At 46.7% G+C, this 110,833-nt stretch overlaps 3 protein-coding genes across 3 annotated transcripts; 1 reads left to right on the top strand and 2 right to left on the bottom strand.

Moving 5' to 3' along the window:
• The first annotated feature begins 69,064 nt into the window (after positions 1 to 69,064).
• Positions 69,065 to 77,753, top strand: LOC128706818 (uncharacterized). The gene is made up of 2 exons (XM_053801759.1): positions 69,065 to 69,103; positions 74,109 to 77,753. Exons 1-2 carry the CDS (start codon positions 69,065 to 69,067, stop codon positions 77,751 to 77,753), a joined length of 3,684 nt encoding a protein of 1,227 aa, XP_053657734.1.
• Positions 77,754 to 80,298: 2,545 nt separating this feature from the next.
• On the bottom strand, positions 80,299 to 80,818 carry LOC128706676 (NADH dehydrogenase [ubiquinone] 1 alpha subcomplex subunit 6). The gene is made up of 2 exons (XM_053801614.1): positions 80,685 to 80,818; positions 80,299 to 80,549 (listed from the first exon to the last, which is right to left on the bottom strand). Exons 1-2 carry the CDS (start codon positions 80,812 to 80,814, stop codon positions 80,305 to 80,307), a joined length of 375 nt encoding a protein of 124 aa, XP_053657589.1. The 5' UTR covers positions 80,815 to 80,818; the 3' UTR covers positions 80,299 to 80,304.
• A 3,432-nt stretch (positions 80,819 to 84,250) lies between these two features.
• LOC128709868 (unconventional myosin heavy chain 6) lies at positions 84,251 to 107,726 on the bottom strand. The gene is made up of 14 exons (XM_053804903.1): positions 107,520 to 107,726; positions 107,193 to 107,375; positions 103,996 to 104,058; positions 94,699 to 95,793; positions 93,413 to 94,581; positions 92,052 to 92,573; positions 90,162 to 91,452; positions 89,859 to 90,088; positions 88,284 to 88,461; positions 87,258 to 88,206; positions 86,635 to 87,141; positions 85,145 to 85,446; positions 84,617 to 85,060; positions 84,251 to 84,553 (listed from the first exon to the last, which is right to left on the bottom strand). The coding sequence occupies exons 1-14, from the start codon at positions 107,724 to 107,726 to the stop codon at positions 84,251 to 84,253; spliced, it is 7,443 nt and encodes a 2,480-aa protein (XP_053660878.1).
• Positions 107,727 to 110,833: the final 3,107 nt, after the last annotated feature.

The following is a 110,833-nucleotide window of genomic DNA, read 5'->3' as shown; positions in this document are numbered from 1 at the left end:
TTTGCCGCGTTCGAAAGTAGGATGTTTACCCCCATATCTGAAGAAGAACAACGGATGAGGAGTCGCACAGTCGCTACAGTTGACGAGCTGTATGGAACTGTACGATGAACTTACTGTCGTACAGCGGATTAGACTCGCCAGGCCGGTCACATCATTAGCATGATACTGGACGACCCAGCCCGTAAAATCCTTCCAGTTCGTCCACATAGACGACGGTGCTCAACTGTGAGCTGGTTAGCGGATTCATCTAGTAGACAGTAGACCGCGAAGTATTTGTAGCGTCGGATAAGTAAGTAACTTGCGATAAGATGCCGCATTCAAGATGGAACCGATGATCATCAATATGAATTTTTAAACAAAATATTAACATTAACTAAGAAGCGTATGCAGGACGGACTATCCCGCTACGGGTAAATAAAGTCAAAAAAAGCCAGAAATGGCAGACCTTAGACGTCTTGAGGTTGTTGTGCCGATAAAAAAGCAGAACAAAAAGCGACAGCGTGATGGGTAGAATCAGCAAGCAAGAAATATCTCTGGACTTTCTCACCCTGATAGTCTGTAATAACATAACCCAACTTCAATAACCTGTACAATTGACACAGTCATGGAATAAGTTGTCGGTGAGCATGTCCCAAAGTTTGTTGGAACCGGCAGGCGTTACACTGAAGAGAAGATTGTTTTACAAGGTGAGGCACTGGTGGGTTCACCGGATGTAGATACCAGGGGGGGGGGGGGGGGGGGCGGAGGTGTACTAATAGCGGCGTCGGTCTTCACACGACAGGACCGGTCCAAAATCCCATCAGTTGTTACTCCAAGAAGAGAGAGAGAGAGAGCAATACGCAGTTTATATTTTATCCCTTTTGGAGACAAGGGAGCGTTGCATAGACTAAAGATTAGGACCGAGCCAAAGCCACCTCACAGTTACTCCAGGAGTTTGAAGAAATACTTGGGTAAGATAGACATTGTGTTGCCAAAGTGTTAGCCTAGATGAACTGCAGCCGAGCAGTAGGCATTCCTGCAGAAGTTCGTTCTAGAATTTAATGCAGATGAATGTCTTCAGTGTCTTATTTAATTCTTACTTGACTCTTGCAACAGCAGACGTGTGACGACTTAAAGTCTACCACCAAGAAGTTACGCATTGAAGACTCCAGCATCATGCTCCTGAATAACAGCGATAATCGAAAAACAAATTGTAGATCCTTCAGTATTTGAGGTCATATGTCATATTTCATCTGTGATACAGAAGAGTTTGCGATCTTTTGGACTGATCTAGTGTTCCCTCTCTTGCCAATTACTCAAGATGATGGGCAGTTTAGGGATTAACATTGCACCGAAGAGCAATGACACATCTGATTGTCGTCACTACTCCTGATTGTCAGATCATGTCATCAGAACCGTCATGTCCAAACCTCAAATAACGGACACTAGACCTCACAGTCTCTTCTTACCACCTATCGACCAAACTGCCAGGCACCAATTCGTGAAGTGTCAAGCTGTATCAATGCTGTTAACTTAAAATGGCGTAGATAGGCTCAGCTAGATTTTTTGACAGCCTTACCCCCCAACCCCGTCCGGACAGGTTTCCCATTGCGCAAGAACTGACTATCCGGTAATGACTGACTGCGTGGTAATAATTCGAGTAAGTCAGGTATGGAAGGCATAAACAGATAATCGTGTGTATTTGTTTGTTTTTGACATTTGCGAAAGTGTTCTACATAATATGCTGGAGCAATCTCCATGTTTGTCATGTATAACTCTCCATCAGTTCCCGAATGGAGGCGCCTGGTTGTTCACCATTGGAAGAGCAAAAAGTTTTCATGCACAGGCGAGGAAGCATTTATGGTCTGCACTTAAAAAAAAATGTATTTGGTCGAGTGTTATCCCAGTGAAAATCATGAGCGATTTGGAATAATTAATTAACAAAGATGCACAGAAACGATCACGGGAACACTCCTACCTGCGCTCCCATTTTCCATGAAATCAAGGCTCATCGTGTTGGAAAACAAAAAGTTTCGCCACGTTTCCGACGCGCGGAGACAGTCAGACAGCAGTGGGAAAGAGAAGGCGGAACAGAAGTTGTAGTAAAACGGTGTCTAACCGTGCTACAGGATTGTGGGATCATACTGCCCGTCCGGCTAGGGTGGTCAAACAAGCTAGAAAAGGAACGGAGCGTGAAAGCTTTGTCTCACTCGTTCCGTATTCACCAAAGGCAGTGGATAGTATGCCGTATTTGCTTACTGGTGTCCTTTACCGGTCCTGCTCTTTTACATTATTTTCCCCATCTAAGTGGAATTCGGGCTCTTTTTTCGGGGGGAGGGGAGGTGGCGGGATACAAAAAAATGTCTTCCGCTTTTCCGGCCAAGACTTTTCCAACCGGGCAAAGTTTTCTTACGGGTACGATTGCTGGAAAGCGTGGGGGGTCACAGAAATGACGCAAATGCCCGAACGAAAGCTAAAATGGGAGCAAAAATATGAAGCCTTCTGCTTGGGGGAAGCAAAACATGGTTTAAGCGAGGAACTTTTTTCACTCCCTGCGATGCTACAGAGGTTCGGTCGATCGTTTAGATCTTCTGTTGCTTAGTTGACGGCGCTTTTAGAAGCGAAAATGGCGCCCAACGGTTTTACTTCTTCGCACGAAGAATAGTCCCAATTCCCTTGGGAGGGATGGTACGAAGGATTATTAATTTGTACCTATATAACACTGAACCTCTTTAAGCTTAATGTTGCGAAACAATATTTTGCATCAGATCGAGACCCCCAACACAGCTTGGATCCTGGACACAAAGCTATTCGCTTGCGAGTCTCCTGTGTGTGCATTTAATGCTTCGGTTTCATAACGTCGATTGCGCACGGATAGCAACAAAGATACGATTCCACACGTTCCGTCAAAAGCCGGCAGAGCGCGGCACATCAAGCATTGGATGAGCCACCACAATGCCACGTCCGGCGAATCCCGTCATCGCACCGTAAAACTTGCATCGTCCGAAATGTGGCAGAAAGGGTCTCAAACATTATGGCCCGTCACACGAACCGGAAGCACCGAGAGACGAGGGACACACGTGCCGTGCATGTATCTGCAAGCAATGGAGCGCATAGCACAGCATTACAGCGAAGATGTCGATTCTCATCCCATCCAACCTCTCCTGGTGTCCATCGGCTGAAAGGTGGGAGCGAGTGAAAATGGAATTCTACGTCGATTGTCTCCGGAGCTCGTCTTGGGATCCCTTCTAATGGGACAGCTTGTGTGTGTGTGAGTCTATCCTCTTTGTTATCCTCTTTCACTCTCGATCCAGAGTTCGACGCCTCGTACCGGGTAGCGGCACCCTTCAAGAGTACTCGCCTTACACAACGGGACCGTTCCGTTTCCGCTCTCTCTCGGTCCGTGTTTCGTGTCGGTGGCGGAGTTTTACTTCGGCACTACCGGTTTCGGAAAGGTTAGCTCGCTGGGGGTTGGATTTCCAGTGCGAGCAAATGCCGCCCCGTGCACAGAATTATGGTAAACGGCGATGGGTTCTCTAGCCGCACACTTATCTGTCTGTGCGTTAGTAGTTCATCGAAAATGAAGGAAGTTTTATGAAGGAACAGCTTAACAAATTTTTCTGTTCTTGTAAATAGTTTTCTGAGCACAAAGACCTTTGAACAATTTGCTTGCCAACACATGTTATGTCTTAGCTGTTGGTAGCTATTTTTGAGACAAATGAAGCTTTGGGACTTTTGGGACCACTGGGGACAACTTTGAATATTATTCTTTATTGCTTTAAAAAATTTAAAAATAATTAATTATGTCATGGTGCGAACCCGGTGGAGTATTTGGTGGCAGCGTCGGTCTTCATACGGCAGGACCGGTTCAAAATCCCATCCAGAGACTGACTATCCGGCTACGGTTAAATAAAGTCAAAGAAGTACAGAAATGGCAGGCCTTAAACCTCTTAAGCTTGTTGTGCAGATAAAGAAGCATGTCCTTCCCAAGCGGACAAGCGGAGTTGTCCATTGATATAGGACGAAGTTTTGAGCTTGTTCTCGGCTTGTTCTCAATTCGTGTCTTACTTGACTACCCCTTATAGCAAGCCGTTTTGTAATGCGATCAAATATGGTAGCTACTTTCTCAAGAATACTGAAGTAAGTTCGTTAGCGTCCTCAACAGCTTTGTTTGGGAAGAGAAAAAAATCGAATTATTAAGCCGTAAATTTCCGCTGTACTTTCACTTCATTATGGTATTCGGTGTAACCGAAATCTGTTTATTCTTGCGTATTCTGAGATTTTAAAACACAAACAAACTCCATGCGCTGTGACGTAGCCGATTGCTGCAAAACCCCCTATTACGGTGTTCGAATGGACGAATCTCATCCACGACTCGGTGCGGTGTACGTACATTCTGCACCAAAAACTGGCATACTCGGCACGGAACACCCGAATGCGGACTATCGGGCGAAAAAGCAATCATACGAATGGGAAAGTTTTCCAGCCTCCCAGTTCGGGAAAAGACAAATGAAAATAGGGAGAAGAGAGAGAGAGAGAGATAAAATGGAAAAGAAGAGCACCAACTGTGAAGGATGGTTGGAATCCGTAGTCGAACACCGAACACCACCGAGCGCGTTGTGGATGACTATCCTTGGCCGTCCCTCACGTCCTTCGCTCGTCGGCACAGCCATTCACAGCATTCAACGCACACACGGCACGAGGCTGTTGCCTGCCAGCGGTGGTAAACGGACCGACGAATATGGCGTAAAATTCGAGGAGAGATATTTCATTCCACGCCACGCCCGGCACACCATCCCCGGTTGGGCCGGGGCTTTTCCAGCAACACTTTTCTTACCGTACAACCACCGACAGAAGGGACCGGTTCTCCTCGGCTTTCACGGCACACTCGGTCTCGGTAGCACTACCCGAGGACGGTGTCGATGGCGCTGGTATATCCTGCCATTCATCCCCAAACCACCCACTCCGCTCCGGCCGCCCACGGTTGTTTGGTTGCTTTGCTGTTTTCCGGTTTCATGGTTGCCGTTACCGCTTTTGTTGGTTGTTGGTTCCCTCGGCAGTGCTCATTCGGTGCTCTCGGAACTCCCCGAACGTAACGCTGAAAGGGCCCGGATTCAACTTTATTCCCTGCTCAAGGCACACTGGAATCCTTCGTCAGTTGCTAACGTAAGTTACCCCTCATTCCCCCCTCCCCTCGTTTTCCCTCCTCTTTTTCTCACCTTCCACCCGTTCTCACCGTCGTCATTCATATTCATAGCGAAAGGAGCGCCCGAACGTCGAGTATAGTGACCTGCTTGGCCATGCCTGCGTGTGGGTGGGTCCGTTGTTAGGAAAGGGCGAACCGCGCTTCGGGGGTGGTGGTGGGTGGAAAAGTTGAGCTTACGCTTCGAGCAGCCGATGAACGCAAAACCTTAACCTTTCTTTGTTTCTCCAAATGCTAACGACGACGTAACGTAACGCAACGGTGGGTGGAACGATAGCAGGCGGGCGGTCAGGGAGCTGTGAGGTGGTGGGGGTGTTTCATTTCGTTAAGACCAAACCGAACCGTTGGCCCGGGGTTGCTCCACACGGTTCGGATGGAAGCTTTTGCTCTAATCAAAACTCTTCATCCCCATCGTCATCGTACAGTCATCGTCGCCTGCTACGTTCGTTTGGTGTCCTTTGTGTCCCTTGCAGCGGGGCGGAAAAGGTGATGAAAAAAGGTTGGCGGAACGTGTGCACGGTACTCCTTTTTTTCCACTGGGGAAAGGTAGCGATCCGTCGCTTCGGTAATTTGTGTACGATCGAAATTAAGCTAACGCTGTTTGGCATCATTGTCTCGATCGCTCTGTGTGGGAAGTCCGCTCGTTGGCATATTCGAAGGATTTGATAAAATGATAGTTGTGTATTAGTTTTTGACCAGTTGTACCCAGTTTTCGAAAGGGTATTATATTACTGGTGTAGGAAACCACCGTACGACCACAATCTAATTTTAAACAGTATTGGCATATGTTTGTTACACTGTTGTTCGATAAGTTGATGAATTTACTGGTCAAAGCAGTCCGAGAGTTCGAGAGATAAATTTCTTTTTTATAGTAGCTGTAGCATGTATTCTGCTAGTTTAACTTGTAGGCATTAATTTACAGTACCTCTAACGCATATTTGGACAGATATTTGCCAGGGTTTTAAATATTTTCATTTACAGTTTTATATTTTGCTTTTTATTTGTACCTTCAACCAAATCCGGATATTATTTTGAGATTGTGGATTGTTGATAATTCTGCAAATTAATTTTACTTTGCAAATGCTATGAATATTGTTTTTTTTTTGTTTCTTTTAGCGTGAATTACCGCCACACAGCATCGATTGATTCCTGTTCCGCTTTACATAAATTATCGTCAATTCAATTCTGGAGATTGGTTAAATATTTCCAGTAACTTTCAATGGTACGTACTGTCACGCTGTTAATAAAATCACGTTTATCTCATCAAACGCTTTGCATCGAGTGTCTATTTGGAGAATTCGAGCTCCCAAAGTTTTTGGTATTGGAGGTTGCGTATTGTTGTATGCTATCAAAAAGAATCTTTTCGTGGAAGGCAGAGCTGACACAGAGCGTTACATCAACACTTTAAGCTATTAGAAACATTTAAAAAAAGCTTTGCTTTTACTGAGTCCATCTAGTGCCACCAGATGATATCAGAATCGTGGTAGATGATATCACAAATCGAATATTGCTGCTTTTGGGTGACGCCGTTACTATCAAATATGCTTACACACAAGACGTTACATCGTCTTGTTTGGGATGCGTTTGTGATATCATCTGATGCTATTGTGATGTCATTTGCCGTATTTCTAATCCAAGTCGTCCAGATGTGCGTGTGAAGCACTGTAAACAAACGTTTTGAGACATTCTAGCTGTGCACATACGCTTCCAACCGAATTTTCCCGCTGTGCATGTGTTTATCCGGTTGGAAAAGTGGTCACCCGAACGTCAAGCGATTCTACCTGTAGAAGAGATGCCACCCGTAACGCGCTACCGTTGCAAACCGTTTGGCAAAGTTGAACGTGCCAAAGGTACACGAACGACACCCGATTACGAGCGAGCGAGTGTTTCGTTTCGTTCGTCTTTTGCAAGCCTCCGAAGGATGTGGTACGGGCGTAAGTGATCTTGCCGTCGCGCCATATCGACCACGCGGAGTCCTCGAGTCCTCACGTTGTGCGTTCGGTGCGTTCGGTTGGGCCATTTGCCGTTACACGTGGAGAGTCCGACAAAGGTGTCCGGAAGGTCACGACCGTAAACGCGCGCCATTCGGCAGGGGGTTTTTGCTGCTTGGTCCGAACAGGAGTGCCTTAGGCGGGCTGTCTGAAACCATTTGCTGTTTTTGTTCGGAAAACGGGTAGGTAGGTTGCGTATTTTGAGATGTTTACTTGTTTGTTAAATAAGGAAAATTTCCGAAAAATTTCTACCTTCACACTGGACGCGGTTGTTACGTTCTAAACGAATTTTCTCTCTAGTGTACTTTCTTCTCCTGGAGAAGGAAACAGTCGCTTCGCGAAATTCTTTCCACCATCGCTTTGGAGTGTTTCCCTTTTCATATTTTCACGGGTTTTCCATTCTTTCTTCCCACCAGCACAAGCCTACCATCACAAAGACACACGTACACTCACACGTACAACCACCACCGGAACTGGAGCTTTTCTTTTACATTTTTCCTCCTTGGCATATAGCCTCTTTTTGCTTCGTTTTCCATTTCTCGCTAAGAAATTTGCTTCCCTTCACTCCGGTCGAGCAGAGCTCCATTTCTCGGCGGCTTTATCGTCGGGTCGAATCTGCACCATTTGGGTTCGAAAATTTTCCTCCCTTTTCCTCGACCGTTTTTCCCCCCCACCACACCACATACACATACATCCCGACGGCCCCATCCAGCATCGCGCAGAACAGGAAGATTCTGTTTTGGTCCCCCCACCGCCAAACACGCGGAAGTTCCATCGCCTTTTTTTCTTTTGTTTCGCTGTACGATCGGTGGCGACCTTTTTGGGTGGGAAAATAGCGGCAAAAACCATCGGTGGCTTCGCCTTTGTCTTGACAAATCGCAAAATCGGAAGGCTTACGCTAATGGGGAGAAGGACAAGAAGAACTTCAATTGGACAACGTGGGATGTTGTTAGGTATGTGTGTGTGTTTTTTTTTGTTGAACGAGGGAAACGGCGGGAAAATGTCACTTGAACCATTCTCGGTTTTTAGCGCGCAAGTTGTCGTTGATTATTCGAATGATTTGCTGGGGCGGTTTCGTTTGCATGTTTGTGGCGTTACTTCAAGATGTTGCTTATAGACGTTTGACGAATGTTATTCGTGTCCTAGTTAGTGTTCTTCATTATGCCTTCATATGGTCTAACAAATAAAAACAAACTGAGGGCCTAGTAAATGTCGATTAATTTTAAACTTACTTAATAGTATCATCGCTGCTCTAATGTTCTATTTCGTCTTTTGGGCACTAAAACCTTAAAAAGACTTGAGTTATCGCTTGGAACTCCTCTTGTCTTTTTTAAAGATAGAAATATTTTACTCTATTGTTCTCTGTTCTGTCGTATTGCGCAAAGTTAAAGCCATATTGCTCTAAGGCAATTAAAAGTTTCTGCTGTTTTTAAAAAAAATTCTTATTGTCCTGCCTTGGCTTTTCTAATGGGTGACTAAATGTGACTTAAGTTATTCACAGGCTTTCGGTAGAGCGGTATGGACCTGACGAGATATGATCCCAGACGGCGCCTGTTGATGAGCCTTTGAATCTTTGAACCTTGGTAAATCGGTTAACTTGCAATTTCGCTTAAACTTGTGACAATTGAGCGAGCTTAACGTTGTATTCTTGTATTGTCCAAATAGCGTCCTCTTGTTGATCGATTCTGTCGAGATACGATGGATCTGGTTGGTTGACACTATCTACTGCTGCAAAACAAGATCTAAAGATCATGTGATATTACTTGTGGTATAGCAGATTCGACTCGCCAGGCTCGCATGGGCTGGTCACGTTATGAGAATGACACCGGACGACCCCGGGAGCATCTGCACATTGCTTCTGTTCTAATTGGGGTGTTGTTGTTCAGAACTTGTAGTGGAAAAAAATAACCATCCGTAAAGTAGGTATTGCAGTTATCAGAATATTTTGTTATTATTCTAACTACAATAAGAATAAAGATACTGTAAACCCCGAAACACAATATCACACAATGTCGTTTAACTAACTATGATCATTAGTCGTTCTCTGTAAAGCTCTTGATGCAGTTATGTGTTGTGGTTGTGTGATCTTAAAACGTTTAAGCTTTGGTGCGCCTAAAAGTATGCAATAATCACTTTAAAGGCAGATTTTCAGCCATCGTCGTATAATGAGTTGCATACCTCCCAGGCGTCCAATTTAAAAAAAACCACAAAAATGACACAAGGTTTTTTATTAAAGTTTTTCTTGTTTTTGTGCATGATAGTGATTTATTTATCAACTCTTTATTACAATTTAAACCTTAAGTGTTCAATTCTGAACATGCCTGCGTACCTGCGATCGTAACAAAAGACATTGGATAGAAGCATCATTTCAGATCAGCGCTAATGTCAACCATCAGGTGACACGCACTATCATCAGAAATTGTTCCAGCCAAGTTCTGAAAAGCGAAACAAAAACCCCCGCGTTCCCCAACAAACCAGATTTGGTGAAAAACTATTCACTCGGGTTAGGCTTTATAATCCAAAATATCTGCTCCGTTCTCCGGCGTTCGGTTTCTCCTTCCGCGCCCATTCGTGTCCCCATCCGTCAATGGGTGGGAACAGAACATGACGCCCTCAACGCCTTTCGGGGGGGTATTTTTCTTGTTGTTGTTGTTGTGCATACCCTTTTTGATATTTGTTAATTCCGGCTCTGGCCATCAAGTGCGATGTTAAAATGAAAAGCCGGGATCGGGATTGGAGTGTCAGCCTTGTTACTGGTCAACCAACAATCCTGCCACAGCGGGAGGAGTGGCTGTGACGAAAACGGGGAGAAGAACGAAGGGGGGGGGGGGGGAGGGGAGAGGTAGAACGTTCGATTCCAAACTGATACAACACAGAGGACACCTTTTGTTTCGATGTATGTGTGTGTGGAAGAGGGGGGAGCGAGTGCGTGATCGTGTTAATGCATATTGGTGCATGGATGGATGGGGGATAGATTCATCTCCCAAACTGAGCACCCCCCCCTCCCCCCGCGTCACATCCCTACCCCGCGAATGGGTTTTGAGTAGTTGTAGTGCAAAAGCTTGACAGAACACAATAAAACATATACAAAAAGTGTGACGGAAAGAGAACACCCGGAAAGGGGGAGGGAAGGGAAGATACGGTAGGATAGAGAGAGAGAAAGAGATGGCAAAAATAATAATATAAAAGCTCAATACGCAAAACCCCCGGCAAACCATACGCATATACAGGGGGGGGGGGGCAACATACATAAAAGGGTGGGAGGAGGGGAGGGCGGAGGGATGGGGGATAGTTTGTTTTTTTTTTTTGCTTCTTTTGTTTGGGTTTTCGCAGCAAAAGCACGGATGACGCCATTATGAAACATGCCGTTGATTGGCCAGTGTCCCGATTGTGAGTATTTTATTTGTGCGTTTTACTTCTTTTTTTGTTTTGTTTGCGCGGTTGTTGCAGCCGTTGTTGTTGCTGTTGTTCATTGTCGCTGTGTTGCACTTTCTGCTTTTGGTCCGTTTTCCTGCGATGTTCCCCATTTCGGGCACACAAACATCATTGATGTTGCCAACCGAACGAAACAAAGGATGCGACCTCTGTTGGAGTTTGGGGGGTAGGGGGAGGAGGGGTAGGGCGAACAGGTGGAGGATTGGGAGGTTCAGATCGACAGTATGGTCCGGCACCGGAAAGCAACATACGTGGGAAGGAGGTAGAAGAAGGTAGGAGAAGGGGAGGGGGTGGTGCATTATCCCAGCGAAACGCAGTACCACCGCACCCACCCACCCCCTACCCCCCCTCGCCTTGACGTGCCGCCGGTGGTCAATCAGCACACGGGATCCCTTTACCCCTCGCTCCCTAACCCCTCCTACCCCCGCCCACTCCCTTTCACCGTGTCCACCGTAGTAAAATGGTGAACCGCGGAAAAATTGCTCGATGGATGACTACCACATACGTCCCACCGTTTCATCCTTTCACCCCCAGCCTAGGCCCTATCCGCAATTTCGTATGCAGTTTTGTGTGCAATGGGAAATTAACGAAATTTTCCCAGGGCTCAATGAGTCGTTTTGGTGGTTGTGTTGGTTTTTTTTTCTCCAGTTCTTTACAGCCCCCCACCCTCTCTTCTTCCCATCCCCACCCCCTCGGGGGCTGGGAGTATTGCACAGCTAAAGCTCACATAAATGGAAACCCATTTTCCGGGTTGCGTTTCACGTGTGCTGACCGCCCCGATTACCCCATCCCCCTCCCTGTGACATCCCGGGGACGCAAGTTTATTTTATCTCCGTACCCGTGTTGGCTACCGCCAGTCCACCAATTTCCAACCCCACGGATGGGTTTTGTCCGACTGCACGAACGCGTTCGCTTTAAAGCTGTCACCTGTCAGCGTCCGCAATGGGGTAAATTGTTGAAAAACTGGTAGAACGGACTGGACATTTGGCTATGGATGCATTATGGTTGCGCGTTTCGTTGCCATTTTGATGAGCTGCAGTGGGGAAAAAATCACCTTAAATAATTCGTTTTCATACACACACACACACCGTGGCAGTGCGCAGTTAGTGCTTTTGGAGCTGTTGTTGCACTAGGTTAGTTTACATTATCAAGTTGAGTTGTTGTATGGTCTAAAATTGGAATGCACACTTTCCTCCACATGTCCCCACTTGTTGATTCTGGGCAAAGACAAGTCGCTGGTGTGTGATTTGTTAAGGCTGCAATAGATTGTTCCGGCAGAATGTGTTCAGGAACCGTGCGAAACCCTGCATAAATATTACTTACTTATCCGGCGCTACAACCGGTTCGCGGTCTTGGCCTGCTGCAGGAGTCCTTTTAACCGCTCACGGTAGTGCGCCTTCGTCTCGTCGCATCAACGTCACCAATCCATCTGTATTTGGCTCTACCGTGCGTCCTCTGTCCATGTGGACGACCTAAAAGGACTTTATGGGCTGGGTCGTCCGGTGTCATTGTCATGACGTGATCAGCCCACCGGAGCCTGGCGAGTCGTAATCCGCTGTACGACAGTGAGTTCGCCGTACAGCTCGTAAAACTCGCCATCTTCCACTCGAACGCGGCTAAGAGGGCTAAGAGGGTTTCGTCAGTGTTGGACAGAGTCAATATCCCATATAAATCTAGTTCTCTCATAAACCTTCGAGATTTGAACTATGCTCAACACTAGGATAAAATTACTTCCTTTTAAATGGAAGACATTCAAAAAGATTGAGCTAGCCATACCCTTAGAATGACACCGGACAACCCAGCCCAGTCCCAAGTCGTTCAAGCCATTCACCCGGAAAAGCGGAGTTCAGGTAGGCTCTACATCAGATGGCGTTGCTGTATCAGCAAATAAATTAAAGGGAAGGACAGTATGGAGTGTTCATGCAGTAGATGAATGCCCCTGAGAGCTGTTGTAAGCCTCGATTAGATTATATAACTTGACGGTGGTGTGATCGATCAAACATGCCGCTTGACACTAGAGAACAACTCCTCCATTCGTTTTACTATAATTTTTCGTCACATGACATGAATTCTTTTATTTAAATAACTTAAAATACATAGCCTTCTCAATATATACAAAAAAGTCCTAATGATTCAACCTCTAAATAGCATTATTAAACATTAAACGCGGATAGAAAATACGAAATTACTACTTAAGCGTTTTAATTACAATTTATAATAAATCCTGTCATTAATTGATACAAAATATAAAGCCACAGTTTGAAACATTTGCAAGTGATCCAACCTTGTTCGACTGATGCATCAACCAACCATCGCCCACTGTTGGTCATCGTGTTTAATCGTTCGTCATCGATCGCCACATTGACGCGCAGTCTAAGCGTGCAAGTTTGTGTGTCCGTTTGCGCACCAGCACCAGCGCTTTATCGCCACACAGCACGGCACAGCCATAATGCAAACGGGGCAACAAAACAGCGCACGAACCAGCGTCTGACACCACGTGGCTGAAGCGAGCTCGCGTAATCAAATTTACCGCGAATGACGCGAAATGCGTCCGTGGTCCGTGGTCGGTGGGTTTTCCATCTCTCCAGCTCTAAGCGATTCCACAAATTCCGGCGAATTCACGTCATCTCGTCCATAACGATGGAGCGCTCGGTGTTGTGAAGCATTCGCCATGCACTTAGATGCTTTGCTCATCCAAATTTTGTTTTCCACCTTTATGCTACAACTATTACTATGCCGCTTGTAGGTGAATCACGCGCTGCAGAATTTATCCGACGCTATCTTTGACCTTATCTTCTTGCTTTGTTTTATCACAAGCGAAAACTTCCTGTTCGGATGTGGGGCGGAAATGGCAGAAAACCAGCGACAATAATTCACCGTAATTGCGAAAACAAAACTCACTCCGCCGTAAGTCATCGATTTATCGATCTGACTACTCCGCTCCGCAAGATGTTGCCGCAACGAGGATGAGGACGCGTGCCTGGTTCGATGTCTTGGGAGGGAATGCGTTTGCTACAACACACTAAAGGTGGGTGAACTATATGGTTTTATAAAAATACGCTACTTGAAACAAAAAACCACCGAAGGCTGATAAGTTTAAGTGTGATGTTGCTTTCGACGAGACAACATGTCCTTTTGTTGGTATTGTCTTGTTTTTCTGTATTTTATATTATATTTAGCGTTGTACTCATTACTTTCTTGTTACTATGTCACTATAACCTTTCATAACCAAGTGTAGTGTAGCTTGTTGGGAGAAAAAAATCTTAAATTTCCTATTTCTATTTTTTTATTGTCTATTTTCTATTATATATTCTATTATATTCTATTATAGTTTTATATTCTATGTTTTCTATGTTTCATGTAAAGTAACGAAAGAGAGTCATCTCTGGTTCTTTTACTAATGTTTTTTTTTATTGTCTGTCAATTTTATTCTTCAATTAATCAAAGCTTGATAATTAAACTTATGCATGAAGCACAAAGCTTAGAGTTATTATTCTAACCGCAACTTGGGCTATAGTTATAGAAATTATTTTACACTTTTTAATATAAAATAGCTTAAGAATGAAAATATGTTCACAGTACACCCCGTATTTTAAACTTCCTACAGTGAATCAACTGTTTGAGACATATAGAGGTCGAAGAAACAAACTCCTTACAGTCTAAACTGACAACTGATCACCTTGAGAAACGTCAAATTTTTAGGCTTCGATCAAACGAGACTCCGACAATATCTATACATTATACTAAGAAATCTTTGAAATAGCTTAAAACGGGAAAAATTATTCGAAAAAGTAAGTGAAGAATATTATAGAATGATTCTACTCTAGACCGATCAACCACAGCCAACACTGGCTACTGTCCAGCTGTGTGGCCTTTAGAAGATTTTATAAGAATGTAAGACATTAGACCATTAGTACAGCCGAAGAGGCGAATCTAGCAACAACCATTTGTACCGGAAGGGTCTTACGAAGTTTGACGAAGAGTTGTTGCCATTGACATTGATCGATCTGCAAGTGATCACAACATTTACATCCTTAGCGGATTGTATAACATTGTGCGTTGTATTACTTACTTGTGGCTATGTTATTATAACCTTACATAACCAAGTATAATATAACTTCATGGCAGACCATTGTAGTGGTCCTATCTTTACGAAAAGAAGCAAATGGGAGTCATCTCGGGCTGTTCCACTAATGTGCGACATGCATTAGAGCATTGGACAACTCAAAAGTTCTTCAAGATCTGCTGAAATCTTCAGTGATGATGGCGTGAAGATCGCTATTGATCTTCATTCTCTGCAATAGTTTAACCTACTCTTTAAGCTAAGTGAATGCGAAGTTGGCAGTAAAGAGTTCCGTAAGTAAAATAATTTGCCTCGAAGAAGACATTTCGCGTGGTTTTGCTGCACTACGTTGCAAAGGTTTGCTTTGTTTGTCACTATAATAGAACCTTCCATCAGAGCGATGATTATTTTGCCAAACATTCTCCAAGTAACGTTCAATACAATCTGGTTCCAAACGAGGAAAAAAACCCTCCTGCCTGATAGTTAAACATTTCCGCTTTCATTCACTCCGGAAGTTTGCAGCTGGCATGGAACTAGCCGTGGCACGTTTCCCACCCCGAACCGTTCCACGGCACTGTCAATAGATTGCGCCACGCTGCTGCTGCTGCACCCGCTTTGCGCACCGAATTGCGCTCGCGGCTTTTCATCACCCGGTCAGCCCACGCGCGGAATGGGCACTGCCCCGCTGCTCGAACGCTCAAGAATGTGTCCCCGGTCCCGGGGCATCGTCGCCGTGCAAGAGCTTCATTCATGCAGCGACAAAAGAGCGACACCGGACCACGAGACCGAAAAGCGCACGCTGCAGCACTTCTTCTGCGGGCGAAGGGTCGCGCACGGACCGCGAATACGCAAAACGGAACGGACCGACCGGACCGACTGTCCCCGTGTTCTCCGTTCGTTCGTGTCAAGTTGTAACACTTCCCCCCCCCCCCCCCCCTCCCACCGTGTGTCTCCAGCGAGACCTTTGGGGTAGTTCCCACCTTCAATGCAAGCAAGGGATGAAGAAAAAAACAACCTCATCCAATCTTTTTTTTTGCCTTCTCTCGCTCTCTCTCGCGTACATCCTTTACCCTTGGTGGCGCTTGGTTGCATAGACCCCCCCACCCCCCCCCCCCCCCCTCCGCCGTACAGAGGTGAGTTTGTTGGGAATGCACCGGAAAGGTGGTACGATGGTAAATGCAAGCCAAAATGGAAAACACTGAGCAGTGTGACTTCGCTCCAACTTGAAACTCCCGTTCCATCTCTCCGGCGGTGTCCACTTGCCTGTCCGCAAACTCCGAGCACGGAACACGGGCGGGCTTCAGTCGTCATTGAACTATATGAATATGCTGCTGATGCTGTTGGTGCTATGTGCACATAGTGGCCGCCATCATCGTCGTCGTCTGCACGATTGTTTTGTGGCGCCCCCGTAGGTCGACCCTGAGAATGTCGGAGATCATCGTGCGCTCCGGGGCGGTCAGCAATGAAATATGCCCACCGAACGCCCAGTGTGCACAGTGGAAGTGGGGCATCAGCTGCGTGGAACAAAAAGTGCGACTATTTTCTTTACGCGTAGCAATCGGACTGGGACTTTGGGTTGTGTGTGTGTGTGTGTGTGTGTGTGGTGTACGCCGGGTATTCGTTGGATGAAGGCGCTAGTGCACACTGCACACACTACCAACCAAACCGACCAGCGCTTTAGCGCGTCGTCCTGATGTTGGAGCGCACATTGCGCTTCTCTTTTTTTGCCCACAAGCACACAGACGCACACACCCACACACACGCAAACGGTGTTGATATTGTTGCTGTTGTTGGTTCGTTTGGCGCACGAACGTTTCTACTCGTAAAAGTATTTTTGGTAGCATGATGTATCATCGTTTGAGCTGATGATGCAGGACGGTTTGTTGGTTGGGCCACCGTTCGTACTGATCTGAGTCTTTACAAAGTATAATAGTACGCTATAGTTTACAACGCGCAATATTAATATGCTCGTAACGGCTTCTTTTTTACGTTAAATATTTTACAATATTTAAAACTTTTTTATAAGTGGTTTGTACAAGCTTGTAATAATGGGGTTTTATTCAAAAAATACGATACTATAATAAAATACTATCAAAACAATAAGCCAATTGATTGTGCTTACACATTTGTGTTTAATTTTATATTTAACTTATTTATTTGTTGTAAAGTTTTTAATTTTAAGTTTACATTTAGTTTTTCTTTATTGACTTATATTGTTTGCTCATTAGGTTTGGTTGCCTCATTACGGGTTTTAATGAATATTTGCGATTCTACCATTCTATAGTGCACTTTTATTGTGTTTGATGATTTATTTTTACAAAAATATAACGCTTTAGCTTAACTTATCGAAAAAAAGTATTGTTTAAGTTAAGTTTGTATTTTCTTATATTGTATCATTCTTAAAATATTAACTAGTTTTTGTGTGATTAATTATTAACTTTTAAGAAACATGTTAAGAAACATGCAAAGTGCAAAGTAATTAAAGTTTAATGCTTCTTTTAGTAATTATTATTTTTTTGTGTTTGTGTGGTTATAAACAAGTTAAATAAAATTTTACTTATATTTACCTTAAATATTTGTTTCGCTTTACATGCTTTTTCCACACTTAATTTACACCTTCATTAACTCAATATTTAAACATTGTTTTCTTAATGTAATAGTTCTTAAAACATAATTCTTCATTAAAGAAACTTTGCTTTAGAACACCAAAAGACTTCAGCAACTATTGTCTCTTGTGGATTGTTTTCGTCGTGTGTTAACCTTTAACTGTGTCTCATCCGTTTGTCAGCTCCATACCGGTCCAACCGATCGCAAGGATACGTTCCCGTTCGAGCGAATGCTAAAAGTGGCGATTTTTCTTCCAGCTTTTCCCCATTTTCTCCGCGTTCACGCTATGTGCGGCTTGATTTTCGTGGAAGCGGCCGCATTTAATCGTCCACCGTCGGTCGGTTTGGTATCCACCCCGAAAGCCCGAACCGTTCGTTCTTTCGCCTGTCCGTACGGTCGGTGCGGTCATAGCTGGTGGAAGATGGCCTACTACATGAAACTTCCAGCTTCCCATTTATCCCCCCCTCCCCCCTCCTTCACCTCGTCTCCATCCCTTTTCGAAGGGGGGAAAACCCTTCATAAGCGGTAACATTACTTGCTGCCACTCCGCTCTAGCGATCTTTCCTTCTCTTTCTCTGTGTGTTTGTGTCCGCTGTGCGAGTCCATGCGGCCATTGTTGCCTTGCTATTGCTTCTTTCATTCCACGGCTCCACATCTCATGGCTGCGGTTCCATTTTTGTTTCGCGTTCCAAATATTTCTCCTCTTCTCTTTTGCACTGCAGCTGCCAGCTGCCGGTCTCCAACATTTGCTTCTCGCTCATTTCCCGTACCGCTGCCAGCCAGTCGCACGTTCGTGCAGTTTGCTGGCACTTTTTCGATCACCACCATCTCACTCGCATCGGGGGGCGATCTCTTTTGCTCGCCCGGAACCGGTGGGGAACGATGGAGCAGCAGCAGCTCAGGTTTGAAACCGCCGACGATCGGGCAACAACAGCGAGCGAACGAGATTGTACACACGGACTCACGGGCTGTATCAAGCGAACGCTTCCATCGACTTGGGAAAAATGAAATGTTTCATCGTAAGCCCTCGCCCGCACTCCGTTAAGCGGTGAAGCTCGTTATGGGGTCTGCAAGTAAACATTTCGGTCCACTATTCGTTTGTCCATTCGTCCGCTGGTTGGTGTTGTTTTTTGGAGGAATTTTGAATTATTCGTTGGAATATAGCTGTGCTACTAACTTGGCAACATATTTGCGGGACTTGCGGGAAGATTAGGGCAAGACTCTTGAAGACATTTATCCACCATTGAATGGAATAATATCACAACTGGTGCTCAACTAGCAAAACCTATTATTCAGATGTTTAGGTTTTTGTAAGAAATAGACATTAAGCACTAAATCTTAGACAATTATTTGAAAGCTTCTTGTCAAAACTCCGTCCACCTGTGATAAATTTAACTGTTCCAGCATTTTAGAACAAATACCTTCAGGGTGCTCCTCTTTCCTTCCCAAACAAAAAAAAACCCCCACCGCAAGCACGATCACGCAAGATCTAACGGTTTTGAAGACCTCGACTCATCAATGAGCCAAACAATCACATGGTCCACCGTGCACAGGTCACACGTGTGTCGGTCGAAGCGCGCGGAATCGAAGCGCGGCTTTTGAAGTACGAGCGTCTCGAATCTAATGCAACAGCACCATCACCACCAGCACGCTGTTTCCGCATCCGCAGTGCCCGCGAATGTACGAGGTGGACAGGTGGAGCCAACCCTTCGTAGCAACCCCCGCGCGTGCATTGTACGGCGAATGACACGCACATCGGTCACCGGGTTCAGCAATGAAGCACCGCCCGAGCAAAACCCGAACGGACATCATCCCGTGGGCTGTCAGTTTTGATTAGTTTGGGTAGTTTTGCTACAATGAAACAGAGTATTCTGCATTGTTTCACCATTGAATTGTGTTAAAAATCCTCACCGCGCGCGCTACTCTGCGATCGGGAAGATTTTGCTTCCACGCGAACCAACCAATGCGATAACGAATTGCTTCGGTGAATTTGAATTTTGCACGTGTCGGACGATATCGGTGTGCAATACTTAAATTAATATGTGCCTTAACCGAGGTAGAAACATATCTAGTTCTTTGCCATTTTTTTTCACGAGAATCGACCCCTTTCAGTTCTCGCTGAGCTCTCGTTGTTCGCGTTTGCATGGAGTTAACGATGGAAGCATTCACGCACGAACGGACTACACGCACGCACGCACGCACGTTCAATGTTATACGCTTGTCCCAACGGCACCCGTTTACCAGAACACGAGCTTTCTTTTAGGACCCGGGAGAAACGAGTAGCGTACACCATGACCCAAAATATTCCGAATTAAAAGTTCGCCCTGCATGCGTGATTTGAGCATGTGGTCTAGGCACGCAATAGATTCTGTCAAAATTGCAGTCAAAACACGCGACATACTTCAATCCACTACAGCCCTCTAGCGGTGATTTGGTGAAAGTGTTCTAAGCATGTACTGCTACGGACAAGTCGTCACATTCCGAGCTATTTGAAGCTATCCCTGCAATTCTACGTAAAATCTCTTCGTTTGCAATGTTAAAAGTAAAGAAGACTCTTTTCCTTCAAGCAATATTTAGCAAGCTTGTAACAAGAATATTCAGTGCTTCACTAAGGATGCACTTGCCTGCATACGAACTCCGCCGCGATGCGTTCGGGGGATAATAAAAAAAACAAGGAAGCAAACGAAACGAACGAGATAGGAAATGAATAAAACTTCATTTGTGGCTAAGTTCGTTCAGCTAGTTTGACGTTTCACCGAGTCAAGCCGGTGCAAAATGCGATTTGCCTTCTTCTCTCGCTTTTTTTCATTTCTTGCTGTCGCTTCTTAGTTTGGGTTTAAATGCATCCCACAAAAACCCCGACAGCCAAACCGAAACCGAACCGAAACCGAACGCAACCGCGCGCCCGCGCCCCAATCGGTGCCAATTCAGCGCCGTTCAAACTTTCAAACGGCCAAACGCGGGACGGTGGCCCCACAATGGCCCCGTACCGTCGATTATTGACAGCGGCAGGCAGTGTTGCCGGTACCCTGCTGGCAGCACTGGCGAGCATTGGTTTGAATTTACTAGCGTTTGACCGTTTGTGCGCGTTATTATAAAACGCATTTTGCGTGCATATCGTCTCGGGGGGAGTTTTGGCCGAAGGAAGCAACACACACACACACAGAAAAAAAACCTTCACCGCTAGGCAGCGTGCCCCGAGACACATTGGGCGCGTAAAAGAGAACGGACCATGGGTTGCCCCGTCCACGTTTACTACCAATTGGACAAAATGCGATACACTGTCCAGCTCTCGAGCTCACATAGAGCAGCGTATTTTTCTATCTAGCAGGCGCTGACTCGTTTGCTGTTGCTGCTGCTGCTGCTTTGTTGCCAACCCAAGCTCGAGCGCCTTAGCAGTGTTGCGTTCGAATTTCGCTCCGGTTCGAGTTCCACCCTTCCATCCACCCCATTCAACCACCTACCCCTCCCACCCCCCGCAAAAACCCACCCATTCTGCTGTCGCATCGCTTTTGCGTTATTTGCCGGGTTGCGAAGCCAACCACCACCAAACACACACACATATAGCAGCCACCACCCCAATGAACGATGCTGCTCCTCCTGGGGCATCACCCACCATCAATGCCCGCCCGCCTGTGTCTGCCTGTCCGCTCTACTGTCCTCCCCCCCCCCCCCCTCCCCCTTGCTGTGCCTTCCTTCCTGTTGTACGGTTCTCTTAACAAACGGCAAAAACCAACGCTCGCCCTAATGGAAATCCATTCGTTTGTCGGTGATTATACTTCTTCGTATAGAGCGTCATGGCACGGTGGCCCACAAAACAGGGACGCAGCGAGCCGTACGTCGGTGCGGCAAACAGAGAGCGGAAACTCGAGCGGGCAGCACAACAGCGCAGATAGTAGGAACGCCTAGCATCAGCAGCACCAAAATCGACAGACACAGCAGCGCGTTAGCAGCACTGAGCGCACCGAGTGTCCCGAGCTCCGATGGAACCGGCACGGTGGGCCGACCGCTACGCTACATCATGGTCAACATTTGTTGGGCGAGAAAAAAATGTATGCTTTCCATGCGTTTCGGCTTTGCAATCGACTGTTGTAAAAGATTGTCCTCACAAGATTCAAAGCTGCGAAAAAGTTTGTGAAGTTGTTAATTGACTGCTTGCTATTTATATCATGGCTTACTAGAAGCTAGTAGCTCTCTTCAATTCATTATATTTAAATGCTTTAAAATCTACATCTTCAAAGCCTTATTTTGGTTCTCCACTCTTGTTGGTTTCGGAATTGCGACGGAATCTTACAATATAACTTAAACCATTCAGATCTACATCTTACAAATGATGTGAACATATTTCTGTTTCACAGTTTTAATTTTCCAATGATTAAGGCCCATTTTTGAATTACTTTCAAGCGGAAGTAACATTTTCAGTGATAAAATTGGACTCTGACTTCCTTTTCTGAGCTTTTGTTGATGCTTTTTCAACTTACACATTCGCAAAGCTTTCTGTTACATTAGCCATACATTGTTTATTGAGTTAACTTTGTACAGAATCATATTGAATTTGTACAAACAAATAGCAACAGATTTCACATCTACCTTTGCGAGTTCTAATTTAACTCAAAATCAATTTAGACATAGTACGAACTTGCTCACTAGTAATATTCGAATGTCTTGAATCTTTCTAATGTAGGAGGAATTTTCAAGCGTTCTAGCATGTTGTTAAAATTTAAAGGGTTGATTGATGATTCAATCATTTCAACAATTCAGAAGAAGGACTAATTAATGTATCTAGAACTTAAATGGATTGTTCTCATAAAAAGTACCCTATTTTAGCTTAGTTGTGCTAAGTAACCGTCGAATAAATCAATCTCAATCAATTTTCCTACATCATTATCTGAGAATCAACTTTATTTCTTACAGTTGTAAATTGAATAAGAAATTATATAATATTATAGTTAATATATATGAACTTAAGTTAACATATTTCTGCATGCTAGCAAATCCGTAAACTGTCGTCTAAAACCTTTATCACACATAGCCACAAGCTGGTGGTCAAAATTGGCAAATCCCGGTGTGCCAGTGCCCTCAGATGCTCGGTGCCGGAGCCCGTCATCGCTATCGTACGGAGTGCACAAACAGCACACCGAGTGCCCCGAGTCTGTGTCCCGGGACCGAGAAACATCGAGCACCGCATTACGTACGAGTGGTAAAAACCCGCACAAAAGCAATAACATCAGCAGCAATGCCACCATCATCATCAGCAGCAGCAACAACAACAGCAGCAGCAGCAGCAGCGGCGGCGGCAGCGTCAGCTTCGAGCACATCGAGCACAGGCAAACGGCACCGATTCGCCGAACAAGCGAACGAACGAACGAACAAAATGGGGAATCGAGAGACCGTCACTTTTTCGAAACCCTCTTTCGCACTCGACGCACACGGCACACCGGGGCAAAACTTCTTCGCTGCCGTTTTTCCCTCGGTTTCGGTTCGGTCACCCTTAGCCGGTGTTCGAATGTCAAAATCCCATCGCACCGTCCTGCTCGTGGGCACCGACCGGGCCTACATTTCCCATCTCTTTCTCCCTTCTCCCGTCCCTTCTGCTTGCCTCGTTCGGGGTAGATTAAGAGCGTGCCCGTTCCCTTGTCCACACAACGTGCACACAGAGCAGCAGCAGCAGCAGCAGGCTTTCCTACCCTTGCGCATTTCATCCCCCATTCGCAACCCTTGGCATCCGTTGCCGTACGAGCGCTCATTGCCTGATGGTGGTGTGTGGCAAGACCATTGCCGTCGCCATCGTCGCTCTCTAGCACCACAGCGGTCTGGGCTGTGCTGATGAGGCCGGCAGATTTCTCATTCGAACAGCGCGGCTGCCAAACGACCCGAAAGCGGCACATTTCGAACGGCATAACCCGGGAACTGAAGGAGAACGATGGAAGATACAAAACGTCAGGGCAAAATAAAGAAAAAAAGCATAACACAACATCGACCGGGCGGCTAGATAGATTAATACACTGGTACGTACGAATGTAGCAGCATTCGGTTTCGGGTTTTGTCAGAACCGAGAACCTTGCAATATTCAGCGGAATGTTTTTCAAATGTCAACTGACATTTTGAAAATTTCATGTGCACATCATAATTTAAGAAGTTTTTTTTAATTCAACAAATGGCATCAAATAATCAAAAAATTAAAGACATGTAATTTCCGTCCCATAAATGTTATTAATATGAGAATAAGCTTAAGAACAAGCTAAAAAAACGCCAATTTCCAATGTGTTGTATGTTTCACTAAATCTTTTTTCAATGTAACAAACAGAAATGTATTAAAGTGGCAAAACGCAAATGGTGCGTTTTTTATAGCTCTCTCATAGAGCCTCCTTCTTAAATAATTAAGAAAGAAACAGTTAAATTTGAAAAAAAACTTTGGTTTATTTTACAATAACAAGCAAAAGAATATGTTCAAAAATGGAAAAAATAGAAATAACCTACCAATATGGTTGAAAAGTTGGGAATTATTTATATTATTTGTTTTTGAAGTTTATTGATATTTCTGCTACTTACCTTTTTTTAAAGTTAAGTTAAATAAATTTTTATGAGAAATTAATATACATTAAAAAGCTCAATATTAATCTCTATAAAAAAGCTAAAGTTCATGTCAATCATAGAACAAGTTGAAGAATTAAATAGTGATAATGACGGTAATCCTGCTAATGACTGACTTTTAACGTGTTGCTTAGTGAGTCGATGTATATTCTTTATAATCTATTTAAAATTTATTTTTAATGCTGATGTGAGAGAAATAATAAATTTAAAAGTTTAAAATTGATCCACCAACTACTAAGTACATCTAAAATTTGAAACTTTGACACATTGCGACCGAGCAATTGAAATAGCAAACGTACACAAGATTAAGTATGGTAGCAAATACAGCAAAAAGAGCCTCCAAGCCACCTTGCCGGTAACCATAGCAACGTGCACTAACGCAAAACGTGCCAAGTAAAGGAAACAAACGCACGATACTGCTGCAACCATGGCCATCAGTGTAGGCATTACCGATCGAAGCGCTCATTTTTTTTGCCCCTTGCAACCACACGGACCAAGTCGTCAATCGTAGCCGTCGTCATCGTCGCCGCCACCCCACCGCCGGTTACTCGCGGTACCCACCGCCCATCATCCGTTGGTTCGTTTGGGGCGGCAAACAATGCTTATGCCTGAAGGTGACTTTTCTTTTGCTGATGCGTTGGCTGTGCCCGTTCGCTTTTGCTCGTTATCTTTTCCTCCCCATCGACGGTGGTACTTTATTCCATTTCGTTCCATTTTTCACTCCCTCTCTCGCTCGTACGCTGTTTTGCAGTGGATGCGACGCGCGACTGACTCACGCGCGCGGTTCACGTCCTTCCTGCGAATGAGGCAAGCAAGCGGCTCCATCCGATCCCAACTCACCCCCATGTAGCTGCTGCCGCTACATCATAATGGTTCACCGGCGACCTCGTCCTCGACGGCGACGACGACGACGACGTTGTCATCTTTTTGGTCGGGGTGCTGCGGCTTCCGTTCCCCTTCCCGTTTCCATTTCTGTCCCATTTGCTTCCCTCCCTGTCCCGACCCCGAGTTCGCTGGAAGGAAATGGATGGAATTTTTCCATTTTGACTTCATCTAAACTAAACTGTCACGTCGACCGTCGTTCGCTGGGTTCGGAACTTTGCTAAACACCGTTTGTGATCACGAAGATCTCGCGCTACGGGTTCCCCCTTTGGCGAAGCGCGTTTATGTGCGCTGGTCGAGAGTCCTGGCTGGCACCCTTCGGTGGTGCTGCTGCTGCTTAAAATTGTTTCCCTAGTAATGGGATTGTATTTTTGGAAGCGGGCGCACACACACTCTCGGCGCGCTTCGGTCGTGGAAAATCGAACCTGCCACATGGTGGCTGTAAATGGAAACGTGCACGTGAGAGATCGCGCGGCCGGCTGGGTGGTGGTTGCGTATTTTCAAATTCAAAATAATGCAACCGCTTTTATTTGTATGGTGCGTTTCAAAACAATCATTTGGGGGTTGGTAAGATTTTTTCAAAAGAAATTAAATGAGCAAATGAGTGTGTCTTTTTCACTGCTTAATATTTTTCGCCTTTACTCTTAATGAAATGGGAAAGATAATGAAGGAGATGCAAAGAATAGAGAAATGGAGAATATAATGTCCCAAGAGCTAGCATAAAGAATTTCTGAACTTAAAAAAATCCTTGGAGATCTTTGGAAATTTGAATTCAAAGGGCTTTCAAAATTTCTTGAAGAAAATCTGGAAATTTGAGCTTTGCAATATCTTTTAAAGAGGTGAGTTCTAGTTACATGTTGGTTTTTACGATGAATCCCATGGGTTCGAAGAACAGCTGGAGCTCTTAAATAATATTTCAATCCTAGGATTCCTTAATGCAACATTTAACAACAAACAGTTAACAGTCCAGCCGCAACTTCTTGGCCGCACGCTGACGTAGTACACCACACCTACTTCCGACGACGGTTCGGATGCGAATGAGCGTTGAAAGCGGCCTCCGCAAATGGTATCGAACACACTTGATCAAACGCTGGCAGCCATCACGGGAAATCATCATCATTCGTCCAGCATTAGTTCCCGAACACGCTCTCAGCTGTACATACATGCAAAACGAATGCTTTAAAAAATACATAAAACACCCAGTCAAGGCGCTCCGGCAGGTTGATGCGATGGAATAAATCCATTTCCGCTGTCAAGTGCCCGACCGGACCCAAGAATCGTACACAAAAGGGTTGGCTAGCGATGGAGAAGGACAAGACCGAGAGCGAGAGAGAGAACCATAGGGGGTTTTCCGATTTTTGTTTTTGCATAAAAGGACACTCGCAGAAAGATATCCTTTACACAGGCACACACCGATACCGTCAGGTGACTGTTGACGATGACGAAAAATTCCACAGTGTTTTAATATATGTTTTAATGAGCATGAGAAAAAGAGAGAACGAAAGATATTGAGCAGGAAGGAAAAGCATCAGCAACTGATAAGGTGCTTTGTGTTGGTTTGGAAAAACGGAAAAGCGGCCCCCCGCCCTGCACTCTCTACGCGTGAGTGTGCGAGAGATGAATTTCTTGCGGCAAAACGTTCGATTATCGAATTGAACGACCGAACCGAAGGCGAACAAAATCGACCGGCCAACTAGATCGATTGCGAGAGGCATATTCGGCATTGATTAGCGCTGAGAGACTGAGCGCAAGGTGCAGAATCCTAGCACGTGTGTATCCTTTGCGAACGAGTGCGTACAGCGAGCGCAAGCCGGGAGTGGGGTCGCAGCTCGTGAGAGAATTTAATATTTAATCGGGTTCTTGTCGACCGTCCCAATGTGCGGTTGTGTTGCGCGCCTAGCAAGACCGTGTGCCAGCCACAGCAGAATCATTCCGAACGCAGCAGGCTTCGAAACGCAACACACGATGCCATTAGTAGGTGTGTGCGGTCCCCGTCTAGGAAGCGGCGGTCGAAACGTTCGTTCGAAACTCTCGTCCACGATGGCGTACTTTGTTTGTTTCTGCCCGTGGCCCAGCATCGACGTAACAGCGCGTTCGAGCTACAGTTCCGAACCGAGGGAGTGAACCACCGTGAAGCACCGAGCAAAGCACCTCTTTTTTCTGAGCCGAACGGAATGGAATGCTGCGTCTGTACGCCGATGGGTGCGCTGAGGGTGCGAAGGACGCGGACGACGTCGAAAGAAACAATATGAAGGGAAACCGGTGGGAACCATCGACCATGCCGGTTTCTGTTGTTTTTTTTTCGCCCTCTTCTCTCTTTCAGTCACACCGCCACACGGACCGGCCATTTTGCTCGGCCGTCACCTTCCCTCCAATATGGGCAGATAAACGTCAAAGCCGTACGGGACAGGGAGACAGCAATGAATGGTGAAACAGGAAGCCGCCTGGGTATTGCGAGCGATGCGAGAGGAAAACGCCGAGATACGGTCGTCCGTGTTTCTGTCCGCTTCTGCTCACCCTGACAGCAGCTGTACGTGCGGTCTTATCGCCTTCGCACGTACACTACCAAGCCACAGCACAGTTTGACAGTGTGCGGCGTGTGTGTACCTTTTGCGTTGGAAGGAAAAGTCTTCAGCTCATGCCCGGTTATGGATGTGGCGTGTAGGGCGATATGGCTTAACCCTTGAATGGCTTGAAGGTAGGAGTGTTGCTTCATGCGTCAGGAAACTTTAAATGTCAAACATCCGTATTGAAGGGTGTACGTCACATGCTTATACTGTTTTTTAGAATTTCTTTACCTTTAAACAATCACTTATACAAATTTAAATGTCTTAATTATGATTAGATTATATTATTCCAAATACATCTTACAACTTAAATAACAATAGTTCCGTAACTGTAATAAAGCCTATAACTTTGGCTCTTATTTAGGTCTTATAAACAAATACACTGTTCTGCTCCTCTCCATGTTGAATTTGTTAAGTGAAATATGATTTTATTTTTGACAATTACGTCAATAGTATAATTGAGCGTCTTATTTAACATGAAATCGATCGTTGATGTACAGATTTTTCGAATCTAAATCTGATATAGTGGGAGCCATTTATGTGTTATTTGCAACTTGAGCTAGAATGTGTCAATGTAGATGTGGAATCCTTTTTATTTGATGAATGTTATCCTAAATGCAAAGTTCTGCCAATAGGTTAGTTGAGCTATGAGCTTTGAAAGCTTTGCACTGAAACTGTTTCGCTTGGCAAAAGCTAGAGATAGATGGAAAAAATCCACATCTACTAACACATATTCCACTTCTACATGAACAGAGGCCAGAAACGTCTTCAGCTTTATCGCTTGAAATCCCCGTAATACATGTCATTGTTTGGCTTGAAACATAAGAATTTGTTTATCTAATTCATTATTTGTATGATTATGTTTTTATATTATGACTTGTGGTATTTTTATTTTTGATATAAAATTATAATTATTTAAAATCTTAACACATATCTAACTAAACGACGTATGACAAACAGTGTGCATTTTCAGTGTTGTGTTCAATAAATCTTTAAGGCAGAGTCATTCAGAGATTTGTGAATCTTTGATGATTTATGAATCCATGAGGGTTTTCCAATCTGTGAGTATTAATTCTCGTCACATGGATGTTAAGTTCCAATCACTGGGGATGTATAAAACTTCAGAATACATATTGAGAATCCTTCTAATAATATTTCATTATATTATAATTCAGTTTAAACATTCAATTAGATACACGAATCTGAAACAGATGCGCCCAACTCTAATGTTAAATACAACTCTTATATAATTAAAGGCCAATTGCTCTTATTTTACATAGTTTTAAAATATTCTCAAATGAAAATACATTTCTACTATACAGTAGAAAGTCGACTATTCGGGCAACTGCGGACCGGCTGCATGCTAGTCAACCGATTTCCAGGGATGACAGGTCCTTTAGCTTTGAACGTGCAATAACTGAAGACGAAAAAAGCGGTAAAAATAGTCCAAACCATTCTACTAGCTGTCATTTTTTAGCTTACGGATAATCCGCCCGCCTGGCTGAATCAGACTCCGGATAATCGAAGTTCTACCGTATCTCGTCATTTCAAATGCGATCAAAATTCACCTGTTTTTACATTGAAGGGTGAATGATGGCGAGATAAGATTCGACCTCGAAGCTACTCACACAAACTCACCGATGGAATGTACGACCAACAGTGATAATATTCACACAAACACACACAACATGGTGGATTGGCGAGAGTTGGCCAAAGTATAAAAACAACTCACAAAACAAACGAAACCGAAAGAAAAAAATATCAGCAAGAAAACAGAACACCACATAAAATGCTTCGAAAGCTCCCAATACTGCCTCGCGAAGTAGGCGAGTGTGCTGCGATTTGACAGCTCCCGCACGCAGTGGCGCTCCAGAGCGAACGAGCGAGAGAGAGAGAGATGGGAACGCGATGGCCGCGGACCTCGCAGCTCTCCATCGTGGAATAATGCTTCATCGACACTAAAAAGCAGAAAACCGTTGGCATGAATCAGTGACCACGTAGCGCTGGGCGGTGTTGTGGGTGAGATGTGTTTTTTACTTCGCTCTCGCTGACGACATGACAACGTTGGCACCGGCTCGCTTGGTATGGCAGGGTCTGGTAGTGGGTGGTGGGTGATACACAGAAATGGCACCAACGAAATGTACCAACCAACCAACAACAAAAAAATGAAAGAAGGAAGGAAAAAAAACAACAAACCCCACATACACACGCACACACGGCCACATCGAATTGTTGAACTTGGGGGGATTTTTTCTACCGCGGGTGGAACGACCGAGAAGGGTTGTGGGAGGAGGGAGAAAAAAAGGGGAGCATTATGATGGGAAGAAGGAGGAGAGGGAGGGGGGGGGGGGGGGTGGTCGAGGAGGGTCCAGCTCGCTTACCGCTCGTGTCTGTTCGGCTGTTGGTGCTCCCGTTTGCGATTCGGCTCTCGCTCGGATCTGCGATGGCGGAGCGATGATGATGGCGCGTTTGATGGCGGCCACACCAATGGCTGCTCGATATGGGGTAGTAACATTCTGTACGCCGCACAACACAGTCCACAGGGGTAGCGTTTGCGTGTTGCGTTTCTCGTTCGCCAGCACGCAGTTTTCGTAACGGCAAAAATACGTAAAGAAATATGGCACGTTTTGAGGCGACCGCTTCGTGATAACCGTGTGTCGTTGACAAGCACAGCAGCCACAAACTCGGTGAAATAGTGTGCATCTGTCGCCAGGCAGCAACAGCACGGCTTGCTGTGTTTTGTGTGTGGTGATGAAAGTAGGATAGTTGGTGCTTCCCATTTTGTTCCCGGTTCCCGGTGGATGAAAGGAAGGAATTAAGGCTCCCTAAAGCTATGTAAAAAACAGCATAATTTGACAGCAAAGGGAATTCTTGGGACTGTGAGTTGTGAGCACGCAATTTTGCAAGCAATCGTAGCAAGTTTATTGTAACAGTTAGCACCGTCAAACTTCACCTGGAATAGAGTTAATAGCATGTGCGCTTAAAAAAAACGTTGTAGTGGTTGTCAAATCAAATGAAACAGAAACATCGAAAAGTTTGAAAAAGTTAAGTTCAAAACGCTCCTGAGCAAAGAATAACGTTTGGAAAATTAGAGCCGAAATGGACGTGATAAGAACGTTACCGAATTGCCGCAAGCACTAAGATTCTTCCCATTGGACAACGCGTCACCATCCTTCTTTCCATGGTTCACGGTGCCCACCCGTTGCACCAGTTCAAAACACCGGAAGAAAAACAGCTGTCCCAGAGCAGAGGAAAAGCCGGCTAGCCTTTCCACGACCACCATCGTGCGCACCATCGAATGAACAGGTAAGCGTCAGATGTTTGCGGGTACTACCCCCTGAACGCCGTTGTCGCGTAAGATCTAGCCAGCTGCATTGTTGTAAACAACACCGAACACCACCACGTGTGTGCAATGCATTTGAACGCCGCCACGCGCTTTATCGTGCGCGAATTGCGTTTGTAAACAAATCACGCTGACCCTCCTCCCTCTATGGCGGGGTGATCCGTGAGGAGGAGCGGGAGGTGTGTGTGTTAGTGGCGGACGGAAGGGTTACGCGCGTACGATTTGTACGCAAACCCAAACACACGCGCACACACACACACAGAACGCAAACAAAAACGCGCGCATTTATGGTACACGCTCGTAAATATCTCTTCTAAATTGAGATGCTTCGAAAGACGAATTACGCTCGGTTCAAATGTCTTGTACCAAGTTCTAGTGCCGGGTTCAGCAATGGGCAGAATTATACGCACAGAGCAATGACTGACTTGAATGAATGGATTTGTTCTAAAACTCAGTGCGCCTCACATATGTTTTGATGGGGAATTATGTCCTCGGATTTGTTTTATTTGTTTTTGCATTGTTTCATGAAGGCATCGGAACGATGTAGGGTTTAATCTTTTCATATCTCGCACGGAAATAGTCGTGTTATGATTCATGCATTTGATATGAGATAAAGGTGTTCTTTTTATCGCCATGAGAGCAAGCAAAAAAAAGGTCACCTTCCACGTAAATATCGATATTTGATTCAATTATCCGTAATTTAATTCAATTTAAAGGAAATTATAACTAATGCGTTGTAAAGTTTTAGTAAATTAAGCACAATGCGTAGGAGAAAATTGTTTATATTCTTAAAATTCTTAACATTCAATGGATTGATAATACTTATCAGTCGTATACAGTGCTATACATAACTATACGCTCACCAGTTTGTCAAGAATGAAGGACAAGGTGAAAAGAATTAGGTAAAATGAACAAGGAATGAAGCTTTGTGGGTAGCAGCCGTAGTTCACGAGGGTGAAATTGTGCAAAATATTTTCAAAACCACCATATGTAACAGAATATTGCTAAATGTTTACGTTCGGGTTTCCTAATTTTCACATTGTCACACACACATTTCACATTGTCTACTAGTGAATATCGTTGCACGGTCATTTTATTCTTGTGTATTTGCTTGGAAATAATTCACCGAGGAAGATAGACATGATGAACACAACAAATTATACATACACAACAAAAAAGATGTCACTTAAAATACAAAATTGTAATTGCTAATCTAGTTAAATAAATGAAAGGAACCAGGAATCTGTACAACAATTTTAAAAACTAGAAGCTAAGCAGAACGGTTACAGTAACAGATAAAAGACAAGAAAAGGTAAAGTGATAAGAACGAAAGATGAAAACATTGATAAAAACATGGAAATAAACTGAAAAATCAGTTCAAAAGAGACAAAATATAGTATAACCTTACATTGAAGCATAGAAACAAACAAACAATCGACAGAAGTGAATAAGACGAAGAAAAAGAAAAGCAATAAGAGGAAGAACGAAGGTAAGAAGATGTTGAAGAAGAAGACATAAGGGATATATGAAAAAAACACAAATTCTAACAAATGGATAATTTGTATGTGACTGATGCAATTATGTTACATGGATCAATTTGTTGCCAAGGGGGAAAAGCATATTTTATGATTCTTCGTTAAATAGTTGTGTGTTTTTTTTTAAATTTCATTCTTTTTAGCCTTATAATTATGTCCAGGATTGTGGAATAGTTTATGTAAACGTAACATAAAAATTGGCTGTTTTGCTATTTTAATCATGCTAATTTATGACGTTTTACATTAATTCCATCTCAATCAATCTATCAGTTGATATGCCGATACACTTTCGTTTCTTTTTGTTGTGGCATATTAGATGAATATTAAACCGCTGCTGGATTATTGCGCTCTGTATCGAAAGATAAGAGAGACGTTAAATGTTGTGAAAATAAAACCCCAGCCCAACACAACAAGGATACAGTTTTATGCTTTCGAACGCAACCATCGGGTTGGGATGGAATTTTCTCAGGTGTTGTAGAAAGAAAACTGTAGCACCGCTCGTAAATTGCAAAGTTACTGCCCATCTCATGGTTCGACCTTTTCTTGCGTCTTGGTTTTTACACCACCATAAATATACAAACAACTTTCCGGCCTCTGTTTCGGGGGTACCGAAGGGCATCAAAACACGCCGCCGTGTTCACGGATGAATCCGCATATTTGCATGTGTGTTCGATTATCAGCCCATCGCATCGGGTATCGGTAACGTTGCTTACCGTATGTGTATGTGCAAGCGCGCGCTTTTCACAACCGTCCCGGAAATGCATCCCCAAAAAAAAACCCCCCACAGGGAGGCATTTCTTTTGCGGGGGAAAGGGGGGTGTTGTGTTGTTATTGAAATGATTGGGCCGCTCTCACCAATACCGGCGGACGGCTTTCCCTGCTAGAACGGAACGGAACCCGCACCAGTGGGGAAGGACAGCCAAGAAAGAAGCGCAACCATGTGCTTGCGCACCCCTTAGCTAGCCCCATAACCCCCCCCACCCACCGCCCATCAACATCGGGTGTTGTGTGCATATCTCTCTATTCAAAAAAGCACGTGCCACTCACGAGACGATGACCGCAAACGCGAGACGCCGGCAGGGCCCCAACAATAACAACAGCACAAAACGGGCATACATAGCAGCAGCCATTACCGATTTACGACGAGACCACGACACGACGAAGGCGCCGCGCAATAAATCACTCGCCAATTTTGCCTTTTTCCCGTCATCATAATGTATTGCGAGAGCGAGTGCGAGAGAGAGCGAGAGAGAGTGATAAACTAAAGGATGCCAAAAAGAGAGCGAGAGAGAGAGAGAGAATATATGCAAGTGGTTTTGACGAATGTTAAAACGAGAGGCACGAAGGCTATTAGACGGCTCGGTACGAATGGGGTTGGTTTGAAGTGTGGATGGGAGTTTCTGGGGATGCGAAGGGGGTTTGAAAGAGAGTTCAGCATATTCTCAATTACGGATTCCTTTTTTCCCGTCGGTTTGTAGGTAGTTGTGTTTCGAGTGTGTGTGTGTGTGTTTTTTTTATTGCAAACGTTTATGCTTCTGCCATAAACGTGTCTGTCAGTGTATTGGAGCGATAATACGGCTGCTAATGGTCCAACCAATCCTTTCTCCAATACATTTCTTCCGGCTTTGCGCGTATTGTGCGAAGGGACGGGGGGTGGTGGTGGGCTGTCGGAAAGAAAAACCCCGATGCGTGACACATAAAAAATAAACAAAACAAAGCACAAACACACATACATATATTTATATGAGCGCCCGCGCATCTGTTGATGGCGCGCAGGCAGCAATAATAATGATGGTGCATTTCTTCTAAACCAGCTGATTGTGGTCGCTGATCTGTGCGTTTGTGTGTGCGAGATATGTTACCAGCAAAAGCATAACGCATGAACGTGTGCGTGTCTGTTTGGTCGGAAAGGAAAGGAAAAGAAAATTCCCATTAGACACACTCACTCAACCGAGCATAAAAATGTCAACGGGGAAGCGTCAAAAACCGTGCTGGTACAACACAAAAATTCACTTGTCTCGTGTGTCGCACGACGTGCTCGACGTGTACGCGGTCCCCGACCCGTGTCTAGCAACATCTGTTTCAAATAGCGTCCCCCGGTAATGTGCCCGCTAAAGGAATGCGGTGTAAAGCCAGTCTAGTTGTCGGTTTTGTTTTGATTGCCAATTTCGTACAGACGGCCGAAAAATCCTCCGATCGCAAGGGTGTGTGTGAGTATGTGCCAAACGATCATTTGGCGTACCTGCAAACGCACGCGTCTAATTGCGCGACCCTCGAGATCGCGCGCTCGTGCTCGCGGTAATGACACACGCGGACTGAACGGCTGGATTAGACGCGCAGACGATGATGACGGATGGGTTGGTGTACCGTCTAACAAACGGGAGGAATGAAACGCGCTATCGCGTCGAAGAAAGGGACGCAAAAGGGGGTGTTTGGCGGAATGTAAACAAAGCGAGCCAACACCATCCCCTTCTTTCCGCCCATTACGGTGCGCACGTTAATTGCACGATGAACGATTGAATTTCATTGACGATCGGAGGATCGATCGTTTTGTGCGTGTTGGTGAGATCGTTGATTGGTGCGTTGATCACCCGATGCCGGCAAGAATGGAATCTAGCTCTCATGCGATCGAGCAACAAATTCTCTCCGATCTATGGCGATATCAAACGTTTTGTAACAGAAACTAATAAACCGACGAACGGTTAGGAATTTTATTGGAATGAGGCTTCATTCATGACATTTATGGTGTGATGTTGCTGCCTATTTTGCCAAATTTTTATTCTTCAAGGGACTCCGTTATCTCAATATCGGCCTAGCAATGAGAGAATCTCCAAGGAATTCTTATCATACCACATTCATCCAAAGTACACCACATAGAATAACTTTTCAGGAGTGTTTAGAGGGTGTGGTTCTGTTCCTCTTCAGTAGAATCAAATGCCATTTTAAGTCACCGTGTTTTATTCTTGAAGCTTCTTCCAATGGGAATATCTAGGACATCTTTAAATTCAACCAAGTTTTGATATTGAACTCACTCTCTCTTTCTCTCTTTTTGGCGTAACGACCTTTTAGGTCATGCCTGCCATTTCTGGCTTTCTTTGACTTTATTTACCCGTAGCTGGATAGTCAGTCCTTGCTACGGACGATTGTTCCTGATGGGATTTTGGACCGGTCCTGCCGTGTAAAGACCGACGCCGCTACCAAATACTCCACCGGCCGCCTCGGCGGTACTCACTGTAAGCAGGGTTTTGACACGTTTTATTGACATTTTCTTCAAAATGATAATGGCGTTGACCAATGTAACAGTTTTACATTCGCCCTCATTGCACAATGAGATTTGCGTTTCAACTTTTTCGATTCTTTTAAAATGATTTCATATTATTGAACTTCATACTATAGAATTCCTTTACTTTTATTTTAAAGGTTTTTTATTCAATAATTTTAGGATCAATAGGTTAAAGCTAAATTAATATGAAAATCCGAAATCTACGGATTTTTGCTGCGTGCAGCGTTTTCCGAAACAAAAGTCGCATAGGAAAATAGTTTTAAAGCAGTATTCACGACAGTCGAAGTGGTTTAGAAGTACAACATATGTGAAGTAAAGTAACAAAAATATAAATTTATCGAGCTTATTTAACTCCGACAAGTGAGTGTATAATTATGCTACGCACTGTACTAGAAAGCTTTAGATTTAATCTATTTTTGAGTTGGGCTAAGCTTCTAATAAGTTAGAAATATTTTTCAAAGTATTATCACCCTTATGCTTCAAAAACTATATGAATATTCTTAACGCAGTATAAAGATCTGTATGGGTTGAATGATTATTTTTACGATAGTTCCTATGGTTTAGAAATAATAGAATATAATAAACCTTTGTTTTTCCCACTCACCAATTCCCATCTGCCAACGTGTGACTGCAACCACACAGCAACCAAACGACCGATTCGTTGGAAAGCAGATTTGAATATGTCCGTGGTTTATATGCTGTGCAACACATTTATGCTAAAACTGTCCTTTTATGTGCGCCGAAAGCTAGAGAATGAACCTGCACCGAAATACATTCACGTGTTTTGCGGAATTTCCCACCCGGCTTCACCACCCCGGCGCCTACTTTTCGCTTTGTAGAAATTGCATTTTGAAGAGAGGGCAATAACAAGCGCAAAGAAGGAAGAAAAAAACGAAACAAACAAATAAAAAAAAACACATACACACCCCAGCAACCCGCTCATTGCCAAGAATGAATGGAAGTTGATTTGCAATGGAGAGGGTGAATCTCGTCGCTCTCGTCGTTGCATTTAGGGGTGGTTTGTGTAATCCTTTTCCTTAGCAAGAGAAAAGTCCAATGAGAGGGAGAGAAAACAACACACAAAAAATGGGATGGTGGGGAGTGAGTGAGAGAGAGAGAGAGAGTAAGAAAATGAGAGACACTCTATCATGTGTTTTAGTATGCAGTGCTGCACGGTTGGTGCGCTCTGTGATAAGAAAACTATTTCCGTGCCAATAAACAAAACGCACACGGGCGAGTAAAGTTTTCGGCTTTCTTTCCTTGCCTGTTTGCGAGCAAATCAGCATCCTCCCGAGAGGGCTCGAAAATGGAGGGAGACAGCACATAATTTGGAAGGGCAAAAAAAACCGCATCCCTGTTTTCCCTACCGAGTGGTACGATTTCCTTGGGCTGTCGGATCGTTTAGCTTGGTTGCTTGGATTGATTTTGTTCCATTTCGCTCCCTTAAGTATCCTGTAAATCTCTCCCTTTTTCTTCGTCGCTCTGCACTATCAAGTAGTGATTGAGTTCACGTGTGGAGTTGGGGCATTTCCACGGTGGTGGCAATTAAATCTCTCCGTTCGCGCTGCTGAAGGCGCACTGCAATACCGTTGTACCGTGAATGCGCTCACTCACGTATACATTCTCGCTCCACGTCTCCGCTCTTGCTTGGCTTGCACAGAACGGCCAGTCGCGGTTTTATGGCGCGCGATAGTGCGTCTTACGGCAACCACGTTTCGTACGAACTGTTCATTACACGTGGAAATGCGCACGAAGCAGGAACGCATCAACTTTACGGTGCGGGTCGTTACAGGGTTTCGTATGATGTTTTTTTTTGCTGCTGTTCTTTTGCCAACGGATCCAATGCCTGGGTGGGTAAGTGCCGCGGTGGTTTACGACCCATGATCTTACGACCGAGTACTGTTACGATGCATATCGCGACGTGCATATCGTGCGAGTCGCGAATGCGACAAGGTTAAAGAAATTTATCAGCAGCAAATATTTTTATTAATGATTTTGTTTCAAATTATTTTAAAACATTATTTCTGCTCCACAAAGCCTTAAGAACATCCATTTCTAGCCTGGCTGGTTGATTACTTTTATTGCAGGGTTTACCACTTTTAATTGATAAGGCTGGAATTCCAGGCATCTTTTCAACTTAAACTGAATTGTTGAACTGAACTAGATGTGGACTTTTTTGTACGAAGACTGTCACTTCTGTCATGTCAGAATATATTTCAAATTTTAAAGTTCTCAAATGGACATAATTGACCCCGCAAATCGTGTGCAAAAGCTCGAGAAAGGTGGAATGAATCAAGTTTTACTTGCACAAGTTCCACTATTATTTAAAAAGTGTTCAAATTTGATCATTTTATCGCAACACCTCTAGAAAAGCAGGAAAAGATACCTCTTCTAACTGCATATATTCCACTTCAACTTGGAAAGTTCCATACTTTACCATTTCTTCTGAAACCCCCTGTAAACACACGACGATCCGTTACTCGATCTCTCCGTGTTTGATGTGCTTCATTTATTAGCGACGCGAGCGCCCTGATCTCCTTCTCATTCGATTGCTACACGCTCGCTTGTCAAACCCGCCTTTGGGCTGGTGCCCCTGTAAGTGTCTCTCGGTAGCCTGCTGCCTGCATCGGAAACCGGTCCAAACAAAAACAGCGTGCCGCAGTCGCTTCCAGCCTCCGTACCAACTGCCTGCAGGTGAGTGAGATCGATCGAAGGAACCAGTTCGTTCTGTAGAAATGGCTTGGAAAAGGTTGGCTGGAATTTCCTGCTTCCAGAACTGCTGCCGGGTCGTCCCGGGTAGCCTGGGCAAGATGTGCAATGCTACTCGCATCCCCCCTTCAACATCTCGATTGTCGCTTCGTATGAAACACCTTCGTGTGAAGGAGGTGTTGTGGGATGGGACGGAGGGCAGGTCATTTATTTTTTCATACTTAGCATGTTACTGTTTTCTTCGTCCAGTAAGCGAACTGGTGGACAATCATGGCAGGAAGAGGATCTGAGGAATGCACTAGCGGGGATGGTTGGGACTTTAATGCAAAAATATTTTCTCACGCACTCACTTGTACACCTCGAATGGAATGGAATGGCATGGATTGGGACGGTACGGGATGCGATCGGAGGTTCATCTTTTTTGCCGACCCGCCAGATACATATTTGATTAATTCTGGTCAGTGTTACTGAATAGATCATTTTAATATATTTCATTGAGGTTTCCCATCAAAATGTGTTGTGTATAGAAATGTCAACCGAATAAATAGTTATTGAAATGCCATTCTGCACAACAAACACAGATGCATCACAATCAATGCAACTCATTATTAATGTTGCAAACACAAAGCCAACCGAAAGACCCCTAAACGGGCACTTCATTTGTAAAGTTCTACCACCTGGTCGTACCACTTTCGGGGCAGTACTCGAGTTGCAACACGAGGAGAGGAGGGCAGTACTTGTTGTTCGGAACAACGCACGCCAAAAAAAAAAACAGTTCCCCAGCGCCATGGTTGCAGATCCTCTCAACGGCTGCGGTGCAATACGAACACCCCAAACCGTAGGTGTTACCGTGAACCTCGTTGCCTTTTCGCACCTAATTGGCCCCGGGGATTCAAAACAAAGAAGGACAGTTATGCTGCGTGAACCGGGGACGGTTTTGGCTGCACACGTTTGCCATCCCATCCTTCACAACTCTGGTAAATCACATCATAATCCATCCACCACCAAAACCCCCTGAAGGGAACGATGGTGCTAGGTTTTTGGGTACGGATGGCAAACGCAAAACTGGGTCCGTAATCATAAATACATAAGCTTCCCCATACACCCGTGCCCGTTCCCCGATGCAAAACATTGAACATGACCGCGTTTCGCAAGGTGGAAATCCGTGTGTTTGTGTGTGTTTTCTTTTTTGCGGTCAAAAATGATGCACTCTCACCCCGTCCGATCCGATGCCGATGGTTGGCCGCAGGGAAAGGATTGTGAGCGGGTGGAAACGTTTGTTGGTGTATATAAGGATGCAACTCCGAATGCCTCCCTGTAAGGTTGCGAAGCATGTGTGTGTGCTTGCGTGAGTGTATGGGGGCGGCTTTCCACTACGAATGTGCGCATCTACATGCATAATCTATCAAATGAGACGTTCCGGTCACTACGTCATCACGCAGAAAAGGGGTGCGTTACATAAATTGAATCGCGTGTAGGTCTAAAGGACTCATTTATTGAGGAATGGCATGGGAAAGACGGACACAAAAGCGTAACTCCTTTAAGATCTCTTTGCCGTATAGCGAAATGGTCATGCGCTAAGCCAATGATCGCTGGTGAAAGCTTGTTAAAACGAAAATTTTGGTTAATTAAAGCTTAAGAACTTGAGACTGTTTGCAGTAACTTAACGCATGGCACTTGCCGGGTATTTTAAAGCATTATATCTAATGAATTACAAATGAATCTAAAGATGTGATTTTTACTAGATTTATGAATCTGTTGAGAGTTGACTCATGATTCAATAAGCACAACGGTAACATGCATTTCTTTACGAGTTTTTTTTACTTTAAATCAGTACTAAGGTGATTGATATGAGATTTAAAAGTAAAAAATATATGCAGATGCATGAATCATTTGAGAGTCGATTCAGGATCCGAACGAATGATCTTTCGCTGAAGATTTTAGTGAGTTGCTCTTCTCTGTTCTCGGAAGATTTATTAAACACAACCATTTCCAACTCCAATTCTTAGACCCTTCACGAGTTCCTCGATTCTGAATCAGTATTATGATGATTCGTGAGCTTTGAATGACACGATTCTTTCTCGATTCATGAAGCTTTAAAGAGTCGACTATTGATCTGAATGTTTTTTTATTCTTCTGAAGATGTATCTGCATGAATGTTTAGTGATGAGTGGTGTTTATGGAGGAGAATCCTCAATATATTCTTAATAAAAGTTTTAATATATTCCTTAAGAATGAAGCAACATCGTTCATTCAACCATCGTCGTGTAAATAATGACATTATTCACCGTTCCGCTCAAACAGTCGATCGTTTTACGTTGGTTGTTGCAAATTTAAAACATCTCAGTAGGCAAACACGAACCCCAAAACTCTTCTGCGATCGATCAACTCACCATGGTTGCCTTCGTTACGTTGGCCAACCCCCCCAACGCGTACAAAACCGAACGATCGAACGAAGAAAAAGACAAACAAAAGCGGTTCCATTCCTTCGAGAAAAGGCTTAATCAATTTTCCGCTGCAAACTTGTTTTTCGGTCCATTTTACCGTCCGAAGCAGCCACGGTGGCGCAGCAGAATTTTCGATCCACAATAAACCAAAAAAAAAACACCTCCTCCTCCTCTTCCGACCCGAAATGGTCCTAGCCCCAAGGTTTGCGCCGCTCGGTGTTACGGTGTATCCCGGTTTGCTCCATGCCATCGTTGGCCTATGTACGCGGTACTAGGGAAACCATAACTAATTCTAGCATCGGAGCACACATAGAACGGTGCTGTGGCACTGGCCACAAAGGATACGAAAGCCGAAGCCTGGTGCTCTGGTGGGACTTGGAACGGAAAATCGAACCAAGCACACCAAACGTTTGTCCTCACGGAACGCTTCTCGGTTGTGCGACCAACCGCGGAGGAGGGAGCGGAAGATGAAGATGGACGGGAAAAATTAGTCTGAAGTCACCTTTGTCTTTTTCGGCGTCCGCAAGTTGGGTACTTTTGTAAGCGCGGATGGGAGCGGGGTGGGGCGCTTAAGAGGGAAGGAGCGTAAGTTTGATCGTCCTGGTAGCGTCATCTCGTCGACGTTGGCCAAAGCTCCGCTTAGCCACATACACACAAAGCCCTGGAAACTTTCAAACCATTTTTGGCCTCTCCGATTATCACCTCGGTGCTGCTGCTGCTGCTGCTGCTGTCTATCTCTGTGCAGCTGTGTGGATGTGTGTGTGTGTGTGTTGGGAATCATTTATTCAGGCACAGGCGATCGTTTTTGTCGCTTTTTTTCTTTTTCCACCCTCCGGCACTCCTGGTGCACACAAGGGATAGGTCCCTTTTTGAATCCTTTTTGTGTGTGGAGAATCAAGAGTGAGAGAGAAAGAGAGTGAGTGAGAGAGTGAGAGATGGTTATGTCATTTCCTCTGTGAAAGAGTGGGTCGAAATACGACGCCTATCGGGGGGATAAATCGCCCACGGCTGAAAGGATATAACACTGGAAGGCACATACACACATACGTAGAGCATCGTCCCGTGGCAGAAGCATCGGAAAATTGGCGTTAGAACGAGTCGAAATGGAGCTTTTTTTATTCCCTCGTTTTCCACCTTTCATGGTGTGCCGCGCGTTTATGTGTGCAGGTTTAGCGATCGAAACGACGCTTATGTACCGTGGGCAGGGAGGAAATAACGGCCGACACCGGTGTACGGTGTGCTTATATACATGGGCACCGACCCGAACGGAAGGTGGTCGGAAAATGTGCGGCGACACATAGGCGAGCGTACGGAAAATATGTGCCGTTCAATTTCATCCCACCGATCCCCCCACCCCGCACCCGCTCCAGCACCATTGTTCGATCGGAACAGGCGAAAGCCACCTTTCATTCTGCACCACCACCCCACCCCCCCAGCACAACACCCCACCGAAAAACGCTTTTCCAGCTTGATAGTCCCTTCGGAGCGTGCCAAACGATGTTGGTGGTGATGATGAGTCCTCCTTGCTCTCGGTTACAGTGTGCGCCCCAACAACAGCACCAAGAACGAATGCTACATGTGTATGTATGTGTGTGTGTGTGTTTGTGCCTTTTTTTGCTTCGCTTCGCTTCTGTTTGCTGCCTTCTGCCTTTGCTGACCTGCTACGGTATAATACCGCACGGAGAATGTTTTGGCACACAGCGAATGGGGTCTGCTTTATGTTCGCTCGGTCAGAATCGAAGCACGAGTGGCACGTTCGGGTGGTGGTTTTTGTCCTGTGGAAGCAATAGCCCCTTGTGCCCTTGTGCTGCTTTGTGTGTCTTTGCTCCGTGCGAATGCTGCACTGGCACATGCGCATTGCCGGCCGCTATAACTTATCCTCCTTGCCGGGGGGTAGATGATGGGGGGGGGGAAGGGAAGGTGCTGAACCAGTTCCTTCCGCTCCGTGGAAATGGATCGTATATTGGGACTGTTGTGTTGGTGATGGTGGAAGGTACCGACGGGACGGGAGAGAGCGAGGTGAATGTTTTATGTAGCAGGTAGCGAGTGAGAGACGAGATAGAAAGAGAATTCCATTCTACATAATGGGTTCTTTGCGGGGTAGCTTTCGGAGCTGGTGGTTGGAAGGACACGAACATGACCGGGAGGTTGAATGGGATTTTCGGTGAGTTCTTGGGGGCAACTTCTAAAACTAAAGCGGCCAAGCAGACAACTGGGTGGATAGCGCCGAGTTGTGTGTTGTGTCGCGTTATCCTTGTTTTTACTCCACTCCTGCTCTATTCCCTTTCACCATTCGCTCTCTCTCTTTCACTTGGGGAACCAACATTCCGTTCTGCAAAGCGAAGGAAGGATCCACCATTTTCGGGGCGATTATATTGTTCTGAATCCGAAAATAGAACCCCCCGAACAACGGGCATCCGAGAACCATTACCCCGAGCGGTGTTCGCCTGACGATGAGGCCGATGGGGTGCCATGGGGTGCCATGGGGAAAGGGGAATGGTGTAAATTGGAATGGGCTTCCGACGTCATTCGTGCGGATGCGGATCGGTGTGGTGTTGGGTGAAAAATGTGGAACGGATCGTGTGGTGCTTTACCACCGCCTGTTTCCAGCCCCACGTTCGAACGATGGTTGGCGCCTCCATCGGTGATCCTTTTTTGCCAATGCCTCACATCGGTCGGCGTGTGTCCTGCTTCAGGATGATTAAAATTTTACCAAGATCCCTTCACCGTTTTTCTCAAGATGGACACACAGACCGGCCGGAGGAAGAGGGGCAAGATGGACATGGCACGGAGGAAAGGAACACCATCCTTCTTTTGCTTCTTCTAGCACGAATGGCAGCAGGGTAGCAAGAACGATCTCGAGTCTCAACCAAACTCTAAGCCCGGTAGTCTATGGTCGAAGGCTTTTCGATGGGTCGCAGATCGGATTGACCGGGTTTTGTCCCTTCGGAATGGAACTTTTGCTGGCGGTTGTAACAGCAGCAATGCCAGATAAAATATGATCGATACATACCGCGACCGAACAGGGACGACATTATTATCGGCGACCGTTCCCTAGCACCAGCATGGAAAGCAGCTAGAATGATGAAAATTTCCATTCAGTTGTGGCTGGTTCTGAGATGCTGATGAGTGGAGAATGGTTTCTTTTTATCATCTTTTTGATTTGCTTTCAAAATGTGTCGTCTGTTTATTTTCATGACTTTTATATACTTTTTTGAAAAAGTTTGTTGTTTTATAACTCTTTTGTAACTTTTATTCTGATTTTGTAATGTTGTTTTGCCTGTTTTAGATTTTTCTAAATTTTTTATGATTGCTTTTTAAATTAGTAAAAATTTAATATTAATATCTCTTATATATTTATTTTACTTTGCTAGCTACAATAATTAAAAATGGTTTATATTTAAATAAAACAATTTGTAATAAGTATGAGGTTACGGCCGTTACGATTTCAAGCTAATAAAAAATGTACAACATAACCGAAATTGATCGATTCCCAGCGGTTCCAGCGGAAGTCGGAAATCGGATTTGGTCATTTGACGACACTATCAATGTATCAAGGATTTGGATACTTCACACACATACACCCTGCACCCTAGAGAGCGCGGATTAGTCAAACACGGTGTGGTTGATCGTACCGTCTAGTCAGATGTTTTTCACCCATCTCCCCGGCCTCTTTAATCCCTCCCACCTCAGCCACCGCTCGCAGAGTCCTTTGAAAAGTAAGATTCGATTTCGGCAAACCATCTTTCGTCATCGTTGCTCACTTTCACTTCTTCCCGAGATTTTACCAAAAGCTGTGGGCAAACAGAAGTGTGCGCCCGTGTCGGAGTGCTTCAGTCGACGGATTTTCCGTCACGCATGATGCACTTCCTGTCGTCTGCCGGTCGCCTCGATATCCCGTGTCCCCGGCTGATGGATCACTTGCGAACGCCGGCTCGGCGAGTTGTGGAAGGAGAAAGGTGGAGCAACCGATTGCACAACGGTGTGTCAGTTACGGTTGGTATGGCGAAGATTCGTTAACATATTCACCGCCGTAACGTTCGTTCGAAGAATCTTGTGGGACGGGACCGGGGCCACCGGACCGGCGAACGGATCACTACCACACACTTCACCGTCTGAACCTGTTGCATATGGCAAATAAATAAACACCAACGCGTATCTACGCGGCTGCGGCTCGGTGTTTGTTCTATGAAGTTGGAATATATTTATATTCTTTCTGTTCCTTGTAGAACATTTATTTCCCCGCACGGTGGTTTGTACTATTTGTTTGATGATGCCTTTATTGATACCTAACAAGGCTACAAGGAACTGAAAATGATTAAAATCCAACAAGATTGTATAAACCTTGTTCGGTGTTTCAAGGCTTGCAGCTTTTAGTGTCAGATTTATTATGATTAAAATGTCAAGCACCAAGACGCACACACCCACACCCACATGCATGCCACTCATTTCCATATTCTCCAGTGGCGTGTGACAGTGCAGATGCGATCGGCAACGTGAGTGAGCAACATTTATTTGTTTGGCTACTGGGCGCCTCCATCTTACACCGTACCAGGCGCCTCCATCGTAACCATGGGCAACGATCGTATGCATGCCCAATGCAGAAGCAGCAACGTTAAGCTTTCCGTTACGCTGTAGCGGCAAGTTCGATGAACACATTCTTCCTCATGATGCTGAGAGTAAATAAATGTAGGTCAGCCTTCCGAGAGGTCCCTGCAACGGGCCACAGCTGTGTGCGTTTGGTTTGGGGTTTGGATGCATATTTTCCTACCGGGTCAACGATCACAAACTTTTGCGAACTTGCAACTGGCCTGAAGCAGCGCTGAGCTCTGCCGCTGGACGGAGTTTGTTTCCGTTGTTCGGAGGAAAAGTTGCCCTTTCCGCTTGCGTCACTGTGGCGTTATGAAAAGCTCTCCCATCAGCTTTATGACATTTTCCATGCTTCGTGTACGCGTTCGGTGCTTCGCGCTTGTACCGCTCTTAAGCTATTTCACCTTTGACTTATTGAATAGCGGTCCGCTTTGTCCGGTTGACGATCATTCGGAAGCTTACCAGAGCGCTTTTGCATTACCAATGCACTTGTCTACCGATGTTGCGGTACGATTTTGTTTGTTTTTCTCCGGAAAATTCCTTCCATATATTTAGTGCGCTGTGTGTGTGTGTGTGTCAATTTGTGGAAATGTATTTTTCGTTAGTTTTGTTCTACTCGTACCGAATGCTCCAAACCGCACCGTAACCGAAACGGGTGGAAATGTGACGTGGACGAGGAATACATTTGGGTTGATGATCGCCACAAAAAAGGATCACCTTTTCCTGCTCTTACGATGAATCCCGCTCTCGCTCACTCTATCTCATTACCTCCCTTTCACTCTGGTTCGTATTGGTTTGTTTTCCACTGTAAATTTTCCTCCACCGCTTCATTGCACTCCTCGTTCAGAACGTGGCCAGATAGCGGAGAGAACAAAGCCCGTGTATATCCTGGCGTCCTCCACTCCTCTCCCAGCATCTTTCGTCCCAGTGCGGACGGTTAGCCTCTATGTGCCCGATATGTTAGTATCCTCCTTTTTTTTTTGCTTTCCGAATCCCAAACATGCTTTCGTTGTAAATAACGCTGGAAAGCAAACGATGCCTATGTGGCTATGTACAAGCGAAACGTTCAGGACACACGGACGTGGGCTTTAATGTCACACCAACCGGGTTGTGTGCTGGTGTTGGTGCGATTTCATTGTTACTCCCGTACATTGATCCTTTCCGGCAACGGATGCTGAGTACTGGATGGGTGGGAGCAGTACATGGGAGCAGGGCGCAATCGGGAAAAGGCATGGACATTGTTATATAGAAGAGAATATCGCAAAACCTCCCAACCCGGGATAGAAGAGAAACAGCACAACACATGACTGATAGAGAGGGAGAGATAGCGAGAAGAAGAGAGAGAGAGCGCGAGAATGATAAAAAAAGAGTCAAGATAAGTAAATAGAGCAAACGCTAAAATGCAGCGGGGGACTCACCATCATTTTGCCAGCAGTGAAGTTGGAGCGAGGTTTGAAGCTTTGATACATAAGCTTTGTGGAAAAAGTTTAACCCACTATGTACTCGCTCCCTCCCCTCCTCCCCCCCCCCCCCCCCCCCCCCCCCCCCCCCCCCCCATGTAGCAGGATGAGCTCTCAGGTCGCCTCAACTCTCGTCGATGCTTTGTGTGGCCAACAGAGGGGAGCTTTTCTTCCCAACTGCCAACCACTTTTCCTCGAGTGGTATTTTCCAAGCGTAGTTACCATGGTAACTACCCACAGCATCACGCTTGCACAACACCAGCACACTGCTACACACCATTGGCATCTCGATCTCCCCTCCAACCTCCCGAGAGTTGCCGGGAAATGTCAAGCTCCGGTGCCGTTTAAAATATGTGATGCTTCCGTTCCAAGCGCTCAGGAGTTAAATAAAACAGCGCAAAACGAAAAATAAAACCCCTGCAAAGGGAAAGTTTTATGCATGTGTCAAACGGTTTTTGCATGTGGCGATGGTATCGTGGAAGGGCGATTAAAGATTCTCTTCCTGCGCTGGGCCACCGTTAGCGAGGACACAAACCCTTTTACGTACGGTGTCGCCCCAGTTTTGACAGTTCGTTTGGATGCGTTTGGTTTAACCGTTGCAGGGGATGTTGTCGAATTTAAAATAAGAGCTTCAAGACTCCGCGAACCGCTGGTTTTGAGTATCTTCAGAGATCGATGCGGAATTTTGGTATCGAGTTTCGGGAGTTTTTGGATTTTTGTTCCTCTTGAAGCCTCCAATGTTTAGGCCAAACTATATTTCCACCAAATGTTGTACACAATTGGAAGAAACGCTGCCATCTTCGAGCGTCATTCATTTGGTAGATTTTTACCGCAAATTAAACTCGCATACTTTCCTACGTGAGACAATGCACTGCAGCACCATCGCAAACGTCAGTGCATCAATAAATGATGCACCTCGTTGCCGGGAAGGTTGTCGAACGCGCCTTCGGCAGATGTGGTTTAGCGTCGACGGCAACTTTCGTCGACAACACTCGGACACAAAATAAACTTTAAGATAACACAAAAAAGTCATAAAGCACGGAAACAAATACACTCAAAAAAAAAGGGGGGGCAAAATAAAAACAATCTCGTGAAACGAAGTGGCGTGACAGCAGGGATGGCAGACAAAAGGCACCGAACAGGCAGGCAGGCACCCGCATGGCATTGTTTCGCTGTGTTTGTACAGGACTTTTGGTGGGTTGAAGAGATTGGTGCGGCCACTTGGCTTTGTGTTGCCGTCCCGGCAACAGGTTGGATCCTTGGTTGGTGCGCTTCTTTGGGGACTTTTCTTCTAGACACGCTCGACAACTTCACTGTTTGGTACTGTAACTGACTTTTTTTTCTTGCTCTCTCTCCCTCTCTCTCTCTCTCGTTTTTCTTCACAGATGCAGGTGAGTTGGAATGTGCTGACACTCCCCGGGGCTGGTTGCTTCCATTCATGCAATAATGCTACGCTATGTGACGGGCATTATTGAAAGTAAGTCAATTTTGGATTATTTTTATGCTGGCTGGTGGGAATTAACGTACGTCGAAGGATTAATTTTACCACCGTACACTCATCCTCGATAAACACTTCGAAACATACATCGCGCATGAAACTGTTCCACTCTGTTCCGCAAACTCCACCGCCACTTGTCACTCGCTTCTCTTCTCGCGAATTCGTTTACGCTCGAGTGCATCGCACATCTTTAAGGTTGTGCTTTAAGATTTATGATTGCTGATCCATCTTGCGATGCATTCCGTGACGCATCGTGCAGCAAACCGCTTAAAGCCCGCGAGGGAACCATCATTTCGGTGGAAATCAAAGCTTTAATCGGCTGTCCCCCTCCCAAACCGGGGATGGGCGCATTCGGAGCGCATTCCTGCAACCGCCGCAAGGGTGGTGCGGGTGGTGAGCGCATAAGTGGGCGGTGTGGGTGCATTGGTTTAGCATGTGCGATTGTGCTGCCGGTGACCGAATATCATAATCCGGCGGGTGTGAGGACAGTTGTTTAAAACACAAAACATCACATATTGCAAACAGCACTTTACTGCCCTTAAACCCGGCAGATAGTTAGAGTTTGGGCGAAAATAATATTTATTAACAGCAATACAATACCATTTTTATCCACTCAAGTGCAGGGAAAAGCTTCCCCGTATGAGGCTTTTTGCTTAAGCGGTTCTGGGAAAAAAAAAACATTTTCCGCTTCTATGCTTATGCGGGGGTTTATGTTTTCGTTACAGGGAATATGCTGTTATTCAACCGCTCGAGTGTTTAACGTTGAAGCTGTTGACATTTAAAATTAAATTCCTTTTTTTTCGATATATTATCATCAGGATTTTGATTAAATCTTTTCACTACAAATCACAACCTTCAGCTCGTAGAATTTCCACTTGTTGTTTGCTCATCTCTCAGATCAAACCTTTTGGGTAAATTCCAAATATTTCAGAATATTTCTGTAAAATAAAGAATTTTGTTTGAAGCTTTCCGTTGCTAAGCTATTTCCGTACACCAACACTAGTAGAAGCGTGCATCAAAATCGTTGCAAGTTGTAGCGGCAAAGCGGCAAATTAAATTTTATTTCCCACCAGCCTACAACTCGCTTTACATGACCTATGCCTCGAAAAGCATCGGCAGCATACATTAAGAAACGCTTCGTTTCAAATGAACAATCCACCCGTTTTTGGCGCCCAATGCCCTTCGTTATCAGCTTAAGCGGCAGAGCTACCCTTTAAAAAAAAGCATTGAAATGAACGCTTCCGGTTCATTCCGTCTGGCGTTCGTCGTCGTCGTCGTCGTCATCGTTCGTCCATATCATCATCGTCGGCAGCGACAGCCCGCTACCGGTATCACTTAATTAGTGGGTTAACTTTAGACATCGTCCACCCTCCTGCCGCCCGTTTGAGTCACTGAAGCGCTACGAATGGTACCGTAGCCGTCAGTCTCGGTCTCCCAGACACAAGGTCGCCCCACAAGTGAGGCATATCCCGTTACACACACACACACACACACATGTAGATGGAAAGCAATATAGCAACAATGCGAAGAGGCACGCGGTCATTCAATGTTTATGCGAGAGCAACAGAGCGCACGCGGTCGTCTCAGCCTCTAATGCCGGATGATAAGCTAATCTCCACACGTACGCGTGGGTGTGTGCGTGCGTATGCCTTGGAAAAGGTGTATCCTTTGCGGAGAGAACGATTAATAGTGCGGGGCGGGTGGTGTCAGCAGTGAGAAAGGAGAGCGAAAGGCGGAACTTCGGAGCGGAATATTAAATGGTGCGTGCATCGCGCAACCAAACTGGGTAGCGCGGGGTCACCGCGATTGCCACTGCATGCAGACACGGCCGCCAGCGGACAGGCAGATGTGTATGTACGCTCGGGAAATATGTGTCGAAATAGGAGGCATTTCGGACGTCGTATCGCGTACGGTGGCCGAACAAGTGTATGTGCTCTGCGACTCTGTGGAAACTGTGTCCGATCACGCTTGCCGTCCGTTTGTCACATTCGAACGCGAACGGTTGCTTGGATTAAAAATAAAGGATGAATCATGGCGATGAATACGAAGTTTTGGTTTGTTCGAACTTCAGCGTTGCAAAGTCTTTCCAGGTGCGGAGGAGATATAAATTCCCAATAAAGAAAGGGAGGTTATAAAAAGTATGCTACCTCAAATTTAGGCAGGAACTAGGAGTGTCTTTTCATTGAGAAAATGTACAAATTGAAGAGTACGAGCAAACACTGTTAGAAAAACAGATAGGTTGAAGGGAGTCCTATACGTTTACTTAGAATTTCATGGAGTCCCCAATATGCTCTCGTCTAGAACTAGTAAATGATGCAAGGAACTCCTGGAAGAATGTCATATATTCGGAGAATTCTGGACATCGATTATCAAGACATCATTATGAGGGAAACTGCACTTGGACATTGGAGAATTGGGAGTTTTCGCCAAGGGATGAGTTAACTCTTTAGGTTGTTACTTCATTACTTTTGAGTGAAATTGCACCAGTTATTGCAGAGATCTTTCGGGAATTCTTGCGAATATTCGCTCTACCTTCAAATACTATAAAACTGAAGAATACTAAGAAGTTGATATGGATTTAACCTCGAGAATAACGATGGTATACTAAAAAACGCATTAAAATTGATAACATGAGCTACGCGAGCTATCCATGCAATTGGTTCATCAGTTTTGAATCTTTAATTCAACTATGTTTAGTTTATCGATTAACTGATCCAAGACGGTCCTTAACGTACTTTAATTGGGTCTATTTCCAACCTACCATTCCAATAGACAAAGTTCGTTGCGTTTCAAATCTGTCTATTCCCTATCATGTCCCGTGCGTATGTGAGTGCCCTGGATCTCTGGAGTACGTTTAGACATCGTCCACCCTCGGCGGCAACTCGACGGATCGGATCGGTGTGTGTTTCTATTTGCGTACGGTTGTGGCATACGCATACGCGTCATACATGCTGGCCCGCACGCACGCACGCACGCGGTGCACCTTCGAGACCGAGCAGACACATTCATTCAATCTTACTCACCGACGTTCGCGTTGCCTCGAACCACTGTCCAAGTCTCCAAGCCACCGCTCGTTTCAAGCATTAAGTTTCAGCGACGAGCGAGGAAGTGCATTCTGTATCTGTTGCGCCAACAGCCGCCGCCTCCGGTGTGGTGTCCGGCGTCCCAGCCCACCATATCGTGTACCATGTCTTTGTTTATTCTGCCGCGGCGCGCGCTAATAATAAGTGAGCATGGAATAAATTTATGAAGGTCACCACCGTCGACGCCATCATCTCCGCCGACAGTGTTCCGCATCTGAAGGAGGTTGGGGAACGGGGGTTGTTGGCCAACTGGGGGGGATGAAGATTGGATTGGAGCAATGCAGGCGCGAGAGCGAAACAACATGTTATTTAAACCCTTTCTACAGTACCGTCGGGGTACGGTGTGTTTAGTTGTCTACTCTGCTTTTGCTTGCCCATTCGGGCGCATTGCGTCCCACTCGCTCCCACCGCAGCGTCGTTCTCGCTCCATTCATGTGTGAAAAAGGGTTTCTTTTTTTTGTGTTCTAAAGGGGGAGGCAAAATAAAAATTAAGCCTACCGAACGCCACTGACTGTGCCCTGCCGGGGCCCCCGTCTCGGGCACTCGGGATTTAATTGCACCATTGTTGATATTTGTGGGGCCGCCGTCTCCTTTCGTGCTTTCACTCACACGCCAAAAAAAAAAACGCGCCATACCGATCACTTGCGGGTGCTCGTTTATGAATGAAATCGCTTATCGTCCGTCAGTGTGTGGCACTCGTTAATCGTAAATGGGACAAAGAGGAGGTACAGATGTAAACAAAACCAACTGCTAATAGACGAATTCATTCACGAAACGTATCCCCTCAAAACAGAACATAAACAGCCCCAAACCGTCGTAAAAAAAAAACAGACAAGAGCCATCACTTGTTGCAGGACTCGCGAAGAATTGAAACTTGTGCTGGGCCATGATTAATAGAAGCGCGTGTTTTATACCTGGCAAATACGCTTCCAATTCCAAATTCGGTTTAAATGGCTAAATTAACGCAACCATCCCGCTCACATGCGCGTGTGTTGGCCCAGACCAGACCAAACAAACCGACCTATCGCATCCAAAACAATTAATCGTTCTTATGACGTTTTATTGCCGTACCAACGGCGCCGGGGGTTTTGTTAGGGATTTTCTCTTACGTCACACGATGGTCGTTGGCCTCGCGGTCGTATTGTGCGAAACTGCCTCCGGTCGGGAATTTATGCATGAGATATGCGCCCGTCTTCGTCATCGGCGGTGCCGTCGTGGGCACGATTAGTCATTTGCCGGCACACTCACCGGCCGTTGTGTCACCGTGGAACTGAAGCGAGAGGAAATTAAAGCGCGAGGGAGAGGGGGTGGTTTTTTATGTGTGAGTGTATGTCCCGCGGAGTTCTTTTATTTTTCTTTCCGTCCGCTCCATTGACAGTCGCTTGGGTATGTGTGTGTTCTGTGATGTTTTAGAGGTCAGTTATGATACTAGCGGACGGGGCACTATCTCGCACGTCTGCTTGCCGATCAGCTGATTTTAATCCAAACAAAAAAACAGAACGGTCCGTGTTTGGGACAGGTAGGCGCCAGCAGTGGTATCCGGTTGAAAGGCTTTCGGTGTATGGTAATTAAAAACGCATGGGGGGGCAGTTCCCGTATGCACGACCGATTACGATAACGGGAGCAGAAAGGCACATGGGACAGAAAAAGAAACAGCTGCCGCTACGACACGTTTCGTGCGTTGCATTTGGCGCACCGAAACAACACTGCTCAGGCCGCATCCCGTGCAACACGTGCCGGGCGAATGAAGCAAAAGGTGGCTCCATCTTTTGCAGGGGTTTTCGAGTTGCTGAAATCAATGGAGTGTCGTTAGTCGTCGATGGACACTTTTGAGGATGGGCTCTTGTATAAAATTATATTCTTTAGAGAGCTTTCTTGAAGCTTTACAAGAATATAACTCGAAAGAGCTTTGTGTAGAGTCTACTTCATGCAGTAAACGCTCTGTAAATTGGGCACCCACCTTTACCACACCAAGCTCGAAACCCCCTGCAATCGTTCGCTCCCGGTGCAACACACGTTCGTCTGCAGGTGTGTTGGAGCTGGTGTTTAGATAAGGATAACCGTTTACAGCATGGAAAGGGAAACCCACCAAAAACTGCATGCTCAGCCACGGTACGGTGCAAGCTGCAACTCTCCCAAAAAAAAAAAGCACCAACCTGTCGTCTGCCAGGGAATGGCATTGATTGGGCAGCTGTTTGGGAAGTTTTAATTCGCTAATAGCTACATTACGGCAAAAGGCCTCGATCTTCTTCGGATGTGTGCATCTCACCTTGCACCTTGAGATCTTTTCCTTTTTCGTTTTGGCAAATAAACACTCGAAGGTCAATGCGTGTGTGTGTGTGTGTGTGTGTGTGAGTTGCATGTCGTCACATTGGCCTTAGTCAGCCAGATAAGTAGCTGCAATTCTACCCACTTTTCCATTCCTTTTCCTAGAGGTTAATAAATTGCACCCAGCAACACCGACGAAAAACAAGCACACTTACCTTTTATAGTGTTAAACTTCCTCGTTTTGCTATTCCATAACATGAACGGGAAAGCAAAAAGAAATGAAAAACGAGAAAAACCAACCCAAAGGAAGGATCTTTACCGACGCAACTGGAAATGCTGGAAAACCGGAGCGATTTGCTGGCGAAGTTGTTTGCTTTCCTGCTAGTGGAACACACAAACGCCAGCCTTGGGGAGGGGGAGTTGGTGGGTGGGGAAAAAGGAATGGAGTGAATATCGTCCGCTTTGCCATCGACCTGTACCACCGGTGCCAGCACAGGATGAAGAGCATTTAGACGACGGCGAACATCCGTACATCCGAGACCGTAATCTTCTCCAATGCCATTACCCACACTATACATAAGACAGAGGGATACGAACGTTACGTACGTACGGGACGGTCCTTCTTGGCATCGCTCCCTGAAAGGGTCCGCTTTTACGAAACGTTCGCCCATCGTTTGGCCGGACCAGGATCCAGTGTCGGTGTCGGAGAACCTACCGGCGGAGGGAAAAACTCATCCCCGGCACTATCACTTTTCCTCCGCTGTCCGTGTGTGTGTGTGTGTGCCTTTTTTGCCTCCTAAAACGAACGAGCTCGGAAACAACGGTTGGCACACAACGAAAACACACAAGGCATACCAACCCACCCACCCACTCGATTGGTATGAGAATTGTGTCCCATACCCAAAAACTCACCCTCGCATTCGTTTGCCAGTGAGTGACTCGACTGCCACTACAACCGTGGGGAACGGTTGGAGGCGTGGGGGGGCTAGTGGAAACGGAAGCGGGAAGGGACGGTCAGATGAGACGTCACATGATTCTCTCTACCCGAGTGTGTCATGCTGATGCTGGTGCTACGGTGTCCTACGTCTTCCTACCAACCAGCGACGATGACGGCGGCGACGACGACGACGACGCTGGTGAAGAAGGCAGGATATAAATAAATTTCTCCCTTAGTCACACACACACGAACACACTCCGAGTCTAACCATTTGCAATCACATCAGCAAAGGCACAAACCCATCGTCAGTGTAAGCTGCTACTTCTCGAGGTATCTGCTCGCTTCTGCCAGAGTCAAGAGACCGAGTATTTCTGTTGCTGCCTTCGCTTCTACGATGATTCAAAACCGCACCGCAGTAGAGCGCACCCTACCCTCGATCCAAGCAATCACATCAGGTTTTTCGGTGCGCTCGGTGTGGAAAAACAAGCAATAGGGAGTTATCCAACCCCGGGCCCGGAGACACATGCGAGCGTCCCTGCCAGCTATTGCTGCCCTTTTGCGATAAGCCCGGTAGAAACATCCCTTGGCGCGGTGTGCGAAGGCGAACGAACCGTACCGCAATAGGACGCAAAAACGCCCGCTTGTTGCCCGGGGAGGGGGGGGCGGTGGTGGAAAAGGATGGGAAGATTGAACACCACCACCCCCGCGTGCTACGTTTCGTGCCCGCGCACCGCCACGTTCTCATCTACACGTTCGTTTCTATGGCCGCCGCGCTTTCTGTGTCATGGCTCCCGTACGTGTATATACGTACGTTCACTCGCTGGCAGAGTGTGTTGCTCTCGCTCTCGGCTGTGTACGGCCGTCGCCGTCACCCTAACGGATGGGCCGGTCGGTTGGAGGGTTGTTATTTTTCCCTTCGATTTGGTCGGTGGTGTACGTTGATTGAAGCTCCCTAGCTCGTTCGGGGAAACTTTTCTTGCGAAAGAAAATGCTTCAATTAACGAAGAGCTACAGTAATATAGGATAAGCTATAGTTTTTGCTATAGTATTGGAAGAAGTATTGAAAGATTAGGCATAAATTCACGATTAACTTGTATCGTTTGGTAGCCTAGAAAGTAAATTTCATTAGTTTACTACTATTGACAAGGAGTAAATGAGTCATACGAGTGAAATATTGTTTTTCAGCTCATAATATACAAGGTGAAGTGGATCCCACCACAACTATAAAGTTTTAATTCACAATCTTTAAGATTAATATTTTTGGCTATTTTGTTATTGTTTTAAAATTGCCAACAGACCGATTGTATTATACTATTATAATTACATTCAAATCACCCTGTAACATTGTTGATCATTCCATTATAAACATAATTTGTTGTGCTATCTCAACAAAAATAAACGTCAACATCAACGGTCAGTAGTACAGGCTTGTGTTACTAATAGCAATTCCTTAGTAGTACAAGAGTAGTACAGTGGAACGTTATTTAGCCGGATTATCCGTGTTACTCTGGAATGACAACTCTAAATGTGCTCTAATGATAATACTTGAAATAATTAATAATACTTGGAAATGACAACTCCAAATGCGATTTGACAGTGCGACTTCAGCCTTAGTAGTTTGCCTTTATAAACTACTGTAAAATGCTGAATCGTACTAAAGAAAATAAAACAAGGTTAAAGGGTCAGGATTTACATTGTGCAACAGTGCAGTCTATGGATTATGACAGCTGCCAAGGTAGATAGACATCGAGGCAAACGTGGTTTATATATTTATATTAATTACACTAAAATTGCCTTTAAAACTTTTGATGCGCCTTTTATCCGTGGCGTCGAATCATCCGGTTACGACCGAGCCTCGCTGAACCCGGATAAACAACCTTACGCCGCATATAGTTGAACTGTCAAAGTGACATTTATTTGACAGCGTTCCGGTACTTCAATCTGTAGTGCGTGCACCTTTCCTTCAGGCTGGCCGGAGACAAATTATCCCACCAAGGAAAGCGCTCACTACATTGTCTGCTGCACAATGTCCCGTGGCCAGCTTGCGATGGCTTGTCATCGGCGTTCGCTACGCTTCGCGGACACTCTTGTCGATGGACGAGAACACGGCACGAACCCGCAACGGACGCAACGGAGAGTCGGAGAGATGAGTCAGAATTTGCAAAACAGGCACCCTTGAGCAGCGACGCAGCTTAACGACGGGCTATTTCGCTTCCATCCGTTGCTTCCAATCCATCTCGCCCCGTATCCGTTCTCCGCTGCCACGGCGGAATGGAACGAGACGATGTGGCTGTCACCTTTGCCAGCAAAAAAGGGGCTTTTTTCCTTCCCTCCGCTTATGTTGCTATTTCTTACGCCGTCGGTCGCCGTCATCCTGTGTGAGGTTTTTTTTGTTGTTGTTGCTTTCTGCCCCCCTGAATGCGCTTCCGTTCCGTTCGTTTGAGTTTGTTGTATGCTTTTTTTTGTCCGTCGCTGTGTACGTCTTTTTGCCTTGTCTGTTTTCGCTTCTTGCGACGTCGCCTGCTACGCTCGCAAGCGGATTCACATCGAATGCGTGCAGTGTGTGCTTTGGGCTTTCTTCAGCGCTTGGGCATCGACGTCGTTTCGTTACCGTGGTATTTTTTTCCTTTCCTTTTTTTGTTCCTCCGGTCGCGGCTTTGCGTGTGCGGCGATCGAAAAGATCCACTCCTTGCGCTCGCACGCTCTTCACGCCGCACCGCTTATCGCTTGCCGCGCGCTCGTTCGCTCGCTCGCTCGCTCGCTCCTCAACCTTCCTTTGCAGCGCTGGTTACTAAGCTCATTTTTTGCCTTCCAGTCCAGTTCAACTCACTCCACGAAGATTAATGAACGCACGCGTCTCACTCTCGCAGTGTAGCTCGCGCTTTCTCACGCGTACAGCGAGCAACGCAACAACAAAAAACCCGCTTCAAAGGAACGCGCGTTCCTGCGTCTTGCAGCGAGAGACGGAAACACAACCAACAGCAGCAACAGCGCTGCGAAGCAATAGCAAAACAACGCAACAACGCACCCTGTAGCTCAGGGTTGCTAGGAAGGGGAAGAGGGTTAGAGGGGGACGAAGGAAAGAAAGAAGCAAGTGGGCAGGCAGTGAGAAAGAAAAAAAAAGGAAAAGAAAATGAACCGAGCGGCAGGAAAACGAAATAACGCAACAAACAGCGAGATGGAATTGGAATTGGTTTTTTCGGTTGATTTTGCATCTCCCTTGCGCACGCTCTCGTTCCCGCAAGCACGATTTGGTTGGGTCCTTCTGCTTCGTTTTCCTTTCTTCACCCCGCTCGCGTTCGCTCACTCTAGCGCTGTTCGATTCACCGCGTTTTTCCTTGAGCAATTTCGTCCGTCGCCGTGTGTCGTTCATTGTGCGTCGCCGTCTTGAGCCTCTCTCTTTCTTGGATTGGATGGGGTATCTCTCTCTCCTTCTTTCCCACTTCCACAGCAGCGCCTACTGCGTTGTGTTGCGTCTCGCTTTCGCATTCCTTCCTTTTCTTGTCGCTCGTTCCCACCGCTCCTCTCGATGGGGAACGTTCGCTCCCATCGTCTTTCAAGGGGATTGTACTGTTTCAAAGTATGAGCACACACAGCCACACGCGCACACACAGCACAAAAGAAAAATGGAATGAAATGCGTTGCACGAAGCAGACGATGGATTTTGGTTGGTAGGGGTTGTTAGGGGGTCCGAAGGGGTGGCAACCAGGCGAAGGGAAGGCAACCAGTGCGCGATCCAGCGTTGATGGCGTTGATGTTGGGGTCGCAAGCAGTGTGTGTGTGTGGTTTTTTTCGGCTCTGGCCGGCTTTGCTGTAGGTGTAAGCAGGGGTGGCGGTGGGGGTTGACGGTTGGTTCCACCATCACGTGGAGTTTTGGATCAAGGGGGAAAGTAGGCTATGGAAAAGAGAGTCGCTTGCCGTGGCGTTCGCTTCATCAGCGAAGAAGGAGCGATTGAAGCGCTCGAGCTTGATTGTGGAATGTACGGTACAGGGCAGAAAACAACATGGGCCCAGGGGTGAGTGGGTGGGCTAGGGATGGATTTTGGAATGTTTCAGCGTAAAGGGAGGGTCATAAAAAAGCGGGCGGAACGGAGGGGAGAGGTGGAAAGAGGCAACGGCAACATTAAAACAGCGCCAAGAAAGAAAAGCAACCAGGTTCCATTCGCGCTTTTGACGCACGGGAAGGAAATGGGAAAATGATCGTGATGATTGGAGCGCGGGAAGAGGGCGGAAGGCGAGGGCTGGGTTTGGTGGAGCACGTATTGTGCGTGAGCCCTGGAAGATGAGATGTGTGCAGGAGACACGGGCAATGGTGTGCACGGTTCGAGGTCGTAACAGCAAGGGAATTTCAAGTGAGGCAACCACACAACACCACAGACGACCCGACCCACCGAGACGTCCTTTTTCGCGTCCTTTTTTTTTACCACCGGAGTCTTGCAGGAGGATCGTTGGAGCACGGGTGGGTGGGTGCTTTTGGGGGATCCATTTGCCGGTCGTCGTAAGGACACGTGGAAATTTGGCAGCTTATGGCTCGTGGAAAAGCTCGTAGGCCGTGTAAGATAACGAGAAGAAACATCGGCAAACCGTTGATACGACGCTGAGTGTTCTGGGAGGATTTGGAGGTGCACTGGAACAGGAACTCTCCGTCGCTGATATCTGGTGATGTTTTTGTTGTTGTTATGCTTTTTGCCATGCTGGAAATATAGAAGATAGAAGAATAAATTCTTTCTTGCGACCAGAACCGGTGAATGTTGGCCTGGTGAGGTTTTTTTCGGAGGTGGAATAGATATTTGCTTCTGTTTGCAGAATTCTCTTTTTTATATTTCTTAGTAATTTATAAAAAAATCATCGAAACCACAAAAACCCAAAAAACCCACAAATCAAAAATACAAATCAAAAAACTCACATTGGAGAAATTTTTAAAGCAGAAAATTGTATTTTATACTTAGTAAAGTAATTGATTTTTATCAAAAGTTATAGAAAAACAAAAAAATGCTAAAAATTAGTTAACAGCGGTAAAAATTACATAATAAAAAAATAAAACAAATAGCAACAATAAACAACAGAGAGAAGAAAAACATGGAAAACCCATAGCCTTCAAGTATAAAAGTAAAATAGTAAAATAGAGACAAAGAAGATGAAGATCGGACTACAATTCAGTAATCGAAACTAAAGTAAAGCATAGACAATTTTCATTACAGTTTATAATTCTTCTCACGTTGGGATCTACCAAATCTTCGATAAATCGGCGTGTCAAAGTTGCTTTGGAACTAGAAATGTCAAACGGAATTAGCTTTGAAACATTTTAATACATTCAAAATTCATACTTTTGAGCAGTAGATATATAAAAGATACTAATGTTTTTCTATACATTGAGTATATTGAATTTATTTCATGATTTTCTTGTATCCATTTACGTGAGATTTAGCGTAGTGCAAAGCAAGAAATCAGTTTTCGCCCTGCTTTTGTTCCTACGGAACCTGTGTGCTGGAGCAACATGAGTAGTAGGTATATATTTCGCTGCAACTGTTGTGTGTTCCGGGAGTGCCACTTCCTCCGGACGTCAGCAACTCGAAGGTGCGAACCCCGAACGGCAGTGAAGGCGGCGGGAATGAGGCGATCGGTCGAGAGACCGCTGCGCAACAGACACATATTGTGATAATCACGGTGGCCTTCTCGCGTGAATAGCGCCCGAAGTCCGCAGAGATAGTTCCTTATCTCGTTGACCGTTGAGTTTTGAGTTGCGTTCTTGGGGTTTGGTGCTCGTTCAACACACGGAGCCACCACTTTTGAATGTTCGCTAACGTCTTTTTGTTGCACATTTGAATTTCGTACATCTTTGGTGAGTTAGACGGATTTGGTTTTTTTTTGTTAATACGCTGAACGTTGTTTTGTTTTTCAGATTTAGTGTGTTTGAGATTAGTAACTAAAGCAGTGAAGACAATTTGACAAGTGAAAACAAATCCATCTTCGATTCCTGTGACCGATCCCTTTCAAGCGGATACACTTCCGTCCTCCTTGTCTTCCCTTGTCCTGCATGACAAGACACGATCCCCGATCCCGGTTACATCTTACAGCATCCATGGCAGATGTTTAGTTCCGGAAAAGCCTCTCCGTCCGACTTCCCGCAGAGGGTCGAGATGAGGGTTTTTGTTATGCCGTCTATTTTTTCCCCCGCTTGCGACCCTTCGCGCGTTGACATCTTCGGAAATGGTTGTCTTTTTTTTCTCTCTGGTTCATTCTTCTTCCCAAAGGGCATGGAAAAGCGGACAACTTTCCGGGCACCACCAACTCCAACTTCTGCATCTTCCGTTGGAAAATGGTTCGTATTTACGGGGGTGAATGAAAATGGAAAGCCACCAGTGTTGGTGAACGTTGTTCATGTGCTCCCTTTGAAGGAAGATAAGAAGGAATAAGGGAAACTCAACCCGAAAATAATACGTGGAAGGGAAATTTCGCCCTCCAAAAAGGCTGCCTCTGGGGATGAGCCAGCGTGCGGTAAGGTTGTAATGTGTCTTTTCTTTCTGACATCCCTGGTCCCTTTTTGTCGAACTCGCTGGCGCTTTTCGGTAGGCTGTATTGCGAATAAAAGTTTGCGATCGCGCCCCATTTCAAATCATCCGGAAAAGTGTGCCTAGGCGGCATTTATTCTGAAAGTTCCTCGTTGTGATCCATGCGGCCCCGGGTAACGGATCGCCGTCCGCATCGTAACAAATGCCTAGCAGATAAAATTAATGGAGGCGCGCAAGCGCGCTCAAGCACCCTCACACGTTCGCTCACGCTTTCGCATTTGCTAACAGTAGCTCCCACGTGTTCGAATTTCAAATCATGTTCGGTTTCGGTGCCGATGTTATTGCCGCTATTGTTGCGTTCGTTCTTCGGTTCTTCGGGCGCCCTGCACTGGTTGTGTGCAGTACAGCTGCAATGGAAGATAAATCGTGCGGGTCGCTTTGCAAGAATTCAAATTGACCGTTAATATTGCGGGGACTGATCAAGGTTCGAAAAATCGATTAATTATCGAGTTTTGGCAGGAGTTATGATAACATTACGTAACAATACACCTTCTTCGTCGTCAAATTTGTTTATGGTAAATCAATATTAAGGCAAAGAAAAATCTTATTTCCCACCAGAAAGTCGCTAAAAATGTAAACAATGTGTAAGCAATTATATTAAAAACTTAAACCTAAAGACTTCACCAACAAACTCCTTAAACGACGACTCTAGAATTTTGAATCTAGAGCAATAGCAAGAAAAAAAGAACCCAATCAAAGTAGCCACACGGACACGGATCCACTCAACGGATGACACTAATGACAGTAATGACAGGAGCGCAATTCAAAAGCAAACGGATTGAAACAGGTTGCGTGCCCCCCAAAAAAATAAACTGCAACCTTTTTCGGCACACAACCTCTCTCCCCGATTCTTACCTTTCGTTTGCTGATGTACCTCATTACCTCCTTTTGCATCGCGGTGCTGTTTTGTTTCACATTGCCGCTTTCTTGCTTCGTCATCGCACCATCAACTCCGGGCCCAAGGATCGGCTTTGACACACACCGTTCGACTGCTCCGAAAGGAAGGACATCTTGCTCGGAAGGGAGCGTTTGAGAGGTGTTGGAACCGGGTGGGGAGGGATTGATAGTAGCTTTAAAAAAATATATATATTAACACTCATCGTTATTTTTACTCTCTGCGCATCGTGCTCTGTAGTTTGCAACCCCTTTTTACTTGCCATTCCATTTCCAATACCCAGCGGTCAATTGCTGAACCATGCCGCCGGACAACTCTCCGGGGTTCCGGGTATGTGTGTCCTGCTACTCGGGATGCGTTTCACCCCGAACTGGAGTCGATCGAGCACCATTAAGAAGGAACGATATAACAAACGGTGGTCGCTCAATCTCTTCAGAAGGTCCACGGCCCGAAGTTCCCGCGGTCCGGAAAGTTGCAAAATTGCGGGACACCTTCCCACCTTCGCCGTGGCGGGTGCTGTTTTGCGAAACGTTATCGGTGTGTTGTGGCCGGATCGGGGTGGCGCGGGAGTTTGGCGAAGGAACGTACGAGGAACAGGCGGTGTTCTTCTTCGGGTCCTCGGTCGGTGAGACCCCGAGCAGGGAGCGGCTATCACGCGTAATGCCCCCGCACTTTTGAAATATGCCGTTGTATTTTAGTGCGAATGACGTTGGTCAGTGCGCAGTGGGTGGATGGGTGGCGTGGGGTTTTGGTATGAAGGGGGGTGATGGAGATGGAGGTGGTCTCGTTTCCTTGCATCGTCGTCGTCGTCGTCGCCGTCGCGTTGATGTCGCCGTCCGTGGCCGTGTCGTGAAGAGGGCGAATTCCCCTTTAATATTATATTTCCCTTCCATCGTCGAAAATGAACCAAACGTCGCTCCTCCTCATCCCCCATCCCGCACGCGTGCCCCCTTTCGACGCCGCACCGTCGGACGTCCCCGTACAAAGCTCTTCACATTTTGTGCGGTGTGTTTCACTAGCGCTCGAAGCCATCATCATCGTCGTCGTCGTCGTCGTCGTTGTCGGCATCGAGCGGTTCGTTCGCTTCGGTCGAGGTCTCTCCGTCCTCCCTGGTCTGCACCCCTAAAGCCCACCCTCCCCTTCCACCCCCACGCGTGTCCGCACGCAATCGACTCCTACGTCCGCTGATGATGAGGCCACGGCTGCTGTTTCTTTTTCCGCTTTTGCCCTCCGTGTGCTTCGCTCTGTGCGCACCGTTGTACGTACGGTCGTTCGCCGCGTCGAACGAGAAGGGCGAACGGCTGGGCCTGACTGGCTGGCCGGGCTGGCTGGTTTGGGTTTGTGTTGTGTGTGACGGTTTGGGAGCTGCTGGGTCCGGGCTGCGAAGCAGGAAAACAGTGCGCACACGGAGCGCTTGAAGTTGATGGCAACATTGGCAGCCATTGGTAAAATAGCATCAGCTCGAGCGCTACGACCGACCGACCGACCGTCCGACCAGCACCAGCAGCAGGCGGCGTTGAACAAGAAGCAATGAAGCAAAGGAGCGCACGGCCGAGGCGGACGGGTGGTTGCGGTGGAACGCTCACTCCGTATCCGCCATCGATCGCGTTGCCGTTCGTTTTCGCTTTGTTCGTGTTGTGTGTGCCCCGGTCTCGCTCTGTGGTCGGTCGGTGTGCTCGGTGCTCTGTGCTATGCACCGAGAAGCACACCGCAGCACACCGAGGGCTCTGGCACAGTTGGGCGATGGATGCGTTTGTTGGTGGTTAAAATTTACCAACTCTTTGGAACGGAAATATTCCTACAAACGATAAAACACAATTTAAGTATATTTTCAACACATATTTTATGACTGCTTAATTGTTTACAATTGTTTAATTATTTAACTTTTTTTTACTTTCACCTTGTTTTTGTTGATGGATCGTTTTTGTCTACTTTATTGTTAAAAGTCTGTACCGCTTTGAGCCATTTGGTTGCGTTTACTTCCTAATGATAGTCAATCTCGTTTAATTTTATTATTTTATATATTAACTTATACATCTTAAGTCACCTTTGTACATGAAAAAACAATGTTTAATTTTTGGTGGATTTTCTTTATAATAAAATTACTTTTCTGTCCCTTGCCTATACTACTTTAGCGATGAACTTGAATAACATCAGTAGAAAAAGCTTGTTCAGCCAGAGGATTACGTGTATATAATTTGAAGATAAGATTTAGTTAAGAGCAAGTTATATTTTCAGAAGATTATTATTTATATCAGCTTCTTGATTTTACAACAACTTTTTCATTATAGTTAACCATTTTAACCCTTTATTTATAGTTAAAAAAGCGTAAATCTTTTCTGCAAACTGTTTCACTTGCTTTTCAATTAATTTAAAAAATGTGTTGTACTAAATATAAATACTTCAGCTGATTACAAAATAAATTACCTAAGAACATCTACTTTGTAATAGTTTACATAAAAACTCGTTTGAGAAACGTTTACAAAAGCTGTAACAGGTAGTTTTCGAACTGAATTTCACCATCGCTCGCAAATGCTTAAATTTTTGGCCAGAAAGTCGCCGAGTGTGCCGCATACCAAAAGGCGGACACACCAGCAACACTACGGTTCGGCTCCGGTGCGATTGTACTCTGCCCCGCTCGCACATATTGCTTCAAGCCCCCTTGACATATACAACACAACGCAGCCAGCACAAACGCTCTGTTCCGTTCCGTGGAACTTCGATTCCGCAGCCACTCTGCTGCTGCTTTCGGTCGAATCGTGTCGTCGTTGCTTCATTCCGCGTGCGGCTCGCTCTACCCGTCTATCCCAACCCAACCCAAGCAACCTACCTGCCTATCTGCCTGCCTGCCTGCCGGCCTGCCAAACCCTCCTCGAAAAACCATCCACATACACAGCTGACACTCGCGTTTTCCCTTCATTTGGCCGTACACACACCGGCCTCACCCTATTCCGGTCGCTCACCCAGTTCCCTCGCTCCTTCCTTCTGCTCCGTATGCTGGTTTTTTGCTGCTGCTGTTGTGCTGTACGCGCATCGCAGAAGGCCCCGATGGTTGGGTTTGCTAAAGGGAAGGCACAGGGTAGTCGACGACCGTGCGAGCGTTTTAGCTTCGAAAGCGCTGCAGTTACCCGGAGAACCCTGTGTTAATCGAGATAGCAAAAGGCCCCGGAGCAGGACAAAACACTCAAACAAAACGGCACGTACGGTGTGAGTGAGAAAGGGAGCAAGCAAGCAAGCGTTGTGTGGTGGAGGTTTTTTTTTTTTTGCTGTTGGATTGCCGTTGTGTTACCTAAACGATGTATCTCCCCCTCTCTCGCGCACACTCACATTCCATCTCGCTCGCATTGGGGTATTTTTTTCTTTGACAGATGCCTGCTTGGATGGTTTGCTTGCGTGCTGCTGTCAAATCTCTTTTCCTTTTCTGGACCCTCGTCCGTTGCTTCTCGCACGTCGAACGGTTTTGCGTAAGGCACAGGCAGAGCGAGCGAGACGGGCTGATGGCGGTATTTTTTGTCTGATTCGCATTATTTTTGGGGTTGTTTTCTAGTCGAGTAGCTGTGCGCAAAGGGGAAGGACGTGCAGGGGCGCAGGGGTTAGGTTATCTTTCGTTCCTTCTCCCTCGGTACGTTCGTCATCGTCCTCGCAAGGGGTGATGGGGTGCCTTTTTTTTCGTTGTGTTGTTGTCGTTTCGCTGTAGCTTCATATTCATCCCGCATCGCGCCATCGCTGGTTGCGTTCACCCGCACGGGTGACACATGCTCCGCTTGCGTTCATGCACGTCCTCTGCCATCTCTTTCTCGCTCCGTTCTCGCTCCCACGCACACACACAGTGTGCGTCCTTCCGCTGAGGATTGGAATGTTTTCCTCGGTGTCGGGTTCGAATCCTCCCAGCGCTTCGAAGCGGAGAGCAATAGTGGGTAGTATCAACAATGCACACACCGTTTTTTGCGCCTACCCACATCGGACCGGGCGCACACATCTCGGTGTACATATGCCTTTCGAATCCGTTTCCAAGCCAGGGGCACTGGGAAGAAAAACTCGAAAGGCCCCCATGAGATATGCGTGCGTGCGAGTGTATGTGGATCGGGATGGAAAATCGGTCCAGCCGTGTTTCGATGTGGCACACTGGACGGGAACGCCAGTGAAGGAGCGCAAAGGAAGCGAGCACACTCATATATTGGACAGAATGGCGCATACTGCGCCATGGTGAAGGAGACCGGGCGGTGGCGGGTGCGAGTGGGTGTAGTGAAGCAGGCAACCTGTCAAGGTGGGGTTTTGGTGGAATTGCCCGAAACGAAGCGTTCGAAGCACCAAACCGGAATATAAAACATCCACACAAACTTTGCCCATCCTTTCCTCCAACCATCCAGCGCTGACATTGTCCTACCCTTCGCAATTCTGATCGTACTCCCTCCCCCCCCCCCCTCCCCCTGCTCCTCCCTTACCCCACAACCTTTTTGACTCCTGGGTCTATACCGTCGGGTGGCCTTCGTGCCCACGGTATCCCAACCAGTGGGATTTCGTTTGCCTCATATTTCTGGCCGATGTTTTGTTGTTTATCCGTTGCGTATTTTTTTTAGGTTCTCCTCTCCCTACGAATTCTTCCCCCTGTTGTTCTTGGGCCCCCTCCTGCACACGATGCTATCCGCACTAGCTAGTAGACTAGCGGCGTCTCCTTTCGCATCCTTCTCGCGTCGAAAGATTCGCAGCAAACATTAAAAAAACCACCCCAAAAAAGAAATACGTCACCTTTTCGGGCGGAGAGGGTTGCCTTTTTTTTCTCTCGCTCTGCAGTTTGTTTCAACCACTTCCTTTTGGGTGGGTGGGTTTAGATGCGTACGTGTGCATCCATGCTTAGCCGAGACACAAAACAACACGCTTACTGCGCGAATGGGCTGATTGAGGGTGGAAGGGCGAATAGAATCCTTTCTTTGGAAAGCGTCCGATGGGCGAATGTTTGGGAGGGGAGGGTTTTGCGGAAAACCCGTAATTTCACCTTCGATTTGGGTGACCCCACGCTAGGTTACGACGTTTCGGTGAGTTCACCCTCGTCCACCTAAAAAAGCGGGAATCTGGCAAAGGATTTTGGCGGGCAAAAGATGGACAATCAGTTAGTACACTGCACTCTATCAAGTTGTGCTTGGCTTAGTTTATATTCAAGGGTTAAAGAACTATCTTCGACTAATTTCATTTCGTGAAACTGAAAGATTATTCGAAGATCATCATGGGCCGAACACATTAAGTTTGTAAGCATAAGTTTTAGTACACATCTGACACCTTGTACTAATACGAATACTAATTGTCATCTGCTGTCATAAATGTCAAATCAATCAAAACAATCAGCGTCAAATGTCAAACAACAGCGAGAGTAAGTCACCTGTTTCTTCCCGGTGCGATCGAAAGAAGATCACCCTCCAGAACCGCATGGGCAGGCGAATGCTCTTTTGCGCAATTGTTTGTTGCTGAACATCCACTTGTCACGTTGCGCCTATGCATCAAACGGTGATAAGAAATACCGGAGCCATTTGGCGGGAGTTTTGCTCCGTTTCTGTTCCCAAAAACGAAATAAAAACATGCGGACGAAGATATTCCGAACCAACAAAAAAAAAATTGGTCCATAATACAAAACGCACACCTTCCATCCACTCTCCGTTCTGCGTTACCTGCCTGACGTGCGTTTGAAGAATTCGTTACAGCCGGGCAACAAATTGTACGACCGAGGAGGTTCTACGGATCTGTAATTTTTTACCTGTGTCAAGGATATGCATGTGCCGGGACCGTATAGTTGATGGTCCTTTGCATGGTCTTACACACCCGCAGTGGTCCGTTTGGGTCGGTGGTCGTTTCGGAAAGTTTCGATCCACCACCACCACCACCATTGGGTCCTTTTCCATTGGGCCACCAGGAAAAACGTGTTTATTTTCCAATCTCGTCCCTTTTTTTAGGTCCCTGTCCCGCACTGCCTTGCGAGCCTGACTCGTTCCGGCGGGCTTCTTTACCGCGTTCGATCCTTCCGATGGCCAGTGGACCTGGTGGACCCGGTCCCAAAAGAGGATTAGAAGCAAAACCCCCGGAGAAAGGTTCTTTCCCGGCGTATTTCATTCCTGTTTTGCTGCCGATTTTCCCTATTTCCCTTCATTGTGTGAGTGTGCGTTCATTTCCTTGCTTGGTTTGAATGCCTGCTTTATCGTCGTCCTTTTTTGCTGCGTATGCTTTGTCGCTCCTCCGTTGACAGCTCGCAACACTGCAGCGAACCCTATTCGCAGCGAACCCAATTCGAAGCGAACACGAAACTGTGTGCGTGTATTTCGATACACACACATGCTCGGTTTGTACGTACGTGCAAGCGCGTTTCTTTTTGTTGTGTCAGTTCGCTCAACACACGAGTCTGCTCTCTCTCTTTCGCTCTCTTCAGCGCTGCCTTCTTTCGCTCTCGCTCGCTCGCAACGCTTGCCGTGTTGTTTGGCGGCCGAGAGCTGGTTCGCTCTCGACGAAACGAATCGAATCGCGGGTGCGCTTCCTGGAAGTTTCGAACGCGCTTCGGCAAGTTTTACCTCGCCGGCGTTCCAACGATACGCACGTACACTTCACGCGCTCAACGCAACGGACGGCGCGCTACATTTTCTTGCGCTTCGAAATTATCGTACGCGCGCGCTGGCTTTCCAATGGGTTTGCGATCGTTTCGCCGTGTGTGTTTTGTGTCCAAGTAGCCGAAAGAGCGAAATAGCCAGCAGCAGTGTGAAACATTTGTGCGTTTATCCAGTGTTTTGGGGGCTTTTAGTTGAATAATTCTTTCTGGAGCAACTTGTGTGCATCGAGTTTGTGTGCGTGTGTGGGAGTATCACTTGCGGTCAGTTTCCCAACAAAATTCCTAGTGTTGTGCATTTTGTGTCCATCCTCTCGGTAAACTTGCCCATCGTACGGCAACAGAAAACCCACTGAGTGTGTGTGCGGTGTCACGAAACTTCTGAATGTGCAAATCAGGTGTGATTGCTTCACTGCCGGTGCATTGCAATCGTGGGTGCACCGTCAGCAGCTGGTGGTCGCCGTGTTGTTTGACGACGTGTGCAATTCCGTTATCCTGCCAAGGCCAGCCCACCGGCGGAAACTGTCCATCGGCTCAATGTGCATCATAGAACATCCACTCGGCGGCGGTTATGCTGTAAGTGTGTTTGTGCCGATCTCTCCGGGTGTCCACAGGGCGGCACAGTCATTGTGGTGTGTGCGTGCGTTGGTGTTACGATGAAAAATTGCATCCTTTCGCATTGTACCTTGTTTGTGGGTGATTGGAAGGGGATTGAAGTGCTTGTTTATCACTGGGAAGATTTATGCAACAGTTTATGCTCGGAAGCCTATGCAAGGAAGCTCTTTTGTTCGTGTTTTGTTTTAAGTAATTAATTGATCGTTTCGCACCTGAAATGAAGACTTTTTAATGCAATGTTGTACATTATTCCATCACAAATATCGTTTTGCGCTCTTCACGCCTTTCTACCTTGCCTTTTCTACCAAGTGTTAGCACCCAAAAATGCTTTGCTTTGCAAAATGTGTCCAGTTTTCTAACACAAAACTATGTCACAGGTCGACAAGTGTGGCAGACAGTTGTGGCAATCGAGCACACACAGCCGAACGCAGTTTAGAACGAGCTCACGAGTTGGCGAAAGAGAAAGAAAGGATTGAAGAAAAGCTAAAGAAAAAGCACGCGTTGTGGCACATGTTGCATTGTTGTGTGTGCGTGTTTTGTTAACCCAAGCGAATGAATGTTTTGATTGCGAGCGGAGTTCATTATCAAACCCATCCAGCAGTGAACGCGCGCAACCAAATTCGCAATAAACCTTCCCTTCAATTCCTACCCTCGCAATTGGGCTCCGTATCGTCTCTGGGTGCGTTGTGTTGGAGCGTTGTTTTTTGTTCATTAAGGCGCCCGCCACCATCCCACCAAATCCCCCACCCCCCCTACATCCCCCCCCCACTAAATAGGGCTGTCAGGCCAAAGCCTGTTCGAGAGCCTATAGCTCGGGAGCTGCTACGTTCCGGAGCACGATCACATTGGAGCCCAAAAAAAAAAATAAAACAAATGGTGGATGGTAGAGAGCGAACAACAACAACAGACAAACAGAAAAAAAACACACACACAAGCCTTCATCAAAAGTTAATTTCAAGCGATCTCCCCAATAGCATGGGGGTAGCCTCGCAGACGCGAATCGAAAACTGTCGGGGCATTCGGATGAAGAAACGGGCCTCCGCAATATGCGATATCTTGTTTCCCTCTCTGCTTCCTTCTTACATAAATTTCCTTCTCTATCTCTCTCTCTCTCTCTCTCTCTCTCTCTCTCGCTTTGTCTTTTCTCTCCGTTTCGTCTTTTGCTTTATCCGCCCTACCTTTTACCACGTGTTTCGTACCCTTTTCTTCACGGGTGTTGCTTTTTGCGCTATTTTCCATTCCACGTTCGTCGTCGGAAAGGGGGTAGGGGGCCCCCAGTTAGGGAGCGGAGCGGTGGTGTGGATGAACTGTTACCATGAAGAAGGCAACGATCGTGCGATGGATCCCTTCGCTATTCATCCCCTTCTTGTGGGCAGGGGGTGTGGTGGTGGTGCTAGCCAAAGGGGTGGGTCTTTTGATGGGGAAAAGCGGGACATGAAGAAACAACAACAACAACAAAAAAACGCCTCCCTTTGCAACTACACCACCCTGAAAGAAACGATCGCTGAAGAAGAAAAGCGATGAGAAGGAGAGCGATGACCGGCGGAGGAAAAGAGAAGGGTGAACGATGGGGCCCGAAGGGGGGGGTGGGAAGGTATGCCCTGAGTGTAGTGAGAAACTAAAGCTCGGGTTAAAGAAAATGGACAAAAATACCCCGTTAACTATTTTTCCCTCCACCGAAAGAGTTTAATAATCTTTCGCTGGGCCGCTTGCGAGTCGCCGTCAGGTTGCTATGGCAACGGCTTATGTGCACGCTGTCGATGCACCTTTCTGTAGGGGTGGGGGTAGGGGGGGATGGAAGAAAGGGACCGGTTGAAAGGGCGGTGGCTTTATTTCCGTGCGGTTCTCTTTCTCTCGCGTGTCTTGATCGCGATCTCTCCCGCGATCGATCGATTCCGGAGCATCCTCTTTCACCCCAATCATTGTTGTTTGCTGTGTGGAGAAAAGAAAGGAGAAAGCGCGTCCCATCAGCTACTAAAGCGAAGAGCAACAGATAGAGAGGGAGAGCAATAGAGAGAGAGATAGAGAGAGGGAGAGTTAGGCAGAGAGAATCTGGTGATGGAAACTGGATGGTACGGAAAACCGTTGGTCCGGGGTTTTTTTTGTCGTCATCAACCCAACCGTCACTTCCACGGTCCCGAGAGTCACGCTGGTGTAACATCCGTTCCCCGGACATCCAGCAAACAAATGGGGACCGATTTGGACCATCTTGGACCGCGGGGTGGTGGAGTTGGAGTGGGAGAAAGATCGTCTTTTTGTCCATTTTTAGCCCATCCGCGTGCGAAGAAAGGCTGACTGCGGCTGCGCCAAGCCACACGGCGGGGCTGTTGCTTTGTTGTGCGCCGATGCGATGTACATCAAAAATACACCCTCACACACACACACACACAGCCGGGATGCAGGGGTGGGTGTTGTAGTCGGACGGAGGCAGAGAAGATAAAATTATCCCATCTCGCGATCGTAATCGCGCGCGCGGGGACGTTCTGGGGTGCACAGGTTCCTCCCCCAAGGTAAACAGTATGGCGAGATCTTGCTCCATGTGCCAAAAATCGCCCGATCGAGCAGACCACTTGGCACGCGAAAGAGGAAAGGTGGCAGGGTGGAAGTTCGTCTGGTTTCTGGTGGAGAATGAGGTCTCAGTTCCAGTTTCATAATAGTTTTGATTTTTTACTGGTTTAGTACACATTGCATTACTAAATGAACAATATTTTATCAAATACTGTACTGATGTACTAATTAGTACAATTTGTACTAAATGTATACTTAACAAACTTTGTATCGTACACTTTTGTTAGCCATATTTAGCTTCAACTGGCAGGATGGAGCAAGGTTATGCTGCCACCATTCCAAATGTCCGTTGCTGTGATTTTGGTACAAAAAAAAACACACACCTTTATAATCCACAGACGATGATGGCCACCTACCACACCCTCCTCCCCCCACCTGAAGATGAAAATAGTGTGGGAGGGTGGCACGAACGTGGAAAGAATTTTGGCGACGCCATTCCTTCGCCAGAGCAGTGAAAGAACTGGCTGATGACCTCGTGGCCGCTGCCGCCGCCGTCTTGGTCTCGGAACACGCTTCTTTTGTCCCGCGACCGAGCAACACGCAATCGTGAAGCAAAAGCACACACACACACACACACAAACCTAAACAGGTCACGCAACGGACCGACGCGCCCGATCCGATGGAAAACAATCCGCGCTCGTGTGAAGAAACCGTTTTGAAAAACCGCGTGCTCTCACAGTGCGACCTCCGTCTGGCCACCCTCTGGGCGGATGGATGGTGGGGTGGAGGGGGTGGTTTCCTCATTTTTTTTTTGTTTTGGGAGGTCTTATGTAGGGCGTTTCAATTTTCCGAACATTGAGTTAAAGGAAAACGTGAATTCGGATGGAGTCCTTACTAGTCTCCCGAGTCGCCAGGACGAATTCCTTTCGCGAACAAGATGCACCGGTACAGTGTTGCAGCATGATGGGTTTGTCTTGTAAGGCGAGTCCTAATGAAGCGGATCTTAATATAAAAATGTGTAAATAAGCATACGACGTCATCCCATTTTATGTGTGTGTGTTTTTTTTTTCTATTTTTACCACCAAAACCGCGTTTTTGTTTTTATTTATATTTTTAGTACGCGATGGGATGGGAACCAGTTCGGATGTGTTTCTATTTCTTCACAACATGCACCGTTTCGGAGCCGTCCGTCCCCAAAAGTTTTCCTCGCTGCCATGGTGTGGCGTGCGTAAGATCGCGTGACTCTCATGCTGTCCGGACCGGATGGCCGGATAGGGACCGTAGGCTGTGAACTTTGTGTACAACCACGGAGCACCCTATGCGGTTCGGTGCTAGCCGGTTGGGGCGAGTTCTTTTGTTGGCGGGAAGGTGGAAACTATTTTCCCTAAAAGCATTTCCAGCTCTACACCGTGTTTCTTGACGCTATTAGACGGGGTAGAGCTTTTTTTTTTCTTTTGGTGCCCCTTGTGTGAGTGCGTGTGCGCGATTGATCAAACGGGCCACACAAGAAAGTAGTACAGAAGCGGGATGGTTTGAAGTTCTCAGTCCCCAAAGGATTTCCCTTGCCTTTTTTTGGGCCTTTATTGTATTTCACTAATCCTCTTTACTGTGCCTCTTGCTTTGCTAGCTTACGATTTGTTCTAAAATTGTACTAAACTACATTAAAGAGCGGAAGAATGAATGAAATTCAATTGTTTGTGATGCTCAGAAATAGCGAGACAGACGATTTACGCACCCAAAACAAGTGCCCATCAATGAGCGGACGACTCCCCGGAACTACCTTAAGATGCTACCTGTTGACGACGCAAACTCGAGTCAATAAACGTAAATTGCCAATCGGTCGGTTAGCGAAATATGACCCACAGCGCGTCTGGCGCACAATGCATTGGTTTATTGTACCAAAAGAACAATCAACCGAAAAATGAACCCTCCCCGTCAGATTATTGATGCGTATCACACGGAGGGGTGGGGGTAGTAAAGGAGTGCCGGAAGAAAGTGAACGCGAACGGCGAGAAAACCCGGGAATCTTCATGTTGTTCGCCCGGCTGCCTACCACTTTCGGGTGCTGTAAAAACAGCAAAACCATATGATTTTTACGATCGTTTATCGTTTTCTTGTTGTTGTTAATGCATTGTGATTATTGCACGTTATATGCTGCCCGGTGATGGGGAGGCACCGATAATCGTCTTTCATTCACCTTTTTCCCCGGGGATGATCGTTCGCGGTGCGGGGATTCATTCATCGAGTGAGAGATAATTGTGATTTCATTGATTGTTTTTGGGGCGTGAGACGGGTTTATGATCCTCGCATGTGGCTTTTTGCAGTGCGGGTGATTCAGCTAGATTGATCGTAATAATTGATTTATCATCAGAAGTATTACTTTTACGTCATAGTTGCATTTTGTTCGTTACTAATAACCTCGTTTCTTTCTTTCTCTCTACTTCTCTGTTCTCTGCAGCATTCAACACTAAAAATGGGTCAAGATACGGAAGCAACCACGGCCACGGCTGTCACCAGTATGCCCATCACCATTACCACTAGCAACAGCAGCAGCGGCACGACGCTGTGTGGCAACAAGCGCAAATACGAAGAAATTTCTACCAGCACAGAAGCAGCTGCCTCGGCCACGACCGACAGCGAAATGACGATCGTCGATGTGGTGCAGCACGAGTGTCCGGAAACGGGTCCGAACCAACCGGAGCAGGAGAACAGCGATGGTATTAAGGCGTGCAAAAGTCCTCGGTACGACGAAGACGTGCAGCAGGAGAACGGTACCGTCACACACAGCAAAGAGGAACAACGTGCACCAACGTCCCCGCCAACGATTGTGGAGAAGGAAGATGACAGCTGTAACAGCATTAGTAGTACAACAATTAGCGCCACTAGTACGACGTCGGTGGAGAGTAGCATAAGTAATGTTTGCAGTAGTAGCGGCAGTATCACGGTCAGTAGTCCCTTCATAACCGCCACTCCGACGATCCTGAGTCCAACGGCACCGATACTCATGACCGCACCGTTACCGGCGGAACCGGAGGAGAATGCCATCGCGAAACTGGAGGCCGTAGCCGTACCGGGCGAAAGTGCGTGGAACTGTGAGCCGATTGTGGACAGTATCAGCAAGCTGCAGGCGGTTGCAGTACCGGGCGAGGCGTGGGGCAGTGCGTCCGACAGTACGCGATCGACCCTGGCCACCACGCTGCTCGTGGCGGACGATCTCGACGATGACGATGACGATTTCGAGGATGATTTCGATGACGATGAGACGATCCTGCCGGGGTATTCGTCGATGCGCTACCCTTGTTCGCCGAACCGTGGCACTACGGTGGCATCGATTGCTGGCGGAGGGTACGCGAGTCCGGCCTACCCGAAACCGGGTTACTTTCCCGAACCGTACCAAAACTGTGCACGAACCGGTGCGACCAACAATGGTGCCCAGCAGTACGCGAATCGGGGGTACGGTTGGGCCCAGCACGGTTACTACTCGCCACCGTATGAAGCGCCCACTTCGCAGCAAACGATCCGGTGTGCGGAGAATGGCAAAAGCTACTTCGAGCTTGGGTCGGCCAACTACAGTAATGCGGCAGCGGCAGCTGGGATAGGTGCGGGTGGTTCGCCCGGTCCAATGAACCCGGCCATACCGATGGGATCGGCCCAGCAGCAGCAGCAGCAGCAGCAACAGCAACAACAGCAGGGTCCATTCGGTGCGCCGGGAGTTATGCCCGGTGGAAGGCCCCATCATCTGAAGCGATGCTGTGATGGGCGCAACATGTCCTGTAGTAATAAGCAATGCTACAAGGAGCGTCGCCTGAAGATGATGAACCTGTCGATGTTTAAGCTCGCCCGGTTTCGGCAAGCTTCGGACCAGTCGCTCTATCGTTCGGTTTTGATCTGCAACACGCTTAAATCGATCGAGCGGGAGATTGACAACGAAAACAAAGAGTTCAGTCAGCACCATCAACAGCAGCAGCATTTCCAGCAACACCAGCAACACCATTACCATCTGCAACAGCAACAACAGCAGCAGCAGCAACAGCAGCAGCAGCAACAGCATGCGGGAATGCATCATCAACTTTCACCACTACCACCACCACCCCCACCACCTCCACCAACGGGTGCTTCCGGTTCGGATTACTTCGGCAATCGCATTGGTGCGCCGAACCCGGCCAATCGGCAAACAACCCCGGGTGGTCCGGGAGCTGGTGGAGCAACAGGATACGGTGATCCTTCCACGATAACGATGCAACTATCTCCGTACGATCAGCAACAGCAGCAGCAACAACACTCGCAACAACACATGCTACATCCCCTGCATCATCATCACCACCTGCAGCATCATCATCACCATCCGCATCCTCAGTCTCAGCAACACACGCAGCAGCAGCAGCAACAAATGCAGCAACAGCAGCTGCAACAACAACAGCATCATCATCTTCACTTGCAGCAGCAACAGCAGCAGCATCAGTTGCATCCGCTGTCACCGCATCTTAGTAACAACGGTCATCCACATCCGCTGAAGGATCCGCAATCGGGCCGGGCTACTCCCTTCCCAGCGAGCAACGGAGCGACGGCCAACGCCACAGTCGAACTTCCCGCAATTAGTAGTAACAACGGTGGCAGCAGTGGTGATAACGCCTCCACAACCAGTAACGGCAGTAGTGGCAGCAGCAGCGGCAGCAACAACAGTAGTAGTAATAGCAGCAGCAGCAGCAGTACCAGTAGTGACATTAGCAGTAATAATAGCGATACAAGCAGCAGTACTTCCGGTACCTACGAGCAGCTAGTTCATCATCATCATCAACAACATCATCTGCACCAGCAACAGCAGGTGCAGCAGGATCAGCAGCAGATGCAAGCGTTGCACCACAGTCAGCTTCACCATCATCTCGAGACGGATGCGAACGGGTTCACCGACGACGATTGTACGCGTCCCATCAATTGGGGCTCGGTACTTAGCCTATCTTCCCAGTCCGCACTGGATCCGCTTAATGGTAGTGATCTGTTCGTGACGTCCCCAACCGGCCCAGTACCTGTGGTGGTGGATGACGACACGAGCGCACCGTCCTCGGGCGTTGTCGTGGTTGTTGATGGCTGTGATGAGAGCGGGTCCTTACCGTCCTCCCCGAATGTAGTCAGTTCCGTGCCATCGCAAGTCGTTCCCGGTGAGGAAGGCGTAACCGGTGCGAGTTCGCCGTCCGGGACTGACGCCGGGAGTGATGTCGTCGGTGGGAGTAATTCTAATGGATCTGGACCGAATGGAACGATTGGTGGTGAGGCCGCGCTAACGCTTGTGGATGGCGCAACTGAGGTCACGGGGAACAGCGGGGGTAGCTCTAGCAACAGCAACACCTCCAATAGCAGCAGCAGTAGTAGCAGCAACAGTAGCAACAGCTCTAGCACCATTGGCAACAGTACAAATGGCACCGCGGGCGGTAGTTCCTCGCCGGGAAAGTGTGAAGTTGACAGTGACGTAGACATGGAGGTAGCGACCGGCAGTGGACCCGAAGGTGATGTGGTGGATGACCCGACCGTACCGGCGGCACCGTCGGCAACGGTCGCCGACGGAAGCGATGATCACGATCGTTCGATCTCACCCAGCTCCACGACCACGCTAACCTCGCTGACGACGCTTACGAGTAGTAATAGTAGCGCCAGGGGAGACACCAGCCATCTGACGACGCTTACCAGCAGTAGTGCGGCCTCTTCACCGCTGCTCTCATCCTGTGCCTCAGCCCTGCAACACTACAGTAGCTTACAACATCATCATCATCATCATCAACAACACCATCACCATCACCATCAGCAGCAGCAGCAGCAGCAACAGCAGCAACACCATCCGTTCCATCAGCACGGTGGTGTACACCACGGTAGCAGCGGAACGGGCAGTTCGAGCTGCTGGGAGTTTGCGTACCTGGACATGGATCTCGGCACGACCCACGAGCTGTACGATATGTTCCCGAGCTGCTACAAGATTACCTCGTTCAATACGGGCGACCACGTGGACGTGCTTGGGCTGAAGGGTCCAATGCTCGAGGGTCCGAGCAAGGTCGTGTGCGGGGACAACGAGATGGACTCGTTCACGACCCACATCATGGTCGGCAGTTAGTATTGAACGGGTGGTACCGTGCATCGGATGCGTGGATCCCGCCGCTGAACCGATGACCGACAGATGGCTGTGCAATGTGTATGCGTGCGTGCGTGCGTGAAATGGTTCCTTATAGCTAGTGGAGGGTTCTAGGTTTACCGGGTGAGAGGGAGGGGAATATGACGGCCTCGCCGATCAGGATACTAAGGGATTTGTAGAGAGTCAGCTATGCGCTACTGCTATTACTACTTACTACTTGTTGAGCTTTTGTTTCCCTCTTTTCCTTTCGCTCTACCTGTCCGATGGCGTTGAAACAGTACGGAAAACAGTATTTTTTTGGTGTAAATGATTGTGCCATAGACACACCAGTCCCTCCACAGTCACTAACTCACAACAATACCAACCCAATCACAATCAATCAATATCGTATCGTTCCTGTTTGTGTGTATCGTCAATTCCTATTCTACGATTCTTTAGCAAGATCATGCATTTTTTCCGTTTTTGAGAGGATCACCGGCGCGTCGGTGGTACGATCTCTCCATTGGTAGTATCCTTCCATGCTCTAGTCCACAGCGATACATTTCTTTTACAATTGCTTTCCTTTTGGCGACTGGATCCTTTCCAGCTCCTCGCTTCGGAATTGCAAAGAGATCGTGGCAAAGGTAGGCCAAACCCTGTGTCAATTGTGAGCGGAAAAGTAGTAGATAGTGTACGCTATTGTTTTATCATGATCATGACGCAAACTTGTTGTTTTGTTTGTTTTGTTTTATAAATACTACTACTGGTGAAAGAGACGAGCGAATGGTGTTTGTGTGCATCCCAACACACTCCCAAACAGGAACTGAAAATGAAATGAAATGAAATTCAAAAGCATTAAACAAAAGGTGTTCGTTGGGCAGAACCTAATTCAAAATCGAAAACAATCGAAGTGATGTATTATAGGGAAAAAGATGAGCGAGATTATATCTATATATAGATTGTAGTGTAGTAGAATCCACAAAAATGGAACAAATTTATTGGTGGTAAAAACAGCAAGCAGCAGCAGCAGCAGTTTCGAACATTTAATGTTGGTTAGAAGGGAGTTTGAAGCATATTGTAGTAACGTTACACGCGGTGTAAACGATGGCATCTTTTTCTAGAGCAAAAATGTGTAATGTGTAATGAATATGTGTGTTTGTTTGTGCGGGTGTAAAAGGTACGAGGAAAATGCTGCTTGCGTTTCAGTGCGGAAGATTACAGCAACAGCAACAAACAAACAGCTCTTAGGTGGTGTATAATCTTCATAGTTCGTAGAGTTCAAGTTCGAGTAAGCGAAAGAACAAAAAAGAGTAATTTATTGATCTATAAATATACATATATACATATAGACCGTATATATATACTTATATATACAACACTAAAACAGTTAAGCTGTAAATATAAGATTGTGTAGAGCAAAATGGGCTGGGAACGAGCAGGAGCAGGAAACGGAAAAGAGCAAGCATCCCTAGCATTTAACAGCAGCGCAGAAAGGAAAAGATAGACGGCTGCTACGAAGCACAAACACATGATGGCAGTCTTTCGTTCATTAACCGCCCTCGGGTCCCAAATTGTATTGTGGGTGCGTTCGATTGGACGTGATCTTAATCTAGAGAAAAGTGAACAAAATTACAAAACAAAAGAGAAAAGCAAAAGAAGAATAAGGTGGCGCGAGTAATAAATCAGACAAATTACTGCAAAATATTTAAATTGGAACTGTGTTGCGTGCGTTTGTTATGTTGCAGATATGCATCCGAAAAACATCATATTGAACAGGGCTTTTGGAATTGAATAACAAAAATATTGCTAGCATTTGATTACGTGCAGCCAACGCTGCCCCGTCGTAAATCTGCATGCTCGAAGTTCAGGGGCCCATCACTAGAGGGCGCTCGAAACACATTAACGCACGCCCTCTAGCGGAGATTTGAGGGCTTTATAAAGCTTTTAAAATTGGGAGGCCAAATGTTGTAGCACTAACATGACTCTCTGATTGTGACCTGAATTTCGCGGAAAATTTGTTGGAATCACATTTACATTAATTTAAAATATGTATTTGTTTGTTTTACTTTTAGTTGAATAGTTGGGCTAAAGCATTGGGCCAACCAGATTTCTAATTAATTCCTATTAGGACGAAAGGATTCGTTTCCATGAGGATAGCAACGTTTTCATTTCAAAACAATATTCGGCCGGTTGTTCACATTATATTTCCATTATATCCAATTATATTTTCATTCTTTGTGGCCAGTAATAAATATGAGTATCAACAGTTAAAATGTACAAAATGGCGCATTTTAATTTCTAAACCAAAAGAAACTTCCAGATATAGCCCGGTATAATTGATTTGTATAAGCATTTTGTGTTTCTCAAATTCAGCCCATTAGCCACATGAAAGAACGTGTTACAATAATCCGCTGTTTTGATTACTTCAGAATCTTGCACTCTTACACTACAACGGGTGGAAATGGTTTGTTTTAATCCTTTATTTACACCCAATTCCGTTCCATACGGCTGCCTTCTCTACACTATCCCGGGCACAGATGGCTGGGCCGACTGTTTAATTTTGACCGGACAAGAATTTGGACAGGAAGTCCGTGGGTTTCGGTTCCTGGCTCTCCTTCCAGTAGCGCATGATGTGTGCTTTCTGCTTCCAGATTTCAACCGACTCCTTCAGCTCCATCTGTCCCTTGATGACGAGCATATCGATCACGCGAATATCGGTGACGTTCCTGTGCTTGAGGAACTCTTCCCGCAGCTTTTCCCGGCACTGTTCGACCGACTTCGGGATATCGTAGTCCATCACTAAAACAAAACAACAGTACCGAGTTACGATTCATGCACCAACCAAACAATAACAAACCCTTGCTCGGATCGATATCGATAGCAGGGCATCATTCCTATGACATAACACCGCCGCAACGCCAACGGAGCTCTTACCAATGTACGGAATTTGGCGATACCATGCCTTGTAGAGGTTGAGGACACGTTTACGCGCTTCCTCCCGGTCGACGGACAGGATGGGCCGAACGGATTGCACCGTCCGACGTACGGCTTCACGGCTAGCCATGCTCGAGTTTGGGCAGAAATCTCAATGGGACAATCGAAAAACTTGCGACTCTAGCAAAAAGACAGAACCTGAGCAAACGAATGTTGTGACAGTTATGTTGTTTTTCTTGTCTTTCCTCCTCTTCAAGTGTCACAGCAGCTGTCAACGATAGAGCAGTGGTCGGCAAATAAAGCACATAGCGAATTGGTAGTAGCGCCTTGTTGAGTCGAGGTGATTTTATTTAGAAATTGTTCATAATGTTTAGTGAAGATCGGTAGAAATTAAGTGAAATGATGATGTTTTACAGTTTAATATGAAAAAGAGTATCTCCAAAACAACAAAACCCTCATTTCTGTTCGTACATCCATCGGAATACAAACCAGATACACTACCGGTGAGTGAACGCTGGGCAAATCACCATTCGTTCTTAATTTACACATTTATGTGGAAACTTTACTGATGTTATTTCCATATTTTAGGGGATTTAGCTGTTGCAGATGTCTGCTAGTAGTGTTATAAACAGTCTGCCAATGTTTCGGATCTTAGTATGAAGAAACACCTGGAGATTGCTTACAATTAAACTGTTGTATGAATCGAAAATTATACAAGAAAATGCCTAATGGTAAGCAATGCTTATTTACTTATTTAATTATCCGATGTTGCAACCCCTTAGCGATTTAGGCATGCCGCAGGATTCCTCTAGACGGCTTACGGTCGGGCTGCCGGTATTCACACGACAGGACCGATCCAAAATCTCATCCGGATCCCCCGTAAGAAGGACTGACTATCAGGCTACGTTGTAGTCTAGTAAGCCAGAAAACCTCGTCTCCTTGACGCCAATACTTGTTGGTTGCAAAGTTTACCGATAGTTTTCTACTCACCTTGACCTTGCATATGGCATTGCTAGGTTATTGTTACGGGTAATTTGGTTTCTAGCTGGACATAACCGTGCAGTCATCAGACAGGGGCGATAGGTGTTGTTAAACTTTTCGAATTACGCAGTGTTGTTTCGCTTTGTTGTAGAGTTGTAGTATTTTTTGCATGCGGAACAATTACCAATATATTTTATTTCAGTTTTAATGGATTGGATAACATTATATACGCGGTATCGTACCGGCATGAACCGGTTGAACCCCGGCGTTGTGTTTACTTGATATCGTATGGTTTAATATCTCAACGTGGCACTCTTTGTTTCGTACGTAAGAATGCAAATGTAGCTGCAATCGTTTTTTTTTGTTTATATTTCCTATATCAAAATCAATATCCTTTAAAGAAATGAGGAAAGGTAGATAGCAAATGTTTCCTATTGTTTTGTTGTGTGGGATACAGAGTTGAAAAGTTAGACGATAGCAAAAGAGCTTACTTAAAAAACTTGATACTAAAATATTGCAACGATTAGAAGAAAGACTTTCCATTCACAGAAAAGAATCGATTTGCAATTCTTCGATTCGGCCTGTCCTAGTTTCGCTCGAACCATTTCGTAGTATTGGCGAGACTTTTACTTAAATCGATGTACCAATAAAAAAGTGTAGAGTATATTTGTAAAGGAAAATCAGTCGTACTACCCCCCTGACTAGTCGATAGATTATTTGTGCTTCACATCATATCATTAGTGCACCGCAGTATTTAACTTTCAGCACAAAACCCTTTTTCCTTTACGTTCGCCACTTCCTTCTATACCTTTTATACAGTTGCTGCATATGAGTCCTTCGCGATGGAGTGATCCACACTTGCAACTACGTTTCAGTGCATTCGTAAACGATTGTTATCTAAATTTCGAAAATGCACTACTGCTCCAAAGCGAACGAACTAATGTTAGTCCTTTCGCGCCTGCAATATTTGTCCGTACTTGCAAACGGTAGGCTTGCTGCGTAATGTCTATTTAGAGCCTTGGTTGAACGTCACACTACAAAATTTGTTAATAACAGTTTCACACTCGCGCGGCTACACACCTTAAAGACTTTTTGCATTTTGCTTTTTGACTACCTTTTTTTGTTAGTTTTCACTCTGTTTTGTACACAATTTACCTTAGCTACTGTTATACGCATTTGGTGGTGCGGAGATAAAGGGTATCGCTCTGTCGTAATGGCCAAAGAGATGGCAATCGAGTGAAGGAGATGCTTCGAGAAGATCGAGTTTAAGATCGCGAACACTGTTTCGCTGTTAAAATGGTGGAGCGTTTTCGTTAAACTATTTAAAAAAAACGGCTTAAAAAGCACCCAGACACTTGTAGAAAACTAGCCTTTAAAAAGGGGAAAGCAAACCAATACTCGTTGGCAGTTTTGTATACAAATAAAACTAAAGGTAGATTAAATAGCTTCCGACTCGTGCACGTACAAACTGTGTGCGCGCTTCATCGTCTAACGTCTTACAGCACTAAAACGTGTCTCCTTAAGCACGAGCACAACGAACTCGGGAGGTTTTTGTTTCATTGGTTGATGGTGCATATAGTGTGACAGGTTTGAAAAGGCATCAGAACAACAATAAATAGTATTTCAGTAATACAGCAAAAACGACAGGGTTTGGTGGTTTGGAAATGAAGGAAGAGAGAACACATACATATTTGTAAATAATGGCCTGAGTCCCACAGTTTTCTGTTTGGCATGTTTTCTCCCCCTCACACGCACACGCAATTCCTCCAGCGGGGGGAGGAATGCTTGCACCGGCAAGAATTGGAGAGAAACGATACCCATCACGAAAAAGGATGGTGAAGAAAAAAGTCTATACAATACACTAAAGTAAGCCTACATCACAAAAGTAATTACATACTACTCATATCAGATAAGAAAAACTGGACAACATGTCGTTGTAGTCCCTACTAAAAACCCGCCACTGAATTGCATCTCCCCGGGTTGTAGATGGGATGTTAAGTTTCTAGCGGAAGTACTTAAGAAAAGGACACAAGCATATAAACGCTCCTAGTCTGGTTGACATGTAATGTATCGAGCCCTAAACTAAACAACGCGGAACGCAGGCAATGCACTAGACAATTTCCTAAACATCTTACCGCCGTTACCATAACGGAGGGTTTGCTAACTCTTCCCGTGTTAGCCACTGGCTACCTCATTAACAATAAGCAACGATTCTGTGTTAAATATGATTTTTTTTATCGGTTTTTGGTTTAATTGCCATCATTCTATTCCCAGCAGCAACGGATTGTAGGACTACTCAAAAGAGGTGTACGGAAAAGTTCGCAAATTGATCTCCTTCCTCCTGCTCTACCAGCACGAATGTGGACTAGGCTTTAGCGTACGGGGTTACTAAATCGTCGCAAACGACGTTGAGATGCTGCTATCAGGGGGGAAATGTGTGCGTACGCAACGTACGCTTACGAACCAGTTTTGATTTAGATTATCGTGTTTGATTTTCCCGTTGTCGATTAACGAATAAGTCTTCCTCGGAGCTGTCCCTTAAATCTTAGTGCCTTAGTGGATCCGGGCACGTCAGTCGGGGTGATTTAGCTGGGCTGTGGTGCCACCAGTGCGGCACTGGACTGACGCAACAGCATCGATGGTGGTCGTTGACCACCCTTACGTAGATCCGTCCCGGTCCCGACAGCACCTCCAACACCTTGCTGCTGAACCGGAAGATGCTGATGGGGTGGCGGAAGGGGTTGGTTGTGCGGTGGCACTTGTGGGGCAGGTGGCGGTTGGTTAGCACCGGACGATTGATTTTCCTTCTGCGTGTCATCCACGTGCGTTTGCTGCTGCCGCTGAAGCACTTCCATGTATTCGCGTATAAGGTTTGCAATTTGGAAGGCCTGAGGAATAGAGAGATATCATTACGAATATTCGTGTCATGGGTACACCATGTCATGACAAACCTGTGCCGTGGTAAGGATAACCTTCGACTGCTTCTTATCCGAACCGGTGATGATCATGAGACAGTTCATGTTGGGTGAGAACGACAGTATCGACTGATAGTCGTACGTGCAGAGCGTGTTGCGTGACCGGTGTTCGAGCAGGTGCAATCCCTTCTGGTCCACCGCCAGCCAGAGCATCCGTGGCCAGTTGGAGGTGAACGATTGCATCACGTCGAAGATGGTGGCCTTATGGAGGGGCCAGCTTTGGATGAGATTCAAGAAGGATTTCTTCGCCTCTGCCGGTGTCGTGCCGCGCAAACTCTGATGATGCATGGCCACACTGTCGCGCGGGATGTTCGGTACGAAGCGGGGTGGCAGACAGTGGGCAGCAATGGGCCGATAATCCTGCACAATGTCCGAACTGTCACCCAGCTCAAGTTGTCCTTGTAGAGCAGTTAACATAATCTATCGCAAGGAGAAGAATCGGTCAATTTCCGAGGACTCCAGTGAGAGAACATCATTACACAACGCAAGAAAACAAACACTTACAGCCTCCATTTCGGTGATGGGAAAACGTTCGGTACGCAAACCGTGTAGCACCTGGTGATAGAGCAATTCCTTTTCGACGGGATCGTCCAGGTTCATGTACTGATCGCAGAACAGATGCTTCTTGAACAGAAACAGATGATGCTGCCGGCGGCAGGCGGGCGGTAAGTTGGAGCTTTGATTTTGCTGCACCGCCTGGGCGGCCGCGGTGCGATACTTTTCCCATTTCGACATGACGTCAGCAACCTTTTCGTCCGGCAGTAAGCTCCGTTCCGATGCTCCCAGCACTTCGTAGATAGCGTACCCTGTACCAGCACAGAGCCCAACGAACAGCCCCCCCCCACACACACACACACATGGAACACATGGAAATGAGCGATTAGTGCACAAGCGAAACCGGCACGTCAGTTAGTAATGCGGTTAGATGTATGTACTGCGGGTAACTCCCGAAAGATTTGTGTTCGTTTAGTATCGTAAAATGTAAGTGATCAACACTAGCAGACATGTTGCAGAATTTATTCTTAGTAGCATCTTTAGGAGTAGAATTCCCAACATCGTTATTCTAGAGAGATTCTCCTTCTAAATGTTTGCCATAATGACTCTTTAAGCAAAAACTTTGGAAACTTAAAAAAAAATTGGAAGCTTAAAAGCTTTTTAAGAAGGAACACCTATACTTGAAGGAGCTCCATAGCTTTTTAATATAATACAAGTGCACGCGATTGAACTTAACAACTTTTGAGGGGAGCAAAACGAGTTTTCTCTATGAAATCTGGTATTAAACGACGTTAAGAGATGGCTTGCTAAAAGCAAACTAGAATGTTTTCTTGCGTGGTGAGCTAACGCTAACGCTGTTTAAGTGCTGTTTAAGGGCTTACGAGTGTTGCTTGTAAGCTGATTTAAATGCTACGGATTAGTTGTACAGAGTAATTTAATTACTTGAGGAGTTCTATCGATTCGTTAAGTGTCTGCTAGTGTTAAGCTCTCTTATTTATCGACACCACAACCTCAAAAGGTCTAGGTCTGCTAGTGTAAAGGATTTATGGCTTTCTTTGACTTTATTTACCCGTAAGCGGGATAGTCAGTCGTGCATATGAGGGATTTTACTGGTCCGGATTTTGGACCGGACCTGTCGCGTGAAAACCGGCGCCGCTACCAATACAGCACCGGATCGCCCCAAAAGCACTTATCAAAACTTGCTCCAAAGTTTAGGGTTTTTTTTGTTCATTGATTACAATCAATTCTGAATGAAAATTGCTTTTTGAACAGAAAATTTGAATTAATGTGTTACTGGACTAATAACTCTTCTAAAATAAATCAAACTTTAGAGCAATAAATATTATCGTAGACATGCAAGTGTCTTCTAGAAGCTTTTTAACATCCACAGATAAGTGTACTTAGACCGTTTGTTCGCTTTGGGAAATTATGCTTTCCATAAGCCGTCACACAAAACCCACACATCTTCACTCGCACACAACTTCCCACATCCCACTTACCGAGTGCATTTTCCTGAAGTCCGATCTTCTTCTTCACGATTTCCATCACCTCTCGAGAAGTCGAGCTTGGGTGGAACTCGACCGAATGATACTGTCCGTCCATAAAGTGGAACCGCGCGTAGATCGGTCGCCGGTTGATGGTGCAGATGATTTCCTCCCGCGACGGTGGCCACTGGCGGCGCCGGGTGCCCTGCGTTTTGAAGAAACATTTCTCCGCAAAGCGTGCATACTTGCCCTCCTCGGTGATGAAATCGCTAGCGCAACGTTTCAGATGTCCTAGCAGATACTTGCGCACCACCTTCTGGGGTGGCAGTATGACGCTACAGGCGAGTGATAGTAGCGCCCAGTGGCGCAGATTTACGCGTGAGTTAGGATCGGGATGGTCGGTCGTTTGCTTGATCAGCTGCAGATACAGTTCGTTCAGCAGCGACTCCTTGCGCATGCAACGATCCATGATCGACTGTATGAGCGTAATGTGTTCGTCCTCTGCGCGCTGAACTGTTTCGCCTGGACGGCCCCGACACGTACGGGAGATGGAAGGCGGGAAAGGGAATGATAGAAGTGGAATCGTTAGCATACGTTTTAAGGCGATGTTGGAGTGATGGGTCTACCGTTACGCTTACCATTTTGCCCGAGACCGGCGTAGGTTAGAATCGAATTGAACACCTGCAACATAGCCTGCTCCTCCTGATCGGGCAGCTTGCTAAGGCTTTGGGGCAACGCCTGTCGGCTGAATGCCCAGTAAGCGTGCGGGAAACCTTTGTACGTTTCGCCATGATCGTGCACCGGGCTGCCATGTTCGGCGCGCAACTTCTCCAGCCGATGTTTCGACAGTCGGCGCAACGTGTTGCGCAGGAAGCCACCGCTAGGGTCCTGCGGTTTGCGCAGTATCTCCGCATCGACCAGGTGTCGCCGGCAGACGACCAAATTGTGGTGCAGCCGGACGCGATCCTCGTTGGTGATGCCTTTGCTCTTCTTCGGCGGTACCTCGTTCTCCGTGATCCAGTTCGAAAGGGCCGGATAGTACGACACGATCAGCGAACCGATTTCGTTCTTCTGGGCCGTCTCAAACACGAAGCACCGTTGCTGGTCGGTGCTGGTGCTCGTGTGCCGGTTCAGACTGATCGTGATGAAGCTGTCGCTCGGATCGAGCATGATCGATTCCACCTCGGCGTAGCGGAACTCGTACAGGACGAACTTGTCGTCCGGCTTGATCAGTATGATACCCTCGCAGTTAACGCCGAGTATCAGACTGTTGCCATAGCTCCAATAGCCACGGTAGGACACGGCGAACATCGTCGTGCCGTACAGTGGGTACTGCATGACACACGACAGGTACAGCACCTTCGCCGTTAGCTCCGTGCGTCCTGAACCGTACTGTCGATGAGCTTGGGCCAGTATCGGCACCCAGAACTGTTCCTCACGGGTTTTCGAGATGCGCTCCGGCAGATAGCTCGGCACGTCCGAATAGTACTCCGGTTTCGGTTGGTTCGACGGATCGCCGAGCGCAACCTGGGCCTGTAAGCCGGCCAGCTGCAGTGCAACCTTCTCCGAGACCGGGAAATCATCGCACTGAAGTAGAGAAATCAAGAATCCATCATTAGCCTGAGGTTAACCATCTTGCAGGGTGTATTGCGGTGTATGCTTACCTTCACTACGCTGTACACGGCCTGTGCGTACAGCATGTTCACCTCCACCGGATCCTGCGAGAGTTCCCGCGTACTCTTAAACAAACGCTTCTTGAACACGAACCGATTCTCGCCCGAACCCAGCGTGGTTGCGTTCTTGCGCAGCGTGGAGCTGGACGCGTGGATCTTCGTCTGCTTGCTGTCGAATTCGCGAGTCACCGGAGCGCGGAAAGAGAAGGGAAAAGAAACGAAAACCCAGATTCAGAAACAAACTGTTCCCCCACTGAGCAGGTGCACTGTGCTTTTGTGTCCCTACAGAAGACGGCAACCGTCCGCGTTCAGTTTTACCGCGCGGGTGGTGGTTCGTGGACACAATGTCGTACGATTAAAATTGTTCTGTCAATTTCCCAGCGTCACGTGGTTGGTTTGCGTCAGGTGGTGTAGTACTTGGGCAGTTTTGTGCTCATCAGTTCCTCGGGCAGTTTCAGATACAGTACGATCCGGTACGCCCGTCGGTTGACTTTTTTCACTATGTTCGTCAGACGACAGTCACGGTCTCGTCCACTGAAGCATTCATGTTCGTTTGTGCGTGTTTTATTCATTCGAGGACACGTGCAGTCGGTGGCAAACGTTTGTTGCCGCATCGGATATAGCCGGGAAGAGTGAAGAAGAAGAAGCAGTCCATGGTACATTATTGGTTCGCGTTGTCTAGAAATGGTTCGGGTGGGCTTTGGTGGCTATGTACACAACCTTGTTCCATTCTAGTGTATATTACCATTAATACTGCACGCCACACTAACACACACACACGGGAATCACATGATTTTGAGTTATAAAGATGATGTTGATGATGATGATGATAATGATAGTCATGATAATGATAGTTCCTTCAAAATATTACCTCCTGGAACAACAACTCTTCTAGATGAATATTTACATCAAATTGTGCAAAGAAATTCCAGCACATCGTCATTGGACTTCGAAAGAATCTTTTTCGTCCTCAGTTTCATTATCCGAAACATCAAATTAGTGTAGTGCTTAATGAAGCTTTTGAGAAAAGTCATTAATATGAATCTTTAGCGAGAAATCATTCAAATCAAGAATTAAAGACGGAGAGGGAAGTGGTTTCCATAGAGAACAAGCTCCTTGGAGGTCATTGTCATCCAATCCTTTAATTCCTTTAATTTTAATGAATCCAGATTCATGAACCTGAATAAAATTTACCAAAACGCCTCTCGACACATTATTTGTATTAACAGAATCACTATAAAACAAGACAATACATAACTATATCACAGCTTGAACTGGCCTTAAACTGTCAAATGTCACTTATTGTGTCCAATACCGCCAGACAATCACGCTTTGTTAATTTAAAGTCAACACACCACTCAGTTTTCTGCTGTACTTGCCGTTTACATCCGTTGTCGCGCATTGTTAGTTGTACCTATGGGAGTCTATAGATCTGCCGTCCACGGTTTTAGTCAGTCAGTAAGGTTAAGATGTGAAGCTGTCCCGCCTGAACTGAATTCCAATATCCGTTCCCCAAGGTCACACAGCACGCGTAAATCAAACACCCTGAATCGAAGAACTACTTACGCTTCCCAGGCGGCTATAATGTCGTACAGATAGTCGTGCGACTTGACGTGCTCCTCACCGTCCGGGCGCGATTGATAGATCGCCCAGCCCTCGATATTGCACAGTCCAAGCTTTTCCGCCAGCTTGGCCACGGCATCGCTTGCCGTATCGGTCGGATGAACATCGATCGCTTTGGTGCGTCCATCGAGGAAAAAGAACCGGCACACAATCGTACCGAGCCGTCGCATTGCCTACGGGTGAAAAAAAAACATAGCCATTTAGACGAAATTGTTCAACTGATAGAAGGTGTTCCTTCTCACTTACCGCAACTTCCACGCTCGACGGTGGATACTGGCGACAGCGAACCTTGGTGTTTTTACAATTATCCAAACACCACTGCACGTACTGGCGCAGTTTGCCTTCGAGCGATTCGAGATTCTTCTTCAGGAAGCTTACGAAGTACCGGAAGAGCAATTTGCTCGGCTGGAAGGCGACGATCGTAAGACACAGCAGCAACCAGACGCGGTCGGTCCAGTCGACGCTCGGGTTGTTTGTGGCCTGCCGCATACACTGCACGAAGATTTCGTCCCGCAGTTCTTCCCGCTCAATGCCCTGCCCGATGATGAACTGGATCACCTGCAGTTCCCGCTCGCTGTTCAGCTCGCCGCGGATGTACTTGCACAGGTCGCGGAAAATGTTACACGCAATCGTCACGTTTTCCGGATCGTACATGTGTATGTGGGAAGACGGGATGGTCGTACCGCGGTAGTACGTTATCATCTCGTACTTCGGCACCATGTCGACGGATTTGCGGCCTTTGCGTGTTAGTGTCGCCATGATCGTACCTTCCGGCGATCGTTCGTGCGTGTTGTAGAAGCTTTCGGCAAACTCGAGAATATCGTAGTACACGTCATCCCGCAGGAGTTCCTTCTCGCGCTCGGTTATATCCATTTGCTGCATTTCCTGGAGCTTCTTCTCCACGCGATACTTGCGACGCTGTTCCCGTTCCGCGAACGGATGGCCACCACCCGTTGAGGAGGCTCGCGAGCTGGGCCGGCTGTGCTTGGGCGAGGACGGGCTCATCGGTCCGTTCGGGCCGGTTCGCTGGATCGGACTGGCCGATCGTATGACGGCCGGACTCTTCGGGCGTAGCTTGTGGCCAGCGGTTCCGTTCTCGAGGTGAACGTACGCGTGACTAGGTGCGGCATGTGCGTGGGGCGGTGGCTGTGGTGGCGCATCCGATTGGATTGGATGGGTCGCACTCGGTTGGGGCGGAGGATGATGCATTGGGGCCTGGTGGGCATGGGGCGGCGGTACCGGTTGCTGATGGGCATGTACCGGTGGTGGAGGCGCGACCGTTGGATGATGCTGCGATGGAGCGACCGGAATCGGCGATGGTTGATGTTGCGGAATCGGTGGCACCTTTTCGTGCGCATCTAGTGGTGGTGGTGGAAGCTCCTTCAGGTGTATAACGGCCTCATAGATTGGTTCCTCGTGGCGCCGGATATGATGCAGTGTTGCGGGATGGTGTGGCTGGGCGGCCGGCAGTGTATGGTTGTTGTTTTCGATCGGTGGCGGCGGTGGTGGCATTGTCGGTTCTGGCAGCGATGGAATCCTGTGTCGAAAAGGAAGTAAAGTTTTTTCTTATTAATGTTCCATAAAGCTCCAAAAGGATTCGTTTTGGATTGATCTTGTGAAAGAAGTGATTCATGATTTTTTATGATTATTCGAATCGAATGAATGACGCTGAGTCGCTTTTATGAAGCTTCACGAGTCTTCATAAAATGAATCTTTAGAGAGTTGACTGGAATCAAGATTAAAATGACTATAACTAGAGTTTCATCAAACATCGAAATATAGTCGTTAAGTACCATAGAAACAAGTAATTTTATATTCATGATAATTTTGCTCTTGAGAAATTCATGAATCTTCAGCATTTTTTAAATCTTCAGGGTCTTTAAGCATCCTTGAAGAGTCGACTCTTTAGAGATTCATTAAACTTTGAAAAGTCGCAAGTAAGAGTAGCTTTGCTCCTGAGAGATCCTTGAGAGAGAAAGGGAGAATGTTAATACTCTTGAGAGATCATTCTTCATCAAAGAGGAGTCGACTCCGCATAGATTAATCAATCTTTAAAGATGCGATTCATGGTACAAATGACTCAACATTGATGATTCATACGACTCTTCACAAAAGATAAACGGCAATTGTTCTTACCCGCCCATCGGTTTCGGTGTGGTCGGCTTATTGTTATTAATCGTATTGTTATTGTTGTTGCTGCTGCCAATTGCATTGTTGGTGCCATTCACTAATGGACCACCCTTCAGCGTGGATGCAGCCGCAACATTATTGTTGCGTTCGCTCGTCAACCCTTCAATCTCCTGCTGTATGACCGATTCCAGCTCCACGTCGAGATCTTCCACCAGATTGTCCATCTTCTCGCCGATCTCGTCGATGATGGCGTTCGAGTTCGCGTTCGGCTGTACCTCGCTGAGGAAGGCAAACAAATTGTCCAGATCAACCGAATCGTTGCTCTGCAGGCTGGCGGAACCGGCACCCTTGGCACCGCCCGGCTGCAGGGACCCGGACCCCTTACTATCACACCCGGCCGGTCCGTTCTGCTGCAGTGAGCCTTGCGCTAGGCGGCTGTTATTGTTTGCGGCATGCTGTTGTGAGTGCAGTTTCGAGTTTATCTGCTCGGCCATTTGCGACAAAGCAAGAATTTCTTCTTTCGCAACCCTGCGGGGAAGAGTGGTAGTGCATTAGTTTCCGGCACGGCAATGTTAGGGACGGTGGTACAGCACTACAAACTATTGGGTGGACGTGCACTACACTAGCCACTAGTCATTTGGTGTCGCTAACTCTAGCAAGCGTACGTACACAGACGGACACACAGAGAGCGCAAAGCGTACGACGAATACAACAGAACATTACAAGACACTACATGTTAAAGGGCCGCGGTACGGCCCACTCACCCGTTTCCGTGCCCATATCCGGTACTACATATTAGCATGCTTATACAATGTACGAAAATCAAAACAGGGGGTTTTGTTGGTCGGTTTTGTTTGCGAGCTCGTTTCAGTTCGGGGAGGTTAGTGAGGATAAACGATGGAACATTAATGCGGGAGGTTCGACAAAATGGTAAGCGAGAAAAATGCAGGCAGCATACGGATGTTCCGGCAGCCCGTTAGACTACCACTAACCCATTACAGCGGTTGTAACAATCGAAAGGGAAATTAAAAGTATCACCAAGGTAAGGTTTGCAAAGCTGAAAGATGGTTGCAAATGGGACAAAAATGGGATATTGTAAAGATAGAAAGAGAGAAATAGAATGGAGTATGCTAATATGCTAAAGGTTATGCAGAGATAGACGAAAGAACCGTACAAAAATATGCTTCCATTTCAATCGATGGTTACGCTCCACGTCCAAAACAATCAAAAACCCAAAAGAAAAAGAAAAGATCCTTGATGTACCAAACTACACGATCACAGCAAAATACCCGATTACTACTACTACTACCACTACTACTGTTGAATCGCGAAATTGGAACCAAGCCCAACCAAGCCCAAGAACAGACCTTTCGCTTTCCTCCAGCGCCTTCCGATCCGCTTCCGCCTGGGCCGCTTCCCGTTCCCGACGTTCCGCTTCCAGCCGTTCCCGTTTGCGCATCTCCTCGTCAACCCGGCGCATTTCGCGCAGTGCCGTCGCGACTTCGCGCGCAAACACACCCCGCAGATGGCTCTGGATGACGATGGCAGCGCGACGCTTCTTCAGGAACTCGATTCGCAGCTTCCAGCCCTTGTACGCGTGCTGTATCTTCAGTGCGGCCGTACGAACCCGCCTGTACTGGCGCTGCTGGCTGTACCGCTTCCAATTTCGCTGTATGACCAGTGCCTTCGAGTTGATCACCTGCTTCCGGGCATCCTCGAGCGGTTCGTGGACGACACTGCGCAGGAACACCTTGGTGCGCCCCATCTGCCACTCGGTTGGCGGAACGTTCAGCTCGCGTACAACGGCCAACGCTTGATCCTGGCTGGACATGTTGCGGAACCGCTTCGTCAAACATTGGTACTTTTGCACGAAATCATCGAACGTCAGATGTACCGGGAAGCCTTCACGCCGTATACGAATGATGTCCAGCATGCCGAGATAACGCAGCTGATCCAGCACGAGCTGATCGTCGTAGTCGTTCGGCAGTTTGTCGGAGTTTGGCTTAATGCAGCGCACGTACCAGGGGTTAGTGCTCTGCAGAACGTCCACCAGTGCTTGCAGCTGCTGCCGGAAGGTATCGCTGACGGTTAGCTTTCCCTTGGAAGTTCCACGCGATACCGTGCTCGTCGCAGACGATGCCGATTGGACGTGCTGTATCGAAAGCAGATCCTGGAAGGAGGCGATCTCCTGCACGAACGTATTCATGCTCCGACTCATGTGATCGAACAGGACGTCCTGCTGCACGTCACGGTTTTTATCGACGAATCCCTTGACGGTGTAACTGACGCATCCCGCGTAATGACGAATGCCAAACTCCGACTCCCAGTGGCGTCGATCCTGTCCCTTCACGTAGCTACCGTTCGACTCGAACTCGCTGTGCAGATTGGTGAGATACGCAGTGTCTGACCCCTTTGGCATATGGCACTGTTCTGTCAGCAGCTTGAGTATGCAGCGTGGCGGCTTCTCGATCAGCTCTAGACATTGCGTGTTATCGGTGAACTGGATGTGGGAGAACCGAATCTCCTCTTGGCGATACTGGAACGAAAAAAGAAGAGATGGGAAGAGAGAAATAACATACGCTCGCCGCTACTTAAGAACGCAGGTCCGTGCCTGCTGGACCGTAAACTACAACACGCGGTTGTCTATACGTACAATCTCTTGTTCCAGCGCAAACACGTAGTGGTTGAAGAATTTGTGCAGCTTCTCGTTCGTGTAGTTGATGCACAGCTGCTCGAACGAGTTGGTGTTGAAGTTCTCAAACCCGAAGATGTCCAACACGCCCAAAAACCGGGACGCATCCTGGCCCGGGTTGATGCACGTGTTGATATGGCTGATTAACCAGGCGAAGGTGCGGGAGTAGAGGGCCTTCGCCATCGCGTGCCGATTTTCGCCCGCCTCCTGCAGCTTGAGCGGTATCTCGGTAATGTTGCCGCGCACATTGATCTGCCGCTTCAGCAACACCTGCACCAGGTCGGCTTCCTGCAATCCCAGCAGCTGTGCGACGATCTTCACTATCTCGTCATCCTCCGGTGCCAACTCGCACCGCTCCCCGTCGACGTCGGCAAAGTTCAGATTGCCCAACCACATTATGGCACTCAGCACACGGAATATACCGTCGATCAGTGGCTGGGAGATCTGCAGCACGTTGAACGCCAACCGCAACGCTTCAAACCGTTTCGATTCGGTGACAATCTCGAGCGCGGATTGGTCGGTGCCGGCATCGCCGGTCCCACCGGACGAGTTCAGATATCGATAGAACGACGCATCCCGGAGATGGAGTGCCGCCGCCAGCTCTTTGTTCGTTGTGCCCTCCGCGACCAGCTGGTACAGCACGTGATAGTTCCGTTCGCCCGGGCTCTGGAAGGTGATGCGCGACTGCTCGAGCAGATAGTCCTGTATGATGCAACCCTTGATGCACCATTTCGAGTCGAAGCACACCTGCATGAACTTGCCGAACCGGGAGCTGTTGTCGTTGCGGATGGTTTTCGCATTGCCGAACGCTTCCAGGATGGTGTTCGCTTCCAGGATCTGTTGCTGCACCCAGGTCGATACGTCGCACGTGACCGAGCACAGGTACTGCAGGATGAATTTGGTCGTTTCCGTCTTGCCGGCACCCGATTCGCCGGATATGACACACGATTGGTTCGTGTTGTTGTCGCGTATGTTCCGATAGGCGGCTTCCGCCATCGCGAACACGTGCGGTTCCAGCAGGCCCAGCTTCTGGCCATCGTATTTGGCAACGTATTCCTATCGGAAGGAGAGAAAAACGAAACTCATTAGTGTTAACATCTGACAAAGCTGCAATTACACGCACGCTGCTGACAGCCATCTTTGTGACAAATCTTTCACTCGTCATACTCGCACGCTTCCCTCCGTGGTGGACAGTAGGTCAACGAGGTAACGAGTATGTACAGTATTAATGCAATGACCTACATTCGTAAGGGAGGGGACGAAGTTTGCCACCTTGTCGAAGTTGCGCAACGCTTCGAATGGAAAGGAAGAAATCTCATTTACCGCCCGGAAGTGCTGCCGGCTGTGCGGCAAGTGGGGGCCTTAGCATATTACCAACGTTTGGACGCATGTTGGAGGCGGTTAAGACGGCGATAGAATATGACGGGCAGACATGTTTGACCTCAATTTGTTGCACTTAGTGCAGGTTGATGTGAGCTTTTTCGTGCAATTTCCGTTTTTGTTTTGACATTTATGCTATTTAGTTATCGAAAAGTAAAGAAAACGGCAAATTCTAATGAAGTTTTCTTTGCAATTATTTTTCCAACGCACCCATTTTCAACACGATCCAGTGAGTTTAAAATGAAATTGATTATACAAACTGGCCATCACTCACTAATTCAGTTTTGCTTTTTAATATCTGCTTTACATTTGTTTTCCATTTGTACAAACACATTTTCCACACTTTTATTTCCTTGCAGTGCATCCAGACGGATATAGTTGTTATCATAAAACGATGAAATAAATAATTTAAAATTCAAAGCAACATCTTAAAAGCAATGATCATTATTCAAATAAACAGCCTTTCCAGCCCGCTCACTTTCGGTGCGCTTTGCTTTGCTTCAAAAGCGCCAAAACGACGCTGGCCATAAAAATCTTTCAACTGTAGACAAAACCACACACACACCCACACACACCTGGGAAACAGATGGAGAGGAGAAGGGAATGGGTTTTCCCTGCGAATGCACGAAACGTATGCTACGCATCGTTGATCCTACAGCCTAATTTTTCCCACAATTAGCATGCGAAGGAGGACGCCTCGGGAAGTTTAAGACACTCACTACGGTCAGAGACGTCTTACGGACAAGATTTCCCCTTTGCTGGGTATGACATATGTTGCGAGCTTTTATTCTCCCTATTCTTTCCCTTTTTAGCTTCCTCTTGAGAATGTTTGCGATGAGCTGCGGAATCCAAAACAATGCCCATCACTTCCGAGCTTAAGACACCGAGAAAAAAACGATCAAAAACACTGGAGGATAGAATTGTGACTCAACCGGACATCATTAAGCCAGGCTTAAGTTCTTGGCGTCCAAAACGCAACCCCTTACACCACTCTTAGCGATGCGTTGGCACAATACAAAAACACACGATTTCACTCGCCATTCTCGCGTGGCGTGAAGCAAACAATCTCGAGCATGATGTTATCATGGCAAATGAATATCTCGCAATGATAATTTTGTTTCATTTGGCACGGAGCGCAGTGACGATGCGAAGGGAAAAAGTGTTACGGTACCCCCATTCCGGGGCCTCGAAGAAAAAAGAGGGAACGCCTCAGTACCTTTCGGGGGTTGCGTTTGCAAATTTTAAAGCAAAAGCGACCGGTTTGGATGTTGCTGAGAGATTGATTGGATGAGATTGCAGCAAACCTACTCTTACTAACGCACCAGCTACGACTCGATCGTCGATAGATCTTCGGCACACCCGAGGGTGAGTAGGGATTCGGCCGATAAGCGAATCATCCAACCGCCGGGAGCTTTTCCATTTCAGCCCTGAAACAGTAGAGCCGCGATCTTGCACCGAGAAATGGCCAGCAAATCCCAAGGTGTGTGTATCGATAAAATTTGTGAACTCAATGCACCAATAAAAAGCCCACTTTAATAACTAGCTGATTGTAATCAATTAACTTTTTCTTCTCTGTCCGCTTTCGGGCAGAGAAGCAAACGAAACAAAAGTGCGCGATGTGAAGCTGGGCTCGTTTGTGTCCCTGAAACCAGCACACACCGAACGGTGGGTGGCTTGTGGGTGGACGCGCCACAGTTTTATGCTGCAAGAAAAATGGCACTTTCCTAAGTGAGCCAATTAATCAATCAAACAATCGCAACGCTGCACTGCATCCGAAGGTCCACTGTAGTTTGGCTGCTGCCGGTTTTTATTCGGCACCTTCTTATTTTTGCTTTAAGTTGTTCGCGCCCTGTTGATGTTGTTGGGGTTTTCAATTGGTCATTTTTTTTTTGCAATAAACTTCCGGTCATAAAGGATTGACGGTGAGGCGTTGAAAAGATTTACGGCTGGAAGTTGCGAAACGAGTTACGGAAATGAAGACGTAATGTGTCGTTTACTGGATTGGATTGGGTGGCGAAACATCGAACTACTCTATTTAAGGGAGTTTTTTTTTAACGAAATAATAAGACAAGAACTTTATTCCAGATAGAACAATATAAATATTATATGAAGGAATGCTTCCGGTGTGTGAATGAGGGAGTGACCAAAAACAAAGACTTAGACACTCGCCCTACGTCAGGCCAGCCAACGGGGCGCGAGAAATTCTACTGCTGATCTCATTGTGCATGCCGGTTATGTCGCGGTACTGGAGACACAAGTCGTCGCTAGGAACGGAAAGAATCTCCACCCTACGTGACTGTCGTCACAAGAGACTACCGAAGACCATACCTGTTACATTTTGGACACACCGCTATCGACTGTATGACGACACCGATTTTACCATGCGATGGACAATAGGCGAGTAGGCTGATCACTCAATGAAACGGAAGCACTGGCCAATACGATTGCCTTATGCGTAAGGTTTTAGGGCCATCGTGATCGCATGTGAGGGGGTGCGCGCTTATCCGCCGGGTAACAACAATAAAGCTTTATTGAGCATATGATTTTAGCAATTTAGTCTTCAATCGACAGTCGTCGGCACAATTAGCGCCACCATAATAACCACCCCTCGGTGTCACAATGGGGTAATTGTAATCATAACGCACGTAATAGTGTAAATCATGCGGCACACGATATGTTGGAGTTTGAGGACAGTGTTACTAATTGCCGGTACATAATGATTTGATGGTACGAAGTACATCTGTGCTAAGAATTATGTTTTTATAGTTTCAATTTGAACGATTTCAAGCAAAGATCTTTTTTTTTTCTACGTTGGTAAGATCACAGCAGATAATCTCAATCTCAAAGTTTGGATTCCTTGCAGAACATTAACTATTTCATCAACTACTAATGATTCCCCACGAACTCAACTACTTATGTGACACCCCAGCGTTGATCTTTTATTAGCCACGGCAATGATCTACAGTGTCCACAGTCAAATCAAAATATTCAGATTGTCATCATAAGACAAATTCTATCGAATCTGATGGAACACCTACTCCAAATACATCGTTTCTTCATCGATTTTAATACCGCATATGACACAATAGCCAATGTGAATGTCCATAATAGCGACCCAACGGGTTATTATGGAATCAAATCAGATCTTGGCATGTACTGAGAATAGCGCCACACAGTTTCTACATACAGAATATCTGGTGCGACGAAGAAATCTGAGATTATGGAGAACAATAATCCAGTGCTCCAATGCTCACCTACTATTCGCAGAAGGATTTCTCTGATATAGGACCTTAGATTGGACTAAGGCTGAGGCTCTTGAATACAGAATACCCTTTTCTGAAGCTGAGATTATACAAGTCAACAGTTGTTCCAGTACCTTAGGTACCTTAGGTATGAGTTTGATTAACAACTCAGTTGTTGGACCGATACTTCAAGAAGTATCTTAACAAAATGACTATGTCCTTCTCAAAACTCTATACTTGGTGAGACAGTCAGACAGATAAGAGAAGTGGAAATAACATGTCACGTCGTATTTGTGGGTCTAAGGCGAGATTTACTCAACAGAGAACATGTCACTGTTGTCCAATATAAATGATACCCAGATCTCCAGTGTATTTCACAAGTTTAATGCGTACATTTACCATACTTGGTGTTTCTACCAATGGGGTTTGTAGTCCACACGGTTTGTAGCATAATGTAATTAGAAAAATAGATTTACCGAGTCCATGGAAAGATCCTTTCAAGTTACTGTGGGAATAGGTAGAGGTAGATGTGGAATTATGTTACAGGCATAAGATATACAAGCTGGCCGGTGTTTGATTTTGTGCTAAAACCAAACTTCCTGTGGTGCCGATAGAACTCGTCCAAAGCTGCTAATGCCTCGCGTCTAAAACCCATGTGTCAATCATGCAAGGTAATTGCATCCCGGCGCTTTACATGCAAACCGCCAACCGCGATGCATGTTTATCGATGGCGTGGGAAATTCTGTCACGTACGGTGGCCCTTTGCCAACGGTCGATTTATTTGCCCGTTTTCCCCCGGGGGCATTCTTATCCGGTTCGGTAATTAAAGGCTGTTCGCGGCGAACGTGTGCTACCAGCAACGCGGCAATGATGGAGTCTACCGTTTGTCGTCTACGGCTGGTAAGTGAAGTGATCTTGTCTAATCTCGTATGTCCGTGGGAAAACGGTGTGTTTAGAAACGTGTATAATTACCCCACGGGTAAAGAACGGTGATCATGCTTACCTGCGATCACTAGCGATCTTCGAGACGTTTGGTAGGAAAAGCCCAATTACATCCCATCGAAGGATATTTCCCATCGTAATATGTAAAGTCCGAGCAGAGAACCTCCATGGGCGTTGACGTTTTTTGTAGAAATTTAGAAACTCTTTTAACTTCGCATCCTACCACAGCCACAACAAGCCATTGAAATGTGGAGTCACATCAGCATAACGAGTTGAGAACCGGATAAGTGACGTGCCTCCTCCAGGAACTGGTGTCCAAAGCAATAGAAACCGTTCCAGATCTTTTTCCGAGGTCTTCGGCATACAGACACACCTTTACTTATGGGGTGGTACAATTCGATAGAAAGTAAAACCAGACGAAATGGAAAGTTTAATCCGCATCATCTCGATCCGTCTGCCCCGAAAAAATAAACCCAAAAGCTGGATCTCCCACATCCGTAAAACATCCGCCTTCCCCCCTGACTGGGGTGCAGGTGACCACAGTTACCGCCTCATTTACACCACTCGGCTGATCTGTGTCCGTGTGTTTATTGTACGTGATTTTGCAAAAACAAACCAGCAGATAAAGCTACCAACAAAGCAAACAAAAAAAAAAAAACCGTGCCAAAATTTCACCCTGCCCCAATCAGGTGCGCATCATCACAATTCCGGTTTCTATCCGTGCAAATAGTGTAGCTCCACATTTTCCGCCCCTCGGCCACGAAAGCGGGGATCATAATCATCGATAACTACGGTAATGAGGTAAGTCAGCTTCGTACCGATAACGGTGCACTGAAGTTGGCCCCGGATTTTGAGGTGCACGAAAGCGTTGCCTGTTTGCCTCAATTATGCGCGATAGCATATTATTCCGCGGCGGAATGATGTTACCACGAGCGAACGGAGCATACACGAGCCCGGTAGAAGAAACCCGACGATCCACACACACACACAGGCTGACGTTTGGTAGCGGCGTTTTGGTCGTCGTCGTCGTCATCGTAGTCGATCGATTGAATTGCGAGCCAGGCTGGAATCGGATTGTTGGGTGCTGGTGGAACTTCCGACTCCCAAATCCCAACCACCCCCTGGTGATGTTCGGGAGAGGATGGAGGTTGTGCGCTACTTCATGATCGGGAGAGATCGAGCGAGATGCTCGATGGAAAACAAATTTATTTTACGTAATTACTGATGCCGGGCACTTCGCGCTTTTCACACTGCCACAGTTACTTTCCAGGGAGGGGGGGGGGGCATTACTTACACGTAAGCATCCTTCTTCCCAATGGTCACCAAACCGTGGGCAGGTGAAGATTCCCGGAGTACTCGCCCCATCTCGCCCTCTTCCGTCCGGTTCCTCTTTCGTAACTCGGTGCGTATGCACTTTTCTTTCCAAGAGGAAGCACACACAGCCAGCTTCAGTTCATGCACCAGATAGTCCATGAATTCGTCCCTCTACGGCCTCATCCCGCAACCCTCGCCGGACATTCGGTGGTGGAGAAAAAAGAGTACACGACGATGAACTATGACGATGGCTACTCGCGTTATTTCCACTTTCTGGCCCCGGGCCGGCCAAAAAAGGCCAATATCAACACACACAAACTGGGAAAAAAAGACCCGCGTCGAATCTGGGTCACACCGAAACAGATGCTTGGCAGAGGCCACCGAAAGCGTTGGTTTTTCGACCGGGGGGGAGGGTGGTTCGCACACTATCTAGCATTGGGTTGAAAATTATCCACAAAATAAAAGAAGAAAAACCACCACTGGAACATCCGTGAAGGCAAACCAAATCCCGAAAATATGGGGACTGCACCGGGGTGAAGATGTGTCGAACAACCCGTGGAAAAGTATACCGATTAATCTCTTCATATTCCCCCCACTGGGCAATGGGGAGGAACTCGCTGCGGTGAAGCAGGGCAGGCTCCCCAGCAATTTTTGGGAGGGTAAAAGTGAAAATCTAGGCTTTAATACGGCGAGGGAACAAAACGGCAATGCGCACCGAGTTCCTCGTGGTCTAAAAGCGGAGCAGCGCGTCGTTATGTTTATGTAGGCGTATATTAATGGAGTTTTCCCCCCTCTCCGGTTGGGGTTTGGACCGGAGGAAAGAAGGAAAAAGGTTGCATAAACTGTGCCCCTACCCTCCCAAATCCGTGTATGTGTGTGTGTGTGTGTGTGTCTAAGCCTTCATTACGAAATCTTTGTAGAACATCAAACGCAGATGGTGCTGTTGCTCCCCGGTTGCAGCTGCATCGTCCAATGAAGCGCAACTAAAGCATGCCAGCCAAGCCGGCCGCGGGTTAGTTTTCCGGAGCATTTGGGGAAGATTTGTGAACCAGTAGTGTCTTAATCGTTTTCGGGTACGGTCTAAACCCGTCCGACCGCCGCCACTCATTTTCCCAGCACAGTGGCCGATTGAAGATCATAAAAATTGAATGATGGACTTAACTCCGCCGCAACCGCTTAAGGATGACTTAGATACGGGAAGTAGCGTAATAGGAGATTACGACGTTCCTGTAAAGTGTCGGTTATTTTATTACTGGTTCGGCTCTTTGTTTTCTTTTCCTCCAGTAAAACTCAACCTTTTTTTTTTGACACTGAGGGAATGTGAGGGCGTATGTTTGCCGGACAAACAATTATGACATAAGCGTTCCCGTGTAATAATTGCTTATTGTGAGCGTAAATGTTTCGCGCTTCCACGAAACTGGCGCTGTTAAGATGAAACATATTTGGGATTGTTTTCGGGGATGACAGTTCAGAAATGTCATCGGATGTAAGGTTTTTTTCCCCCCCGGTTCTCAGGTCTCACGCAGCACGGTCACGTTTTACCCACGATTCCAGAGTTCGCTGCAACGGTCAGAAGGTCGGGATCGGTTCAAAGACCTTTCGCAGAGGTTGATGAATTTATCGACCTCCGCTGGACAGGAGAAACGAAAACAAAGAAGCCAAGAGCGGACATAGCACACACGGACGACAAATTCACTCGCCGTGTCTGCCTGTGTGTCGTAAACATTATGCTACAAATTCCAACGCCGGAGACGGCGTTTTCGCGGCGCGGCTTCTAAATTTGTACTTCGTTCGGATAAGTTCTTTATATCGTGTCCGCACGCTTTCCGGCGATGCACGAGGCCCAAGCGAATGAAATGGAACGGTAATAATAAAAAAAAAAACAAGAGCAACTCCGTGTCTCCGTCACGCTCATAACAATCATCGTTTATGATCGTTGATCGTTGCACTCGATGAAACGGTTTCAGTGACGCCGTTTATGCTTCTTCGCGCTACACAACTTTACGTTGCATTGCTCTCGTCGGGAGAGTGAAAAAACTGCATCAGCATGCTGTTACATAATCCCAGAACGGTGCATCGGGAGCTGCCGTTGGGAATGACAACCCGACACACCAGCGCGTAAGCCATTTTCCATCATGATCTTCGCCGTCGAGAACGCTGGCTCGCTTCGCCACACTCGCTGCACATCAAACGACCGTTGCAGCTAGCTGGGGAAGCAAATTTATTGCCACCGATGTATAAATCACTTCGGTTTAATGGTTCACCACCTCGGCGTACCGGGTGGTACCGTGCTTTCCCGTGGGGGAATTTGTTGGACCAGGACGCAACAAAGCCTTTTTCGGCCCTTTGGACGGATGGATGAAATCTGTAGTGCACTTACCTGAGTGTAGCATTCGATCTCTTTGTACGGGTTGACGGCGATCAGTATCGATCCGGTGTACGTCTGCAGTGGTGAAGCGGGACGGGAAGAATCTTTTGGTTAAGGAAAATCTCTGTGTCACGTTAAGCTGCATCAAAGACGAAAAAGAAAGCTGAAAAAGAAGTTCGTCCCAAAACATTCCCAGTTTGATGGTGAGGATTTCCTCTTTTGTTGCTTCTTTTTGGACGGAATAGTCCCAAAAATTAAATACCGATTTCGTTTTCTGGTACGCCATTTACAAAGCACGTGTAACATAAACCAGAAGCATTATGCAGCAGACAAACAGAGACGAAAGGGGGCGCAATTGTCGGGGGGAACTAATTTGTCACTTTGGGTTTTGAAACAACGAAATCGATCTTGTGCAGGGGAAATACGGGGTGAAGAGTATTCGTAGGTTCACATTCTTTCGTGCCTTCGTGGTATGGATCCGTATCTTAAGTAGCATAAAAGACATGACACGTGTCCGCATATCTTCCATGATGCAGTAAACTTATCTAATTTAAGAGCAGTTGAAACAGGCGAGATAGAATCGTCACAACAATCTGCACTTCATCCAAATAAAGCGTCCAAATCAGTGCTTCAAACACAAGTTTGGACAGGTCAAAATATTAAAGTTTAATTTAAATTATTACTGAAAATGTTTAAAAGTAAACAACTATATTCATGGCATACAAATATGGCATATGATTTCTAATTATGTATTATCGTTATCGAAACGCAGTCAAAATTTTCTCTCTGTCCGGATTCGTCTTTCGATAGCTGTAAGTAGCACACCTTAACATAACCCAAAATATGTGCTATTTAAATTACTCCAAGCCACCAATGACTTCGTTTATGCTTAATATGACAAAAAAAAAAACCGTACACAAACGATGTTTTGCAATAAATTGTGCCAAAGATGTGATATCATCTGGTTTCGATGTCATAAACAATGATTTAGTCTCGGAGCGGACAAAATTTAAGGAAAGCAATCAATTTACAATTTAAAACACTACTTATCCTACTTATCAATACTTATTTTCAAATGCAAAATCTCACATTTCTGAATAATTACGATATCATCTGGTTCCGATGTCATAAACTATGATTTGATCACGGATCGGACAAAATTTAACAGAAGCAATCAATTTTCAATTTAAAACACTACTTATCCTCATAAATGCTTATTCAAGTGCAAAATCTCACATATCTGTACAATTATGATATCATCTGGTGCAGATGGCTTAAACTCGTTTATCTTGTTATCTGCTTTATTTGCTAGTTGAAACCAATCGAATGCAAACCCCTATGTTACAAGCACCCGTACTTTGTTAACATTTCCTATAGTTAATCTACATAACCAGCCTTTAAATAGTAACTTAAAATGGCTCTTTAATTGACACATGCACACTCCATAAAAAAAAACAAATGCAACATCAAACGCGGGGTGCACTTAACAACATTGTTTATGCATTTCTGTTCCGTCGTCCGATCGGCAAAAGGAATGCGGGCACACATATCTTCCGCGCTGTCACACGAACCGGAACGTGTAGAGGCCGCGTGTGGGCGTACAAGGGGGGGTGTGGGGATGAGGGTTAGTTTAGGCCGCTACCAATTAATGCTGGATTCAAAGTTTGGGGCGTAAATTAGTGTCGCGTGGGCATCAAAACAGTAAACCCCTTCGACCGCATAGCCCGCGGGCTTCCAACTGGATTGGCGTTGGTGGTGTTTTATTTGACTTATGAATTTCAATCCCCCACCACCCGTTTTTGATTGTTTAGCGTTGTGCTCTCGTTTTGGTAGGCTTTTTTACTGGGTTCGTATCAGTGTAAAATGCAGGGCACGTGCTTTTAGTTATGTTGCGGGGTGGTACAAAAGTTCATCAACCAGCCGGCAAAGATCTCTCTCCCACACACCAAGAAAAAAATGCCACTACTTTATAATGGATTGGGACAAACCGCACTATCGGGGTACGATGAGTCAACCATTTCTCAAGATCAAAACACTACCCACCTTAGGTAGGGCGCCTTATCATCCCCACGTGGTGCAGCGGAATTTCCACCGCATATCTGTCAGGCTTTTAACGGTATCGAAACCGCGCTCCTTAAACCCGTTTGCCGATCTGCTGATTCACGGCATGCGGGGCATGATGAGTCATCGGCCGAGGGTCGTCGTGATGCTGGGATCTTTTAACACGATCGCAAGGTGCACAATCAATGGCTGATGGACGACCCGGATTGGTCGCGTTTGCGCATTATGGAGTTGGAAACAGCAAAGCAAACTCGTGTGACGACGAGCGTGTGAGAGCTTTCGAACCCAGCCATCGAAAAGATCTTTGGGGAGCTTCTTGCCCAGTTTATTGATTTCGGAGTAAACTATTGTCAATAAAAGTGTAACTGGTGATGGGTTTTGTAAATTCCACTGCGATGATTCATCGAGAAAAAATGGTTGGTCATCGTATCGCAGATTCGTTTCCCTCACCTGAGTGCATTCCTGTCCGTTTGGCCGTCAAGCAGGTTGGTAATGGGAAAGAAAGGCAAAAGAATAGTTTCTTCTGTTGGGTGAAGTTCATTTTACATACCACCAGCCACAGCACTGCCCTGCCAGAAGCACAACATTCAGCTGCGTATCATGTAACAGTCGGAAACACCAGCAAGCCTCCGTTCCGAAACCGTAGCCAAAGATGCGTAAAATGTGTTTTATGTTTATTACACCACCGCAAAGAGCAACCGCATCCACCGTGGGTTCGGTGGGTTGAGCATACCCGAAACACAACACCGCACACACACCGAAAACAATTAGATGCGCTCGTATTTGTTTTCAAATTATAAACCACCGTGGCATCATTTTGGGATCATTTTTATGGGAGAAAACAACATCTATGCTCCATGCTTCGGGAGGGGCCATTCCGTCCTAAAACGGTGGTGGTGTAAAGGCATGAGGCGCTTGTAAGAAGTTTGACGAATTACTTCACCACCGACGAAACGGTTTTATGACTATTTCCCTCAGGAGATACCCTCTCCTTCTGTAATGGAGCTCTGGTTTTTTTTCAATCCCTCAAAAGAATAGAAAACGGCTGGAAAGAGGATGATTAAAAGTTGAAATAGCAGCACGCGAATCGGACGGGATTAGATATGACAGATGAGGTACAGTCGTTTTTTTGGTTTGTAAAAGGATACATAAATTTGGTCCCGCTCGTAGCGCACTTTCAGGTTGCGGTTGATGCCATTCTCGTCAATGTCCGATATGCAGGTCATATCGGGGACGCCCTTGTCCGGTGTGGAACCGATGCGACCTGAAAAAAAAAGCAATAAGAGAATATGTTTAGCCAACTTTAAAATTGGAAGAGAAGAAGCGTTGAGCTGTAAGTGAGCGGAAAACAAGCCGAATAATCTTGTGCCAGGTGATAAAAGTCAACGTGTTGCGGTTATACGATCTGTCAACAACGGCGTAATAAGCTTAGGCTAGTAGCTGGGTCTGCTCTAGCTGCCCCTAAAAACACTCACCCGGTACCGGCACAACTTGCCGGGTACGTGCCATCGACCTCGCACGTGGTAGCTACACCATGCCAGTTTCGATGGCACTGGACCGAGCGTTGGTCCGTTCGTTCCGTTCTGCACATCAGCACCTTCATAAGCGTTTGCGGCGGCATTACAGCGCCGTGCAACCAAAGAGAACATCGCCGACCAAGTCATATGCGCGCCCGCAGTCATGCTCCGACGGTTGCGGCCGGCCGGGGCGGGTGGTTTCTTGCCGTTTTGTTTTCGTACGCGTCCAGAAAACCAGTTCCACGGCTGGCAGTTTTGTTGCGCGATTCTATTCCTATCGTCCCCCTGTTGCATCCTCGTGTGCCGTGTGCTGTTGTGCGAAGAACGGCACAGCGGCCGACGACTGCAGAAGATGTGCCCGCAGCAAGCCGGTTTCATCTGCACCACACGATTTTATTCCATCGCTTGCCATCCGTGCTTTATATAAATAGCATTGCACACGAAACATGAATGGAAGCAGCCAGCAAGATCAACCAGCAAACGGTCGCCCTGTGGTTGGGTAGACGGTGGATAGGCGAATTCTCTTCATTTTTCCGCTGTTGTCTCTCTATCTCTCCAGAGCACACTCCGACACGCGGACGGAAACTGAAGGCAATGGGCTATCAGAAGGGAGGAGATGCCCACCAGATGCCACCCCGGTACACTGGCTGCGCTCTGTTCAATCATTCGAGACAAAAGGCAACTCGGGGCGTTTTTTGCGGCAACCAACCCGTTCCGAAAGGTTTGTAAAGCGGAAGTACTTTACGAGAACATGGACCGCGTGGGGCAGGGCAAAGTGGTTTTGCAAATGAAAAGCCTCGTAGCCGTGCGGGACACCTGTCGTCTAGACATGACAGATTGATTTTGCTTGTGTGATCTGCTCCGGCAGCGAAATGGAGGCAGCAGACCAGTCGGTGAAAGAGGTGAGTTCTGTTCTGTTTGTCTTGTTTTGTCTGGGACGATCCGGGAAGATCTATAAATATGGGCTTTGAAGAGGTTCTTCAATGGAATTCCCAACACTTTCACCACTAGCTCCAGAATAGTTAATCTAATAAATATTCCCCAAAAAAAAACGAATTCCACAGTGTCCAAAAGTGAGCTGTCAAAACTAGTTTAATAAACCCCAGCTGTCAGATTCCAAATGATTAATGGACGATTAATCAACTGGAGATGGTAAACATCGAATTAAAACTCCATGTTAAGGAAGGATTAAGCCTTTCTGGAGGTAGATACAACTCGCGTTCCCAAAAAAAACCGGTAATATGCTCAATAAACGAGCCAGCAATTTATGTCTCCGTATCATATCTAAACGATGAATTGGGCACCTTCGTTGCGGGACCTCCTATATAAGGTTTCCCCCAAAGCGCGATGAAGAAATACACTAACGAGAGTCTCATTAATCCATATTGTATCGTTTGCGGCAAAGCAAGAGCAGAACAAAGAACCATTTAATAACCATTCGATATGCCTTCCAGTTAATAAAGGGAGACCCCGCGGACCCCATTTCTCAGTTGCGCTCCGTTCCTTTGTCGGGGAACTGCTTGTGCTTCGTAGCCGCAACCGGCACCGGCACTGGGTCAAAGACAAGATAAAATTATCAACGGCAGCAACGCTTTGTTTTGGTTGCCCATTCTGGTTGCCGATTTCTGGGCACAGCTGACCTCAATCCCGGCGTACCGAAACGCGTGGAACCGATTCGGCATCTCGACGTTCGGCTTACCACGAGAACAGCGTCCGTGACATGCGACCTGATTGCTACGCGGCGAATGACGAAACGCGTTTCTGGCAGGAGGCCTTCGGGGGGTACCCCCAAAATAAAAATCCCATCAAGACGTCGAAGCTGTCCGGGGCGTGGGGAGAGTTCCAGCAAGCGGACCAAAGATAAACCGCCTGCACCGCCTGCCCCCCCTGTTCTTCTTTTACGGACGTGCGGGACCAACGGCAATGGGTGCGAGAAGGCGCGTGCTCACCGATAAACAAGACGCGAACGGCGTCTGACGGACAGCTGGTACAACAACACGGCTCAATATCAACCGTACCAGTGTGTGCTCGCACGGGCACTGGACGAGAAAACGAAAGCGTGATTGATACAGCGTCTTAAGCAGTGCCCCAAACCCAAACCGTCCCCCCCCCCCCCCCCCCTTTGATTGCTGACACTGCGAGGAGTGTTTTCGGTGACGTGAGTAGCATTTCAATTTTGGCGCAAAAAGCCACCAGGCCGTTGAATAGGGGTTGGGCTTTTCGAGCCCAAGCTCGGTTCGGTGGGGACCAACCTTGATCTTGGACTGTGTGCTGTGTGCCTTTCAACAAATTAAAATACAACCGACCAACCGTCCGAACGGTAGCAGAGAACACAACGCCTCGTTTGACTGGCGTTTCGATTGATGCAAGAAGGAAACATTGTGGCCGATGTAGCCCAACCCGCGATCGCATATATCACCCGGCGGGATCGCTACATGCGCCAGCGACATGACAACCGTGCGCATGAGACTTTTGCTAATAATGCGCTGTCAGCGAACGGATACCGGTAGGTAACCTCACCGATACACTTGAACGCTGCTCAATAAGTAGCATTCGCCGTTTGCTTTCTTCACACCACGAACTGCTGCTGGTTGGAACGCGGGGTGCGAAGCGACGGTAATTCATTGCCGCGACCGACCGGCAGTCGTCAATTGCTTGGGGCGAGAATTGCAGCGAGAATTAGATAACTGCTGGCGTATGCGTCGACCGAGCGGACAGTCGAAACGTGTCAATCACGGTCACTCGGTACAGCTGGACGGTAATTTATGGTCACGGGCCTTCCCGCACCCGTTCCGCAGGGAGCAGCAACTCCGAGCCAAGCCATGTAATGTCGGTGCGCTTTGGGGTTTCGTTGGAGATAAGGATCTGCTGTGTTCTGACATCTGACCGGGCGGTTCCGAGATGTTGCAAAAATCTGGAGCTCGTGGAGAACGTTTTCGAGGTTCACGTGGGACGCCTTCTGCAGACAGCTGCAACAGGCGCCGTGGTCGCGCACCACCCGTTGCTATCGGGGTCGGGAATTAATTGGCCGGTAATCAGCATGGGTGCATGCATATGACCGAGCCGTGCCGCGATAAGATTCAATTACGTGACATAAATTGATACAAACTGTTCCATAAACAGTCACTGGCGGGTCCCCCCCAACCGGTCCAAGTTGGGTCAATTTTAGGAAACCCAAGCCTCATGTCTCATGGTGGCCACCAGTATGATAAACGAGCCACAGAGCTCTGCCTGCCGAGACGAGACGAACGAAATATGGGCCCGTGGACGAA

The sequence above is a fragment of the Anopheles marshallii genome, chromosome 2 (assembly GCF_943734725.1).
Source record: "Anopheles marshallii chromosome 2, idAnoMarsDA_429_01, whole genome shotgun sequence".
Lineage (NCBI taxonomy): Eukaryota > Metazoa > Arthropoda > Insecta > Diptera > Culicidae > Anopheles > Anopheles marshallii.
This window is presented reverse-complemented; position numbering and strand designations above follow the sequence as displayed.

Bases quoted from the DNA above. Each gene is read 5' to 3' on its own strand.
- LOC128706818 (XM_053801759.1), top strand. From the start codon at position 69,065: ATGTGCATCATAGAACATCCACTCGGCGGCGGTTATGCT. The intron at 69,104-74,108 runs GTAAGTGTGTTT...TGTTCTCTGCAG, and splicing joins CACTCGGCGGCGGTTATGCT to CATTCAACACTAAAAATGGG.
- LOC128706676 (XM_053801614.1), bottom strand. From the start codon at position 80,814: ATGGCTAGCCGTGAAGCCGTACGTCGGACGGTGCAATCCGTTCGGCCC. The intron at 80,550-80,684 runs GTAAGAGCTCCG...GTTTTGTTTTAG, and splicing joins TCGCCAAATTCCGTACATTG to TGATGGACTACGATATCCCG.
- LOC128709868 (XM_053804903.1), bottom strand. From the start codon at position 107,726: ATGACTGCGGGCGCGCATATGACTTGGTCGGCGATGTTCTCTTTGGTT. The intron at 94,582-94,698 runs GTACGTATAGAC...TTTTCGTTCCAG, and splicing joins TTGCGCTGGAACAAGAGATT to TATCGCCAAGAGGAGATTCG. The intron at 87,142-87,257 runs GTAAGCGTAACG...GGGGCCGTCCAG, and splicing joins CGCCGGTCTCGGGCAAAATG to GCGAAACAGTTCAGCGCGCA.